Genomic DNA, 121,896 nt, shown 5'->3' on the forward strand with positions numbered 1-121,896 from the left:
GTTTTATTGATAGATATTGTGACACACCCCCTAAACAAAAAAATTGCATAATGCCTGGTTGGAGGGGGATGGGTCAAATAAGGTCATGTAACCAAATATTGCAAGTTCTGATATTGCTAAATCACTAGAAAAATATTAAAATGTTTATAATAAAACAATAAGAGGAATATATTTTTTAAATGCAGTTCAGAATTGAAAGACACCCTGTTTGTTGTTTTGTGATGTATTGTGTCACACCCTGATCTGTTTCACCTGTCTTTGTGCTTGTGTCGACCATCTTCCCCATTATCCCCTGTGTATTTCTCTGTCTGTTGCCAGTTCGTCTTGTCTTACCAGGGTTCTTTCCCGCCTTCCTGTTGCGCTATTTCTGTTTCCTAGTTTTCCCCGGTTCTGACCATTCTGCCTCCCTGCTGTCCTGTACCTGTCTGACTCTGACCTGATCACGAACCTCTACCTGCCCTGTGTTTCTAATAAATCATCTGAGAACTGTACTATCCACCTTCCGTGTTTTCATCTGGCTCATATCCTGAGTCGTGATAGTATTGTTGTATTTCTGTGCATCATCACACCCCCTAAACTCAAAGTGCAGAATAATACCTGGATGGATTGGGAATGGCCCACATAAGCTCATGTAACCAAATATTGCAAGTTCTAATATTGCTAACATTTGGAATACAAGTATTCAGTTGTCTGCCCTACATAATCAAAAATAATTAAGATCTCTTAATATGTGGACACCCCTTCCAATTAGCGGATTCGGCTACTTCAGCATCACCCGTTGCTGACTGGTGTATAAAATCGAGCACACAGCCATGCAATCTCCATCAAACATTGGCAGTAGAATAGCCTTACTGAAGAGCTCAGTGACTTTCAACGTGGCAACGTCATAGGATGCCACCTTTCCAACAAGTCAGTTCGTCAAATTTCTGCCCTGATAGAGCTGCTCCGGTCCACTGTAAGTACTGTTATTGTGAAGTGGAAACATCTAGGAGCAACATCAGCTCAGCCGCGAAGTGGTAGTCCACACAAGCTCACAGAACGGGCGGCCGAATACTGAAGCGCATAGCGTGTAAAAAATTCTGTCCTCGGTTGCAACACTCACTACAGAGTTCCAAACGGCCTCTGGAAGCAACATCAGCACAACAACTGTTCGTTGGGAGCTTCATGAAACCGGTTTACATGGCCGAGTAGCCGCACAAAAGCCTAAGATCACCATGCGTAATGCCAAGGGTCGGCTGGAGTGGTGTAAAGCTCGCCTCCATTTTACTTTGGAGCAGTGGAAACCCGTTCTCTGGCATGATGAATCACGCTTCACCTTTTGGCAGTCCGACAGACAAATCTGGGTTTGGCGGATGCCAAGGCATAGTGCCAACTGTAAAATTTGGTGGAGGATGAATAATGGTCTGGGGCTGTTTTTCATGGTTCGGGCTAGGCCCCTTAGTTCCAGTGAAGGGAAAACGCCACAGCATACAATGACAGTCTAGGCGATTCTGTACTCCCAACTTTTTGGCAACAGTTAGGTATGACCTTTTCCTGTTTCAGCATGACAATGTCCCTCTGCACAAAGCAAGGTCCATAAAGAAATGTTTTGTCAAGATCGGTGTGGAAGAAATTGACTGGACTGCACAGAGCCCTGACCTAAACCACTACGAACACCTTTGGGATGAACTGGAACGCCAACTGTGAGCCAGGCCTAATCGCCCAACATCCGTGCCCGACCTCACTAATTCCCTTGTGGTTGAATGGAAGCAAGTTGCTGCAGCAATGTTCCAACATTTAGTGGAAAGCCTTCCCAGAAGATTGGAGGCTTTTATAGCAGCAAAGGTGGGACCAACTCCATATTAACGCCCATGATTTTGGAATGAGATGTTCAACGAGCAGTTGTCCACATACTTTTGGTCACGTAGTGTATGTTGGGAATCCAATATCCCCACCATAATTACTCAAACACTTTTGCCTGTGTATATAAAAGGCAGCAGACTGCCTGGCATGGCAACACCAAGTATTTAAATTCACAAGCCTCTGAGGATCAATGAGGCAATGATGAGGCTCCAATGAAAGGAAAGAGAATACAACCATGGACTCAGACACCCGCTCCCTCGCTTTACAGCTTGCCCCCCACTGTGGAATATAACTTAAGCCTATAGAATTGGGCTATAATGTCACCTCATCATATAGAAGTGAGTTTGATTCATATAGTCCAATATGGCTGCCTGAATCCAACATTACCTTATGCTGGCTTACTGCATTCGTGATGCACATTTGTAACGATCGTCGTGAGGACAATGAGTGGACCAAGGTGCAGCGGGTGATGAATACATAATGAATTTAATTGGCAAGACGAACACTGACACGAAAACACTTGAATAAACTATAAAACAACAAACGACGTTAAACAGAGCTGAACATGAGAACTACATAAAACGAAGAACGCACAAACAGGAAAAACAAATGAACGACCGAGACAGTACCGTGTGGTGCAACAAAACACAGACACAGGAACAATCACCCACAAACAAACAGTGAGAACAGCCTACCTTAATATGGTTCTCAATCAGAGGAAACGTCAAACACCTGCCTCTAATTGAGAACCATATCAGGCAACACATTTAACCCAACATAGAAACACATAACATAGAATGCCCACCCCAACTCACGCCCTGATCAACTAAACACATACAAAAACAACAGAAAACAGGTCAGGAACGTGACAACATTAACATGTTCCGGTGACACTCTTATGCTGTTCCGGTTGAAGAGTCTGCCCTGGAGTTGCTGTATATGTTGACTTGGTGACATCATGGTATGTCGAGAGGATGAAACCACACACATGACAAGCGCATAAAGGCAGGTGTTCACCACAATGAACCAACACAACCTGACACTCATTGACAAGAAATGCCATCAACTTAGAGGGCCTTCACATGTCATAGGAATTGCACCTCACCAATGTTAATGTCATCCTGAATCTCCCAGAACTTAAATCCGCCATCAGTCCTCCCCTCTGGCAGTTACTACGGACAGAGACACCATGGAACTGAACTGCCACATATCAGGAAGCCACTCAGCAGCTAAAATGCCATCTGGAAAGTGCTGATGTGCATTGACCTTATATGTACCTAATTTGCTAACACCCATTGTTGACCAGCCCATGTGACACCCGAATTGGACTGGCATATGAAGAATGAGCTCTCATGCTGGGGTTATTCATGCATTTGTCTGGGAAACTGTTCCTTAATCCCAACTTCCCTATAAGGACATGCCGTATATTTCAAACAAGGCACCTTAGGATGGTCAAACTTAGACAAAGATAAGTGTGATCGTGAATGGTGGCTGGGACTTGACTGTGAGATAGTGGCCTTTGTGAACCATTCTTGATCAACTCCATTGATCAAATGATTTTGGGTCAGACTCGAATCTTTTGCGCTGGTGCAAAACAAATTGTAGTCAACTGAATGCGCCGCTTAGTTCATAGCCGTGGTTACGTGAAGCTCCCAAAGTAATCCACCACTCTAATAAATGTAAAGCAATCACTGTGTGTGGTCAACTATAATTTTTAGCACCGTTTTGATTGGGACAGCGCCATTGTCCTGCTTTGAGAAAAGCATGGGATCTCGTCTTGACAAAATCAATCAATGTCAGATTATTGTTTTCACTGAATCTCCGTTTGGATATTGGGTTACAATTAGGCTGGGAAGTGTTAGCTAAATTGAGGTGAGTGCTCATGACCATTAGTCTAGCAATTGAAAATGTAAATTGTCCAGTGGCGATTTTTTTATGAATTGTTCAGCAGTCTAATGGCTTGGGGGTAAAAGCTGTTGAGGAGCCTTTTGGTCCAAGACCTGGCGCACCGGTACCGCTTGCCGTGCGGTAGCAGAGAAAACAGTCTATAATCATGAGTGACTGGAGTCTCTGACAATTTTATGGGCTGAAACCGCCTGGATGGCAGGAAGCTTGGTCCCAGTGATGTACTGGGCAGTTTGCACTACCCTTTGTAGCGCCTTACGGTCAGATGCCGAGCAGTTGCCATACCAGGCGGTGATGCAACCGGTCAGGATGCTCTCAATGGTGCAGCTGTATAACCTTTTGAGGATCTGGGGACTCATGCAAAATCTTTTCAGTCTCCTGAGGGGGAAAAGGTTTTATCGTGCCCTCTTCACGACTGTCTTGGTATGTTTGGACCATGATAGTTTGTTGGTTATATGGACACCAAGGAACTTGAAACTCTTGACCCGCTCTCGACCCGCTCTTTGTGTTTGAAGCTGTGTTTAAAATTCACTTCTCGAATGAGGGACCTTACAGATAATTGTATGGGGTACAGAGATGAGGTGGTCATTCAAAAATCATGTTAAATACGATTATTGGTCACAGATTGAGTGCATGAAAAGATGACAAAAATATATATTACACTTTGACATTATGGGGTATTGTGTGTAGGCCAGTGACACAATCTCAATTGAATCCATTTTAAATTCAGGCTGTACAGGTTATGAGCAGAAGGTGGTGGAGTGGTTCAATCGAGACGGGTCCAAGACAGCTGGGGAGGATGTAGCAGAATGGATCTTCCTGGTGTCTGAGGACAGGATCCAAATGACATACCACAGGGAGGATGACCGGGTTATTCCTGCTTGGAGAAACTTCAAGCCCAGAGATTCAGGGGATTCCCAAAACCCACACTCCTTCACCCTTCAGATGGCTCCCACCTATCCACCTGGCATCCACCTTTCAGGTGTAATCTTCAGGGGCAATAAACAGTAGCTAAACAATCTACAGAATTTACACCTGGCTTAGATCATCTATTTGGTGCCACCAGCAATTTGAGATATAATGTTCTTCCGTTATGTGGGTTAAGTAACTGTGGTGTTTGTACAATGGTCTTTATGTATATGCTTTCAGGTAGATCCATTTTAGAAGCCAAGTAAGAATCTCTGTATGAAATGTTAGTCTATATGATGGAGGAGGAGAATGTGGCACAATCAAGGAGTCTGAGAAAGAGTTGTGCATGTGTTGTGTATCTACTTTGGCATGAATAAATAGACCTTTTCTGACATGTCTTCAAATTAGAGAAATAAAAAAGTAATAAACAGTATTTTTGCTCAGGTGAGGGCAATACTGGGTGTAAGAGAACATGAAGAGGGCAGCACTGAGCTTCACGTCTCCATCTACAACACAGTGAGGAATGAGAGAGCATGCTGTCGCTGAGAGGCACTAGTAAGAATCACACTCACCCTCTCATCACAGAAGGCTGGCTGACACTAGGTGCCGCCTTCTTACCCTACAGTATTTCCTCTCTACCTCATGTCATGTCCAGGAGAGCATGGCCAAAGAGGAGCGTCTTTGACAGGAGGTGAAGAAGCTGGACATCTTAGCACCGTTTCAGCTGGGTGACCCAGAGAACCTGACCAGACAGGCTGCTATACAGCTGACCTGAAGAAGTGGCTTGTCGATAAGGCCAACCTCATACATGCTCGTTTTGAGAGGGTACTTCAAAACATATGATAATAGGATAAACATAGGATAAAATCTAAAGAACTAAAGGGTTCTTTACAGACAATAACTGTGTCATAAAAATGTGTGGTTGACAAAAACAAACAAAGATTTAGTATTACTTAGTTCATACATTTGTAAAAGATGGTTTTAATTTTGATAGAGATGTCTGTATTTTTCTAATGTTGGTCTGTATTGCTGTTATACAGTATAATGTAATACATAATATATCTGTAGGGGACCCAGGACCTTCAGCAGAAACAGCAGTGCTGCAGAAAAAACAGCCCACTATGACCAAGGAGGATGAAGATGAATACCTTGCTTACTGCTCTGATGCACGATACATATTCTCAAACTGTGTTTGAGCAGGTAAAGCACTGTAAAGGCTTGATTAATAGTGGAAAATTATTTCACATGAAATCAAATACAGCTGTATTTGTCACATGCTTTGTATACAACAGGTGTAGACTAACAGTGAAATGCTTACTTACAGGTCATTTTCCAACAATGCAGAGTTAAATCATTTAAAAAAAATAGTGACAAGAGGAAAAAAAAAAGAGTGAACGAATAACAATTTAAAAAATAACATGGCTATATACAGGGAGTACCAGTCCCGAGTCAATGTGCAGGGGTAAAGGGTAATTGAGGTAGCTATGTACAGTGCCTTCAGAAGTATTCATAGCCCTTGACTTATTCCATATTTTGTTGTGTTACAGCTTGAATTCAAAATGGATGAAATGTTCTTTCCCATCTACACACAATGCCCCCATAATAACAAGGTGAAAACATGTTTTATAAATGTTTGCTAATTTATTGTAAATTAAATACAGAAATATCTCATTGACATAAGTATTTACACCCCTGAGCCAATACTTTGTAGAAGGATCTTTGGCAGCGGTTACAGCTGTGAGTCTTTCTGGGTAAGTCTCCAAGAACTTTCCATACCTGGATTGTGCCACATTTGCCAATTTTTTTATTTTTTATTCTTCAAGCTCTGTCAAATTGGTTGTTGATCATTGCTAGACAGCCATTTTCAGGTCTTGACATATATTTTCAAGTAGATTTAAGTCCAAACTGTAACTCGGTCACTCAGGAACATTCACTGTCTTCTTGGTCAGCCATCCCACAATCTTAGAAAAAATGGTTCCAATAGGGTTCTTCGGATGTCCCCATAGGATAACCCTTTTTTGTTCCAGGTCGAACCCTCTGTAAAAAGGGTTCTACCTGGAACCAAAATGGTTATACCTGCAACCAAAAAGGGTTCTCCTACGGGGACAGATGAATAACCTTTTAAGGTTCTAGATAGCATATTTTTTTCTAAGAGTATAGTGTAGATTTGGCCTTGTGTTTTAGGTTATTGTCCTGCTGAAAGGTGAATTCATCTCCCAGTGTCTGGTGGAAAGCAGACTGAACCAGATTTTCCTCTAGGATTTTACCTGTGTTTAGCTCGATTTTGTAAATTTTTTACCCTGAAAAACTCCCAGTCCTTAACAATTATAAGCATACACATAACATGATGCAGCCAGCATTATGCTTGAAAATATGTTGTTACTGTCACGTTCCTGACCTGTTTTCTGTTGTTTTTGTATGTGTTTAGTTGGTCAGGGCGTGAGTTGGGGTGGGCATTCTATGTTATGTGTTTCTATGTTGGATTAAATGTGTTGCCTAATATGGTTCTCAATTAGAGGCAGGTGTTTGACGTTTCCTCTGATTGAGAACCATATTAAGGTAGGCTGTTCTCACTGTTTGTTTGTGGGTGATTGTTCCTGTGTCTGTGTCCGTTGCACCACACGGGACTGTTGCGTTTGTTCATTCGTTTGGCTAGTCTTTCCTGTTCGTGCGTTCTTCGTGTCTATGTAAGTTCTCAAGTTCAGGTCTGTCTACGTCGTTTTGTTTCTATTCAAGTGTTCTTCGTGTTTTCGTCTTGTTTAATAAATATTCATTATGTCATCGTACCTCGCTGCGTATTGGTCCTCAGATCCTTCTCGCCTCTCCTCGTCTGAGGAGGAGGACGACTTAGACTGCCGTTACAGTTACTCAGTAATGTGTTGTATTGGATTTGCCCCAAACACAACACACTTTGTATTCAGGACAAAAAGTTAATTGTTTGGCCATTTTTTTTGCAGTTTTACTTTAGTGCCTTCTTGCAAACAGAATGCATGTTTTGGAATATTTTTATTGTGTACAGACTTCCTTCTTTTCACTCTGTCAATTAGGTTAATATTGTGGAGCAACTACAATGTTTTTGATTCATCCTCAGTTCTCTCTTATCAAATCAAGTTTATTTTATATAGCCCTTCGTACATCAGCTAATATCTCGAAGTGCTGTACAGAAACCCAGCCTAAAACCCCAAACATCAAGCAATGCAGGTGTAGAAGCACGGTGGCTAGGAAAAACTCCCTAAAAAGGCCAAAACATAGGAAGAAACCTAGAGAGGAACCAGGCTATGAGGGGTGGCCAGTCTTCTTCTGGCTGTGCCGGGTGGAGATTATAACAGAACATGGCCAAGATGTTCAAATGTTCATAAATGACCAGCATGGTCAAATAATAATTATCACAGTAGTTATCGAGGGTGTAGCAAGTCAGCACCTCAGGAGTAAATGTCAGTTGGCTTTTCATAACCAATCATTAAGAGTATCTCTACCACTCCTGCGGTCTCTAGAGAGTTGAAAACAGCAGGTCTGGGACAGGTAGCACGTCCGGTGGACAGGTCAGGGTTTCATAGCCGCAGGCAGAACAGTTGAAACTGGAACAGCAGCAAGGCCAGGTGGACTGGGGACAGCAAGGAGTCATCATGCCCGGTAGTCCTGACGCATGGTCCTAGGGCTCAGGTCCTCCGAGAGAGAGAAAGAAAGAGAGAAGGAGAGAATTAGAGAGAGCATACTTAAATTCACACAGGACACCGGATAAGACAGGAGAAGTACTCCAGATATAACCAACTGACCCTAGCCCCCCGACACATAAACTACTGCAGCATAAATACTGGAGGCTGAGACAGGAGGGGTCAGGAGACACTGTAGCCCCATCCGATGATACCCCCGGACAGGGCCAAACAGGAAGGATATAACCCCACCCACTTTGCCAAAGCACAGCCCCCGCACCACTAGAGGGATATCTTCAACCACCAACTTACAATCCTGAGACAAGGCCGAGTATAGCCCACAAAGATCTCCACCCCAGCACAAACGAAGGGGGGGGCGCCAACCCAGACAGGAAGATCACGTCAGTAACTCAACCCACTCAAGTGACGCACCCCTCCTAGGGACGGCATGAAAGAGCACCAGTAAGCTAGTGACTCAGCCCCTGTAATAGGGTTAGAGGCAGAGAATCCCAGTGGAGAGAGGGAAACCGGCCAGGCAGAGACAGCAAGGGCGGTTCGTTGCTCCAGAGCCTTTCCGTTCACCTTCACACTCCTGGGCCAGACTACACTCAATCATATGACCTACTGAAGAGATAAGTCTTCAGTAAAGACTTAAAGGTTGAGACCGAGTCTGCGTCTCTCACATGGATTGGCAGACCATTCCATAAAAATGGAGATCTATAGGAGAAAGCCCTGCCTCCAGCTGTTTGCTTAGAAATTCTAGGGACAATTAGGAGGCCTGCGTCTTGTGACCGTAGCGTACGTGTAGGTATGTACGGCAGGACCAACTCAGAAAGATAGGTAGGAGCAAGCCCATGTAACGCTTTATAGGTTAACAGTAAAACCTTGAAATCAGCCCTTGCCTTAACAGGAAGCCAGTGTAGGGAAGCTAGCACTGGAGTAATATGATCAAATATCTTGGTTCTCGTCAGGATTCTAGCAGCCGTATTTAGCACTAACTGAAGTTTATTTAGTGCTTTATCCGGGTAGCCGGAAAGTAAAGCATTGCAGTAGTTTAACCTAGAAATAACAAAAGCATGGATTAATTTTTCTGCATCATTTTTGGACAGAAAATTTCTGATTTTTGCAATGTTACGTAGATGGAAAAAAGCTGTCCTTGAAACAGTCTTGATATGTTCGTCAAAAGAGAGATCAGGGTCCAGAGTAACGCCGAGGTCCTTCACAGTTTTATTTGAGACGAATTTACAACCATCAAGATTAATTGTCAGATTTAACAGAAGATCTCTTTGTTTCTTGGGACCTAGAACAAGCATCTCTGTTTTGTCCGAGTTTAAAAGTAGAACGTTTTCAGCCATCCACTTCCTTATGTCTGAAACACAGTCTTCTAGCGAGGGCAATTTTGGGGCTTCACCATGTTTCATTGAAATGTACAGCTGTGTGTCATCCGCATAGCAGTGAAAGTTAACAATATGTTTTCGAATGACATCCCCAAGAGGTAAAATATATAGTGAAAACAATAGTGGTCCTAAAACGGAACCATGAGGAACACCGAAATGTACAGTTGGTTTGTCAGAGGACAAACCATTCACAGAGACAAACTGATATCTTTCCGACAGATAAGATCTAAACCAGGCCAGAACTTGTCCGTGTAGACCAATTTGGGTTTCCCGTCTCTCCAAAAGAATGTGGTGATTGATGGTATCAAAGGCAGCACTAAGATCTAGTAGCACAAGGACAGATGCAGAGCCTCGGTCTGACACCATTAAAAGGTAATTTACCACCTTCACAAGTGCAGTCTCAGTGCTATGATGGGGTCTAAAACCAGACTGAAGAATTTCATATACATTGTTTGTCTTCAGGAAGGCAGTGGGTTGCTGTGCAACAGCTTATTCTAAACGTTTTGAGAGAAATGGAATATTCGATATAGGCCGATAGTTTTTTATATTTTCTCGGTCAAGGTTTGGCTTTTTCAAGAGAGGCTTTATTACTGCCACTTTTAGTGAGTTTCTTACACATCCGGTGGATAGAGAGACGTTTATTATGTTCAACATAGGAGATCCAAGCACATGAAGCAGCTCTTTCAGTAGTTTAGTTGGAATAGGATCCAGTATGCAGCTTGAAGGTTTAGAGGCCATGATTATTTTCATCATTGTGTCAAGAGATATAGTACTAAAACACTTAAGTGTCTCTCTTGATCCTAGGTCCTGGCAGAGTTGTGCAGACTCAGGACAGCTGAGCTTTGGAGGAATACACAGATTTAAAGAGGAGTCCGTAATTTGCTTTCTAATGATCATGATCTTTTCCTCAAAGAAGTTCATGAATTTATTACTGCTGAAGTGAAAGCCATCCTCTCTTGGGGAATGCTGCTTTTTAGTTAGCTTTGCAACAATATCAAAAATACATTTTGGATTGTTCTTATTTTCCTCAATTAAGTTGGAAAAGTAGGATGATCGAGCAGCAGTGAGAGCTCTTCGATACTGCACGGTACTGTCTTTCCAAGCTAGTCGGAAGACCTCCAGTTTGGTGTGGCGCCATTTCCGTTCCAATTTTCTGGAAGCTTGCTTCAGAGCTCGGGTATTTTCTGTATACCAGGGAGCTAGTTTCTTATGACAAATGTTTTTCGTTTTTAGGGGTGCAACTGCATCTAGGGTATTGCGCAAGGTTAAATTGAGTTCCTCAGTTAGGTGGTTAACTGATTTTTGTCCTCTGACGTCCTTGGGTAGGCAGAAGGAGTCTGGAAGGGCATCAAGGAATCTTTGTGTTGTCTGAGAATTTATAGCATGACTTTTGATGCTCCTTGGTTGGGGTCTGAGCAGATTATTTGTGGCGATTGCAAACGTAATAAAATGGTGGTCCGATAGTCCAGGATTATGAGAAAAAACATTAAAATCTACAACATTTATTCCATGGGACAAAACTAATTCCAGAGTATGACTGTGACAGTGAGTAGGTCCAGAGACATGTTGGACAAAACCCACTGAGTTGATGATGGCTCCAAAAGCCTTTTGGAGTGCGTCTGTGGACTTTTCCACATTTACATTTAAGTCATTTAGCAGACGCTCTTATCCAGAGCGACTTACAAATTGGTGCATTCACCTTATGTTATCCAGTGGAACAACCACTTTACAATAGTGCATCTAAATCTTTTAGGGGCGGGGGTTAGAAGGATTACTTTATCCTATCCTAGGTATTCCTTAAAGAGGTGGGGTTTCAGGTGTCTCCAGAAGGTGGTGATTGACTCCGCTGACCTGACGTCGTGAGGGAGTTTGTTCCACCATTGGGGTGCCAGAGCAGCGAACAGTTTTGACTGGGCTGAGCGGGAACTGTACTTCCTCAGAGGTAGGGAGGCGAGCAGGCCAGAGGTGGATGAACGCAGTGCCCTTGTTTGGGTGTAGGCCCTGATCAGAGCCTGAAGGTACGGAGGTGCCGTTCCCCTCACAGCTCCGTAGGCAAGCACCATGGTCTTGTAGCGGATGCGAGCTTCAACTGGAAGCCAGTGGAGAGAGCGAAGGAGCGGGGTGACGTGAGAGAACTTGGGAGGGTTGAACACCAGACGGACTGCGGCGTTCTGGATGAGTTGTAGGGGTTTAATGGCACAGGCAGAGAGCCCAGCCAACAGCGAGTTGCAGTAATCCAGACGGGAGATGACAAGTGCCTGGATTATGAATATTAAAATCACCTAAAATTAGAATATTATGTGCTATGACTACAAGGTCCGATAGGAATTCAGGGAAGTCAGTGAGGAACGCTGTATATGGCCCAGGAGGCCTGTAAACAGTAGCTATAAAAAGTGGTTGAGTAGGCTGCATAGATTTCATGACTAGAAGCTCAAAAGACAAAAACTTATTTTTTTTGTTGGTAAATTGAAATTTGCTATCGTAAATGTTAGCAACACCTCCGCCTTTGCGTGATGCACGGGGGATATGGTCACTAGTGTAACCAGGAGGTGAGGCCTCATTTAACACAGTAAATTCATCAGGCTTAAGCCATGTTTCAGTCAGGCCAATCACATCAAGATTATGATCAGTGATTAGTTCATTGACTATAACTGCCTTTGAAGTGAGGGATCTAACATTAAGTAGCCCTATTTTGAGATGTGAGGTATCCACGATCTCTTTCAATAATAGCAGGAATGGAGGAGGTCTTTATCCTAGTGAGATTGCTAAGGCGAACACCGCCATGTTTAGTTTTGCCCAACCTAGGTCGAGGCACAGACACAGTCTCAATGGGGATAGCTGAGCTGACTACACTGACTATGCTAGTGGCAGACTCCACTAAGCTGGCAGGCTGGCTAACAGCCTGCTGCCTGGCCTGCACCCTATTTCATTGTGGAGCTAGAGGAGTTAGAGCCCTGTCTATGTTGGTAGATAAGATGAGAGCACCCCTCCAGCTAGGATGGAGTCCGTCACTCCTCAGCAGGTCAGGCTTGGTCCTGTTTGTGGGTGAGTCCCAGAAAGAGGGCCAATTATCTACAAATTCTATCTTTTGGGAGGGGCAGAAAACAGTTTTCAACCAGCGATTAAGTTGTGAGACTGCTGTAGAGCTCATCACTCCCCCTAACTGGGAGGGGGCCAGAGACAATTACTCGATGCCGACACATCTTTCTAGCTGATTTACACGCTGAAGCTATACTACTATCTGTACTTACTGGTGGCACAGACGCTGTTTCATCCTTTCCTACACTGAAATTACCCTTGCCTAACGATTGCGCCTGAAGCTGGGCTTGCAGCACAGCTATCCTCGCCATAAGGCGATCGTTCTCCTGTATATTATGAGTACAGCGACTGCAATTAGAAGGCATCATGTTAATGTTACTACTTAGTTTCGGCTGTTGAAGGTGCTGATGAACCATGTCCAGATAAAGCGTCCGGAGTGAAACAGTTGAATGAGGGAAAAACTAAAAATATAAATGGTAATTAAAAATTAAAAAGTAAAAACCGTAAAGTTGTCAGCTAGCAAAGTAAGGTTGGCAACAAAACGCACAGCAACACGTCTGCAAGTTCAAGAGGAAGATCAGGAGATCACAGCTATTAAACTCTGTAACAGTTTTAAAGTCATCATTGACCTCATGATGAAATCCCTGAGCGGTTTACTTCCTCTCCTTCAACTGAGTTATCTTTGTAGTGACTGGGTGTATTGATACACCATCCAAAGTGTAGTTAATAACTTCACTCTGCTCAAAGGGATGTTCAATGTCTGCTTTTTATTTTTACCCATCTACCAATATGTGCCATTTGTATTTGTATTTGTATTTATTATGGATCCCCATTAGCTGCTGCCAAAGCAGCAGCTACTCTTCCTGAGGTCCAGCAAAATTAAGGCAGTTTATACAATTTTAAAAACATTACAATACATTCACAACACACTGTGTGCCCTCAGGCCCCTACTCCACCACTACCACATATCTACATTACTAAATCCATGTGTATGTATGTATGTATGTTATCGTGTGTGTATGCGTGTGTCTGTGCCAATGTTTGTGTTTCTTCACAGTCCCCGCTGTTCCATAAGGTGTTTATTTAATCTGTTTTTTTTTTAAATATAATTTTACTGCTTGTGTCAGTTACTTGATGTGGAAAATAGTTCAAATCAAATGTATTTATAAAGCCCTTCTTACATCAGCTGATATCTCAAAGTGCTGTACAGAAACCCAGCCTAAAACCCCAAACACCAAGCAATGCAGGTGTAGAAGTACCATGTTGTCATGCCTCTATGTAGTACTGTGTGCTTCCCATAGTCTGTTCTGGACTTGGGGACTGTGAAGAGACCTATTGTGGCATGTCTTGTGGGGTATGCATGGGTGTCCGAGCTATGTGCCAGTAGTTTAGACAGACAGCTCGGTGCATTCAACATGTCAATACCTATCATAAATAAAAGTAGTGATGAAGTCAATCTCTCCTCCACTTTCAGCCAGGAGAGATTGACATGCATATGATTAATATTAGCTCTCTGTGTACATCCAAGGGCCAGCCGTGCTGCCCTGTTCTGAGCCAATTGCAATTTTCCTAAATCCTTTTTTGTGGCACCTGACCACCCAACTGAACAGTAGTCAAGGTGCAACAAAACTAGGGTCTGTAGGACCTGCCTTGTTGATAGTGTTGTTAAGAAGGCAGAGCATTGCTTTATTATAGACAGACTTCTCCTCATCTTAGCTACTACTGCATCAATATGTTTTGACCATGACAGTTTACAATCTAGGGTTACTCCAAGCAGTTTAGTCATCTCAACTTGCTCAATTTCCACATTATTTATTACAAGATTTAGTTGAGGCTTAGGGTTTAGTGAGTGTTTTGTTCCAAATACAATGCTTTTAGTTTTGGAAATATTTAGGGCTAACTTATTCCTTGCCACCCACTCTGAAACTAACTGCAGCTCTTTGTTGAGTGTTGCAGTCATTTCAGTCGCTGTAGTAGCTGACGTGTATAGTGTTGAGTCATCCACATACATAGACACTCTGGCTTTACTCAAAGTCAGTGGCATGTTGTTAGTAAAAATTGAAAAAAGCAAGGGGCCTAAACAGCTACCCTGGCGAATTACTGATTCTAACTGGATTATATTTGAGAGGTTTCCATTAAAGAACGCCCTCTGTGTTCTGTTAGACAAGTAACTCTATCCACATTATAGCAGGGGGTGTAAAGCCATAACACAAGTTTTTCCAGCAGCAGACTATGATCGATAATGTCCAAAGCTGCACTGAAGTCTAACATGACAGCCCCCACAAGCATTTTATCATCAATTTCTCTCAGCCAATCATCAGTCATTTGTGTAAGTGATGTGCTTGTTGAGTGTCCTTCCCTATAAGCATGCTGAAAGTCTGTTGTCAATTTGTTTACTGTGAAATAGCATTGTATCTGGTCAAACATTTTTTTCCCCAGAAGTTTACTAAGGGTTGGTAACAGGCTGATTGGTCGGCTATTTGAGCCAGTAAAGGGGGCTTTACTATTCCTGGTTAGTGGAATGACTTTTGGAATGACTTTCTGGTTAGTGGAATGACTTCCCTCCAGGCGTGAGGGCACATCTTGGTCCAAGATGGCGTAGCAGTGTAGACGTGTTTTGTTTCGTCCTCTCGTGTACGTTTGTATTTTTCGTATTTCTTGTATATATAAAAAAATAAAAAAAAATCTATCTCTTTTCGATTTTTAATTAAATTATACCTTCCAGTAACCTACCTCACCCAATGTGATACGGAATCGCTATTATTTTTTTAACTTTGGAACACATTCAAGAACCCCCAGTAGCTAACCAGCTAATCAGCTACAAGCTATTAAGTCATTTTTAGCCGCTGCTAGCAGCTTTTACCTTCTGAACAGACACCAGCCCTGTTATTAGCCTGGATATTACTCACCAATTTACCAGCATCGGACTGTCTCTCGACAACAACGCCGGATTCCTGCCGTAATCCCTGAGCCACTACTTCTGATCCTCACAGCTAGCTTGCAGCTAGCGCAGCTAGCGCCACTGCCACGAAGCTAGCACCAGTTAGCAAACACAATTCTACAATTACAACCTCTCTTTCGCCATCGCCATCCGGCTTGGATTCTCTGTCGACACGACCACGTCTGGTCTGCAGACAAATACCCCATCCGCTGTGCCCTCAACCGGCCTCCGTCTGAGCAGACCCCCTCCGTCTGAGCAGACCACCCCCCGGGCTACTAACTTTAAACGCCGCGTGCTAGCGTAGTGGCGGCTTCCCTGCTCCACCTACGGCTGCCCCCTGGACACTATGATCACTTGGCTACATAGCTGATGCCTGCCGGATTGTCCATTAATTCACGGTACTCCATTCTATTTATTTGTGTTTTATCTGTCGGCTCTGTGTTTTAACTCAGGCTCTGTGTGTAGTTAATCCGACCTTCTCTGCCTAGTCGTTGCCATTTTTACCTGCTGTTGCTGTGTTAGCTGACTAGCTGCTGTTATCTCACCTGTTGTTTTAGCTAGCTCTCCCAATCAAGACCTGCAATCACTTTAAGCCTTACTGTATGTCTCTCTCAAATATCAATATGCCTTGTATACTGTTGTTCAGGCTAGTTATCATTGTTTTGGTTTGCAATGGACCCCGTAGTTCCACTCTCCGTACCTCTGATACCTCCTTTGTCCCACCTCCCACACATGCGGTGACCTCACCCATTGAGACCAGCATGTCCAGAGATACAACCTCTCTTATCATCACCCAGTGCCTGGGCTTGCCTCCGCTGTACCCGTGCCCCACCATACCCCTGTCTGCACATTATGCCCAGAATCTATTCTACTACGCCCATAAATCTGCTCCTTTTATTCCTTGTCCCCAACGCTCTAGGCGACCAGTTTTGATAGCCTTTAGCCGCACCCTCATCCTACTAGTCCTCTGTTCCTTGGGTGATGTGGAGGTAAATCCAGGCCCTGCATGTCCCCAGGCACCCTCATTTGTTGACTTCTGTGATCGAAAAAGCCTTGGCCTCATGCATGTCAACATCAGAAGCCTCCTCCCTAAGTTTGTCTTACTCACCGCTTTAGCACACTCTGCCAACCCTGATGTCCTTGCCGTGTCTGAATCCTGGCTTAGGAAGGCCACCAAAAATTCTGAGATTTACATACCCAACTATAACACTTTCCATCAAGATAGAACTGCCAAAGGGGGAGGAGTTGCAATCTACTGCAGAGAGAGCCTGCAAAGTTCTGTCATACTTTCCAGGTCTATACCCAAACAGTTCGAACTTCTAATTAAAAAAAATAATCTCTCCAGAAATAAGTCTCTCACTGTTGCCGCCTGCTACCGACCCCCCTCAGCTCCCAGCTGTGCTCTGGACACCATCTGTGAATTGATCGCTCCCCATCTAGCTTCAGAGTTTGTTCTGTTAGGTGACCTAAACTGGGATATGCTTAACACCCAGGCAGTCCTACAATCTAAGCTAGATGCCCTCAATCTCACACAAATCATCAAGGAACCCACCAGTTACAACCCTAAATCCGTAAACACGGGCACCCTAATAGACATTATCCTGACCAACTTGCCCTCCAAATACACCTCTGCTGTCTTCAATCAAGATCTCAGCGATCACTGCCTCATTGCCTGTATCCGCTACGGGTCCGCGGTCAAACGACCACCCCTCATCACTGTCAAACGCTCCCTAAAACACTTCTGCGAGCAGGCCTTTCTAATCGACCCTGGAAGGATATTGACCTCATCCCGTCAGTTGAGGATGCCTGTTCATTCTTTAAAAGTTACTTCCTCACCATATTAGACAAGCATGCTCCGTTCAAAAAATACAGAACTAAGAACAGATATAGCCCCTGGTTCACTCCAGACCTGACTGCCCTCGACCAGCACAAAAACATCCTGTGGCGAACTGCAATAGCATTGAAGAGCCCCCGCGATATGCAACTGTTCAGGGAAGTCAGGAACCAATACACGCAGTCAGTCAGGAAAGCAAAGGCCAGTTTTTTCAAGCAGAAATTTTCACCCTGTAGCTCTAACTCCAAAAAGTTCTGGGATACTGTAAAGTCCATGGAGAACAAGAGCACCTCCTCTCAGCTGCCCACTGCACTGAGGCTAGGTAACACGGTCACCACCGATAAATCCGTGATAATCGAAAACTTCAACAAGCATTTCTCAACGGCTGGCCATGCCTTCCTCCTGGCGACTCCAACCTTGGCAAATACCCCCCCCCCCCCCCCCCCCCACCACTGCTACTCACCCAAGCCTCCCCAGCTTCTCCTTTACCCAAATTCAGATAGCAGATGTTCTGAAAGAGCTGGAAAACCTGGACCCATACAAATCAGCTGGGCTTGACAATCTGGAACCCCTATTTCTGAAACTGTCCGCCGCCATTGTCGCACCCCCGATTACCAGCCTGTTCAACCTCTCCTTCGTATCATCTGAAATCCCCAAGGATTGGAAAGCTGCCGCGGTCATCCCCCTCTTCAAAGGGGGAGACACCCTGGAACCAAACTGTTACAGACCTATATCCATCCTGCCCTGCCTATCTAAGGTCTTTGAAAGCCAAGTCAACAAACAGATCACTGACCATCTCGAATCCCACCGTACCTTCTCCGCTGTGCAATCCGGTTTCCGAGCCGGTCACGGGTGCACCTCAGCCACGCTCAAGGTACTAAACAATATCATAACCGACATCGATAAAAGACAGTACTGTGCAGCCGTCTTCATCGACCTGGCCAAGGCTTTCGACTCTGTCAATCACCAAATTCTTATTGGCAGACTCAGTAGCCTCGGTTTTTCTAATGACTGCCTTGCCTGGTTCACCAACTACTTTGCAGACAGAGTTCAGTGTGTCAAATCGGAGGGCATGTTGTCCGGACCTCTGGCAGTCTCAATGGGGGTACCACAGGGTTCAATTCTCGGGCCGACTCTTTTCTCTGTATATATCAATGATGTTGCTCTTGCTGCGGGCGATTCCCTGATCCACCTCTATGCAGACGACACCATTCTGTATACTTCTGGCCCTTCCTTGGACACTGTGCTATCTAACCTCCAAACGAGCTTCAATGCCATACAACACTCCTTCCGTGGCCTCCAACTGCTCTTAAACGCTAGTAAAACCAAATGCATGCTTTTCAACCGTTTGCTGCCTGCACCCGCACGCCCGACTAGCATCACCACCCTGGACGGTTCCGACCTAGAATATGTGGACATCTATAAGTACCTAGGTGTCTGGCTAGACTGCAAACTCTCCTTCCAGACTCATATCAAACATCTCCAATCCAAAATCAAATCTGGAGTCGGCTTTCTATTTCGCAACAAAGCCTCCTTCACTCACGCCGCCAAACTTACCCTAGTAAAACTGACTATCCTACCGATCCTCGACTTTGGCGATGTCATCTACAAAATAGCTTCCAATACTCTACTCAGCAAACTGGATGCAGTTTATCACAGTGCCATCCGTTTTGTTACTAAAGCACCTTATTCGACCCACCACTGCAACCTGTATGCCCTAGTCGGCTGGCCCTCGCTACATGTTCGTCGTCAGACCCACTGGCTCCAGGTCATCTACAAGGCTATGCTAGGTAAAGTGCCGCCTTATCTCAGTTCACTGGTTACGATGGCTACACCCACCCGTAGCACGCGCTCCAGCAGGTGTATCTCACTGATCATCCCTAAAGCCAAAACCTCATTTGGACGCCTTTCCTTCCAGTTCTCTGCTGCCTGCGACTGGAACGAATTGCAAAAATCTCTGAAGTTGGAGACTTTTATCTCCCTCAACAACTTTAAACATCTGCTATCCGAGCAGCTAACCGATCGCTGCAACTGTACATAGTCCATCGGTATATAGCCCACCCAATTTACCTACCTCACCCCCCATACTGCTTTTATTTATTTACTTTTCTGCTCTTTTGCACACCAGTATCTCTACTTGCACATGATCATCTGATGATTTATCACTCCAGTGTTAATCTGCTAAATTGTAATTATTCGATTTATTGCCTACCTCCTCATGCCTTTTGCACACATTGTATATAGATTCTCTTTTTTCTACCATGTTATTGACTTGTTTATTGTTTACTCCATGTGTAACTCTGTGTTGTTGTCTGTTCACACTGCTATGCTTTATCTTGGCCAGGTCGCAGTTGCAAATGAGAACTTGTTCTCAACTAGCCTACCTGGTTAAATAAAGGTGAAATAAAATACAAAAATAAACACTCTCAAGATGTGGCAAATAGGAGTGGCAATATCGTATGCTATTATCCTCAGTAATTTTCCATACAGATTGTTAGACCCCAGTGGCTTGTCATTGTTGATAGACAACAATACCATTTTCACCTCTTCCACACTGACTTTACGGAATTCAAAAGTACAATTCTTGTCTTTCATAATTTGGTCCGATATACTTGGATGTGTAGTGTCAGCATTTGTTGCTGGCATGTCATCCCTAAGTTTACTTATCTTGCCAATGAAAAAGTAATTAAAGTAGGTTGCAATATCAGTGGGCTTTGTGATGAATGAGCCATCTGATTCAATGAAAGTGACTAGGCAACAGGGTAGATAATAGACAGTAGCAGCAGCATATGTGGTGAGTGTGAATTGTGTGTGTGTGTTGGGGTGTCAGTGTGAGTATGTGGGTAGAGTCTAGTGAGTGTGCATAGAACCCTGGTCCCGTGTGGCTCAGTTGGTAGAGCATGGCGCTTGCAACGCCAGGGTTGTGGGTTCAATTCCCACGGGGGGACCAGGGTTCAATTCCCACGAGGGGACCAGGATGAATGTGTATGAACTTTCCAATTTGTAAGTCGCTCTGGATAAGAGCGTCTGCTAAATGACTTAAATGTAAATGTAAATGCATAGTCAGTGCAAGAGAGTTAGTGCAAAAGTGGACTTCAGTATATATGTTTACCACCACTCAAAGCAATAAACTAGTTTTATGTCAGTGATACTCTGGCTCTCAATAAGTTTCATCATGACTACTTTTTTTTTTAGCTTGACTGGATGTTTTTGTCAATCTGAATGGAATTAATTTGCCACTGCACTATCTTGAACTAGCTATATCATCAAAACTGGTATGCACAATATCTTCCCACCCACATAGTGAGAAAAGCAGCAACAAAGCCTATTTTGGTCATGGTTTTGGTGTGCAGTTCAGCACTGTACTGTCAGAGAAGGAAACTCAACGAACTCAACTCAAAAGCCTAAACCTCGCCTCTCCAGAAGGCGGCACTATAGGCATAGTGTTTGAGCAGTCTTTGTGTGCGTATGTCGAAGGGCCCCCTTATCGGAGTGAGGAGGTGGTGCCTGCTGCTAGCTAGCCACATAGCTAGCTCCTCTCTCTTCTGGTCTACTGCCGTTTCTGTCTTTTTCTGATCAACAATGGTACAACTAGTGGGGTCTCTCCGAAAAGAGCTCGCTGATTCCTTATCCGCTTGCCGGGTGCTGGTGGTCGGAGCTGGAGGAATTGGTTGCGAGCTCTTGAAAAATCTTGTACTCACCGGCTTCAAAAATATAGAAGTGGTAAGTCGTGCAGGGGGCGGACATTTGCTGGGTCTTTGTGCAGCTACAGGCTGATGTGTGAAAGGCCTTAGCATGCTAGCTATTCTGAAATAAGTGTATATATTAGAACATTTTCATATGGACCTGGCTATATGTAAGTGGTGGAGTTAGCAATGTAGTTATATAGCTAGTTAGTTACATGCATGTATATAAAGACAACATTTAGGCCACTTCGTACATAATTTCAATTGCGCGCCATGTTGTCCCGACCTCTTTGTGGTCTGCTAACGTTAGCTAGACAATGCTAAGCTGTCCATACCGGTATGCTTGAAGGCTAATTAGTTAGCTTCTAGCAATGCCGGTGATTTTGTGATAAGCAATGTAAACTACAATGCAGCTAGCTAGATATATAATAACGGTAGGTAGGTAGCTAACGTTATACACGTTGTACACTTACCATCTTTCATACCACGTTCAACTTCTTTGTGAACCTGTCTTGATCTTATTAATTGCATTTTTTGTATCAGTAATTGTGTTTTAACTTCGATTTGCTGTGTCTCTTTTATAGATTGATCTGGACACTATTGATGTGAGCAACCTGAACAGACAGTTCCTGTTCCAGAAAAAACATGTGGGGAAGTCCAAGGCACAGGTAGGGCATAGATGCTTTGTTGTTCTTTCACAAACATGAGATCACTTGGTCGTGCATTCTAAAATACACTGAGTTTACAAAACATTAGGAACACCTTCCTAATATTGAGTTGCACCCCCTTTTGCCCTGAGGCTGTTCAGTCTCAATTCGCCAGGGCATGGACTCTAGAAGGTGTCAAGCGTTCCACAGGGATACAGGACCTTGTTGACTCCAGTGCTTTCCACAGTTGTGTCAAGTTGGCTGGATGTCCTTTGGGTTGTGGACCATTATTGATATACACGGGAAACTGTTGTGTGAAAAACCTGGCAGTGTTGCAGTTCTTGACACACTCAAACAGGTGCGCCTGGCACCTACAACCATACCCAATTCAAAGGCACTTAAATCTTTTTTCTTGCCCATTCACTCTCTGAATGGCACACATGCACAATTCATGTCTCAAGGCTGAAAATTCATGTCTCAAGGCTTAAAGATCTTTCAGTCACCTGTCTCTTCCTCTTCATCTACACTGATTTGAAGTGGATTAAACAAGTCAATCAATCAATCAAGTTTATTTTATATAGCCCTTCGTACATCGGCTAATATCTCGAAGTGCTGTACAGAAACCCAGCCTAAAACCCCAAACATCAAGCAATGCAGGTGTAGAAGCACGGTGGCTAGGAAAAACTCCCTAGAAAGGCCAAAACCTAGGAAGAAACCTAGAGAGGAACCAGGCTATGAGGGGTGGCCAGTCCTCTTCTGGCTGTGCCGGGTGGAGATTATAACAGAACTATGCCAAGATGTTCAAAATGTTCATAAATGACAAGCATGGTCAGATAATAATCAGGAATAAATATCAGTTGGCTTTTCATAGCCAATCATTAAGAGTTGAAAACAGCAGGTCTGGGACAGGTAGGGGTTCCGTAACCGCAGGCAGAACAGTTGAAACTGGAATAGCAGCAAGGCCAGGCGGACTAGGGACAGCAAGGAGTCATCATGCCCGGTAGTCCTGACGTATGGTCCTAGGGCTCAGGTCCTCCGAGAGAAAGAAAGAGAGAAGGAGACAATTAGAGAGAGCCAAGATTTTCAAAATGTTCATAAACGACAAGCATGGTCAAATAATAATCAGGAATAAAAGTCAGTTGGCTTTTCATAGCCGATCATTAAGAGTTGAAAGCAGCAGGTCTGGGACAGGTAGGGGTTCCATAACCGCAGGCAGAGCAGTTGAAATTGGAACAGCAGCAAGGCCAGGTGGACTGGGAACAGCAAGGAGTCATCATGCCCGGTTTGCCGTGATGTATGGTCCTAGGGCTCAGGTTCTCAGAGAGAGAGAAAGAAAGAGAGAATTAGAGAGAACATACTTAAATTCACACAGGACACTGGATAAGACAGGAGAAGTACTCCAGGTATAACCAACTGACCCTAGCCCCCTGACACATAAACTACTGCAGCATAAATACTGGGGGCTGAGACGGGAGCGGTCAGGAGACACTGTGGCCCCATCCGAAGATACCCCCGGACAGGGCCAAACAGGAAGGAAAAACCCCACCCACTTTGCCAAAGCACAGCCCCCGCACCACTAGAGGGATATCTTCAACCACCAACTTACAATCCTGAGACAAGGCCGAGTATAGCCCACAAAGATCTCCACCACAGCACAAACCAGGGGGGGGCGCCAACCCAGACAGGAAGATCACGTCAGTAACTCAACCCACTCAAGTGACGCACCCCTCCCCACTCAAGTGACGCACAAGTGACATCAATAAGGGATCATATCTTTCACCTGGAAAGAGTAGGTGTTCCTAATGTTTTGTACACTCAGTGTATCCTGTACACAATCTAAATACTATTTGTGAACTTACGGCTGCTGTCTGTCTTGCAGGTGGCCAAAGAGAGTGTGCTGCAATTCTGTCCCACTGCCAACATTACAGCCTATCATGACAGCATCATGAAGTAAGTCAACTAGTGTTGTGAGTTACCGGTGTGAGAACTTAATGTCCTTGATCCTGTTTAATGTTTGGTATGTTTGTCTTTCACAGCCCAGAGTACAATTTGGAATTCTTCAGGAACTTCATGCTTGTCATGAATGCTTTGGACAATCGAGGTAGAGTAATATCTACTTCCCCCTAACTACACTCTCTTTCCCTACCCCTAGTCTGTCCGTAGAGTATGTTTGGTATCTTTTCCCTGTTGTGGTCCTGGTCTTACCGCCAGCTGAATCTTTTCTTCCTTGCAGCGGCTCGTAACCATGTGAACAGGATGTGTCTTGCAGCTGACATTCCCCTTATTGAGAGTGGCACAGCTGGCTACCTTGGGCAGGTGACTGTTATTAAGAAGGTAAGGCACGGATGAAAACAACCTGTGGATGTCGATTAGATGCATGGTCATGTTCAGTGCAGTAAAAATTCATTAGATACAGAGTGTAATAATCACCTCCCTCCTTGCTTTCCCACACTATAGGGTCTTACTGAGTGTTATGAGTGCCAGCCCAAACCCACACAGAAAACCTTCCCTGGTTGTACCATTCGCAACACCCCCTCTGAGCCTATACACTGCATTGTGTGGGCCAAGTACCTGTTCAAGTAAGTGTTGTTGATGTGTTTTTTGAATTTATTTTATTTAAATCACCTTTATTTAGCCAGGTAGGCCAGTTGAGAACAAGTTCTCATTTACAACTGCGACCCGGCCAAGATAAAGCAAAGCAGTGCGACAAACAACAGAGTTACACATTGAATAAACAAACGTACAGTCAATAACACAATAGCAAATTCTGCATACAGTATCTGCAAATGAGGTAAGGCAATAAATAGGCAAATAGTGGCGAAGTAATTACAATTTAGCAATTTACACTGGAGTGATATATGTGCAGATTTGCAAGTAGAAATACTGGTGTGCAAAAGAGCAGAAAAACAAATATGGGGATGAGGTAGGTAGGTGGTTGGATGGGCTGTTTACAGATGGGCTGTGTACAGCTGCAGCGATCGGTAAGCTGCTCTGACAGCTGACACTTAAAGTTAGTGAGGAAGATATAAATCTCCAGCTTCAGTGATTTTTGCAATTCGTTCCAGTCATTGGCAGCAGAGAACTGGAAGGAAAGGTGGCCAAAGAGGTGTTGGCTTTGGGGATGATCAGTGAAATATACCTGCTGGAGCGCGTGCTACGGGTGGGTGTTGCTATGGTGACCAGTGAGCTGAGATAAGGCGGGGCTTTACCTAGCAAAGACTTATAGATGACCTGGAGCCAGTGGGTTTGGCATCGAATATGTAGTGACGGCCAGCCAATAAGAGCATACATGTTGCAGTGGTGGGTAGTATATGGGGCTTTGGTGACAAAAAGGATGGCACTGTGATAGACTGCATCCAATTTGCTGAGTAGAGTGTTGGAGGCTATTTTGTAAATGACATTATCGAGGATCGGTAGGATAGTCAGTTTTACGAGGGTATGTTTGGCAGCATCTTTGTTGCGGAATAGGAAGCCGATTCTAGATTTAACTTTGTATTGGAGATGCTTAATATGAGTCTGGAAGGAGAGTTTACAGTCTAGCCAGACACCTAGGTATTTATAGTTGTCCACATATTCTAAGTCAGAACCGTCTAGAGTAGTGATGCTGGGTGAGCGGGTGCGGCCAGCGATCGTTGAAGAGCATGCATTTCATTTTACTAGCATTTAAGAGCAGTTGGAGGCCACGGAAGGAGAGTTGTATGGCATGGAAGCTTGTTTGGAGGTTACTTAACACAGTGTCCAAAGAAGGGCCAGAAGTATACAGAATGGTGTCGTCTGCGTAGAGGTGGATCAGACAATCACCCGCAGCAAGAGCGACATCATTGATCTATACAGAGAAAAGAGTCAGTCTGAGAATTGAACCCTGTGGCACCCCCATAGAGACTGCCAGAGGTCCGGACAACAGGCCCTCCAATTTGACACACTGAACTCTATCTGAGAAGTAGTTGGTGAACCAGGTAAAGCAGTCATTAGAGAAACCAAGGCTGTTGAGTCTGCCGATAAGAATGTGATGATTAACAGAGTCGAAAGCCTTGGCCAGGTTGATGAAGACGGCTGCACAGTACTGTCTTTTATCGATGGCGGTTATGATATCGTTTAGGACCTTCAGCGTGGCTGAGGTGCACCCGTGACCAGCTCGGAAACTAGATTGCATAGCGGAGAAGGTACGGTGGGATTTGAAATGGTCGGTGATCTGTTTGTTCACTTGGCTTTAGAAGTCTTCAGAAAGGCAGGGCAGGATGGATTTAGGTATGTAATAGTTTGGTTCTAGAGTGTCTCCCCCTTTGAAGAGGGGATGACTGCGGCCGCTTTCCAATCTTTAGGAATCTCAGACGATACGAAAGAGTTGTTGGAACAGACTAGTAATAGGGGTTGCAACAATGGCAGCAGAAAATTTTAGGAAGAGAGGGTCCAGACTGTCTAACCTAGCTGATTTGTAGGGATCCAGATTTTGCAGCTCTTTCAGAACATCAGCTGTCTGGATTTGGTTAAAGGAGAAGGGGGGCTTGGGCCAGTTGCTGCGGGGGGTGCAGAGCTGTTGGCCGGGGTTGGGGTAGCCAGGTGGAAAGCATGGCCAGCCGTAGAGAAATGCTTATTGAAATTCTCAATTATCGTGGATTTATCAGTGGTGACCGTGTTTCCTAGTCTCAGTGCATTGGGCAGCTGGGAGGAGGTACTCTTATTCCCCATGGACTTTACAGTGCCCCAAAACTTTTTGGACTTAGTACTGCAGGATGCAAATTTCTGTTTGCTTTCCTAACTGACTGTGTGTATTGGTTCCTGACTTCCCTGAAACGTTACATATCGCTGGGACTATTCGAAGCTACTGCAGTACGCCACAGGGTGTTTTTGTGCTGGTCAAGGGCAGTCAAGCCTGGAGTGAACCAAGGGCTATATCTGTTCTCAGTTTAAAAGAAATTGAAAGGGGCATGCTTATTTAAGATGGTGAGGAAAGCACTTTTAAAGAACAACCAGGCATCTTCTACTGACGGGACAAGGTCAATATCCTTCCAGGATATCTGGGCCAGGTCGATTAGAAAAGCCTGCTCGCAGAAGTGTTTTAGGGAGCGTTTGACAGTAATAAAGGGTGGTCGTTTGACCGCGGACCCATAACAGATGCAGGCAATGAGGCAGTGATTGCTGAGATCCTGGTTGAAGACAGCAGAGGTGTATTTAGAAGGCAAGTTGGTCAGGATGATATCTATAAGGGTGCAAATGTTTACGGATTTGGGGTTGTACCTGGTAGGTTCCTTGATAATTTGTATGAGATTGAGGGCATCTAGCTTAGATTGTAGGACGGTCGGTGTGTTAAGCATATCCCAATTTAGGTCACCTAGCAGAACGAACTCTGACTAGATGGGGTGCAATCGATTCACATATGGTGTCCAGGGCACAGTTGGGAGCTGAGGGCGGTCTATAACAAGCGGCAACAGTGAGGCACTTATTTCTGGAGAGATGGTCTTTAAAAGTAGAAACTCAAACTGTTTGGGCATAGACCTGGATAGTATGACCGAACTATGCAGGCTATCTCTACAGTAGATTGCAATTCCGCCCACTTTAGCAGTTCTGTCTTGAAAATGTTGTAATTGGGGATGGAAATTTCAGATTTTTTGGTGGCCTTCCTAAGCCAAGATTCAGAAACGGCTTGGACATCAGGGTTGGCGGAGTGTGCTAAAGCAGTGAATAAAGCAAACTTAGGGAAGAGGCTTCTGATGTCAACATGCATGAACCCAAGGCTTTACGGTTGCAGAAGTCAGCAAATGAGAGCGCCTGGGGACACACAGGGCCTGGGTTAACCTCTACATCACCAGAGGAGGAGTAGGATGAGGGTATGGCTATAAGAACTGGTCATCTTGTGCTTTGGCAACAGAGAATAAAAGGAGCAGATTTCTGGGCGTGGTAGGATAGATTCAGGGCATAGTGTACAGACGGGTAGGGTGAGAGTACAGTGGGGGTGAACCTAGGCATTGAGTGATGATTAGAGGCGCCAGTTAGGCTAGGTGTGGTCTCTGCATGTGTGGGGGGTGGGTCAAGGGGGCTATCTGAGGGCATGTTGAGCAGGACTAGGGGCTCCGCAGTAAAATAAAACAATGAGAGCTGTCCTAAACAACAGTATGCAAGGCATATTGACATTAGAGAAAGGCATAAAGCAATCACAGGTGTTGATTGGGAGAGCTAAGACAACAAAGGGTGAGACAACAATGAGTAAACAGCTAGGACAACAACAACAGGTAAATGGCGATGAATGGGCAGAGAGGGTCAGTTAGCTACACACAGGGCCTGAGTTCGAGGCTGGGGCCGACAGATAAACAAAATTAAGTACTGTGTTAATGAACAGTCCAGCAGGCATCAGCTGTGTAGCCGAGTGATCATAGGGTCCAATGAGCAGCAATAGATGAAACAGAGCCGTTCGGTAGTCAATTACTATGCTTGGCGAGTGGGAGACACGGCGTTCAGGAAGCTAGCGGGCCGGGGCTAGCAGATGGATCATCACCAACATCCATGACGCAGAGGCCGGGTGAGAGCACATCGGCCGAATTACGTCAGCAGACCAGTCGTGATGGATCGGCGGGGCTCCATGTCGACAAAGGGTCCAGGCCAATTGACAAGAGAGGTATTGTAGTTGGTGTACTTCGTTTGCTAGCCGGGAGATGGGCCTAGCTTGAGGCTAACTGGTGCATGCTTCTGGACAAGGGCGTTAGCCACAATAGCCACTCGGTAGCAACTAGCTAGCTGCGAAGATCCGGTGTAATGGTCCAGAGCTTGCGTCAGGAATCCGGGGATGTAATGGGGGGGAAAGCAGTCCGATATGCTCAGGGCTGATATTGAGCTGTGCAGACTGGCACGTATTATCCGGGCTAAAGCGTCTGGAGTCTGAGCTAAAGGTAAAGACCGCTAGCGGTGGCTAACAATGACTAAATAGCTAGTAGCTAATTAGCTGGCTAGCTGCTGATGGGGGTTCCAGTTATAAGGTCTAAAAAATAGCAGATCCGTACCACCTTGTGTGAGGCGGGTTGCAGGAAGGTATATTTAATTCTAAATTGGAAAAAAGAGATTGAAATGTATTAAAAAAAACAGAAAAAGACTGAATATTTAAATGGGCGAAAACAAACACGTCTTACTGCTGCGCCATCATGGAAGATAACTTATGTATCTCACTAGTTGTAAACCAATGAGGAATAGGTCATGATTGTTATCTTCGTCCTTAGGTGAGTATTGGTATTGCTTGCAGAGATATGTTTTATTGCTGGGAGGTTGAGATTAAGCCCATGATAATGACAATCCAGTTTTATTTTAATCTCCACCTCAGCCAGCTCTTTGGAGAGGAGGATGCAGATCAGGAGGTGTCCCCTGACACAGCTGACCCAGAGCTTTCATGTGAGTAGAGCGCAACACTAGAGAATTCTAATACTACCACCTCCCTGCCCTCCATAGACCAGAGGGGTGAGATGCACTGACACGTATGCAGTAAAAGGCTGCTGTGTACACTGGTTTTCATTGAGGTCTCTTGTCTCCTATTCTCAGGGAACCCTGCAGACACTGAAGCCCGAGCCACAGCATCTGATCAGGATGGAGACATCAAGCGGGTGTCCACCAAGGACTGGGCACGATCCACAGGCTACGACGCAGTCAAACTCTTCAACAAGGTAGGCTTTAGTGTGAACAAGCCATTACTAAAGGACTGCTTAAATGAAAGTGTCCCCTCGTCTTGTTGTCAACAAGCTTATTAGCCCCTCGACTTTGGCTAATAGCCATTTGATTTGTGTGGTCCTCCAGCTTTTCAAAGATGACATACAGTACCTCCTGACCATGGACAAGCTGTGGAAGAAGAGGAAAGCGCCACTCCCTCTGGATTGGCTTGAGATTCAGAAACTTGGTAAGATATTAGCATCCTACACTGAACAAAAAATATAAACGCATTGTGTATTATGTCGGTTTCATGAGCAAAAATAAAAGCTTATTTCTCTCAAATTTTGTGCACAAATTTGTTTAAATCCCTGTTAGTGAGAATTTCTCCTTTGCCAAGATAATCCATTCACCTGACAGGTATGGCATATCAAGAATCTGATTAAACAGCATGATCATTACACAGGTGCACCTTGGGCTAGGAACAATAGAAGGCCTCTCTAAAATTTGCAGTTTTATCACACAATGCCACAGAAGTCTCAAGTTGAGGGATTATGCAATCGGCATACTGACTGAAGGAATGCCCACCAGCTCTGTTGCCAGAGATTTTAATGTTCATTTCTCTACCATAAGCCGCCTCCAACGTTGTTTTAGATAATTTGGCAGTACGTCCAACTGGCCTCACAACTGCAGACCACGTGCATGGCGTCGTGTGGGAGAGCGATTTGTAGATGTTAAGAGTGCCCTACAGTGGGGTTATGGTATGGACAGGCATAAGCTACAGACAACAAACACAATTGCATTTTATCAATGGCAATTTGAATGCATAGAGATACCGTGATGAGGTCCTGAGGCCCATTGTCGTGCCATTCCTCAGCCGCCATCATGTTATGTTTCAGCATATAATGCACTAACCATGTCGCAAATATCTGTACACAATTCCTGGAAGCTGAAAATGTCCCAGTTCTTCCATGGCCTGCATACTCAACAGACAGGTCACTCATTGAGTATGTTTGGTATGCTCTGGATTAGAGGTCGGCCGATTTATGATTTTTCAACGCCGATACCAATTATTGGAGGACCAAAAAAAGCCGATACCGGCCAATAAAAAAATAAATAAAAATAGATTTGTAATAATGACAATTACAACAATTGTGAATGAACAATGAACGCTTTTATTTTAACTTAGATTTTATTTATGTATTATATTATTTCGTCTCAAATAATGAAACATGCTCAATTTGGTTTAAATAATGCAAAAACACAGTGTTGGAGAAGAAAGTAAAAGTGCAATATGTGCCATGTAAAAAAGCTAACGTTTAAGTTCCTTGCTCAGAACATGAACATATGGAAGCTGGTGGTTCAATATTCCCAGTTCTTCAATTTTCCCAGTTAAGAAGTTTTAGGTTGTAGTTATTGTAGGGATTATAGGACTATTTCTCTCTCTACCATTTGTATTTCATATACCTTTGACTATTGGATGTTCTAATAGGCACTTTAGTATTTCCAGCCTAATCTCAGGAGTTGATCGGCTTGAAGTCATAAACAGCGCTGTGATGCAAGCATTGCTAAGAGCTGCTGGCAAATGCATTAAAGTTTCAATGAATGCTTACGAGCCTGCTGCCGCCTACCACCGCTCAGTCAGACTGCTCTATATCAAATCATAGACTTAATTATAATATAATAAACACAGAAATACGAGCCGTTGGTCATTAATGTGGTCAAATCCGGAAACTGTCATTTCGTAAACAAAACGTTTATTCTCTCAGTGAAATACGGAACCGTTCCGTATTTTATCAAACGGGCAGCAACCCTAAGTCTAAATATTGCTGTTACATTGCACAACCTTCAATGTTATATCATAATTATGTAATATTCTGGCAAATTAGTTCAGAGTTCGCAACAAGCCAGGCGGCCCAAACTGTTGCATTTAACCTGACTCTGCGTGCAATGAACGCAAGAGAAGTGACACAATTTCCCTACTTAATATTGCCTGCTAACATTCATTTATTTTAACTAAATATGCAGGTTTAAAAAAATATATACTTGTGTATTGATTTTAAGAAAGGCATTGATGTTTATGGTTAGGTATATTCGTGCAACGATTGTGCTTTTTTCATGAATGCGCTTTTGTTAAATCATCACCCGTTTGGCGAAGTAGGCTGTGATTCAATGATAAATTAACAGGCACCGCATTGATTATATGCAATGCAGGACAAACTAGTTAACCTTGTAATATCATCAACCATGTGTAGTTAACTAGTGATTATGTTAAGATTGATTGTTTTTTATACGATAAGTTTAATGCTAGCTAGCAACTTACCTTGGCTCCTTGCTGCACTCGCGTAACAGTTGGTCAGCCTGCCACGCAGTTTCCTCGGATTGCAATGTAATCGGCCATAATTGGCATCCAAAAATGCAGATTACCGATTGTTATGAAAACTTGAAATCGGCCATGCCGATTAATCGGTCGACTTCTATGCTGGATTGATGTGTACGACAGCGTTTTCCAGTTCCCGCCAATATCCAGCAACTAAGCACAACCATTGAAGAGGAGTGGGACCACATTCCACAGGCCACAGTCAACAGCTTAATCAACTCTATGCGAAGGAGATGTGTCGCACTGTATGAGGCAAATGGTGGTCACCCTAGATACTGACTGGTTTTCTGACCGAAGCCCCTACTTACATTTTATTTTTTTTAACCGGTATCTGTGACCAAAAGATGCATGTCTGTATTCCCAGTCATGTGAAATCCATAGATTAGGGCCTAATTCATTTATTTCAAATTACCGATTTCCTTATATGAACTGTAACTCAGTAAAATCTTAGAAATGGTTGAGTTTATATTTTTGTTCAGTATATATTATATTGCTCCAAGCTGCTGGAGAGTGCAGTGGACCAATTTGATTTAGAAGATTTTTGTTGTGGTGGTTTAGTTTTGTCATTGTCTCTCTCTCTCTCCTCTGGTTGTGTGATAGCGTGTCCCCAGGAGGTGACTGGGACGGGACTGAAGGACCAGCAGGTGTTGGGTGTGGCAGGTTACTCCCAGCTCTTCTCCCGCAGTGTGGAAACTCTGCGCTCCATGCTGGCTGACAAAGGGGATGGAGCAGAACTTGTGTGGGACAAGGTGAGGACCTAATAATGGGACATTGCAGAATCAACACTGCCCCACTGGAACAAAATATTTTGGTGGAGATAGAAAATAGACCTGGGAAGATTATGCTCTTTTGGCATTGCATTTGAGTAACATTTTCCTCCTGTTGCTAGGATGACCCTCCAGCGATGGACTTTGTGACAGCAGCCGCCAACTTGCGCATGCATATCTTTAGCATGAACATGAAGAGCCGTTTTGATATCAAGTGTGGGTATTTTGGGTGAAAGATGTCGAGCTGTTAAGTTCTTATTGTGACAATTTATTATTGATACAGATTCATACAATTGATTTTACTTTCTTGCTTTAAAGTTCCAATGCTGCTGTTTTTCTCAATATCTAATAACTGCTTAACAATTAAGTACCTTACTGTGATTGTTTGTTTTTAATTAAAATGGTAATTTTCTCAAGCAAGAATATGGCTAGGACTGTATGGGAGGGGTCTGAGTGGGCAGGGAGAAACTGAAAACTATATGTTATTGGCTGAGAGGTTTGGAACTCTTTGTTATTGGTCTGTTAACTAATGTACCACTTGATGTCACACAAGGCAGGCCAAAACTCCATCCCACAAACAGGCAGAAATTTTAGGCAGTCTTTTCAAACAACTCTTACACTAAAAAGAGCATGATCATTTTCATAATTTCACAGTATTATTCCACCCTCATATTGTGGAAATGTATATAAATCATGTTTTTGACTGCACTGGGCATTTCTATGTTTCTAAGTATGATACCTATTAAGGTGTTTTGATTTTGTAAATTGTTCCTTGCAGCCATGGCAGGGAACATCATCCCAGCAATCGCCACAACCAATGCAGTCATTGCTGGCCTCATTGTGCTGGAGGCTCTGAAGATCCTGTCTGGAGATGTGGAGCAGTGTCGCACGGTGAGAAATCAGGAGTGATCCCTTCTACTCTTAGAGGGTGGTACTCTACCTTTAATCATGTGCCCCTAGTCTGCACACTCGGGGAAGCTTTGTCAGTATGAATGGGGCACTATTTTCAAAATGCAGCATATCACTTACTTGGCCCAGCATTTCATTCACTAATAGTAGCCATGGTGGTTGTAAATAATTTAATAGCAGATTATGGGTGTTTGGTGTATGCCTACTGTGCTCTGAAACATTTTCTAATTTTCCTTCCTGTATGGCTTAGATCTTCCTGAACAAGCAGCCTAACCCCAGGAAAAAGCTGCTTGTTCCATGTGCTTTGGACCCACCCAGTGCCAACTGTTATGTGTGTGCCAGCAAGCCAGAGGTTACAGTCAAACTGAATGTGCACAAAACTCTTGTGCTGGCCCTTCAAGACAAGGTAATGTATGCCTCTCTGCCTCCTGTATGCGTGTGACCATGCTTGCAATCAGACTGATAAAGACAGACAAACACACAGACTGGTACGGACGTTGTTGGCCAGTGAAGACATTTTTGACCATAGAGGCAGAGATGAAGCCAGATGGATATTGACTGCTTAGAAAGTTGCATGTTGATCTATACAACATCAATCTGGGGCGGCAGGGTAGCCTAGTGGTTAGAGCGTTGGACTAGTAACCGGAAGGTTGCAAGTTCAAATCCCCGAGCTGACAAGGTACAAATCTGTCGTTCTGCCCCTGAACAGGCAGTTAACCCACTAGGCCGTCATTGAAAATAAGAATTTGTTCTTAACTGACTTGCCTAGTTAAATAAAGGTAAACAAAAAAAAAATCTGGTTTGCTTGTTTGTTGCAACCACCACAACACAGTGAAAAGTGATCAGCATATCTATGTGTTCCGCTAAATATTCTTGTTTCTTTGTTAGATATTAAAGGAGAAGTTTGGGATGGTGGCGCCAGATGTGCAGATCGAGGATGGGAAAGGGACAATCCTCATCTCCTCTGAGGAGGGTGAAACTGAAGGTATAAGACAATCACAGAATAATATCAGACTGTTCCCAAGGAGACCAGTAGAGGATGCCAACCTGTTCCCATGGTGACTGCAGGCCTTGAAATTATTTTTTTTAGCCACTTTACAAATAAAATACATTACTATCTTTTTTTACCCTCGAGAATCAGACAAAAAAGGTAGGCTAGCCTATTAGCTTCTTTGCATAGTCAAGCCTACACTTTGCCTCTAAGGCTCTCCTGAAAGATGGTTGGCCACCCTTCGTAGCCTATAAAATAATGCAACATTACAAGTACAATCAAATACATTTTTGGTTTATAAAATAATTCCCTCCAGGGCTTGAAATTAAGGGTGTCCCGTTGTCCCTGGGACGATAAACAATGTCTACGGTTCAAAATACAACCACTGCACATATTATTTTGAAAAAATCAAATCACATTTTATTGGTCACATGGACTTATTTGGCTGATGTTATTGCGGGAGTAGCGAAATCCGAAAAGCAATGAGTTCGATGCAACAGGTCAGACCGTTTAGCTTTAAATGTTGATAAAGTTTTATTTCTTCATATTATAAGCTCAACAATGCGCTCATGGCTGTAGGCTACGTACAAATGTTCCAAAATGCAATTAGCGGGAAAACACTCGCTTTTAAGTTAGTTTTAACAGTGGTCAAGTAGGCTACTGTGGCTATTTGATCATAATGTAGTCCTAACAGAGTAGCCTACCATCAAAAACAATGAAGAAAATGCATCCAATAACATTTTAACATAGAAATAGCTGTTCTATCATTCAGCCTACAGTAGCAGCCAATGTGTTGTGTTCAATGTAGGTCTACATTGAGACTTTTGAAAAAAACATTAACCAGGGCTCCAGAGTGGCGCAGCGGTCTCAGTGCAAAAGTTAAATAAAGGTTAAATTTAAAAAATGGAGATACTGTTTATCCACGTGTCCTTCAGACAAGGTGACTGAACATGTTGTTTGATGCAAGAAACCACTTTACAATATAAAATGCATCATTATTCCCATACCATTATTACAGTGAATCAGACAAATTATTCTACCCTCTGCCTATTGGCCACTTAGCTTATTCAAGCCTGTCTCAAAATACGTTGCCCCTTTAAGACAAAAAAAAGCTCTTTACCTGACTGACGTTTCAAAGGTGTCTTGAAATGCACACATTTGTGCTCTTGTAGGGAATCAGTCACTCCCCCATTGCTGGCTACAAATGATCTATAACTGGGCTAATAACTCACTAACTAGCAATGGATATGAACAAATGTACACACGTCCCTAAATGAAGCTCTTGCTTTGATCTCAAAACAAGTGCATCTTGTGACGGCCCTGAATATTTCTGAACCGTCTCAGTGCTTCTCCTTTATTTCCCCCTTTAATAGCCAGCATCAGCTGCGCAAAGGTGAAGTTGTGATTGAGACATGAATGAGGATGTGTGCAACCCTCAGTTCATGAAGCTTCGCTATTCCGTTTGTTTTGTTGCCTTAGTGTGTTTTGTAGCCTTAAAGCGAGTTTACCTAGGATTGGATCCACTCTGTGCGTCTGTGGACTACACCTCTCCGTTGTTCAAAGTGGCCTTTACTCTGGTGGAGATATTTACATTTACATTTAAGTCATTTAGCAGACGCTCTTATCCAGAGCGACTTACAAATTGGTGCATTCACCTTATGATATCCAGTGGAACAACCACTTTACAATAGTGCATCTAACTCTTTTAAGGGGGGGGGGGGGTTAGAAGGATTACTTTATCCTATCCTAGGTATTCCTTAAAGAGGTGGGGTTTCAGGTGTCTCCGGAAGGTGGTGATTGACTCCGCTGACCTGGCGTCGTAAGGGAGTTTGTTCCACCATTGGGGTGCCAGAGCAGCGAACAGTTTTGACTGGGCTGAGCGGGAACTGTACTTCCTCAGAGGTAGGGAGGCGAGCAGGCCAGAGGTGGATGAACGCAGTGCCCTTGTTTGGGTGTAGGGCCTGATCAGAGCCTGAAGGTACGGAGGTGCCGTTCCCCTCACAGCTCCGTAGGCAAGCACCATGGTCTTGTAGCGGATGCGAGCTTCAACTGGAAGCCAGTGGAGAGAGCGGAGGAGCGGGGTGACGTGAGAGAACTTGGGAAAGTTGAACACCAGACGGGCTGCGGCGTTCTGGATGAGTTGTAAGGGTTTAATGGCACAGGCAGGGAGCCCAGCCAACAGCGAGTTGCAGTAATCCAGACGGGAGATGACAAGTGCCTGGATTAGGACCTGCGCCGCTTCCTGCGTGAGGCAGGGTCGTACTCTGCGAATGTTGTAGAGCATGAACCTACAGGAACGGGTCACCGCCTTGATGTTAGTTGAGAACGACAGGGTGTTGTCCAGGATCACGCCAAGGTTCTTAGCACTCTGGGAGGAGGACACAATGGAGTTGTCAACCGTGATGGCGAGATCATGGAACGGGCAGTCCTTCCCCGGGAGGAAGAGCAGCTCCGTCTTGCCGAGGTTCAGCTTGAGGTGGTGATCCGTCATCCACACTGATATGTCTGCCAGACATGCAGAGATGCGATTCACCACCTGGTTATCAGAGGAGGAGATTAATTGTGTGTCGTCTGCATAGCAATGATAGGAGAGACCATGTGAGGATATGACAGAGCCAAGTGACTTGGTGTATAGCGAGAATAGGAGAGGGCCTAGAACAGAGCCCTGGGGGACACCAGTGGTGAGAGCACGTGGTGCGGAGACAGATTCTCGCCACGCCACCTGGTAGGAGCGACCTGTCAGGTAGGACGCAATCCAAGCGTGGGCCGCGCCGGAGATGCCCAGCTCGGAGAGGGTGGAGAGGAGGATCTGATGGTTCACAGTATCAAAGGCAGCCGATAGGTCTAGAAGGATGAGAGCAGAGGAGAGAGAGTTAGCTTTAGCATTGCGGAGCGCCTCCGTGACACAGAGAAGAGCAGTCTCAGTTGAATGACTAGTCTTGAAACCTGACTGATTTGGATCAAGAAGGTCATTCTGAGAGAGATAGCAGGAGAGCTGGCCAAGGACGGCACGTTCAAGAGTTTTGGAGAGAAAAGAAAGAAGGGATACTGGTCTGTAGTTGTTGACATCACTGGTCTGTAGTTGTTGACATCAACAGAGATATGTTGGCGGATTGGATTGTATGACTGACCGACTGACTACACCTTTTTGTACACGGTATTTCATTTGTTTTGGGGTGATGTATACTGTGATTTATGTAGTTGTGAGGACGTATTAGTCTTTGATTAGTCTTTGATACGCTTTATAGTTCTGTTGCAAAATAAGTGTTATTTTGAGTGTATGAATAATACTGGGTTTACGCTACGGACAAACGTTGCGTGACTAAGGTCACTTGAGTCCCTGAACTTATTTACCGGGCTGGACTCTTTATGCCCGAGGTACAGGACATTTCTAAATGAACAAGAGCGCATTATTTGTTATATTGTTGTGGGTGTGATCATTTATGTTGTTAATACAACCACACAAAAGAATACACTTGTTTGAAGTTCTTTCCAATGTTTTAAGGGTTTATGAAAAGTATATTTCCATCCTGACTTTTACATAAGTCCTTTGTATTGGTGTGACTTGACGGACCAGATGGGACTCATTCCCTCCCAAACCAAAAGTAGAAACGAATGTTTTCTCTGGTAGGCACAACCTACCTGGCACTCCTATAAATAACCAAGTCAAAACCGTTACAATCTACTCTCGACTGCTGATGCTGCAAAAAGTCCAGTTCAAAGTGAATGGCACAGATCTATATATGACAATGGTCTAATCCTGAATGCTGATTGGTTAAAACAGAATTCCCAGCCGGTGTCTATTCCACAAGTTACCACCGTCATACCAATCTATGACGTTAAAATGGCTATTTACTTTGTTCCATCTGACTGCGCAATCCACTGTCTCATCAGCCCAGCCAGGCACTTTATAAACTTGATCTCCACTATAAAAAGCATATAAACATTAACTCACATTTCTTTTAGACTAACATTTTAGTTTTCAACAGAGGAGATTTGTATTAATCTTGCTGTCTGTCTCTCTGACATTTGCAACATTATCTCAATATTGAAATTCTATCTTCAGCATTCCCATAGTAATCAACGTGTCGGGACGAGACAGTCAGGCAGCGTTTCTCAGCCAGTTGAAATCATGAATCAGCTGGCATAATTTGTTTGTATTTATACAAAGAAATGTCACTAGAAAACAGCTTAAACAAATGCAAATGAGGATAAGAACATTGCCAGCCAGTATGGCAATGGAACATTTATAACGAACGACTGAGTCGTGTCCATAGATACAGAACAAAATGACTGAATGACTTGGTCATTAGCAACCGAACCAATAGAACGAACGACCGACCAGCCGGCTTGGGTAGCAACCCTAGATTTGTGTTGGGACTAAATCTTTTGGAAGGATGAAATGGTATGAATAAATAAATCAAAACCTTTTAAATTAAAATATGGCAATCATTATTTGAATATGTTGGTAACCCGTTTGTATAAAAGTGATAATGCCCTCGAAGCCGGTGTTTGAGCTGCAGTAGGCAGCCAGAGAATAGCAGAAGCCGGTGTTTGAGCTGCAGTAGGCAGCCAGAGAATAGCAGAGAAGCCGGTGTTTGAGCTGCAGTAGGCAGCCAGAGAATAGCAGAGAAGCCGGTGTTTGAGCTGCAGTAGGCAGCCAGAGAATAGCAGAGAAGCCGGTGTTTGAGCTGCAGTAGGCAGCCAGAGAATAGCAGAAAAGCCGGTGTTTGAGCTGCAGTAGGCAGCCAGAGAATAGCAGAGAAGCCGGTGTTTGAGCTGCAGTAGGCAGCCAGAGAATAGCAGAGAAGCCGGTGTTTGAGCTGCAGTAGGCAGCCAGAGAATAGCAGAGAAGCCGGTGTTTGAGCTGCAGTAGGCAGCCAGAGAATAGCAGAGAAGCCGGTGTTTGAGCTGCAGTAGGCAGCCAGAGAATAGCAGAGAAGCCGGTGTTTGAGCTGCAGTAGGCAGCCAGAGAATAGCAGAGAAGCCGGTGTTTGAGCTGCAGTAGGCAGCCAGAGAATAGCAGAGAAGCCGGTGTTTGAGCTGCAGTAGGCAGCCAGAGAATAGCAGAGAAGCCGGTGTTTGAAGGATATATTGGCACGGGTGTTAGGCCCGAGACGGCAAACCATGCCAATATATCCTCCAAACACCGGCTTCTCTGCTATTCTCTTGCTGCCTACTGCAGCTCTGATTTGGTTACGATGCACTGGTCTGTGTAGTGCTGCCTGCATCGTGCCTGTCATGCAATAGACTCCTACTCAGATGCATTCTGCCTACAAAAAATGTCTTATAGTTTCTTTTGTTTTGGTATGTTGCATTGAAAGAGGCTAATATTGTGTGGATTCCGTCACAATTCCCACAGTAAAAGGAAACGTTGATAGTGTTAACTAATGAGGAAAACTCTAGAAAGTTGAGTGAAATTCAATCTCGTGCTTCTCTGTGTGCACTGATATTTCGTCTGCTTGACAGTCCCGGGGGGAGCACATGCACAGCTTAGAGGGAAAATTTCTCTCCAATCTTGTGATCATTTGTTCTGAACGAACCGTGCCTCGAGTATTTTGACAGAATCCAGGCTTTTGTACGTTAATGTTAATTATCCTTCATTATATTTGTCAAACATGACTGCCGTTTAGCCTATATGTTATTAAAAGTTTGGCAAAAATTTCTGCCGCCTCATGTCAGCGCAGATTTGGACATAATGAGGCTGTAGCCAATATGCATAGCACCTACACTTTGACATGTAGGCTTTTATTTATGTACATGAAAGATTATAATATTGGCCCCTCTTATCCAATTCCGATCGGAGTAATTGTTTTATATTGTTGTGTGTGCTTTGACAATTGCATTTTTTGGGGACTTAAATCTTACTTTATTTTATTTATTCTTGTCCCGGACAAAAGGACAAGCGTTGTCAAGCTATGGACTGTATATTGTACTAGGGTTGGACAATGTCAACATTTGTCCTATTGCGATTATGTACTCGTAAAACATTGTGATATACGATGGTATTGCCCCCTATTGGCCCTACATTTGGAGAGAGAAAAACAAATCAAATAAACAGTTGGGCTACAACTGGACAATTCAGGATGAGATGTTGTTGAAAGCCTGGGCAGAGGCAAACGTCTTCTTATATTCCTTTCTGGTGGAGCTTCAGCGTGGAACATGAGTGTGTGGATTTCTGAGTGTGTGTGACGCTCACATGACGTAGCAAAGTAACAGTCAACTGATGTGGAACGGTCTGTAGTGAGTTAGGTTATAAATCATGGGCTGGAGAGAATCAAAGTCTACCATCAGAACTTGATAATTGCTTTGTCTTGTCCTCTAATATTGTTTGTTCAATCTCTCAAAGCTGTGGCTGAGAATAGCCTATGTCTAGGTGTATTGACTCCGATTTCATTCTTGTTTTTGAAAGCGGCAACGTTAAGACAACACCAACAGGCTATTATAATATTTGGGGATAAGGCTACTGTTTTTTATAATTTTTACTTTTCTTGTAGCTTCTTTAATGTCTAGTAGGAATATAAACTCAGAAAGAAAAAAAACATCCCTTTTTCAGGACCCTGTCTTTCAAAGATAATTCGTAAAAATCCAAATAAATTCACGGATCTTCATTGTGAAGGGATTAAACAATGTTTCCCATGCTTGTTCAATGAACCATAAACAATGAATGAACATGCACCTCTGGAACGGTCGTTAAGACACTAACAGCTTAGAGATGGTAGGCAATTAAGGCCACAGTTATGAAAACTTAGGACACTAAAGAGGTCTTTCTATTGACTCTGAAAAACACCAAAGGAAAGATGCCCAGTGTCCCTGCTCATCTGTGTGAACGTGCCTTAGGCATGCTGCAAGGAGGCATGAGGACTGCAGATGTGGCCCGGGCAATAAATTGCAATGTCCGTACTGTGAGACGCCTAAGACAGCGCTACAGGGAGACGGAACGGACAGCTGATCGTCCTCGCAGTGGCAGACCACGTAACAACACCTGCACATGATCGGTACATCCGAACATCCTGTACCTGTCCTGCAGGTGTGATGGCAACAACAACTACCTGAGTTACACCAGGAACGCACAATCCCTCCATCAGTGCTCTGACTGTCCACAATAGGCTGAGAGAGGCTGGACTGAGGGCTTGTAGGCCTGTTGTAAGGCAGATCCTCACCAGACATCACCGGCAACAACGTTGCCTATGGGCACAAACCCACCGTCGCTGGACCAGATAAGACTGGCAAAAAGTGCTCTTCACTGACGAGTCGCGGTTTTGTCTCACCGGGGGTGATGGTAGGATTTGTGTTTATTGTCGAAGGAATGAGCGTTACACTGAGGCCTGTACTCTGGAGCGGGATCGATTTGGAGGTGGAGGGTCCGTCATGGTCTGGGGCGGTGTGTCACAGCATCATTGGACTGAGCTTGTTGTCATTGCAGGCAATCTCAACGCTGTGCGTTACAAGGAAGACATCCTCCCCCATGTGGTACCCTTCCTGCAGGCTCATCCTGACATGACCCTCCAGCATGACAATGCCACCAGCCATACTGCTCGTTCTGTGCGTGATTTCCTGCAAGACAGGAATGTCAGTGTTCTGCCGTGGCCAGCAAAGAGCCCGGCTCTCAATCCCATTGAGCACGTCTGGGACCTGTTGGATTGAGTGTGAGGGCTAGTGCCATTCCCCCCAGAAATGTCCGGGAACTTGCAGGTGCCTTGGTGGAAGAGTGGGGTAACATCTCAAAGCAAGAACTGGCAAATCTGGTGCAGTCCATGAGGAGGAGATGCACTGCGGTACTTAATGCAGCTGGTGGCCACACCAGATACTGACTGTTACTTTTGATTTTGACCACCCCTCCCCCCTTTTGTTTAGGGACACATTATAAAATTTATGTTAGTCACATGTCTGTGGAACTTGTTCAGTTTATGTCTCAGTTGTTGAATCTTATGTTCATACAAATATGTACACATGTTAAGTTAGCTGAAAATAAACGCAGTTGACAGTGAGAGGACGTTTCTTTTTTTGCTGAGTTTAGGTTATTGGCCATTTGGTTTTCCAGACTCACATGGAGGGATTTATATCATAATAAGCTTAAACTTGTCATTCAATTTTTCTATAGGCTATTGATGTTTGTTCTCTCATTATTAGTCCCCTGGCTACTTTATGTTTTTAGGCTATTCAAACTACTTTTTGTGATGTAACTTAGCTAGCATTCAGCATTCATTGTTTGATCAGGAGAACGGCATGCATGCATAAAATGATGAAAGCATAGCCTAGCCCAAAGTCATATTCATAGCCTATCGAATGGAGAGAGAAGGGAATATAGCTTACGTTTTTTAAACGCCTAGCCACAAGCTAGTTAAGGACTGTCCGTTATTTACAGTGCCTTCAGAAAGTATTCATACACCTTGACTTATTCTACATTTTGGTGTTACAGCCTAAATACAAAATTGATTAAATGGTTTTTTTTAAATCTCACCCATCTACATACAATACCCCATAGTGACTAAGTGAAAACATTATTTACAATAATGTGAAAACAATGTGAAAACATTATTTACATTGGTATTCACACCCCTTTGCCATGTCACTCCAAATGAGGTCAAGGGCATCCAATTTCTGTTGATCATCCTTGAGATGCCAATACAGCTTAATTGGAGTCCATCAGTGGCCAATTAAATTGCGTGGACATGATTTAGAAAGAAGCACACCTGTCTATATAAGGTCACACAGTTTGACATTCCTGCAGTCAGCATGCCCATTGCACGCTCCCTCAACTTGAGACATCTGTCATTGTGTTGTGACAAAACTGTACATTTTAGAGTTGCCTTTTATTGTCCCCAGCACAAGATGCATCATGCTTGATATTGATCAATCATATTGATCATGCTGTTTAATTGACTTATTGATATGTCAGGTGGATAGATAATCTTGGCAAAGGAGAAATGCTCACTAACAGGGATGTAAACAAATTTATGCACAACATTTTAGAGAAATAAGCTTTTTGTGCGCATGGGATCTTTTTTTTTTTTTTTGCTCATGAAAGATGGGACCAACACTTAATGTTGCGTTTCATATTTTTGTTCAATATATTTGGCCTGAATGCAAAGCGCCGCCTGGGGAGAACTAGGCCACAGCTCATCACCCGTCAAACATAACCCCTACCGTGAAGCATGGTGGTTGCAGCATCATGCTATGGGGATGCTTTTCAGCGGTAAGAACTGTGAGACTGGTAAGGATAGAAGGAACATTAATGGAGCCAAATACAGGCAAATTCTAGATGAGAACCTGCTTCAGAGTGCAAACAACCTTCGGTTGGGGCAAATGAGCCCAAGCATACAGCCAAAGCAACGCTGGAATGGCATCAGAACAAGAATGTGAAAGTCCTTGAGTGGTCCAGCCAAAACCCAGACTTGAGTCCCATTTTGTGGAAAGTTTGTGGAAAGACTTGAAGAATGCTGTTCACCGGAAGAATGGGAGAAAATCCCCTAATTCAGATGTGCATAGCTGATACAGACATACCCAAGACAACTCAAAGCTGTAATCACCGCCCTAGGTGGTCCTGCAAAATATAGACTCAGGGGTGTGACTACTATGTATTAGAGATTTAATTTTCAATAGATTTGCTAACCTTTCTAAAAACATGTTTTCACCTTGTCATTATGGGGTATTATGTATAGATGGGTGAGAGGGAAAAAATCTATTTAATCAATTTTGAATTCGGCCTGTAACACGTACTGCATTGAATAGCCCCCGCGATATGCAACTTTTCAGGTAAGTTAGGAACCAATATACACAGGTAGGAAAGCAAAGGCTAGCTTTTTCAAACAGAAATTTGCATCCTGTAACACTACAGAAAGTTCTGGGACACTGTAAAGTCCATGGAGAATAAGAGCACCTCCTCCCAGCTGCCCACTGCACTGAGGCTAGGAAACACTGTCACCACCGATAAATCCGCGATAATTGAGAATTTCAATAAGTATTTTTCTACGGCTGGCCATGCTTTCCGCCTGGCTACCCCTACTCCGGTCAACAGCCCTGCACCCCTCACTGGAATTTGCCCAAGCCTCCCCCATTTCTCCTTCACCCAAATACAGATAGCTGATGTTCTGAAAGAGCTGCAAAATCTGGACCCCTCCAAATCCGCAGGGCTGGACAATCTGGACCCTCTCTTCCTAAAATGATCTGCTGAAATTGTTGCAACCCCTATTACTAGCTTGTTCAACCTCTCGTATCATCTGAGATCCCCAAAGATTGGAAAGCTGCCGCGGTCATCCCCCTATTCAAAGGGGGAGACACTCTAGACCCAAACTGCTACAGACTTATATCTATCCTCCCCTGTCTTTCTAAGGTCTTCGAAAACCAAGTTAATAAACAGATCACCGACCATTGCGAATCCCACCGTACCTTCTCCGCTATGCAATCTGGTTTCCAAGCTGGTCATGGGTGCACCTCAGCCACGCTCAAGGTCCTAAACGACATCATATCCGCCATCGATTTAAAGACAGTATTGTGCAGCTGTATCCATCGACCTGTCCAAGGCTTTCGACTCTCAATCACCAAATTCTTATCGGCAGACTCAACAGCCTTGGTTTCTCAAATGACTGCCTCGCCTGGTTCACCAACTACTTCTCTGATAGAGTTCAGTGTGTCAAATTGGAGGGCCTGTTGTCCGGACCTCTGGCAGTCTCTATGGGGGTGCCACAGGGTTCAATCCTTGGGCCGACTCTTTTCTCTGTATACATCAATGATGTCGCTCTTGCTGCGGGTGATTGTCTGATCCACCTCTACGCAGACGACACCATTCTGTATACTTCTGGCCCTTCTTTGGACACTGTGTTAAGTAACCTCCAAACAAGCTTCCATGCCATACAACTCTCCTTCTGCGGCTTCCAACTGCTCTTAAATGCAAGCAAAACTAAATGCATGTTCTTCAACTGATCGCTGCCCAAACTTACCCACCCGTCCAGCATCACCACCCTGGACGGTTCTGACTTAGGTATTTGTAGTTGTCCACATATTCTAGGTGTCTGGTTAGACAGTAAACTCTCCTTCCAGACTCACATTAAGCATCTCCAATCCAAAATTAAATCTAGAATCGGCTTCCTATTTCGGAACAAAGCATCCTTCACTCATGCTACTAAACATCACCTCGTAGAACTGACTATCCTACCGATCCTTGACTTTGGCGATGTCATTTACAAAATAACCTCCATCACAGTGCCATCCGTTTTGTCACCAAAGCCCCATGTACTACCCACCATTGCGACCTGTATGCTCTCATTGGCTGGCCCTCGCTTCATATCCGTCGCCAAACCCACTTGCTCCAGGTCATCTGTAAGTCGTTGCTAGGTAAAGCCCCGCCTTATCTCAGCTCACTGGTCACCATAGCAGCACCCACCCGCAGCACACGCTCCAACAGGTATATTTCACTGGTCACCCGCAAAACCAATTCCTCCTTCGGCCGCCTTTCCTTACAGTTCTCTGCTGCCAATGACTGGAACGAACTGCAAAAATCACTGAAGCTGGAGACTCGTATCTCCCTCACTAGCTTTAAGCACCAGCTGTCAGAGCAGCTCACAGATCACTGCACCTGTACATAGCCAATCAGTAAATAGTCCATCCAACTACCTCATCCTCATATTGTTATTTATTTGATTTATTTTGCTCCTTTGCACCCCAGTACCGCTACTTGCACACTGATCTTCTGCACATCTATCACCCCAGTGTTCAATTTGCCATACTGTAATAATTTTGCCACTATGGCCTATTTATTGCCTCACCCCCCTTATCCTACCTCATTTGCACACACTGTATATAGACTTTTGCTATTGTATTATTCACTGTATGTATGTTTATTCCATGTGTAACTCTGTTGTTTGTGTCGTACTGCTTTGCTTTATCTTGGCCAGGTCGCAGTTGCAAATGAGAACTTGTTCTCAACTAGCCTACCTGGTTAATTAAATTAAAACGCAACAAAATGTGGAATAAGTCAAGCGGTATGAATACTTTCTGAAGGCACTGTATAATATAAAAAATTGGTTTAGTCCCTAAGGCCCAAGCATCCGACAGAGGGGGGAGAGACAATATTTTCTGAATGGCCAATTTGCGCTGCTTTGGTGTACTACTCTGCTCTGTCTCGCCTACATTCCTCTTGCGTTCTGTATAACATATTTATTGAAACAGGCCAGCCTTTATTAATATGAAGCCTTTCATAAAACAAGATTATAGCAAATAGGAATAGACAATTACTTGGAATGTCACTGAGCTGCCCTGCCCGACTCTTATTGCGCGGTGCTAGTCAAGTTCAAATAGGCTAAACCAGGGGTCTCCAACCCTGTTCCTGGAGAGCTACTGTCCTTTTCTCTTCAACCCCAGTTGTAACTAACCTGGTTCAGGTTATCAACCAAGTATTACGGTTGCTCTCCAGAAACAGGGTTGGAGACCCCTGGGCAAAAACGTTGTCTGTCACATCACAATGTTGTCACCATTGGCAACGGCTGTCGATCATCGTCGATAGACGATACCATCATAATATCGCTAAACCCTATATTGTACTCAACGGTATACTCTTATCAGGTATACATATTTATTATCATGCACCATTCTCTTCTTATAGCAAACAACAGCAAGTTTCTGTCTGACTTTGGGATACGACATGGTAGCCGTCTGCAAGTGGATGACTTTCTGCAGGATTACACACTCCTGGTTAACGTGATTCACTGGTAAGAGAGGATGTATTTCTCTGTGTGCTGTATATGCCTTTGCATTTGCATGACTAATGCAAATTTGTTTCCCTAATGTAAATGTATTTCTGCTTTTGTCTGGAAAAGTGAGGACTTGGAGAAGGATGTGGAGTTTGAGGTGGTGGGTGACGCCCCTGACAAGGCCCCAACCCCACCCAGCGCACAAGAGGACAAGAATGTTGCCAACGGCAACAAAGACTCTGCCGAACCGTCCACCTCTTCCAAAGGTGAGCAAAACTGACATTGACTACAGAGATAGACTGTTTTAGACGGTCTAATAATCAAAATCCTGGTCATAAGTCACCTGTCCTTTAAACCATTTTGTTTATAGTACTGAGAATCATGTGCAGCTATGTTTATTTTGTAACTGAACGTAAACTCTAAAATGGTATATGTCAATCGTCTCTCGTCTGACTTTCTCTTGCTTTCCTTTCTCCTCTTAGCCCCTGCTGAGCAGGATGATGTTCTGATAGTTGATTCGGACGAGGAGGAGCCGTCCTCCAGCACTATGGATGTCCGCATGGAGTCAGGAGGCCACAAGAGGAAGCTCCATGATGCTGAGACAGGCGAGGCTTCAGCCAAGCGCCAACGCCTGGATCAGCCTTCGGCTGCCGATGAGGACGATGATGACATCATTGCACTAGACTAGTATGTCTCTCCTGGCCCCTCCCCTCTTCAGAAGGATGAAACTCTGTGTTTGTGTTTTCATACGCTGTTCCTCTTACCAAACATGTGTAAATATAAATGTACAAAAACTGTTAAGTGTGCCAGTTTTTATTTTGGTCCATCACAGATTGATAAAATACTTTTAGCTTTTTGTATTTTTTATAATGTATTTGTCATGTCACGGTTTATAGGGAGACTGAAAGAAACATTTAATAGCAAATGTTTTTCAGCGTATTTCATCCAGTAAACTTACACCTCCATTTGAAGGAATGGGGGAAAAAAGTTATCAAACCCAATAATTTCTTTGAGTCAAGCATTGATTGAATTTTCTTTAATTGTTAACCATTGACCACTTGCAGGGTGAGTTGCTTTGTCACAGCTGGTTAAAAAAGAAATTGTACTGGAGTTTGTTACTTTATTTATAAATCTTTCATGTGGTTTATAGTTGGAGCCATCATATCCAGGCCTCAACCTCCTTTTGGACCAAATAGATAACGACACAATAAACACTTACACATCTAATGACCCCAAACTTGTTTTCTTAAGCTTTAGCATACACATTATTACTGGTATACAGTATTTGTTTGGAACAGCAGTACTTTGGCTTGTTTTTACTGGACACACCATCAAATTTTAATTTGCTAACTTATTTGTGATTTTTTTGGGGAGGGGACTATAAAGCCCTTTCATTGCTTGGTTTTGGTTTGACAATAAATTCTGTTTTTGCCACAGTTGTCTTCTAAAGGGTTCAGACTGAGAAAATGTCTCATAGCAATTACAAGTTTGCCGAAAGAGCGAATGAGTTTCATAACGTCCCTTTAACGTTTATCTTCCAACGTTCTGGGACTGAAGGAAAAACATTTTTTAGAGCAAATATTTTGAAATTGAAGGTGTGCGTAGGGATTATAGTCCAAAAGAGTCATCTCAGCCCTGTCAGTAATTTGAGTACACAAGAAAAGCCACAACATAAGCATGTTTACAATAAACATGACATTCCTAAGGAGCTTTAGCTGAACATATTCTCAGTCCCATGTTTGTACAACATTTGCAAGACTTACATGTTATTCAAAATAACCTGATCCAATAATTTACATTAAATCAGAATAGAAAACATGAGCTGTTTGTAAAGATGCATGTGTGTTCATCCACAATTGGAAACGACACAGTCAATGAGTGAGTTTTTGTTATAGAGAAAGCACTGCACATTTGACCATGTATCGTATTGAAGATTATGAGGCTCAGATTAATTGTGCTGTTATGACATATGACAAGAACCACACAGACATGTAAACAAAACTAAGCAAAAAGTACACCAAATATCTATGTCACGGGTCTAGATCTAGCGCATGTTGTTTGAAACGCCTCTCAGAGGATAAAGCCGATTGGTCGAAAGCTTTACACGAGCCCCACTCAACGATCTCTTCCTTTTGGAACCAGCTTCGCAAACAATATTTCACCTTCATTGATTCGGAGCGTGCGATAGCAGTAGGTAGCCAATATAAATAGCCGCGGTGTTAAAGTAAGCACGCATCAATAGGTCAAGTGAAAACGTTTGGAATTTATGTGAATGTTTCAATCGTGTGAAAGCTTGTCTATTTTCCAGACCAATCAAGCGATAGCGTGGAGAGAGCCAGCCGGCAGCCATCCGAAATTGTCACTGTCACAGTGTGGAAGAAGAGGTGCCATAACGCAACTCCCGTTGTTGTTTCTGATTGAAAACATATGAAACTGAACGACTCGGGAAACGGGAGCAGTTTTAATTCATTTGACGTTTTGCCTTACCTGAAAAGATAACACAACAGCTCATTTTGACTCGCAAACTTCGAGTAGCCTATTCGAAGAACCGTGGTCATGGTGGCTCTCTCATCGATCGTAAACCCACTTGCCCGGCATCTGCAAAGACATATCATCAAGCAAACTAAAGGTCAACGGTTGATACCTGTGAGAAGATGCAACCTCACTGCATGTTCAAGCAAATATGTGCTTTCAGCGTGTAAGTGTCGAAACTTTAAAAGTACGGTAGCTTTCATCATATTACAGTTGGAATTATCATTAGTTGCAGTTGAATTCGCTAGCTGCTTGCTCTTCATTTCATAAGACTAGAACAGTGGCATTAATGGTCAGTCCAGCTGGCCGCTGAGATTACACGAGAAATAAGACTGTTTCAATCGCTCAAGCAGCAGTAACATAAATGGCTGCGTTGTAAAGTTTTAATCGACATCCACAATGTCTACATTACTAAAGGGTTAATTAATGGCGTTGTTTTTCATCGCAACGGGTGCACAAAGAATACATGGAAACCAAGGACTGGATTTCTGCATGAGTGAATTGGCGTCACATTTTCAGGGGGAATTCTAAACTTCTGTCCGGGTACTGGTTTTGATTAACTATGGTGTGTACATACACATGTCAATTTGATCGTAACTGTGATCACAATTTATGTTTATCTTTTGTATTTTGTTTTTTAACTTGGCCTATTTTACACTGCATGTTTGTTTATGGTCTGTCTTTATTCAAGACATTCATAAGGCCTGACTTTTCTCTCCAGAACCCAAGGCATTATGCATTATTCCAAGGGTTCTCAGATATAAGTGTAACAGTATAACTTTAAACCGTCCTCTCGCCCCGACACGGGCGCGAACCAGGGACCCTCTGCACACAACAACAGTCACCCACGAAGCGTCTGTAACGGATGTGAAATGGCTAGCTAGTTAGCGGGTACGCGCTAGTAGCGTTTCAATCAGTTACGTCACTTGCTCTGAAACCTAGATGTAGTGTTGCCCCTTGCTCTGCAAGGGCCGCGGCTTTTGTGGAGCGATGGGTAACGATGCTTCGTTGGTGACTGTTGTTGATGTGTGCAGAGGGTCCCTGGTTCGCGCCCGTGTCGGGGCGAGGGGACGGTTTAAAGTTATACTGTTACACGTCGTTACCCATCACTCCACAAAAGCCGCGGCCCTTGCAGAGCAAGGGGCAACACTACTTGTAGGTTTCAGAGCAAGTGACGTAACTGATTGAAACGCTAGTAGTGCGTACCTGCTAACTAGCTAGCCATTTCACATCCGTTACACTCACCCCCCTTTCAACCTCCTCCTTTTCCGCAGCAACCAGTGATCCGGGTCAACAGCATCAATGTAACAGTATAACTTTAGTCCGTCCCCTCGCCCATACCCGGGCTCGAACCAGGGACCTTCTGCACACCTCAACAACAGTCACCCACGAAGCATCGTTACCCATCGCTCCACAAAAGCCGCGGCCCTTGCAGAGCAAGGGGCAACACTACTTGTAGGTTTCAGAGCAAGTGACGTAACTGATTGAAACGCTAGTAGCGCGTACCCGCTAACTAGCTAGCCATTTCACATCCGTTACATAAGCACCGCATACCGGTGGGAACATGTGAACTTAAATCCCAGCGCTCTGTTTTAATGTTTAGAACCATCAATCATCGCTTGCAATACGGTTTTTGAAACATATGGAATTTCTTTCATACTGTATAAGCGAAATGAAGGAAAAGGAAACCGCACACTGCTCTTGATAGTATCACCGATATTTAATAAGCTTACGATAAGCGAGAAATAATATAAAAATATATATATATTCACTTAATGTAGCAGATTTGCACAGATCCATATGGCTGTGTGTGCATCCAGCTGATGAACTACACTTCCGCTACACCTTCCCAGTTACGCTTAGCACAGGTGGTCGCCTCTGTCTTCCGTAAACAAGCATTAACAAAGGTGTTCGCTGGGATTCTTCCACACCGATCTCGACAAACCATTTCTGTATGGACCTCGCTTTGTGCAGTGGGGCATTGTCATGCTGAAACAGGAAAAGGCCTTCCCTAAACTATTGCCACAAAGTTGGAAGCACAGAATCGTCTAGAATGTCATTGTATACTGTAGCGTTAAGATTTCACTTAACTGGAATGAAGGGGCCTAGCCCGAACCATGAAAAACAGCACCAGACCATTATTCCTCCTCCACCAAACTTTACAGTTGGCACTATGCATTGGAGCAAGTAGTGTTCTCTTGGCATTCACCAAACCCAGATTTGTCTGTCGGACTGCCAGATGGTGAAGCATGACTCATTACGCCAGAGAAAGTGTTTCCACTGCTCCAGAATCCAATGGCGGCAAGTTTTACACAATGTTTGTCTATGGCGATTGCATGGCTGTGTGCTCGATTTTTATACACCTGTCAGCAACACACCCGTCCACATACTTACAATCTGCTGGATATTCATGAAGTAACGAGTAATGTGATCTATTAGTCATTGCAGGATAGCTACTGTTTGGCGTAGCACAGAGAATTTTCGATCAACCTTAACTTGGCGACACTATCTTCGTCCTCGATTCGGTCAAACATATCTTCTAATAGGTCTGTGTTCAGTTGTAGGTGGTTCGTTTGAATTTAGAAAAGGCTAGTAAGGATAGGCCTTTTTTTTCAGGTACAGTAGCAAAATGGATAATTAATACATTTTTCCAATAAATACCTTTACCAATTGACCTTTGTACAGATATAGGTTAAGCATTCACAGTCCCATTGGCAGAGCGGTCAGTGACTGATGTAAATTGCATCATAGGCAGTTATTGTTTTGCAGCCCAATGGCAAAACCAGGAAGTCATAGTAGATTTATTTTAACGCCAGAAGATGTATATCTATGAAACATTCCATTCAGAGCTGAACTAGTGTCTCCCTTTCCTGCTGCGGAGTAGACCTGGTGGGCTGCCAATACATTCCGTGAGTCTTTCTGTAGCCTACCCACATTTGACTTATTCTGTCATTTCCTTTCAATAGGAGTTAGTGAAGGAAGTGTCTCTTTTTCCTCCTGCTTTTCTAATTTCTTAAACGGAATCAACGGAGGAGGCTTAGACTACTGGTCTCACTAAGTTTTCACAATTGCTTGTCTACTTTGAGACATTTGATCTTATGTTATTTGGGAATTGGACTATTATTGCCAATTTAAGAATGCAGGAAGCTGGAGAGTACACTATGAAAAGTAAGTGTCAGCATTTGTTATAGTAGGCTAAGCAATAGGACTTAATGTGATATACTAAAGACAAGCTGTCGTTTTACATTTAATATCAGACTAGATTTAAATCCCCTCTCTCATGCTTTGACTCCAGTGCATCCGATGTGGCAGGGACCACTTGTTGCTCCTGGGGGCAACAGACAATCTCCTATCGATATTCGGGTGCGCAAGAGTGTCTTTGATCCGCATCTCAAGCCGCTGACCCCGGATTACGACCCCAGGACATGTTCACAGATATGGAACAACGGGTACTCATTCCTGGTTGAGTACGATGACACCACCAACAAATCCAGTAAGCAGTTTCTGTTCTGCCGCGTGACCTCCTGATTTAAAACTGCAATGCCTGCCACGTGGAACTTGACTTTGATTTACATTTAGGTATCCCTGCCCTTGGCTTATTTCTCAACATCATGGTCTTAACTTATTGTTTAGACAGTCTAATTTTCAATCCAATATTATTTCAGAAATGTATATTTTATTAACCGCTAGACTTAACAAATTTATGCCAAGAATACAGTAGGCTAATTATTCTATAATTTAATTCTTAGTTCTGCTTTTAATGTGTGTTTGTGTGAGAAGAGGATACATTTGTTTTAACAAGTATGTTTATATAATCATGTTTATAATTCGCCACAGCTGTTGTGTGTATTAGTTACGGTTTCTTCTCATTATTGTATGTGTCTCTAACACAACATTGATGAGTGGTCGATTTCTTCTCGTCGATGTCTCGCTCTCTCTCTCTTAGCACTTAAAGGGGGTCCTCTGGAGGATAACTTCCGGCTGTGTCAGTTCCACTTCCATTGGGGGGAGAGCAACGCATGGGGCTCTGAGCACACAGTGGACCGCCGCCTCTTCCCTGCTGAAGTAGCTACTCCACATCCTCTTACTTAACATTTAAATACGGACACTCTCTGTTAACTTTGTTGAATGACTCTAGCTATGCTGTAGTAAGAACCTCCTAACATGTCAAGTCTAAGAGTCATAGTCTTCAGGACACTGTGGCATGGAACAGTAGATAATAGGGACTGCTTAGTCATCAAGTCAATGCTGATGCCCTAGCCAATCCATGATGACATTGGCATGCATTTTCTGTGACAGGGGGATTGTGCTGTTGGAGACCTCTACGTATAGAAGCAGAATGCATTCTGTTCTATCCTTAAGGCCCACCTTTTAATGTGTGATCTATTTTCATATTGTTCCACCCACCTAAAGAATACTTATGCAATAGAGTACTACTGTATGTCTGGGGGAGGGTGCCATGCCAAGGGTGCCGTGCCATGTGGCTGTGAGAATCTGACCATGTCAGGGTTCTCAACACTCCCCAGGTGCAGTATGTGTACAGAGGCTCAAGTTACGATTACAGCACACAACTCACTCTCTGTGCCTAATAGGAGCACACCAGTGGGTAACAGAGATAATGGATCCTTCTCAGTTTACATATTGGGTTGTACTGTTCTTTATAGAAATCTCCCCAGATCCCAGGGTGAATAGGGATCTGTGTTGTGCGTATGGGTAGAGTTGGACACTCAGATGGAGTAAAACAAAGAGCAGCTGCATGTCACCCGTCTGTTCAGGATGGAGGATTTTCATTCAGAATCTGATAATTTGTTGTTAGTTTTGATAATTGATTGTTCTACCACAAAGGTGACCGTTTATCTTGAATGATATTAAAGATTCATAATTATCCAGCAGCAAATATAATCTGTGACACATTGCATTTGAATTCTCTTGGTGTGTGGATAAATACGTTCTAAATAATGTATGCGTCGCCTTTTCTGTTAATAGCTCCACATGGTCCACTGGAACTCTGATAAGTACAGCCGGTTTGAGGAGGCGGTGATGGAGGAGAATGGACTGGCTGTTATCGGGGTTTTCCTCAAGGTAACTTATTGCTTATTGTTAACATAGCGATGCATCCCTACCATATGCAACCCACCACCACTGTCATACATACTTGACCATATACAGTTGAAGTCAGAAGTTTACATACACTTAGGTTGGAGTCATTAAAACTCATTTTCCAACCACTCCACAAATTTCTTGTTAACAAACTATAGTTTTGACAAGTCGGTTAGGATATCTACTTTGTGCATGACACAAGTAATTTTTCCAACAATTGTTTACAGACAGATTATTTCACTGTATCACAATTCCAGTGGGTCATAAGTTTACATACACTAAGTTGACTATGCCTTTAAACAGCTTGGAAAATTCCAGAAAATTATGTCATGGCTTTAGAAGCTTCTGATAGGCTAATTGGCATCATGTGAATCAATTGGAGGTGTACCTGTGGATGTATTTCAAGGCCTACCTTCAAACTCAGTGCCTCTTTGCTTGACATCATGGAAAATCAAAAGAAATCAGCCAAGACTTCAGGAAAAAAAAAAATTGACCTCCACAAGTCTGGTTCATCCTTGGGAGCAATTTCCAAACGGCTGAAGGTACCATGTTCATCTGTACAAACAATAGTACGCAAGTATAAACAGCATGGGACCACGCAGCCGTCATACCGCTCAGGAAGGAGATGTGTTCTGTCTCCTAGAGATGAACGTACTTTGGTGCGAAAAGTGCAAATCAATCCCAGAACCGCAGCAAAGGACCTTGTTAAGATGCTGGAGGAAACCGGTACAAAAGTATCTATATCCACAGTAAAACAAGTCCTATATCGACATAACCTGAAAGGCCGCTCAGCAAGGAAGAAGCCACTGCTCCAAAACCGCCATTAAAAAAGCCAGACTACGGTTTGCAACTTCACATGGGGACAAAGATCGTACTTTTTGGAGAAATGTCCTCTGGTCTGATGAAACAAAAATAGAACTGTTTGGCCAGAATGACCATTGTTATGTTTGGAGGAAAAAGGGGGATGCTTGCAAGCCGAAGAACACCATCCCAACCGTGAAACACGGGGTTGGTAGCATCATGTTGTGGGGGTGCTTTGCTGCAGAAGGGACTGGTGCACTTCACAAAGTAGATGGCATCATGAGGGAGGAAAATTATGTGGATATATTGAAGCAACGTTTCAAGACAGTCAGGAAGTTAAAGCTTGGTCGCAAATGGGTCTTCCAAATGGACAATGACCAAAAGCATACTTCCAAAGTTGTGGCAAAATGGCTTAAGGACAACAAAGTCAAGGTATTGGAGTGGCTATCACAAAGCCCTGACCTCAATCCTAATGAAAATGTGTGGGCAGAACTGAAGCGTGTGCGAGCAAGGAGGCCTACAAACCTGACTCAGTTACACCAGCTCTGTTAGGAGGAATGGGCCAAAATTCAACCTAGTTATTGTGGGAAGCTTGTGGAAGGCTACCCAAAACGTTTGACCCAAGTTAAACAATTTAAAGGCAATGCTACTAAACACTAACTGAGTGTATGTAAACTTCTGACCCACTGGGAATGTGATGAAAAATAAAAGCTGAAATAAATCACTTTTGACATTTCACATTCTTAAAATAAAGTGGTGATCCTAACTGACCTAAGACAGGGAATTTTTACTAGGATTAAATGTCATGAATTGTGAAACTGAGTTTAAATGTATTTGGCTATGGTTTATGTAAACTTACGACTTAATTGTACACATCATATACAAACCATTTCAATATTTACTGACATTGAAATGTAAACACCCCATGCAGTGAATGTAAACACACAGCACATGCCTGACAAAGGACTCAGTGCTCAGACACCGATTATTTTCCTCCTCAGATAGGGAAGAGACACGAGGGACTGCAGAAACTAGTAGATGTCCTACCTGCTGTCAGACACAAGGTGAGTTCAATGATTGACCACTTAAACCATGCAGGTGATTTTGTTACCAAGGTTTCAGAGAGAACGTTTCAAGCAGGTGTTATGTCGCTGAGTTTCTGAGAAGGTCGCCCAAAGCTTAAGAACATAAGTAGTCAGTGCTGTCAGACTCAGGTTGGTGTTCTAGATAAGCCTCTCTCCGGTGGGGCACACATGACATTTGTGTGGCTATTGGAGTGTGAATTACACCGGGCTATTCGGGGGATTCTCTATCAAATCTATCGGCCTGATAATAGACGTAATTTTAAATTGTAAAACAAATGACCTTTTAATGTGGCATGAACACAACCAGTCATATTTATCTGATTGTCAAACAAATTACTTCAGAAAGTAGGCATGTTGGTCCACTCCAATAATTCCAGCATCCAAACTGAATGTATACTTGCGCTGTTTGACTTAATAGATGTGTTACAAAGCACCAAAATTGTTCCTAATGTCATTCAGCGATTGCCATTGATTATTCTTACATTAATTGATGCGTCTTGCTGACAAATTTATATTTTTTGTAGCCTGAAAAGTTGGGACACTTGAAATGGGGCTGAAACTGTCCTGGGGAAAACGGGATGGTCACCCTAACACACATGGTGAACTTACTAGACTAGCCTACAATGTGTATTAGCATGAATTTCAAATAGGCCTACCAGTAGTCAGTGATGTAGTGTTCAAAATGAAAAAAGTAACGCTTTCAATGCATTAAAAAAAAAAGGAAAAAAAAGTGGGTAAACAAGATTTACTTACGTTTATCCTTCACTAGGGCTACACCACTGCCGGTAGCCTACCCCCTCATCCAAGGCAATTTCAAACACATGAACACCCACAGAATAGGTAGCTTACACTCAATATAATACAGTTGATTCCAAACATGTTTTACACCCTAGTTCATGAATTGTCCATAAGTCATGAGTTAATGTTTGGAGTCTTCACAGATAATGGGACATAAAACAGTACCTTTCTTTCCTTATGTTAATGACATTTGACAGTTGTCATTTATTAAGTATTTAACAATTTAATTAGAATATTGAACTTACAAATAATGGATCTTGGGGATTGTGAAAGTCCACTAAGTGTAACATTTCATTATGTTGTTTCGCAATGAAAACAGTTCTCATGGGCACACATCCAAAGTAATGTAGGCCTATGCCATTGCAAAACCGAATGCTTCTAACCGAAAGAGTCAACTACTGTCATTAAGGTAAACTTGTTGGATGGATTGGATGCGCATTGGTGTCTAGCTGTAGGCTAGTTGTCTAGTGATATTGTCGACCATCAGGTGATCAAGTAAAGAAAACCAATATTGATAGGGGGAAAAAATGGTCTGCTACTTCTGGCCTCGGTTGGCAGGGTGAACACTGGTACCTGCGCACACCTAAAAAACAGCAATGAGTGCTTTAAAACAGCTGACTGACAAAAGCAAACAATGATAAATCAATGGCTAAATCTAATGCATTGGAATAAAGACACAGGCTATTTTTGGGAAACAAATGAAAAGGTATTTATGCTGAAAGGAGCTCAGCTGAAGCTGAAATTCAGCACCAGCCTACTGGATGGACAACACTGCCACAGAAATAAATGGTTTAAACCATGACCGAGTTGGGGGGTGTACGTTTCATATTTACCACTGCATTTTAAACAAATAGGAGAATGGGTAAATTAGCATTATTTAGAGCCCCCCCTTTGTTACCTTCCAGAAGTATTACTGCAAAGGAACTTACTGTATGATCTGAGATGGGGAGACTCAACTTTATCTGCCGTCTAGTGGCCATGAGTCAAATTACATTTTTTTCCCCCTCAACCTTTTTAACTAGGCAAGTCAGTTAAGAACAAATTCTTAATTACAATGACGGCCTACCAAAAGGCCTCCTGCAGGGACGGGGGCCTGAGATTTAAAATAAATATAGGACAAAACATACATCACAAGAGACACTACATAAAGAGAGACCTAAGACGACAACATAGCAAGGCAGCAACACATGACAACACAGCATGGTAGCAGCACAAAACATGGTACAAACATTGGGCACAGTCAACAGCACAAAGGTCAAGAAGGTAGAGACAACAATACATCACACATTAAGGTTGTGGTTGGGAAATGGCAATAATAATTGTTATTATAACTTATGACACGGTTTGCAGCACCATGTAACCCTTTCCTCTTCCCCTTTTTGCTCCTTAGGACAGTGTTGTTGAGTTCACTAGGTTTGACCCAGCCTGCCTACTGCCCACTAACATTGATGATTACTGGACGTATGCAGGGTCACTGACCACGCCTCCTCTGACCGAAGCAGTGACCTGGATTATCATGAAGCAGCACATCGAAGTCAGCCATGACCAGGTTAGTGTGTAAGTGAGAGCGTGTGCGGTGAAAGGGAAGGAATGTTAGAACTACTGGTGGACTACACTTTAGTGACTTCACTCGGCTGTTCCATGTCTGCATAACACATTCTCTCCCTGTCCTGTCTCTTCCTCAGCTGGCTGTGTTTCGGAGCCTTCTCTTCACCTCAGCAGAGGAGGAGGTGCAGAAGAGCATGGTCAACAACTTCCGTGTGCAGCAGTCGCTGCAGGGCCGCACTGTGCGTTCCTCGTTTACCCCCTTCCTGAAGGAGGAGCAACCTGCAAAGGGTCCACACACAGGCCACTGACCTTTCGACAGAGACTCACTCGGACCCTTCAAACCAAAATAATGCAATACCCTGGGAAGCACATTTTTGGGCTAACAAAGTCTTACGTTTGACTCTACAGAAGTCATACTGCTGGCATCTTTCCAAACGCTTATGCATTCAGAAAGCACTCTGATTTCACTTAAGTGCCAGGGATTTTATAATTCCAATGTCACCATCTAAAAGCTGTTTTGTTGACCATCCTTGGCACTAGACAGCTGTCTCACTGCCTGCTGTCCTGTCAATAAGTGAAAGGCATCATCAACACATGGCAGGTGTATTGCTGTAGTCTATGCTAACAGATTTTTTAAACCCCTGTCTCTTAGGTGAATCAGGTTGTTTTTTTATAGATGCTTTGAATGTTTAAGTTGTAAACCTTTTTTATTCAGTCGTTAACAGTCCCACTTGAAATGCTTCCAGAAACCAATGAGGGATTCTGCTGAAATACAGGTAACTGTCAAAATAAAGGAAAACACCAACACATATTGTCTTAAGAGGGTGTTGGTCCACCACAGCTTTAATGTACAAGTGTCTGGAAGTCTTGGAGGGCTGCGACACCATTCTTCCATGAGAAATTCCATAATTGTGTGTTTTTCTCCAGGATTTCCCATAAGTGTTGAATTGAGATCTGGTTACTGAGATGGCATATAGCTTACATCGTTTTTGTGCTCAAAACATTCAGTGACCACTCGTGCCCTGTGGATAGGGGCATTGTCATCCTATGGGGGCGTAGCCAAAATAATGATCTGCCCAGCGTTTTAATACATCACCCTAAGAAAGCATGATGGGCTGTTACCTGCTTAATTAACTCAGGAAGTGCACCTGTGGAAGCATCTGCATTCAGTATACTTTGTTTCCCTCATTTACTCAAGTGTTTCCATTATTTTGGCAGTTACCTGCACTTTTAAACTATCACGATTTAATAATCTAAAGCATAAGAATATCACCCTCATATGAGCAGTACTCTTGCAGTAATTGTTCTCCTTCCTTGACAAAGTATTTGAGGTGAAGGGGCTCCAAATTTGGATGTGTGATTTAGGTTGAAGGTTTAAGCTCTGAACTTGTTTACTGCACACAGCCGAAGAGATTTGGTTCATTGTATTTGGGCCTAGCTAAGGCTCCAAACTGCACAAATGAGTGTTGCTCATTGCTTTGAAAGATGTTTTAGATGCATTTGTGATTGATTTTATTACATAGTCTATTGAGTGGACTAGAATGTACATCTCACTATCTGTAACTTAGAGGTAAAAATCATATGTGTAGGATCGACATCTTTAAGGCCTTATAAGCACAGGGACACAAAGGCATTTGTTACAACTAATATGCAGAACTATTTTGTTGAATTCTATAGCAAACATCTGTATTTTAGCATGGGTTTCTAAGCATATTTCCTCTTGTAATCAAATTGTTCTGTTCTACTAAACAGGAATCTACCATAGTGCCTTCTATTTTATGCATCATACTGACACGTGGCGGTCACCTCTGTTCTCATAGATCAATAGCTCACAGCAGTGTGTCTATTCTGTTGGGGCCTGCTGGTCTAACGCATATCGATAATATTCTGCCCCTACCAAGCTTAAGTCGGTCAATTTGTATGTTTGCCAGTTTCTGGTTTAGGCGCTGGGAGAGTATCACATCATGCATCATTAACCTGTTATCTTGTTGGTTCTGTATTTATTTATTGGTGGAGGTCGATAGGTTTTTACTTGCCTTTTTAGAAGCACACGGACAGGAATCATTCTCCTCCTGATATTTGTATGTCATTTCTTGAGACTTAAGCTTTTTCTGTACTTAAATATGTGTATATCAAATTTGAGATTTTAAAGTTTCCATCAGAACTGGACAGGGATTACAGTGGAACCAACTACATGCATGAACTTTAAAACATAACTACACTTAAGGTTATGCTTTAATAGCGTTCCAAAAGGTTAACTGTAATATAAGCACTGCTATTCCCCATGTTGACACAAAACCATGAAACATGATATAGCAGTTGTAATACCTTGCTGCCTATTTTCCATTAGCCTACTTCTAGTTGCAGTTTTCTGGGTGTGCCTTCCAGTGCTTCACTATTTTCATCAAAGAAAGGGGGTGATTGGATAAAGAGGGGGGTCTTATGTTTGCAGTGTTCAGAGAAAGTGAAGTAGGTGCTAAAAAGGAGGAGAAAGGGATTGATTGGTTCTATAAACAGGGAATGAAAAGGGAGAGCAGACTGAGGCAACATTGGTATTGTTTGTTCTATAAAGCATTAAGTGAGTGAATGGTTGTCTTTGTGATCATTCAATAACAATGTTCCTGTATAAACTGTCCCTTGTGGGGCCTCTCCCTTGAAAGAGCCACCTGGCCTTCTCCCCACTAGGTCAATTGCAGAGAAGTAGCTTGACACTAACCTGTTTTGAAAACTGTAAAGCACTGTCCAAACACTGAGGAACTGTAAGACTCTTGCCCTCTATACCCAACTGACACTTGCCTGTTTCACTGTGTTCCCTATTAAATTAAAGGTGGCATTTTGTTACACCAGAGTTTAGGGGAACAATGTTGGGGTACAGGGAGGATTTGAACACAGTTATGATTGGTTACACATTTCATGTGGGCATTTTTATGGGTGCTGATAGGTTTGATGGTAGAGAGATTTTATTTACTGTTGTAACTGGTACGTGGCCTATTTTCAGCTTCCATTTGTCTTGGTCTGTTTAGTTATGATCTGCCTTTTTTAATATTTGAAATGATACTCTCAAGTGGGAGGTTTCCATTCATTTAACTGTTTTTATAGTTTTCAAATGATAAATACTAAACTGACACAAATGTTGTTGTACTATAATGACTATGTACTTTAAAAATGGATCATTAGTCTTGGTTAATATGTCCTCTGGTGAACTGCTGTATTTTAATGTCTGTCATCAATGCCCATTTTAAATGTGTAAAAGTTAGTATGCACAATGATCTCGATCGATATACAATGTGTACAAAACATTAACACCTTCCTAACATTGCTGGCCGATGTTGACGCCAATGCTTCCCACAGTTGTGTCAAGTTGGCTGGATGTCCTTTGGGTAGTGGACCAATCTTGATACAAGGGAAACTGAAAAACCCAGCAACGTTGCAGTTATTGACGCAAACCGGTGCGCCTGGCACATACTACCATACCCTGTTCAAAGATACTTCAATCTTTTGTCTAGCCCATTCACCCTCTGGCACACACACAATCCATGTCTCAAGGCTTAAAAATATTTTTTTTTACCTGTCTCCTCCCCTTCATCTACACTGATTTGAAGTGGATTTGTCAAGTGACATCAATAAGAGATCCTATCATTCACCTGGTCAGTCTGTCATGGAAAGAGCATGCGTTCTTAATGTTTTGTACACAGTGTACATGTTTTACATAAATACGACTTGCAGTACTTCCCCTTTCTTTGTTTGCTACTTGGCAGGTGTTTTCCTGAGGCTAGATGAGTGTTCTGTGTGTTGTGCTGTACTACATGTTGTATTTGTTTGATTGTCGGGCGGCCACATTCCTGCCCCATGGGCCTTGAGGAGCTGTGGTTCAAGGGATAAGTTGGGGCCCCTCTTCCAACAGCCCTGTTATTGCACCAGGTGCTGGATTGGCCCAGTCCAGCTGTGCAACCAAGAAGTGGTGCTACTATCATGTCCCACAGGCCTAAAACACCACAGGGATGGACCTTACATCCACTGCTGACAGAAAATTTGTATATATAAGATTCTAAAGCCTATATTAAAGATTAATATAATAAAGAAATGCCTATTTTATTTTAATGTGCAGGTGGTATTAAAACTATGGAATGGGGTGCTCATCTGGGCCAAGTCATGTAGTTAAAGTAAGGGTGATTGCATCTCCCATATAATACCACAAGTCATTTATGGGACATGCCATCACCTTTTACTTTTTTGGACTTTGCCTTTGATTTCATTTTGTGAGCCCATGTGGTTATGTTATAGGATGGTCATATTGGGACGTGTTGAATGTGTCTCTTATGATATCCTCAATAGGGTGGGAAAAGGAGGGAGGGTACAATAGTCAATATTGTGGAAAGATGGGATGCCTGTGGAACAAGGTACTTGTTGTCTTTAGTTGTTACTCAGCATTGGCCTTGTCATGCTATGAGGCATGTGGGGCAGTAGTAGGCACTGAAGTAGCAGAATATGCTGAAGTTACAGGGCTTGTACCTATGAAGCACTTCCATACACTTTTTCAATACACCAAACACTGAATTACATGAAGGTTCCTCTTCACTGTTATGCACGTATGTAATGCTTCGCTGCAATTTCAAGCCAGAACGCACTACACATGAACTAAGATGAGGGTCTGCAACAGAAACAATGTCACAGAGCTCTGGATTATTGCTGCACTCCATTGTTCCCTATCAGACAAGAGCCTAGGCCCAGACATTCAATAAGGACCTGGACCGCCACAGAAGGGCTAGACGGCACCTTTGAAGACAACAGAGAATGGGGTGTGGGTGTTTATAAATGTTAGGAAACATGGTTTGAGTTTTGTCTCAACTTGATTCAAACAGACCCCTATTCGTGTTTATTATGGTTCACCACGGGGGATATAAAAGTGGGATGAGATCTCCCAAAAGGCTGCATGGTTTCCCACTATTGTGTGGGAGAGTTTGAGAAGCTGTTCTTTGAACTGTGTAAAAACAAATGGCAAAGTTAAACGAACAGGCGATCAGAGTGAATATTTATGTGACTACATGGCTATCATTCAGAGTATGGGAATAAGCGTCATGTCCGTCTGTGGTCCTCATGCTTGAGCTGACCTCTTTCCACTGACCTTAAGTTACAAGATGAATGGCAGTTAGAAGATGAAAGAAAATGTCTAATTAAAGAATTTCTTCTTCTCTTGGTTTTGTTCTTTGTTTTAAGAGGATATTTTTAGAACAAAAGATGGGCCACCAGTCTCCCAAAGCCCACATACTAGGACTGTAAACAGGAACTTGCAGCTTCAGGACATTCTCAGAACTCCCATCCAGCTGCTCTTTCTCCCCCTCAACTCAAAAGTTTGTTTGGTTTATCAGATATTTCAATCTGTTTCTCATAAATAGGGTTTGAGAACTAGAAGTCCTCTCTGATGTGAATGGAAGACCCCAGCTTCAACTGAAATTGGCTCCTTGAAACATGAAAGGAGGATAGTCCAGGCTCTTTGGTTATGAGAATGGTTGGCAGTAGATTGGGCACTCCTTATGCCAGTATGTTTTGTTCACAGGATCTTCAGATGTTGTTTTGAACTGAAGAAAATAACCTGTGTTCATTGTTTTGTCAATCAGAAAATGCAATGTCAAATGTCTTTATTGATCTCAGTCCAAATCACATCACACAGAGACCCTGGGGACTTCTGTTGATTTTTCAATGGACTTGCTGAATTTTTAAAGATGCAGTGAATGTTAGGCTACTTCTGAGTAAGTTTCTCACCTCAGACAATGTGAGCCTACATCACAGAGCTTGTATAACATTCATTTAGTTGTGTCACTGTATTTACTTATCCTCATTGTTTTAAGGATTGCTGTTCATGGGACTCCTTATCCTAATAGCCACACTATGTACCAACATATGTTCCATGCAATCTCAGCAACAGCCTCAGATCCTCCCTGCACCCCCGCTGGCAGGCCCTCTGTGGGCTCCATTCAGAGGATGGTTGATTGTTTTCGCTTCCTTATGTTGACCAGCCCTGTATTAGAGGTCAGTCCCACCCTTAGATCACCTGCCGGGAAAGAAAGCAGAACCTCCACATCTGGAGGCAGCAGTACCTTCATCACTGTCAGTGATGATCACCACTTCACCTTGCCATGATGCACACAAACTGCCCAACCACCATCGTGCTTAGTCCTCTGATACCTGGGTTAACGAATGATGAGTTCCACAAACCAGTGATTCAGTTGAGTATATCAGTAGGTATTAAAACGTCTGGACATCATGAGAGGGAAGAAGACAAAAAGAGAACTGGGAAATAAATAAGGGAAATAAGTCTTCCAATGTGCGTTAACATTTGTGTTCTTGTGACTGACTAAACTAAAAGAAGGGTGTGGAATGTCATATTGTGCAATATGAGATTGTAGCAGTGGAGGCTCCTCAGAGGAGGATGGGGAGGATCATCCTCAATAAATTTCATAAAAAGTGAAGAATTGTAAAAGTTATCCTTTTTAGATAAAACTATACTAAATATATTCACATCACCAATAATTGCTGTAATCTGTTGAAAAACATTTCTTAAAACGGAAGATTTTTTTATTTTTATTAACATATCTAAATTTGTCCAATAGAAACTCTTGTTTGCAACCGATGGGCTAATGATTACACCCTAGATCAGCTAGATGCAGACAAAAGTGTGTAAGGCGGTATTGAATGTGTCAATTTCTCTCGAACTGTGCACATACTTTGTAAACTTTCTAGGCTAGGTTGTGGCAACCGCATGATGGGTATAGGGAAAATGTGAGAATCATGTAGTAGCCTAAACTTATCAACGTTATATTGAGTTGAGTGAATGGAATATGAATGACAGTCATCCAATATGCTGTAATTGAAATTAAAAAAGTATCCTCATCTTAAACGGCACCGACCGCCACTGAATCGTAGGGCCAGGGAGAAATGCAAATAGGTCTACTGTATGTGAACGTGTTGATTTTATTTACACAGCGCTGGTGAGTTTCCAAGAATGTGGATATATTTACATTGACATACAAACTTCCGTTCAATATTTCAGTCTTCAAAAGAAAAAGCCTATAACAGGCAAACCCTGTTCTTAACCATACAAGACACAGGTGGGGTGTAGCAGGGTCAAATGCACCCTCCCTTTACTAAAACAGAACTGATGAGAACATACCCAAATGAGCATTTAGGCAACACATGTGGTGCGCAGACCAGAGGGGTATACTGCAAAGCAAGATAGAAAACCCTGAGTAGAGCTAAAACTAGAGAACTTCAGTTAGCTTCACATTCCAGCTCAGGCTTCATCCGTATTACAACAGTGGATATTGGTCATCCACCTGCAGGCTTAACTACATGTGCATGTCACACATGGCTAGTCTAACACCAAACTCTTAATTGAAACAATGCTGAAACATCAACCCATGGGCAAGTCAGTGCCACATTTTCATTTGTACCAAAAATGAAAGAAAAGTTCTTGAAAATTCAACCTGGTTATCGTGTGAAATAGACTTTTACAGTAGCCAAGGCCACAGAGAGAGTAGCCTAGTCAACACTTCCACACTCCCTCTCATTCCATGGCAGTGATTTCAGCAGGTAGGGTTCTATTCTCTTACCCTCATTGTGCTGTGACTGCCCTGAAACATTATGGCAACATGCCAGAGTAGTCAATACCTTTCCAATCCCTCTCAAGGTCACAGACAGACCATTACTTTATTACTTTGGCATGGTTATCAATGCAATCATCACAAAAGTTTTACTGTGCATGAACTTTCAAATTCATCCTGCCATTACTAAATGTGGAATGTGAGTTAGCCTGCCCTGGAGCAGGTTAGTTCAGAAGGATTTGATGCCATAGAAACTTGTATGACCAGTTACTCCGAGTTGGACTCAGTTAACCAAAGTTCCCTCACTGCAATAGTGTGCTCTGTAATAGGCTATATGCCAGCGGTTCCCAAAATAGGGGGATCGTGACCCCATGTGGGGTCGCCTGATTTGAAAATGGGGTCGAGGGAGATTTGACAAAATCCTGAATATATATACACACAAAAAAGGGTCATAATATCATATTTGTATCTCAAAATCATTGTAATGTGGTTAACATTAAATCTAAATTACAATTATTAAAATCTTAAAGATAAAATTCAACCAGTGTGCCCTTAGATCATGGGAAAAGGCCGAACTTGACCATTACACTTGAATCATTCGCACGGTGAATGACTAGGTCCGCTACGCTTTGAAACCACACACTATTGCAGACTTTGATATTACCAGCTACAATTGATATGATGAAAACAATGTGTGGGGGGGGCATAGGCACAGAAACTCACATCAATACCTTTGTCAGATAACACTGTTAAAAAAATATTCATGTTATTGCTAGCAATCAGGTAACTGACATAAATGACTCAAATATTATCCAGCTTATGCTCTCCAAATGGATGTTAGCTGTGAGGGCCAAGACGCCTATGCATTGGCTGTTGTTTGCTGTACATGACGTGGGGTGCTATTCACGAGGACATATTGTTCCGTCTCATTATTCCCGAGCATGAAACGGCACAGGGGATGTTCAGTGAGCTGCATGGCTATTTTGACGAAAAAACGATTCCATGGGATCGAATGGTGGGCTTTTGCACAGATTGGGCTCCATCCATGGCGGGACGACATGAAGGCGTTTGCACTCTAGTTATGAATGTGTCTCCCTCTGCCATATGGACGCGTTGTATGATACGCCGAGAGCAACAGTCGGCAAAAGAACTGAGCACATAACTCGGCGATACACGGGAGCAGGTACATTTGATTGTAAACTACATTAATCCACATCCACTGCGTACACGACTGTTCACACATCTATGTGGAGATATGACCGATTCAGCGGAAATAATTCTTATTGGATAGTTTTTTTCAAAAGCCAACCATGCCCCCTTCCTCCTGCAGTACATGTTTCGAAAAGAAAACAGCATCAGTAAATGTCCCACACGAGTGATGACTGCTTACCTCCAAAGCTTGGAAGAGCACTTTGGGACCTACTTCCCAGTGATCCTGGCTCAGTTAACATGCCGGTAAGGGAAATCGAACAGCTGATCGAGCTGTCATGTGACCAAATGCTGCAAACAACGCATTCACGGGTCACTACGGATGAGTGTTGCGGTCCAAACACTTAAAAGACACACCCTCCCCTCAGCCCTCAAATTAAGTGGAAACTTCTGATGACGTTGCATGACGCCTGACGAGAATACACCTGCAGGGCGAGGGAGGAAGGAATGATTTTTAAATGGACCACCCCGAAAATCTCCCCCCTGCCAGAATTCCCCCTTTTAATTTCCTTCATTTTGTGGCTAGTCAAATACTTTCTGTGACACACATCAGTCAAATACTTTCTATAGAACAAACTTCACGTCAGGATAGACAACCGAAATTAATAATTAATGTATGTGTGTCATATTAAACATAGAGGGAATAAAATGATGGCAAGCAATAAACATTTCAGAACAACTATGGCTGAATTATTATCCTTACACTTTCAAAAACACTAGTCGAATAAGACATGGCAAAGAGATGTATTTATAGACTAATACAAAATCAGTAGCGGATTTAGGTACGGCGGCATCTTGCCGGGTGCGGGCGCTGAAGGGGGGGTTCGCCCAGGGCGCCATACAAGCTAGAACCGCCACATACACTTGAAACAAATAGGCAAACCAAAAACTGCAGACAGAAATGCTTTCTGTAACTAAGATCGGTGACATGTAGGCTAAACTAACAACGGAGTGAAGAGCAGAAATCTCAACGAGCAAGCAAGTCGCAGCAATGAAGAACGTAAAGGAAGGGGGGGTGATTCTGGCAGGGGGGAGATTTTCGGCACGACACCGGAAATTCGTCACTAGTTCATCCAGCAAAGATTGTGTTTTCAGCCACCGGTAGCTTGTGAGTGCTTTATATAGGCTACAGTCAATTACGAGCGCATATCTACTTATATTAAATATATAATTATTAATATACATCTACTATGATATCTAGCACATTTATTAGCTAACTAAGGTTAGCCTGCCTAGCTGGAACTTCTGAATATTTGTTTTTATTTCTACAATTTCCAAAAAATAACCAAACATAACCAAACTGAAATCTCCGACTTCAGTGCGTTCAAGACAACTGGGATTTCGGAAAAATCTATTTGAACGGTCATCCAACTCGGAATTCCAACTCGGAAACTCGGGCCTCTTTCTAGAGCTTTTTTAAAATTGTATTTATTTTTATTGAATCAAATATAACAGATAATCTGACATCATTGAGTCAATAATTAACAAGAACCTAAAGGACAAACAAAAACAGAAAAATGTGTTATGACAGCATAAGAGAATGAGACAATATGACTTATTCAGAAAATAATTAATTATAGAATACAACCGTAGACAAGCTTTTCTTATTATATAGTAATTTCAGAGACTCAATTAGAAACAAACTCTCAAAAACACTTTAAAGCATTTTTTTTTGGGGGGGGGGGGGGGGGGGGGGATATAAAAATGTACCAACCAAAATCATGACATTAGTTATACAGTTCAAAGAGTTCAGAGTACAGTAAAAAAAATAAGTTAATAACGTCATTGCATTTAATATCAATAGTGTGACCAGTTTTACTCAATATGTACTCTTCCATTTCTCTCCAAAATCTAATAGTGTACAAACAACTGTATAACAAATGTATCAGCGTTTCAGGTCCATCACTGTAGAAAGTACATGTCATGTCTGTAAACCGTAACACCATTGTGTTGGAGGGGTATATATTGTGCAAAATCTTTAGGTGCACATTTCTTAATAGAAATAAAAAATAAATTAAGATACAAAGCCTTTTGCCATGAAATGTCTGATAGTTGTAAATTCCAAAAGGGTTTCCCTCTTATGTGTGATCTTTCTTTTGCTAGAAAAAATATTATCTTATGTGTTTATTTGTACACTTGGGACTTTTGAGTTCAATACCATTAATAAATAGACTAGGTTCTATTCAATGTGTATCTTGAAAACACATATGACTTTTCATTATCTGGGAAATACCTGAGGACATAGCATTAACCACAGAGCGATATTCTTTGTATGTAACAGGAAAGGCTTTGACTCTTAAAAAGACCTTGTAACTTAACATTTGGCCACCACTATCAAACATGTCACCTACAGAGATGATATTTAAAAAATAAATATGAAAAAGTAATTGAAAAATAATTTCCATGCCATAAAGGCTTGCTGATTACATTTTGATAACATTAGTGGCAGTTTAGTTATGTTGTAATTACAAGACAACCAAATTGTGAACCAACAATTTTCTTACAAATATAATGAGGAATAATGAACCTGTCACGTTCCTGACCTTATTTCCCTTGTTTAGTCTTTATTTAGTATGGTCAGGGCGTGAGTTGGGGTGGGCAGTCTATGTTATTTGTTTCTATGTTTAGGTTTGTTCGTTTGGCCTAATATGGTTCTCAATCAGAGGCAGGTGTTTGTCATTGTCTCTGATTGGGAACCATATTAAGGTAGGCTGTTTTCAATGTTTGTTTGTGGGTGATTGTTGCCGTGTTTCTTCGCCACACGGTACTGTTTTCGTTTGTTGTTTTGTATTTTGTCAAGTGTTTTTCGTCTTCGTTGCTATAATTAAAATATGTATTCAAACCACGCTGCGCTTTGGTCCGATCCTTGCTCCTCAGACGAGGAGGAAGACGAGCGTTACAGAACCATAAAGATTCTGGAGATTCTATGCATTTTTCAAACACTTAATCTTAAAGATATTATTCATATCGACAAAATCACATAACTCCAAACCTTTTTTTTCCCCTAGTTGCCCTAATAATTCCCCTAATAAAATAATATCTGCATTGCTACGTCTACTGTAAATTAAAATTGCTTTCCTTTTTATGCTGACACGTATTCCTCTAACATTGAGTGAAGTTACTTTCAAAGAACTGAATTTGGAAGTCTGTCATAGATTAACAAAATATTAAGGAACAAATTAAGGATTGTAACTCTGAGATAATCTGAGAGTAAAGGCATTTGCGAGAATAGAAAAAACCTCTGAAAAAAACGAGGTACCACATATAGACCAAAAATTAACCATGTAACAAAATGGTCATTATCAATGTGAATCTTGCCTGTCTGCGCCTGCTAGGTCATCCTGGGTTGGTTAGATCTATTGCTGAGGTCGTCAAATTATCACGTTCTTCCCAACGATTATAGGCGTATCCAGCCCTTTTCCCTCCCTTACGTGCCTTATCGACCAGTGGCCATAGTTTGTACCTTAGCTGCCTCAAGATGGAAGATCCTTTCACACAAAGCTTTCTCTTTCAGGATTTCTGCGTCACGGAATGCTCTCCACATCTTGTTTCTTAATGTGCGCATGGTGTATTGCATGATAACTGGCAGGGTTGTCTTGTCGTTTCGGGGGTATCCGACTCTGTGCACAGTGTCCACCAGGAATCCAAGTTTTCCCCTGTCTTTGGAGCGATCTTGGCCAAAACATTGAAAACCTCTTTCCTTACATCTTCATTGCGGGTCTCAGGAAGGCTGTATAGAGCCGTAAATTCCACCTCCTACTGTACCTTTCAGCCTCCTCACTTCTTTCTTGCAACTCTGTAACACGGCCTGTAATTTACTTCACATTATCCTAATTTATGTTAACTTTAATTTCCACCCCTTTCAGCTCATCACATATGTTGGTAATAGCCTCTGTTCTTTGATATCTTTTGTTTGAGGGCTGTAAAATGGGTCAACGGCGCCGTGACCGCTTTCAGGATGTCAGCATTTGAAACGGTATCCTTCATAATCTCGCCCTTCTCACTAGTGCAGCGCACTTTCTTTGGGTTAGGACTCTTGTTAGGTGTGTCAGTTAAAGGAGTACAAAGTCCTTCAAAAGCAGCTTTTCTGACCTTACTAGAATCCCTCTTTGGCATCATCACTCGCAAAGCTAACGTTAACTAAACAAATAGCTAGCTAAAAAAATAGTTTGTTTTTTATAGTACAGACAGTAATTTAGATATCTAGCTACTTGGCTAACCAGACTGGCTAGCCAACAGATGCACAGAGAACGTTTGCTTTTGGTCTCAACCAGCACTTAAATCTTATTGATTTTGGTTCAAAAGTCACATTGTTAAATTCCTTTCATAATGTAAATATGCTTGTGGTTCAATAAATCAATGAAACATGTGGTACTCCATAACTGTCTCAGAGTTCACAGGGATGCTGCTGCTCTCGTCGCCATCTTGTGCGACCTCCTCCTTCTAGAGCTTCAACTTTCCGACCTGTAGATCACTAAAATCATGATTTGACTTCGTATTTTTCTGAGTTCCCATTTGTCTTGAAAGCACCCTCAAAACGCATGGTACCCTTCACCAGCTCATATCTGTGTGAAGCTGGATTCAGTGCTCTCAGCTGCATTAACACCAGATATCAATCCAGGTTGGATGTGACAGCAGAGATGAGATGAACACTGTTGACCACGCCCCTTGACTTTGAGAATCTCCGAGGCGACATACATCAATCACACCCACCTCATTAGTGGTGGTGAGAAAAGATACATTAATTCAGACTAATTTGCAATTGACTGTTAGAGCCCTACATTAACATTATGTTTGAATACTGTTTCAATGTGTTTCAATTGACTGTCATAGCCCAAATAAAAAAGTTCACATTGGCTGTTAATTATCTTTTTAAATTCCACATGGTTGGGGTTGAGAACATTTTCAGATATAAAAATAGGGTCTTGTGACAAAAAAGTTTGCGAACCCCTGCTATAAGCTTAGCAGGTACTTCTATGCACACAACGCGCGAGTTCACACAACATTAGGCCTACCTGACTGAGAGCCAGAAAAATAAAAACATGGACAGATGTTATCGCAGGTACAGCGAAATGCTTGTGTTTCTGGCTCCAACAGTGCAGTAATAATAGCCTACCGAGCAATACAAAAAAATATATAATCCCAAAAGTTAAAATAAATAAATAAATAGGCTATCATGCACACATGAAGCACTCCAAACCAAAGACAATTAAGAAATGGACAGAAAACTGGTAAATATAATTAAATAAACCTTATCTCCTTTCCCACAAGTGTAGCACAGTTTGTGAGCTATCCAAATAACGTGTCCACTTAAATAAATAAAGCCGTAGGCTAAATGAATGTAATAATATGAACTATGAGAAATGACTGGAAATGGCAAAGATTAACGGGATATTGGTTAAACATTAATAAACAAAGGACAAACAATTCACACCATGGAACAATTAATTCGCACGGATTGGCGGGAGATAGTGAGCGCATTTGTGGAGAAAGAGGCACGTACTGTTTCTTCGCCACAATGCCCTTTCTAGTATTACAATTCACTAATGCCTTGAGGGTACCAATAAAACCAGTTCAGCTAGTCTGGCAGTTTGGCCCTGTCTGAGACATCCTTCGAGGCCAAAGCATCACTAGAGGGCGCAAAAACTTTGGTCTCGCATTGAGCAGTATGTGGGGTGGATTTGTGACGCTGTCATGAAAGGAGAAAAGGAAGAGGCTGTCCTAGACAGACCATGAAGCTTTATACTAAAATCCTTTATACACAGAGTTCCGTTGACACAGCACAGAGCACGTGTTTCTGTGTCAGCATCGTGTCTTTGCGCTTCAGGAGCCACAGACAGGATCATAAACATTACATCGGAGAAGAAAAAAAAAAACAAGGAGAAACACAGACACAGACACCAAGCAGTAAGCCGTGTCCCCACAGGAGTGAGCAATGTCAAGTTTAAAGAAAAGATATTCGAATTCGTCAGCCGAACGGGATGTGGAAGACAAGGAGGTTACGGAGAAGATGCTCTCTCCAGTCGGAGGAGAGAATGGAAACTCAAGCCGGATGGGAAGCCCGGATAAGGTACCCGGGGAAGAGAAGGTTGTCCTAGAAAGAACCATTACCCTGGTGAATGGCGTAGCTATCATAGTGGGTACCATCATCGGCTCGGGTATCTTTGTGACCCCGACTGGAGTGGTGAAGGAAGCCGGGTCCGTCGGACTGTCCCTTGTCGTTTGGGCAGTGTGTGGCGTGTTTTCAACCATAGGTGCACTGTGTTATGCTGAGCTGGGCACCACTATTTCCAAATCAGGTGGAGACTATGCTTACATCCTTGAAGTGTATGGTTCCCTGCCGGCTTTCCTGAAACTGTGGATCGAGTTGCTCATCATCCGCCCGTCATCGCAGTACATTGTCGCGTACGTCTTCGCTACCTACCTTCTCAAGCCAATCTTCCCTGACTGCCCTGTACCCGAGAATGGAGCGAAGCTGATCGCCTGTCTTTGCATCTGTAAGTTACTATTCGCAAACTCAGTGCTACTATATCAGGTTGATACACACGTTGCATCTTCCTTTACGCATGGCGCCACGTCAGGATTTCGTAGTATGCAAATGTATCTTCCAACAGACACTGTTTTATAAAAGTATTTTTAATGAAACTTAATTTTGTAATTTCCTGAACTATGTTGATATATGGTGCCAAAATCTTGAAAACAGGTAGCCTAGGCCTACTCACTGCGACACTGTTCTATTGGCAGTGCGCACGCCACTCACCCAAACGGAAACTCTGTAGGCTAGGTCTACTGTAGTTGAATGGAACTGTTGAAAAAATAGCGCGTTATTTCATCATCTTTGGTTGGTAGAGGTCGGCGTTTTGGCAGCTTTACCCAGGCGCCATATGGTCTGATCACAATCACATGGACATTTTATTTCTCTCCAGATAATTAATAATTAAAAATAAAATAAGGAAAATAATGTAAATACAATACAATACAAATATAAAACATCATCTACAATAAATGATTGTTTCCCCATAATATGCAAATAACATTAATTCAGTTACACATCTTGCGCACATTATTCTCATGGACCCTTATTGCGCGGGGTATAAACGACAGTAATTATAAAATAAAAGAAAGGCGTGTGATGTGACTCACTATGTTCAATATCAGTATGATGAAGGGATGTATTAAGTTTTGACACTATACGTTTATCACTTTGTTGATATCATATGCTCTGGTATACAAATAAACAATCTTGTATTCTCCAACGAACCAATTTGGACAGCTTATAGGCCTACACATTCAGTAAGAGTTGTTCTATAAATGTTTTTGTGAGTCAGGTGGCACTGTGAAGTTCAACACGTAGATGATCCAGCCTGAACTGTATGATGTTGTAGTTTCCAACAGGCCAATATTCTACATAGTTTAGCGCATAAAACGCATTTGTAGTCTGTGTTTATTTTATGCCTGCTACGGAAGAGGCAGAATAATGCACGATCGTGAGGGGATATAGAGAGCAGCTGTTGCTTCGCGAGGTACAGTATCTCTACCTGAAAATACATTATCTAAGTGATTAATAGTTGGCATTCAGCAGTCATAAAAGCATGCCTTATTTACTTTGGAGTACTACAAAATAGTGATTTCTGTCAAACTGCATATGCAGCAGCTCTATAGGGATGAGATGACTTGGAATTAAATAAGAAAGTCATCAAATAAAACAAATGTAATACACACAACAACTGAAATATTTGATTAAAGTAAAGTAATGTGAATAATGATGGTTAATAAGTGATAAGCAGCGGTGTGCAGTCACTGCCATCATGGGACTTTGTTTTATTGTTGCATTCTGTGTTACAGCATTCAACCCATATAATAGAAACCGAAATGGATAACCTTTTTTTTTATAATCGAACCAAAACCGAACAGACCTTAAAAAGCACTTATCGCTCAGCACTACTGTTGTGCAGTGTTGGATAGTAGTTAGCCAGTTGGGATTATGGGTGGATTAGTTTGAGCTCTGCATTAATTAGCCAACAAATCAAAAACATTCTCACATTGTGGAGATTGCTAGTTATCTCAAGCAGACTTTTCTTTCTGTGCTCCAATTCCATCTCTCTGTTACAGACTTTTGCCCCTTTTGTACCCATCTCTCTTGTAGCATACATTTCTCTGTTGGGGGTATGAATCAGTGGAGGCTGCTGAGGGGAGGACCGCTCATAATGAAGGCTGGAATGGAGTAGAATGGATGGAATGGAGTGAATAGTATCGAACACATGAAAACCATGTGGTTGATACCATTCCATTGACTCCATTCCAGCCATTATTATGAGCCGTTCTCCCCTCAGTAGCCTCCACTGGTATGAATGCCTGATTAAGGTGCAGGAATGTGTGTGTGAACGTCATATGGTATAGTGCCTGCTCTAGTCTCTAATCCCTTTTCTGAGCGTGTAATCCCCAACAGTGACCACATGATACAGACTGAGATAGAGTGGCAGCCAAGCCAGGGCACATATATAGATTAGAGATAGGGTTGAAGCCAAGATGTTGTTGGTCTAGACTCTAGAGTTGACATGGTCAGTCAGGATAGCTAAGCTTCTATTATCCACAATACTGTTCCATGCAGTTTTGCTAATCCATTGAGTTGTGCTAGGCTAGGATGTTTGTCTGACCGTCTGTGTTATTGTTCCAGTGATTGATTTGGTGTTTAGTAGTTATTAGGTCGCCGTGCTTTAGTTTAATGTAAAGTTCCACAGTAGTGAGGTTTAACACAGTGGCCCCCTGGCTGGCTCTGTCTGGCTTCTTTAGCGGGTTGTGGGTTGAAACCTCAGGTTCAGTCCATGTCATTTGTTTGGGAGGCTGAGACTGAAGCCTTTTTGCCTTGGTAGTCCCTTTACTCTGATCCCAGTGTCAGAAGGTCTGCTCTCTCATTCTCACTCTGTGTGAGTGTGTGTTTTCATGTCTGTGTGTGTGCCATTCCTCCCAATCTATACTGTACTCCCACACAGGCCCTCTTTGTTCTGTTTGGTTCCCCATTGTTGCCCAGGCTGATTTTATTTATGGTTTTTTGAAGTGTTCGTTAGTTAATCTTTTTTAATGGGGAGTCAGAGGGACAGGGGGAGGGCCTTGATTTTATTTCAACAAGAATCTGTTTACTGGGTCTCTGAACTATTCCACCCTCTGTGCCACATGACACACCTCACAGCGGTCCAGCGCACTGATCATTTATATTTTAGTTATTTAGCAGACGCTCTTGTACAGAGTGACTTACAGGAGCAATTAGAGTGAAGTGCCTTGCTCAAGGGCACCTCAACATATTTTTCATCTAGTCGGCTCTGGGGGTTCGAACCAGCGACCTTTCGGTTTACTGGCCCAACACTCTTAAACGCTAGGCTACCTGCCGCCCGATCACATATATAATGTGGGCTGGGTGCTGGGGTTTCCCAACCCGAGCCTCAGGGTCCCGCTGTGCGTGCTTAGGGGATGCTACGCGAACATTTAGTACCTTCAGCAGGATTTATTGGGCTTACTGAGCTTAGAAAAGGTCGGAGAATTTGTAAAGATTTTTTTTAGCTCATTCATGTAGACAGTAATAAAAAGGCATAACTCTCACACACTGTCTCTTTCTCTGTCTTTCCCCAGTGCTTTTGACTGCTATAAACTGCTACAGTGTGAAGGCAGCCACGCGGGTCCAGGATGCCTTTGCAGCTGCCAAGCTCTTTGCTTTGGGCCTCATCATCATTATTGGTTTTGTGAAGATTGGCAAAGGTAAGATACAGCCACACAAAATCACTAACACACTCATCATAATGCACTTTACAGGAGGAGGTACACAGTGAAAACTAAACAGACAAGCCATAAAGTGCCATGCGACGGGAAAGGAAGTGGTCATTTGTAGCTCAGTTGGTAGAGCATGGCGCTTGTAACGCAAGGGTAGTCCGATTCCTGCTTCGGATAAAAGTGTCTGCGAAATGGCATATATTGTTATATAGTATACGTCAGGCCCAATAACAATGTGTCAGGTGATCCAGTGCAGGAAGTTGGCGTGGCCTTCATTGCCAATAAGGTGTTTCCCCATAGATGGAGGGTATCCCCAAGAGAGTGAAGCAACTGGCTTAGCCCAGGGCCCAGTTTTTCTAAAGTTATCTATCCGGAATTCGGCTATCGGATAGGATTAAATGTATAGAAATAGAATGTAAAGAATATGAGTCCCCGTTCAAGTCAATGATTCATCCGTTCTATTCATTCTATTGTTATGCATTTAATCCTATCTGATAGGTAACTTTTAAAAAAACGGGGAGCTGGCAAATAGAAGTCTTCTTCCTGTTGACTAGCAGGATCAAGCATTATCATGATTGATTTTATTTCAGTTTCATATGAGCTTATAAAACACTATATCTTGAAGAATCATGTGCACAAAAAAACAAAACAAAATTAAATACAATTGACATGCATGCAAAATAATCATAGCAAGTACAGCTACCATTTTGTAACATTATACAAAATGGTAGCTGTAACATTTTTTTATGAGCAGTATCAAATACGCCCTATAATTTCTAGACGCACAAAGGCAGCTTCATATCTCAGCAGCTTAAACATGAGTCAGTCTTTGAGAGCAAAGGAAGCTGCTGCTATCACAGAACCAGGAAAAACACCTCATGTTGCACCAAGTAAGAACAGAATGGATAAAAGAAATGGCAAACAAATAATCAATATTATACCCATCCTGTTCCCAACTCAAGGGTCCCAACTGGGGTCCTAAGGAAAGTTATTTTCATAAGATTATGATCATTAACTTTTAGCGATATAAGTCAAACAGACATCACCATTCAATCCACTAGTGTTTTGGTTCAATTAAGATGTTCAGCCCAAATGAGAGGCATAAAAAACAACGTTATCATGTTCCAACAGTAAAACACTACTCCATTGTCCTGCGGGAGGAAGGAGAGCTGAGGGCCAGTCAGTACTGATTGAGAGATCAGTGTGGACTGATTCAGTGCCCAGACTGGGCTTATGGGCCACCTTGAAGGAAAACAAACAAGTCTTCCAGTCAGACTGATTTAATGTTATGTAAAAGTAATTATGTTAGAATAATAGGTACTGTTGAAGTGCAAGGAATTGCACTTTTTAAAACCTTTGTCCTGGAGATGCCTGAGATTTTGTAACCTGATGTTTTACTGTAGCAAGTTAGCAAATGAGAATTCCTTTACAGAGTGTGTTGTTAGTGCATGGGAGCAAATGAGTGATTCAAGCTTAACTAAACAGCTTCCAGAGAGGTGCCACCCTACTTACCAGAGGCATGCCCCCCCCCCCCCCCCCTTCATTGTACCAAGACTGCAATGTTTAAGATGCATACATTTGCAATGCTGCTCAGGGAACCGTTTCTGAGGCTGCTAACCTTTCCCAGGTAACCCTGTGGCCTTAGAGGCCAGATCCCCTCTGTTGGGTGAATATGTGTAGTCATGGCCTGCTGTGTAACCATGGCTGGTCCTGTTCTTTCCTGTTGGCCTCCTTGTTATCACATCTCTTTCCCTTCTCCTGGTTGTATGTTTGGATGCATTTGAAGTTGAGCTGGCACATGAAGTTAAGGGTGAAGTGTATGAGAGAGAATTTCTTTGCAGGCCAGAGCACTGGGAAAAAACTGGTTTAAACAACGTTGTTTTCATGTCATTTCAACCCAAGAAATCAATGTGATGACGTTAAATCAACGATGAAAACTCATTGGATTTGTAAAAAGTCAATGTAAGGGCATTTTGTGTTCTTTTTCACACAACTTTGAACCTAAATCCAATGGCATGGTGAAATGTTTTGTTGATTTCGCATTGAATTCACATTAGTTGAATGTAAATCAAAACTAGATGTTGAACTGACATCCTTGTCCAGTGGGGGAGCTCTTGCTTAAAGCACCAGACTAGATTGAATCAACCGTAACATTGGTGGTGGACTTTTAGCTATTTTTGTCAGACACTATAATACGGCTAGGTAGATTTAATACTATCAATCATTCAGAGTTAAATATGGTTCCCCGGATCTCTATCTTCTGTCTTCAACAGCAGCCCCACTCTCCTCCATCTGCATGGTCCTGTCTGACTCTGCCAGTGGTCACAGACAGATGAATGGCAGGCTCTAAGGGGGAAAAATATATTTAAATAAAGAAGAGCTATGGGTGTCTGTGTCTGCAGGGTCAATATGTTAGTGCTGGGTGGGAGTGGAAGTTGGTGAGGGGCTTATGTCAGATGGGCGTTTTCTCACAATGCATTTGTAAATTAATCTCTTGTAGGCACCAATGATCATTGGTTACTGTCTGCTTTTCACAAAAAGTTTCACTAAAAACAGCAACTTTAAACACTTAATTGTTTCTTGTTCATTCTTACACGGACTGATCTTTCTAAGAGAGGACATTTTTGATGAAGGTTTTACTTGCAATGATCATGGTAGTGGTTGTCTTTACTTGAATGAACTTGTTGTAAGTCCCTATGTGTCAGAGCATCTGCTAAATTACTTAAGTGTGTCTATATCTGTATTTCTTTGTCTGTCAGGATGTGTGCGTGTGATAGTTTTATTGCTCTGTGACAAACTCAGTGTTGTGAAATAGCATATCGAATTATCACCGTCCTCCTGCTGCCAGCTCATGGCTGTGGTATGGAGGAGGCTCTTCCAGAGCTGGACTGCTCTGGTCTGGTCTTGTCTTATCTGGGTGGGACGCCACTGGGTTGGAGAGATACATCTAACGACAGAGGTCAAATGAACGCTCCTCTTGTCCTTTTTCTCTTTTCCTGACAGAGACATGCTCACTTCAGTGCATTTTAAACCACCTGTTGTCTATACTGGGCAGTCACCTAGGGTAAACGGATTAAGTATAAGATTCTGGGTCATTCCTTCATTTGGTAATAGGCTCAAGCAGGTTAATGACAACAGGATTGTTACAAACTAATCTGATTAAGCTACTGCAATAGTCCAGTTCCTTTTCAATCAAAAGTGTTTTTGTTTTATCTTTTTGAGGCTCTGTAGGGACATTCCTTGTCTGCGTGTCTTTAATGTGTGTTTTTCATGTGTACATCTGTCTCAGTGCATCTCCCATTGGCTGCTTATGAAATAGGCAGCACTGCAATAGTTTTGCCATCACATTTCTTTCTGCTGGCTCAGTTGAAGGAACGGTAGTTAGTATTGTAACGGGATCTCTTAATGGTTTATTTACAACCTGACCCAGCTGCTCATTGTGCTGCTGTGACCAACTTTAACCCCTCCCCAAATACAACACACATACGCCCACTTCCTGGCGGGTAGGAGCGATGGGCCAGTAACTAAAAGATTGCTGAATCGAATCCCCGAGTTGACAAGGTAAAAATCTGTTGTTCTGCCCCTGAGCAAGGCAGTTAACCCACTGTTCACCAGGTGCCAATGACGTGGATGTTGATTAAGGCAGCCCCCCGCACCTCTGATTCAGAGCGGTTGGGTTAAATGCAGAAGACACATTTCAGTTGAATGCATTCAGTTGTAAAACTGACTAGGTATCAAATCAAAATCCCACAGTCTCCCTGTAGCTAATCACGTAACTGCCAATCATATCTACCTGTCAAGCCACTCCGACATTGCTCGTCCTAATATTTATATATTTCTTAATTCCATTATTTTACTTTTAGATTTGTGTGTACTGTTGTGAATTGTTGGATACTACTGCACTTTTGCACTTGCTGGTGTGACCTCCCGGGTGGCGCAGTGGTCTAGGGCACTAGCTGCTAGGGTGCTAGCTGCGCCACCAGAGTCTCTGGGTTCGCGCCCAGGCCGGGCTGGGTTCGCGCCCAGGCTCTGTCGCAGCCGGCCGCAACCGGGAGGTCCGTGGGGCGACGCACAATTGGCATAGCGTCGTGCGGGTTAAGGAGGGTTTGGCCGGTAGGGATATCCTTGTCTCAGTATGTAAAATGTAATAAAAATGTATGCGCTCTACTGTAAGTCGCTCTGGATAAGAGCGTCTGCTAAATGACTAAAATGTAAATGTAATGTAGTTAGGAACACAAGCATTTCGCTACACCCGCAATAACATCTGCTAAATAAACTCAGTAAAAAAAAGAAACTTCCCTTTTTCAGGACCCTGTCTTTCAAAGATAATTTGTAAAAATCCAAATAACTTCACAGATCTTCATTGTAAAGGGTTTAAACAATGTTTCCCATTGAACCATAAACAGTTAATGAACATGCACCTGTGGAACGGTCGTTAAGACACTAACAGCTTACAGACGGTAGGCAATTAAGGTCAGTTATGAAAACGAAAGAGGCCTTCCTTCTGACTCTGAAAAACACTAAAAGAAAGATGCCCAGGGTCCCTGCTCATCTGCGTGAACGTGCCTTAGGTATGCTGCAAGGAGGCATGAGGACTGCAGATGTGGCAAGGGCAATAAATTGCAACATCCGTACTGTGAGACGCCTAAGACAGCGCTACAGGGAGACAGGATGGACAGCTGATCGTTCTCGCAGTGGCAGACCACGTGTAGCAACACCTGCACATGATTGGTACATCCGAACATCACACCTGCGGGACAGGTACAGGATGGCAACAACAACCGCCCGAGTTACACCAGGAATGCACAATCCCTCCATCAGTGCTCAGACTGTCCGCAATAGGCTGAGAGAGGCTGGACTGCGGGCTTGTAGGCCTGTTGTAAGGCAGGTCCTCACCAGACATCACTGGCAACAACGTCGCCTATGGGTACAAATCCACTGTCGCTGGACCAGACAGGACTGGCAAAAAGTGCACTTCACTGACGAGTCGCGGTTTTGTCTCACCAGGGGTGATTGTCGGATTCGCGTTTATCGTCGAAGGAATGAGCGTTACACCGAGGCGGTGTGTCACAGCATCATCGGACTAAGCTTGTTGTCATTGCAGGCAATCTCAATGCTGTGCGTTATAGGGAAGACATCCTCCTCCCTCACGTGGTACCCTTCCTGCAGGCTCATTCTGACATGACCCTCCAGCATGACAATGCCACCAGCCATACTGTTTGTTCTGTGCATAATTTCCTGCAAGACAGGAATGTCAGTGTTCTGCCATGGCCAGCGAAGAGCCCAGACCTCAATCCCATTGAGCACATCTGGGACCTATTGAATCAGAGTGTGAGGGCTAGGGCCATTCCCCCCAGAAATGTCTGAGAACTTGTGACCAATAAAAAAAACAATAAAAAGTTGCTGTTAACTATCCACTGATATTGTATTAAGAAGTTTTAAACTATTAGGCCACTGTTTTATCTTGACCAAATAATACAGCTGGCTCCAAAGTAGGAGAACCTAGTGCTGTGGGCCAAGCCAGTATCTCTCTTGACAAAGAAAAGGATTCCAATGTTAGCCTTATCTGCGTGGGGTTTGTAGATGTACCTTTTCTAGTGATAAAGATGGGGGCAAATAGTGAAAAACCATTTGGCAGTATGTCCAACCGGATTCACAACCGCAGACCATGCGTAACCACACCAGCCCAGGACCACATCCAGCTTCTTCACCTTTGGGATCGTCCGAGACTGTGGGTTTGCACAACCAAAGAATTTCTTCACAAACTGTCAGAAACCAGGGACCTGACCTGACTGCAGTTCTGCATCATAAACGACTTCAGTGGGAAAATGCTCATCTTCGATGGCCGCTGGCACCCTGGAGAAACGTGCTTTTCACGTATGAATCCCAGTTTCAACTGTACCAGGCAGACGGCGTGTATAGCATCGTGTGGCAAGCGGTTTGCTGATGTCAACGATGTGAACAGAGTGCCCCATGGTGGGGGTATGGTATGGGCAGGCAGGCAGGCAGGCATAAGCTACAGACAACGAACTCAATTGTGAATTTTGGTGCCATCCTTGACGATGCTTACTTCCTGCCATGGAGAGAGGAACGCCATGGGCATAAGGATTGTACCAAACCTTCTAACCTGCAACTCGGGACACCTGCATTTCACTATGGAACATGACGAGGGAGGTCTGAACTTCCTGGATGTACACGTCCACAAAACAGGTGTAGACATTGACCACAGTACCCCTCACCCTGAGGACCAACCTGTATAGTCTACCACACACTTTCATTTGCACCACCAGCTGAATAGCGTTTTCTTCCTAATTGTCTTCCCCACGCCCTTTATGAACTTGTCCATTCCCTTGTTCTGATTATTCTGCTGAAGGCCATTGAAGGCCGAAAAGTTTATTTTAACCTTGCTTAAATAAAACAATGAATTCTTAATGGTGAGCGAACGTTGAGCATTTTCCTTTTCAATTATGATTACATTCTTTGCACCTTGACTCACACTGGTAAGAAGTGGAGGGCGCGCAACCAATATATTTGTGTCAGAGTTTCAGTGGACTAGCTGACGTTGCAGAACTTTGGGAAGACCCTTACCATGTTGGGACGTCATGCAGGCTTTAGGCTTAGAGTTGGGGGACAATAAATGTGGTAGGTCATGGTCCTACACGAAGAGGGACATGGGAGTTCTCACGGCCCAGTGTTTGTCCTGGTTAAGCATGGGCCCCTGTCTGAAACAACACTCTGGGAATTGTTTGTTCACAGAATGTCTGGCTCTTTGGGCCAGCTGGTACTGTTGGAATGTCCATCCCTGGTGTGTTCCCTCAGGCATACGCTTCACGTTTCCTTTTTTTAACAGGTAGCCCCCTGAGTTGTGGAATCAGTGAAATCCCCATTACTGTTGATGGTAGGGGATTAAAGTACAGGTCGACAGATACCGATTATTGGAGGACAAAAAAAAAGCAGATACCGATTAATCAGACGATTTTCTATATATATATATATATATATGTATTAATGAGAATTACAACAATACTGAATGAACACTTTTATTTTAACTTAATATAATATGTAAAATCAATTTAGTCTCAAATAATGAAACATGTTCAATTTGGTTTAAATAATGCAAAAACAGTGTTGGAGAAGTAAAAGTGCAATATGTGCCATGTAAAAAAGCCAACGTTTAAGTTCCTTGCTCAGAACATGAGAACATATGAAAGCTGGTGGTTCCTTTTAACATGAGTCTTCAATATTCCCAGTTAAGAAGTTGTAGTTATTATAGGACTATTTCTCTCTATACCATTTGTATTTCATACACCTTTGACTATTGGATGTTCCTATAGGCACTATAGTATTGCCAGCCTAATCTCGGGAGTTGATAGGCTTGAAGTCATGTGCTTCAAGCATTGCGAAGAGCTGCTGGCAAACGCAGGAAAGTGCTGTTTGAATGAAAGCTTACGAGCCTGCTGCTGCCTACCACCGCTCAGTCAGACTGCTCTATCAAATCATAGACTTAATAATAATAACACAGAAATACGAGCCTTTGGTCTTTAATATGGTCAAATCCAGAAACGATCATTTTGAAAACAAAACGTTTATTCTTTCAGTGAAATACAGAAAAGTTCCGTATTTTATTGAACGGGTGGCAACCCTAAGTCTAAAGGACTATTTATGACAAAACCTTCTATTATGACACAACCTTCAATGTTATGTCATAATTATTTAAAATTCTGGCAAATGAATAACGGTCTTTTTTAGGAAGAAATGGTCTTCACACAGTTCGCAATGAGCCAGGCGGCCCAAACTGCTGCATATACCCTGACTCTGCTTGCACTGAACGCAATTTCCCTAGTTAATATTGCCTGCTAACATTAATTTATTTTAACTAAATATGCAAGTTTAAAAAAAAAATATTTGTGTATTGATTTTAAGAAAGGCATTGATGTTTATGGTTAGGTACATTGGTGCAATGATTGTTCTTCTTTCACGTATGGGCATTTGTTAAATCACCCGTTTGGCGAAGTAGGTTGTGATTCGATGATAAATTAACAGGCACCGCATTGATTAAATGCAACGCCGGACAAGCTAGTTAAACTAGTAATATCATCAACCATGTGTAGTTTAACTAGTGATTATGTTAAGATTGATTGTTTTTTTATAAGATAAGTTTAATGCTAGCTAGCAACTTACACGAGTGCAGCAAGGAGCCAAGGTAACAGGTGGTCAGCCTGCCACGCAGTCTCCTCGTGGAATGCAATCTGCCATAATCAGCATCCAAAAATGCAGATTACGATTGTTATGAAAACTTGAAATCTGACCCCCCAAAAATTAAAAATAAATAAGCCAACCTCTAGATTAAATTTTAAACCACGCATGCTCACAGCCTTTTGAACAAGCTGTAAATTATATTAGTGATATTTTGTCTGCGTACATATATCTAGCCCTGTCACGATCGTGTGGCGGATTGACGGACCAAAATGCAGCAGTTGGAAAATAAGCCATCCTTTTTTATTTTAAAAGATGACAAACAATAAACACGAAACACTTTAACAAAATAACAAAACGACCGTGAAGCTACAAACGTTGTGCACATACATACAGGCTACAAACGTTCTACATAGACAATTACTCACAACCAATGAGAGCCTATGGCTACCCTAAATAAGGCTCCCAATCAGAGACAACCGAAATCAGCTGTCTCTAATTGGGAACTCATTCAGGTAACCATAGACTCTCCTAGACAACTAAACATACATAGACAACGCTAGACATCTACACTCAACACAAACCCATTTACTACACCCCATAACCCCTTTACCATATAAACACCCAAAACTAACAAAACATAAACATTCCCCATGTCACACCCTGACCTAACTAAAATAATAAAGAAAACAAAGAATACTAAGGCCAGGGCGTGACATAACCCCCCCCTTGAGGCGCGAACTCCGGGCGCACCATACACAGTCTAGGGGAGGGTCTGGGTGGGCTTCCCTCCACGGTGGCGGCTCCGGCTCTGGTCGTGGTCCCCACTTCACCACAGTCCCTAACCACCTCCTTAGCCTCTTCAAAATGACCCCTCTCCACATTAATCCCATTGCATTAAGGGACAGCTCCGGACTAAGGGCCAGTACCAGGGTAAGGGGCAGTACCAGGGTCAGGGGCAGTACCAGGGTAAGGGGCAGTACCAGGGTAAGGGGCAGTACCAGGGTAAGGGGCAGCACCAGGGTAAGGGGCAGCACCAGGGTAAGGGGCAGCACCAGGGTAAGGGGCAGCTCCGGACTGAGGAATGGCAGCTCCGGACTGAGGAATGGCAGCTCCGGACTGAGGAATGGCAGCTCCGGACTGAGGAATGGCAGCTCCGGACTGAGGAATGGCAGCTCCGGACTGAGGAATGGCAGCTCCGGACTGAGGGACTGCAGCTCCGGACTGAGGGACTGCAGCTCCGGACTGAGGGACGGCCCATGGCTGGCTGACAGATCTGGCTGCTCATGGCTGGCTAACGGATCTGGCTGCTCATGGCTGGCTGACTGATCTGGCTGCTCATGGCTGGCTGACTGATCTGGCTGCTCATGGCTGGCTGACTGATCTGGCTGCTCATGGCTGGCTGACGGATCTGGCTGCTCATGGCTGGCTGACGGATCTGGCTGCTCATGGCTAGCTGACGGATCTGGCTGCTCATGGCTAGCTGACGGATCTGGCTGCTCATGGCTAGCTGACGGATCTGGCTGCTCATGGCTAGTTGACGGATCTGGCTGCTCATGGCTAGCTGACGGATCTGGCTGCTCATGGCTAGCTTACGGATCTGGCTGCTCATGGCTAGCTGACGGATCTGGCTGCTCATGGCTAGCTGACGGATCTGGCTGCTCATGGCTAGCTGACGGATCTGGCTGCTCATGGCTAGCTGACGGATCTGGCTGCTCATGGCTGGCTGACGGATCTGGCTGCTCATGGCTGGCTGACTGATCTGGCTGCTCCTGTCTGGTTGGCGGCTCTGGCAGATCCTGTCTGGTTGGCGGCTCTGGCAGATCCTGTCTGGTTGACGGCTCTGGCAGATCCTGTCTGACGGACGGCTCTAGCGGCTCCTGTCTGGCTGGCGGCTCTAGCGGCTCCTGTCTGGCGGACGGCTCAGTGGGCTCATGGCAGACGGGCGGCTTTGCAGGCTCATGGCAGACGGGCGGCTTTGCAGGCTCATTGCAGACGGATGGCTCAGATGGCGCTGGGGAGACGGATGGCTCAGATGGCGCTGGGGAGACGGATGGCTCAGATGGCGCTGGGGAGACGAGCAGTTCAGTCATCGCTGTGCAGACGGCAGACTCCTGCCGGCTGAGGCGCACTGTAGGCCTGGTGCGTGGTGCCGGGACTGGTGGCACCGGGCTGGGGACACGCATCTCAGGGCTAGTGCGGGGAGCAGCAACAGGACGCACAGGACTCTGGGGACACACAGGAGGCTTGGTGCGTGGTTTAGACACTGGTGGTAAAGGGCTGGAGACACGCACCATATAGCTAGTGCGTGGAGGAGGCACTGGTGGTACTGGATTGGGGCGGGGAGGTGGCGCCGGAAATACCGGACCGTGCAGGCGTACTGGCTCCCTTGAACGCCGAGCCTGCCCAACCTTACCTGGTTGTATGCTCCCCGTCGCCTGACCAGTGCGGGGAGGTGGAATAACCCGCACCGGCCTATGTAGGCGAACCGGGGACACCATGCGTAAGGCTGGTGCCATGTACACCGGCCCGAGGAGACGCACTGGTGACCAGATGCGTTGGGCCGGCTTCATGACATACGGCTCAACGCTCAGTCTAGCCCGGCCGATACGTGGAGCTGAAATGTACCGAACCGGGCTATGCACGCGTACAGGAGACACCGTGCGCTCTACTGCGTAACACGGTGTCTGCCCGTACTCCCGCTCTCCACGGTAAGTACAGGGAGTAGGCGCAGGTTTCCTACCTGACTTCGCCACACTCCCTTTAAGGCCCCCCCCAAGAAATTTTTGGGTTGTACTCACGGGTCTCCAGCCTTGTCTCCGTGCTGCCTCCTCATATCGCCTCCTCTCGGCTTTCGCTGCCTCCAGCTCTTCACGAGGGAGGCGATATTCTCCAGGTTGATCCCAAGGTCCATCTCCTTCCAATTCGTCCTCCCAACTCCAGAAATCCTGTGTAGGTAGGTCCTGTTGCCGCCTTCCATGCCGCTTGGTCCTATGGTGAGTAATTCTGTCACGATCGTGTGGCGGATTGACGGACCAAAATGCAGCAGTTGGAAAATAAGCCATCCTTTTTTATTTTAAAAGATGACAAACAATAAACACAAAACACTTTAACAAAATAACAAAACGACCGTGAAGCTACAAACGTTGTGCACATACATACAGGCTACAAACGTTCTACATAGACAATTACTCACAACCAATGAGAGCCTATGGCTACCCTAAATAAGGCTCCCAATCAGAGACAACCGAAATCAGCTGTCTCTAATTGGGAACTCATTCAGGTAACCATAGACTCTCCTAGACAACTAAACATACATAGACAACGCTAGACATCTACACTCAACACAAACCCATTTACTACACCCCATAACCCCTTTACCATATAAACACCCAAAACTAACAAAACATAAACATTCCCCATGTCACACCCTGACCTAACTAAAATAATAAAGAAAACAAAGAATACTAAGGCCAGGGCGTGACAAGCCCTGCACTATTTGAACAGTTCAAGTTGATCATGGTGCATTTGTTATCTAGTGTTTTATCATTCCAGGACCCTGCTCTGACAATTTATAGGGATACTGATTCTGTCCACTGTGTTCAATGATTCAGTCAACTTTGGTCTTAACTTTCCAACTCCCTTTCTCTCCTTCCAGGTGACACAGTGAACCTCCTACCAGAAAATTCTTTCAAGAATTCAAATTATGACTTTGGGAACATTGGTCTGGCCCTGTACAGTGGTCTGTTTGCGTATGGGGGCTGGTAAGTACAGAGAACTAGAACTTGACTGACATCCAGGACTATTGAACACTAGGCCAGCATTGTCCATTCTAATCCCATTGTAAACACCCTCTTAGAGTTCTTAAGTCAGTCCTCCTAAGTGAATTGAAAAGTCTGTTCAGACTAATCCCCATGCCTGGTGTTCACTCCCTCTTTCCCCATCCCGCTTTCTCCTCACTAGCTCAGCTTCCATCCAATTGGCAACATTTGCATGCAAATATTCTAAAATCTGCATAAATGAAATATGCAAATGTTTCCACAAGTGGTGTGTTTCCACCGAACTTGAATCTAATGTTCAATGTGTTTCCATTTGTATTTTCAACTCTACCGATAGTTTTAAATAGCAAATGCGCCTTGGTACACAGCTCCAGTCTACATGAACTTTTTTAATTTAACTAGGCAAGTAAGTTAACCTCTAACGCCTACCAAACCCGGATCCGGGAGCCCCCCCATCACAAAAGCGGACTAGCCTAGCCTAAAGCCACAGGGATATCATATAATAAAATGTTCATGAAATCACAAGTCCAAGACACCAAATGAAAGATACATATCTTGTGAATAAAGCCATAATTTCTGATTTTTAAAATGTTTTACAGGGAAGACAAAATATGTAAATCTATTAGCTAACCACGTTAGCAAAAGACACCACTTCCATACTCCACCATTTTCTTACTGCATCAGTAGCTATCACAAATTCGACCAAATAAAGATATAAATAGCCACTAACCAAGAAACAACCTCATCAGATGACAGTCTGATAACATATGTATTGTATAGCATAGGTTTTGTTAGAAAAATGTGCATATTTCAGGTATAAATCATAGTTTACCATTGCAGCCCCCATCACAACTCTCACTAAAATGACTAGAATAACTACAGAGACCATTGTTTATTAGCTAATTACTCATCATAAAACATTTCTTAAAAATACACAGCGTGCAGCAGATGAAAGACAGATCTTGTGAATCAAGACAATATTTCAGATTTTCTATGTGTTTTACAGCGAAAACACAATATAGCGTTATATTAGCTTAGCACAATAGCGAACATTACAACAGCATTGATTCAAGGCAAAAATAGCTATAACGTATAAACCACCAAAATATATAAATTTTTTCACTAACCTTCTCAGAATTCTTCAGATGACAGTCCTGTAACATCATATTACACAATGCATATAGAGTTTGTTCGAAAATGTGCATATTTAGCGGCACAATTCGTGGTTATACAACGTGATTAGTGACCAAAACTTCAAGCAATCTGTTGGACGCCATCTTGGAGAGGAACCTAATCTAATCCATAACTAATAATAAACTTGACTAAAACAATACAGGTTGGACAGCAATTGAAAGACAAATTAGTTCTTAATGCAATCGCTGGGTTACAATTTTAAAATTAACGTTACTTCAAGCATACAGCGTGCGCTAAAGCGAGATGCACCGAAAAACATGGCGGAATAATTATTTGCCATTTGTCAACATAAATACGAATTAATACATTAAAAATTGCTTACTATTTGCCGAGCTTCCATCAGAATCTTGGGAAAGGCGTCCTTTGTCCAAAAGAATCGTTGCTAGGTTGTATTATGTCGTCTTCCACTTTGCAATTAGCCGTAAACATTAGCTTGAGAGAGAGCTACCCAACTTTCTACAGCGCCAAGAAAATAAATACCCGAAAATCGCAATATACTGACATAAACTGATATAATTTGGTTCAAAATAACAAGATTATGATGTCGTTAAAGCCTATATCGAATTAAAACACAGCCGGAAATGTCTGAGATCTATAACCGATGTTTCCAAAACAACGTTCCAATGTCCTGAGTGCGCCAGAGCGAAGGAGAAAAGAAAGATCCACCTCGTTCCCAATCAATTTATAGACTTCCTGAACTGCCTAGAGCAGGGGTGTCAAACTCATTTCGCATCGTGGGCCACATACGGCCTAGGGAGATGTCAAGTGGGCCGGACCATTAAAATTATACCATACTCTGCTATAAATAACCAAAATATCATGTCTTTCCTTTGTTTTGGTGTAAAGAAGCACAAGAACATTAGGAAAATATTGAAATTTAATGAACTATCCTTTTACAAAACATTTCATGAAACACCTCATATTTCCTTAGACAAATGTGCAATTTACTTTTATCATTCACAAATATGCATTGCAACTGATCCCACTGATTGTACAAAGGCACAAAACTTTAATTGGTACTAAAAAATATAGTAATGCACTTTAAGATTAAATGAGACTTTTAAAGAAAGGAATTTTTAAACCACTTACACATACGCATATAAAATCTAAATGTAATCCCTGCGTACACCTTACAAACTAAGGAGAGTGATTTTAAATGTGTAATGAAGAAAGTGTTCGCCTGTCCTGTAAATCTGTAAACTTCATACATGAAACATACATACACATACAATACATACTGAAAATTTATGGAGTTGTATGAACAGTAGAATTCCATCACACAACTTTTGTTTTGAAGCTGCTGACTAACATTAAAGTGCACATTTTTTAAATCACCACAGTAAGGATTCATCTTCACAGAGCTGTATTCTTTCAATGCAAACAGTATCTAAGGCAGCATTTTAAAGGTGTTAGTCTAGTCTGGACTTGTATTTGTTCCTGAAACTTGGCATCTTTTGGCCTGTACAAGTGCATCAACACCAGGTGTCATGTCCTGACTAGCTGTCACTTTCAGAATGTCATTTAAGTGCATTTAAGTGCTTGTTTGTGAGCCTTGAACGCATTTTTGTTTTATTGATATTCATCACTGAGAAAATTTGTTCACAAAGGTAGGTTGTCCCAAACATGCACAAAATTTTAGCAGCCAGGGCTGTTAATTTGGGGTACCCTGGTAGTAGATACTGATAAAATCTGTCCAGACCTCACAGGGCCACGTCTGTGATGTCAGTGCTCTCGTCAATTGCCACGGAAAATGCAATAAATGACTTGACTCTCTGTTTCAATTGACTGTCTAAATCTGCCGATAGTTCCGAAATCCTCTCTGCTATAGTATTCCTCGTCAGGCTAATATTGGCAAAAGCTTGTCGCTTCTCGGGACATACAAGTTCAGCCGCCTTCATCATGCATCGTTTAACAAAGTCACCGTCGGAATACGGCTTCGATGCTAATGCTATTTCGCTAGCAATTAGGTAGCTGGCTTTTACCGCTGCTTCACTGACTTCTCGGCTCTGGATGAAAGTTGACTGCTGTTTCCTCAGACCCGCCAGCAATTCGTTAATCTTATCTCTTCTCAGTTGTCCTTGCAAGCCGTCATATTTTTCGCTGTGATGAGTCTCGTAGTGGCGTCGAATATTATATTCCTTCAATACCGAAACTTGTTGCAAACACACCAAGCACGAAGGTTTTCCGTGCATCTCTGTAAATAAATAGGACGTGGTCCATTTTTCTTTGAAAATTATACACTCCTTATCTACTTTTCTCCGTTTGGATAACGACATTTTGGCTAATGAGGGTGTAGCGGAGAGGTAGAGACCAAGGTATTAACAACGTCGTAACAAGCAGCAGATGGCGCATTGATACCGTCTGCTGTTTTCAGTCTGTCTCAGTGATGCGGCTTGTCTTCTACTCTGATGGAAAGAGTGCGCCCCTTAGCGGATAATCCATGAATTGCAGCGAATTAAAAATATTAATTCCATGTCTTTTATGCATTTTTTCCACTTTCAAATTATCCTGCGGGCCTGATCGAACCTCCTTGGAGGCCGGTTCCGGCCCGCGGGCCGTATGTTTGACACCCCTGGCCTAGAGACTCCATTTTAAGGCCCTCTATTCGCTGACACCCAGGGGAAGGCGTATGCAGTGCATCTCAACCAATAGAAGACAGGCAGGGTTAAACACAGGTCTCAGAGCAGATTGGCAAATTTGCCATTCTCACACAGACATAGGAAAAGTGCTCTAAGTCCAGTTCTGTTTCACCCACAGACATAATTCAAACGGTTTTAGAAACTAGAGAGTGTTTTCTATCCAATAGTAATAATAATATGCATATTGTATGAGCAAGAATTGAGTACGAGGCAGTTTAATTTGGATACGAATTTGTGCTATGTCGAAATGGCACCCCCCTAGTGGCAAGAACAAATTATTATTTACAATGACGGCATAGGAGCAGCAGGTTAACTGCCTTGTTCAGGTGCAGAACGACAGATTTTTACTTCGTCAGCTCGGGGATTCGATATAGCAACCTTTCGGGTACTGGCCCAATGATCTAACCACTAGGCTACCTGCCGCCCCTGTAGCCTGATGGATAAGAGCGAGAATATTTTTATTTAGCAAAATGGCAGTCAAGCATTGATCATCATGTCATCAGAATAAGACCCTTGATATGTTATTGGAAAGGAGTATCAAGCTCATATCTTGCACTTTCACCACCCTGTAAAGGTCATTACTTGTATGGTGAATGCACCAATTTGTAAGTCGCTCTGGATAAGAGCGTCTGCTAAATGACTTAAATGTAAATGTAAATGTTGTATAATCTGCATCCTACTTTAAACTGCATGGTTTCCCAAGTCGTAGTGGGAGGAACACACACCATGTCATCGTGTGGTTTCAAGTTGACTTCGATATGGTAGCGTTTACATCAATATTTGCGCATAAAGGCATTTCCACCGCCATTTCTCGCATAATTCATTTTACAGACAAAGATACCACTACGTCAAATTATCTGCTGACATTTACCAAATTGTACCAAAACTTCCTGTTTCCATCACAGCTTTACTTGCATAAAAACTGTGGATGGAAACTTGGTTACAGTCTCACTTTTTACTCCCGCCTGGTCTTTTTACCACTGTTATGTTTTGTTCATCTATGGTATATGAAAGCAATGATTTAATATCCTCTCACCCTCAATGAAATCACAGCGTGTCTACGTTACAATAGATTTACAGTGTTCTGATTGTGTATCTAAACCATGTCTTCTTTATCTTGCAGGAATTACTTGAACTTTGTTACAGAAGAAATGATTGAACCTTACAAGTGAGTGTCCAAACTGTTCCATGGCTGCGGTCCAAACAATTAAGATAAACCCTCATCCACTTACCCTCGCCTTATGCCCTTGGGGGAATCCCCGTCGCCATTTTGGAGGGTGGTCCAAATGATTAGCCAAGCAAGGGAAGTTTAACGTAAGACCCTCAGCCCTCGTTTTTAGTCGGCTTTGCGAGTGTACAATTATGTTCACGCCGGGCCTGAAACTCCCCATTACTCAAACCACGGCAATTGTACATACGCTAAGAAAAGTCAACAAAAAACAAATGCAAATAAGTTAGACATTTAGCTACTACGTAAAAAGTCAATGTGTTGGAAATTGTAGAAATATTTTTTTTTCCTTTCAGAAGTTCCAGCTAGGCAGGCTAATGTTAGTTAGCTAATTCATTTGCTAGCTATCATACAGTAGGCGTATATTAATAATTATACACTGCTCAAAAAAATAAAAGGGAACACTTAAACAACACAATGTAACTCCAAGTCAATCACACTTCTGTGAAATCAAACTGTCCACTTAGGAAGCAACACTGATTGACAATAAATTTCACATGCTGTTGTGCAAATGGAATAGACAAAAGGACGTGGAGGAGGTCGTAGGAGGGCAACAACCCAGCAGCAGGACCGCTACCTCCGCCTTTGTGCAAGGAGGTGCACTGCCAGCGCCCTGCAAAATGACCTCCAGCAGGCCACAAATGTGCATGTGTCTGCTCAAATGGTCAGAAACAGACTCCCCGAGGGTGGTATGAGGGCCCGACGTCCACAGGTGGGGGGTTCTGCTTACAGCCCAACACCGTGCAGGACGTTTGGCATTTGCCAGAGAACACCAAGATTGGCAAATTCGCCACTGGCGCCCTGTGCTCTTCACAGATGAAAGCAGGTTCACACTGAGCACATGAGCACATGTGACAGACGTGACAGAGTCTGGAGACGCCGTGGAGAACGTTCTGCTGCCTGCAACATCCTCCAGCATGACCGGTTTGGCGGTGGGTCAGTCATGGTGTGGGGTGGCATTTCTTTGTGGGGCCGCACAGCCCTCCATGTGCTCGCCAGAGGTAGCCTGACTGCCAATAGGTACCGAGATGAGATCCTCAGACCCCTTGTGAGACCATATGCTGACACATGCACATTTGTGGCCTCATTTTGCAGGGCTCTGGCAGTGCACCTCCTTGCACAAAGGCGGAGGTAGCGGTCCTGCTGCTGGGTTGTTGCCCTCCTACGGCCTCCTCCACGTCTCCTGATGTACTGGCCTGTCTCCTGGTAGCGCCTCCATGCTCTGGACACTACGCTGACAGACACAGCAAACCTTTTTGCCACAGCTCGCATTGATGTGCCATCCTGGATGAACTGCACTACCTGAGCCACTTGTGGGTTGTAGACTCCGTCTCATGCTACCACTAGAGTGAGAGCACCGCCAGCATTCAAAAGTGACCAAAATATCAGCCAGGAAGCATAGGAACTGAGAAGTGGTCTGTGGTCACCACCTGCAGAATCACTCCTTTTTTGGGGGTGTCTTGCTAATTGCCTATAATTTCCACCTTCTGTCTATTCCATTTGCACAACAGCATGTGAAATTTATTGTCAATCAGTGTTGCTTCCTAAGTGGACAGTTTGATTTCACAGAAGTGTGATTGACTTGGAGTTACATTGTGTTGTTTAAGTGTTCCCTTTATTTTTTTGAGCAGTGTATATTTAATATAAGTAGACATTGTCACAGGCCGGCTCATAGCCTGTGGCAAAAAATGAGGGGACACGAACAGGTATAGACCAATCAAAAATGTTCTTTATTATAAACCAAAAACCTTTAATTAACTTCTTATGGCTGCAATCCCATTACCGGGATGATATGACAACAGCCAGTGACAGTGCAGGGCGCCAAATTCAAACACTCATAATTAAAATTCCTCAGACATTCATGTGTTTAATATCATTTTAAAGGTAATCTTGTTAATCCCACCAACATGTCCAATTTCAAATATGCTTTTCAGCGAAAGCACTATAAAACGATTATGTTAGGTCACCACAACCACAATAAGCACAGCCATTTTTCCAGCGAAAGATAGCATTCACAAAACCCAGAAATAGAGAAAATGAATCAAACCTTTTGATTATCTTCATCAGATGACTCATAGGACTTCATGTTACACAATACATGCATGTTTTGTTTGATAAATTTCATAATTATAACAAAATCGAAGTTTAAATTGGCGCGTTACTGTCACGTAGAGTAGGCCAGAAGGCTAAACTGGATAACCTAACCTCTATCAAAATAAAAAGATGGCGGAGCCGCAAAAGTTCTTCTGTGCAAAGGTGTTTATTTACAAGTGATTCCGGAACAAAAAACAGTACTGCCATCAACGTCTACCTTATGGGACAGCTTAAAAACAATGCTGCCCCATCCACAGCTCGCTCCATAATGCCTCTCCATGAACTGAAAGAGAGGCTCCTTTTGTAGGGCTAGCCCCTCCCCTCAGAACAATTAACCCTAATTAATTAAGCAATTAACAATACAAACCTACATTTTCCATTAACTAAACAAACATACTAAAGGATATACATTGCAACACGGTTTTAAACAATATCATTTACAACATTACATCACTACTGACAATATCTTTCAATATGACCATATGCATTAATGCCATTTGGGACAGGCACTATAAAGCCAGCCCAATTCCCTTAGCTCGGGTCCTTTTCCAGCATACCCAGAAGCTACAGAGATGGAGAGAGGAACAGACCAAACAAACAATGCGCTCATCCACAACATTGATAAGTATAATTTATATTGTATATCTCAAATATGAACATTGACATAAGTGTGAAATGTATGCACTAAGACAGAAGTTAATTTGTGTGTCGATCAACATTGTTAACTTATCTTATAATGGCGCAGGGAGGAGTGATGAATGTGTGTGTGTGATAAAGAACCAAATGCTGCCCGCGGCCAGTGACGGACTTCTACGTCACAGTTACATTCACTCGTTCCAAAAACATCAAGTGATTTTGCATAGCCACATCATTTCAACAGAAATACTCATCATAAATGTAGATGATAATACAAGTTATACACATGGAATTATAGATATACCTCTCCTTAATGCAACCGCTGTGTCAGATTTCAAAAAACCTTCAGAAAAATAAACCATGCAATAATCTGAGACAGCTCAGAACAATAGCCAAATTAGCCGCCATGTTGGACTCAACAGAAACCAGAAAATACATGATAAATGTTTCCTTACCTTTGATGAACTTCGTCAGAATGCAGTCCTAGGAATCCCAGGTCCACAATAAATGCTTAATTTGTTCGATAAAGTCCATTATGTATGGCCAATTAGCTACTTTGGAATTGTTTACCAAACGCTCTAACCAAAGTAACAAAGCGCGTCCACTATAACTTGAAGAAATGTCCAAAAGTTCCGTAACAGTCAGTAGAAACATGTCAAACAATGTACTGAATCAATCTTTAGAATGTTGTTAACATACATCTTGAATAACGTTCCAACCGGAGAATTACATTGACTTCAGTTGACCGATGGAACGGAGCTCCCTCTCACGTGAACGTGCCAGTTCAATGCGTGGTCACCTTATGGCAGTGATTACTCATTCCTGTCTCTTCGGCCACCCCCCCCCCTTCACATTAGAGTCAGACAAAGTTCTATTGACATCTAGTGGAAGCCGTAGGAAGTGAAAACTCATTCATATCTCGCTGTAATTTCAATGAGAGCTTGGTTGAAAATCTGCCATCCCCAGAAAATCCAAACAGAAAGTGGAACTTCTCAGGTTTTTGCCTGCCGTATGAGATCTGTTATACACAGACAATTCAAACAGTTTTAGAAACTTCAGAGTGTCTTCTATCCAATACTAATAATATGCATATATTAGCAACTATGACATAGGAGCAGGCCGTTTACTCTGGGCACCTTTCATCCAAGCTACTCAATACTGCCCCTTCAGCCATAAGAAGTTAACTTTAAACAAAGAAAAAGGAATGAGGTGTGAAAGTATCATGATGTAGGGTGTATGTTAAGTGCAGGGATGCGTGAATCTCGGTGAATATGACTGAGTGAAAACTACGTAAAACTACAAAGAAACAAACAGGATCATACCTGGAGGAGCAGAGAGACAAAAGTGGTTAGTGAAGCAGCTTAAATACCCTGAGCCCAGGTGGCTCCAATCACTAACGACCCTCCTCTGCCTGCAGGAGGAACCGCCCCTGCAATGCAGAGGGGCTGTGACACCCCCCTTGTCACGCCCTGGCCTTAGTATTATTTGTTTTATTTATTATTTTAGTTAGGTCAGGGTGTGACATGGGGTATGTGGGTATTTTGGGGTATTATATGGTAGAGGGGGTGTTGGTTGTAGTTTATGGTTTTGTGTTGAGTGTATGTGTCTAGCTGTGTCTATGTTGGGTGTAGTTTTCTAGGAAAGTCTATGGTGGCCGGAATGGGTTCTCAATTAGAGACAGCTGATTTCGGTTGTCTCTAATTGGGAGCCATATTTAAGGCTGCCATAGGCTTTAGCTGTTTGTGGGTCATTGTTTATGTATATGTATATGTCGACGTAAGTAGTTTGGGTGTGCACTTACGTTTGAAGTTTCACGATCGTTTGTTGTTTTGTTAGTGTTGTATAAGTGTTTCGTGTTCATCTTCGTCGTGGTAAATAAAGAAGATGTATTCAAATCATGTTGCGCCTTGGTCCTCTCGTTCATGTCAACGCGATCGTGACACCCCTCCTTAAAATGAGGGTCCCACCCTCAACCCAAATTTCAGCCCAACATATTCAAAACAATCCAAAGTTCACCAAAAAGATAAAAGAAAAAAAGGATACAGTCCCTGCTCCTAGCAGTAGTCCCGTGTCCCCCAGCTGACTGTCCGCCCCTCAAACTCGGCAGCCCTGGTACCTGGGGAGCAATTTAAGAGGAAAGAGGCGCAGACAGCCCATAGGGGTTAGCAGAGAAGATACAAACTAGGTTAAAGGAGCACGGGACAGAGAATCAGCAATGATATTATCCTTACCACTAATGTGTCTAATATCAAGGATGAATGGTTGCAAGAACAAAGCCCAACGCATCAGGCGCTGGTTGGGATTTTGCAGGGACCTCAGAAAAAGTGGGTTGTGGTCAGTGAACACAGTTAAGGGTCGAACCAACAGACTTCGAAGTGCTGTAAAGACCAAATGAGACCTAAAGCCTCCTTTTCAATTACAGAAAAGTTTTGCTGATTCTCATTACATTTCCGGGAGAACAAACTGACTGGACACTAAACATTGTCATCATTCTCCTGGAGAAGCACAGCCCCAGCACCGATTTGACTGGCGTCTACCTGCAATTTGAAATGTTTCCCAAAATGTGGTGCTACCAACACAGGTGCCAAACAAAAGAGCCAGTGGTCTAGGGCACTGCATCGCAGTGCTAACTCCGCCACCAGAGTCTCTGGGTTCGCCCCCAGGCTCTGTTGCAGCCGGCCGCGACCGGGAGGTCCGTGGGGCGACGCACAATTGGGCTAGCGTCGTCCAGGTTAGGGAGGGTTTGGCCGGTAGGGATTTCCTTGTCTCATCGCGCTCCAGCGACTCCTGTGGCGGGCTGGGCGCAGTGCGCGCTAACCAAGGGGGCCAGGTGCACGGTGTTTCCTCCGACACATTGGTGCGGCTGGCTTCCGGGTTGGAGGCGCGCTGTGTTAAAGAAGCAGTGCGGCTTGGTTGGGTTGTGCCTCGGAGGACGCATGGCTTTCGACCTTCGTCTCTCCCGAGCCCGTACGGGAGTTGTAGCGATGAGACAAGATAGTAATTACTAGCGATTGGATACCACGAAAATTGGGGAGAAAAGGGGATAAAAAAAAATAAAAAAAGAGCCTTAACTGCATCAAATGCCTCTTGACACTGGGGGGACCAGAATTTCTGCCTTGGCCTTCAGACTGGTCAGTGGGGATACTACTATCAAAAAGTTTACAGAAATTACGGTAGTACCCCGCCATTCCCAGGAAGCGCATCAGTTCTTTCTTTGTGGAGGGCTGTGGGAACTGCTTCACAGCCTGGACCTTGGCTTCCACGGGACAGACAAAACCCTGACAGACAACCTTGCCTAGGTATGTGACTAGCTTTGGCAAACTCACATTTAGCCAAATTGATAGTCAACCTGGCCCACACCAGTCTTTCGAACAGGGCTTGCACTCTCCAAACATGCTCCTCCCAGGAGTCTGCGTAGACGACCACGTCGTCCAAATACACAGCACATCCTTCCAGACCTAAGACAACCCGATTCATCAGCCTCTGGAAGGTGGCTGGAGCATTCCGCAAGCCGAAAGGCATCACTGTATAAGAGAACAAATCAGATGGAGTTATAAAGGCAGCAATCTCACAAGCTCTTTTGGTAAGGGGTACTTGCCAATATCCCTTTAAAAGATCAAATTTGCTAACATACTTTGCTGACCCAACTTGATCAATACAGTCCTCCATCCTAGGAAGAGGGTAAAGGTCTGCTTTAGTAACATTGTTAACTTTTCTATAATCAGTGGAAGGTCTGAAAGTGTAATCAGACTTTGACCGAAAGACAGGGTGAAGCCCAATTTGAACATGGCTCCGCAATACCATTGTCCAACATATACTGCACCTCTGTTTCCAATTGCAGTCTCTTCTCAGATACACAATAAAATCTCTGTTTGATAGGCTTAGCATCTCTGATGTCTATATCATGCTTAATTAAGTGGGTTTGCGATAGTGTCAGAAAACAAAACAGGGTAGTTTCTAAGAGTTACCAATTCATCACGTTTCTCAGAGTCTAAATTATCTACCAAAACCAAAGTTTTGTAAAGTCTGGGAGTTTTTCATCCGAAACCCTAACTACCTCCTCTTCTCCCCCCTCCACCAAATGAAAGCCACAAGATGCAGTGACTGTAGCAGCAGTCAACGCTGACCTCACCGCTGGAGTGCCTTCAACTTTGCTTTTGCAACTTTGCTAACATTGTAACAGGTTCACATGGCATAATTTCGAGGACTTCCTATGACTTGGGGTTTCAATAAGATAGTTCAAATCTGACACTGTACGCAACAGTGAAGGACCACAGTATTTTGCCTGAAAAGGTGATCTTACAAGAGGCAGAAGAGCAAGTACACGATCACCGGGACTAAACTCGCGCAGCTCAGCCTGTCCGTCATATTTCAATTTAATTTTCTGTTGAGAACATTTGTTTCTTACGCCAGTTCACCAGCCCTATACAACTTCAACCTAAAACCATTTACATAGTCAATAAGGTTCCGCGATGGTTCCTCAGGCAAACAACCATCCTGCAACACTGCTAAAGGCCCACGCACCTTATGACCAAACACCAAGTCATTTGGGTTAAACCCTGCTTTCCTGCACTACTTCACGAGCAGCTAGTAACAGCCAAGGTAACCCCTCCACCCAATCTGCAGACAGTTCTGTACAGTATGCACGAAGCAAGGATTTTAAAGTTTGATGAAAACGTTCCAAAGCTCCCTGGCTCTGGGCACGGAACGCAGTAGACTTGTTGTGTTTAACTTTAAGCTGTTTGAGAACCTGAGCAAATAAATGGGAGGTAAAGTTAGACCCCTGATCTGACAAGATTATTTTTGGAATCCCAAATGTTGAAATCATTTGAGTTAACGCTTTAACTACTGATTTTGAAGTTATGGTACGCAAGGAAAACCTGCCTGATATCTAGTTGCTTGACACAACCATTAAGTAGCTATGACCTGACTTGGACCTTGGTAAAGGCCCAACACAATCGATAATAAGATGCTCAAAAGGTTGCCCTACGGCTGGTATTGATACCAAGGTGCTGGCTTTACAACCTGGTTTGGCTTACTTGTGCGCTGACATGTATGACAAGTTTTATTAAACTGAGCTACATCCCGCTTCAAACGTGGCCAGAAAATTACGGAGTATGCAATCATAAGTTTTACGAACACCCATATGACCTGCCACATCACCATGTGAAGTTTGCAACACTACTTCGCAAAGTAGTAGGTACAACTATTTGAAAGACTGGTTCTCCTAGACCCTGATCATAGTGTGGAACCCATTTCCTGACCAACAGCCCATCAAGAAGAAAATAACACTGAGCACTATTCCTCACCACTGGATCAGGAACCACTTTATCAAACAGATCAGCCAAGGTAGTATCGGCCTTTTGCTCAGCCATCAATTAATCTCTAGAACTAATCAACTGTTCTGTCTGGAGTTTGACTGGCAACTCAAGACTTTCTGGCTTACGCTCAATCTCCTTACGAGAGGCCGCGCGGGTAACCGCACAAACTGGAAATACCTCAGGAGACAGTTTTGATCCGGAGATTCCCTTACAGGGGACACTGAAGGTTGCTTCTTATAGATGTTTAGTTTGCCATCTGCCCACGCCTTACTACCTGCCAAGTCAATCCCCAAAATCATGTGGACTCCCTCTACTGGCAACTGGGGTCTAACTCCAACATCTACATCACCCTCTACCAGACCACATTTTAGGGTAACTTCATGTAAAGGACAAGAGAATGGAACTAAACCCATACCACGTACCATTACACAACTGCCAGTATCAGACGCTTTAGAGAACGGCAAAACAGATTCCAGAATAAAATAATCTAAAGCTCCAGTGTCTCTTAAGATCTTGATTTTAACATTCTGGTTGCCATCTACCAGGGACACTACACCATCTGAAATAAAGGCTGAAAAATCACAGTGGGAAGACTGAGAATCAAACTCAACTAGTGGCTGAAAAAGCTCACCCTGGTGGTCAGAGGCTGTAACAGGAGCTACCATCACAGCAGGTTTAACTTGACCTGACTTGATTTAAGCAGAGGACAATCTTTCTTCCAATGTCCTTCAACTAAACAGTAGCGACAGGTATTAGCATTAACCGGTGCTTTAAGTCCTCCAGACCCAAACCTCTGTTGAGGCCTTTGGAAAGAATCTCCAAAAAAGGTGACCTACTATTCCTAGGAGTAAAGTTATTTTTAATTTTTTTACATTTTACCTCCTTTTTCTCCCCAATTTCATGGTATTAAATTGTTAGCAATTACTATCTTGTCTCATCGCTACAACTTCCGTACGGGCTCGGGAGAGACGAAGGTCGAAAGCAATGCGTCTTCCGAAACACAACCCAACTGCTTCTTAACACAGCGCGCATCCAACCCGGAAGCCAGCCGCACCAATGTGTCGGAGGAAACACCGTGCACCTGGCAACCTTGGTTAGCGCGCACTGCGCCCAGCCCGCCACAGGAGTCGCTGGTGCGCGATGGGACAAGGATATCCCTACCGGCCAAACCCTCCCTAACCCGGACGACACTAGGCCAATTGTGCGTCGCCCCACGGACCTCCCGGTCGCGGCCGGCTGCGACAGAGCCTGGGCGCGAACCCAGAATCTCTGGTAGCACAGCTAGCGCTGCGATGCAGTGCCCTAGACCACTGCGCCACCGTAAAGTTATTTTTATGGTACATGTCACCGTTTGACTCAAAATGGCTTTTATGTGTTAGCCTGTACTCATCTGAAAGGATTGCTGCATCACTTGGAGACTTAACTTTACATTCATTCATGTATGTAGCAACCTGGTCAGACAAATAATTTTTTAGCTGTTCTAACAATCAAATTAGACAGAACCTCAAAAGTACTAACTTCAGAAGTTGTACACCAACGATTAAATGCAGAAGTCAAATCACGAACAAACTCAGAATAGATTTGTGAATCTAACTTTATTCTGTAACGAAAACGTTGACGATATGCCTCTGGCACAAGCTCGTAGACCTTCAGAACTGCTGATTTAACTTTAGCAAAAACTTTACTGTCAGCTACACTCCATGCTGCAAAAGCCTCACGTGCTTTACCTGTAAGTACACATTGCAACAACATAGTCATGTCCAAATCTGACCAAGCTCTAGCTTCCGCAATACGCTCAAAGTATGTGTCTGGATCTGATTATCAAATTTAGGCAACAAACAAAGATTCTGTGAAACATCAAACTGGTAGACCTTCTGGTCTATTAGCATTTCTCAATCGAATTCTCTAACTGCAATTGCAACAGCTTCCTTTGCTGCTCAAAAGTTGAAGGGCTAGACTGAAAACTTCCACCCTCACTACTAGCAGACTGACCCCCAAAAACACCCAGCTTTAATCTAGTTTTAACAGTCTCTTTAATTTTCTTTTCAACAGTCTCAATCTGATAATGTTCAGCAAATTCAATTAACTGCTCCTTAATACACAACTCTAAGGCTGCCTCTGGAGCTTGAACAAAACTACTCAGAATGGAAGACATTTTCCTCAACCAATACAACTATTACAAATGTTTAAAAAAAACACACAACTCACCTGCTGTCAGTCTGGGTTCAAGGACAGGAGCCACACCCCACTATCCTCCAAAAACAACTAACTGGTCCTGGTCTTCATGCAGTCACATGTGGTGGGGTTTTATGCACACAATACCAGTGGAGTGGAAAAGATCACCTGAAACTGGCACCCCCCCCCCTCCCCCCATAACCACAGAGGTGCTCCCAAGCCAATGTAGGGGAAAAGGGGTGCTCTACCCACATTCACCTAAAACAAAATACCACGAGCCTCCTATTGACACTTGCTGAGAAAACTGAACAGGAGAGGACTCCCACCTGAACAAAACCCAGAAAAACCAAGAGTGAATTGCTAACCAAATTTAGCTACCAAGCTAACTGAACCAAAAGAACACATGGCTCTCAACGCTCTTCAACAATATTGGCCCAACCAAAACATCCCCTCAAACAATTTTATTTTTGGCAATCTGAACTAAACTAACCCAAGTTAACTACAAAACAATAATCAAATAAGCCAAATTACAAATAAACAAACATAATAATAAGACAACTAGACAAAACCTTAACCAACTATGACAAAATGTTAAAGTAAACTAAAATACTAAAGACTAAAGTACAATTAACTTTAACTTACGGATGAGCCCCCACTTGTCGGCTCATAGCCTGTGGCAAAAATGAGGGGACACGAACAGGTATAGGCCAATTAAAAAGGTTATTTATTATAAACCAAAAACGATTAACTTTAAACAAAGAAAAAGGAATGAGGTGTGAAAGTATCGTAATGTAGGGTGTATGTAAAGTGCAGGGATGCGTGAATCTGTGTGAATATGACTGAGTGAAAACTACGTAAAACTACAAAGGAACAAACAAAACAGGATCATACCTGGAGGAGCAGAGAGAGAGACAAAAGTGGTTAGTGAAGCAGCTTAAATACCCTGAGCCCAGGTGGCTCCAATCACTAACGACCCTCCTCTGCCTGCAGGAGGAACCGCCCCTGCAATGCAGAGGAGGGGCTGTGACAACATGCACTCATAATTGACTGTAGCGCATATAAAGCACCCACAAGCTACCAGTGGCTGAAAACACAATCATTGCAGGATGATTGTGTGGTCCACTTAAAAATAATTCCTTCCTCCCTTGCCCTGCAAGTGTATACTCGTCAGACGTCATGATACATCATCAGACAGACAGTGACAACTTAATTTGAGGGCTGAGGGGATAGGGTGTGTCTTTTAAGTGTTTGGACCGCAGCCCATGTTCCTTGTAACATACTATAGGTCAAGAATGACTACCTATTCATTTTGAAAAGAATTACTGGTACATGCATGTTTTATGTTAACACGATTCCTGTGTCAGCCCGTTTCAAAGTTAGAATTACTTCAGATTTTCTTCCGACGTCGGTAAACAAAGGAAGTATTGTCAGAGGTGGCGTGTTAAACTCTATAACCCACTGCACCCCCCCACACCCACAGGAACCTGCCTCGTGCTATCATCATCTCCCTGCCCATCGTCACTGTGGTGTACGTACTGACTAACCTGGCCTACTTCACCACTCTGAGTCCAGAAGAGATGCTCAGCTCTGAGGCTGTGGCTGTGGTGAGTTCTCCCCCATACTGAACCGGCCTGTATTAGTCTCTCGTGACGGATTTATGGTGTCGAGATTAGCCTGTACATACAGTACAGAACCGTCTGTCTCCACTGGTACACACTCAATATCAGGTTACGTACATCACTGTATGTCTCAGTACACACAGCCCAGTGACTGGTAGACAGACTTTGTTTGCTGATATTGTTTGTGTTTCTGTCCTTCAGGACTTTGGAAACTACCACCTGGGCCCCATGGCTTGGATCATCCCTGTGTTTGTGGGACTGTCCTGTTTCGGCTCTGTTAATGGCTCTCTCTTTACATCATCCAGGTAACTCACAAACACACACACACTTACACCAGTGGAGGCTGGTGGGAGGAGCTATAGGAGGATGGGCTCAGTGTAATGTCTGGAATGGAATTAATGGAACGGTATAAAAAGTATAAAGCCATGTTTGACTCCATTTCAGACATTACGATGAGCCAGTCCTCCTATAGCTCCTCCCACCAAACTCCTCTGACTTACACTAATTAATTCACACACAAACTCCAATGCTATATACAAGTATGCTCTTTTGGTTTGTGTGTATGTATAAATACTTTAACTTCTGTTCTCTTTGTCAGGTTGTTCTTTGTGGGCTCAAGAGAAGGCCACCTCCCCAGTCTGCTGTCCATGATCCACCCCGACCTGCTGACCCCTCTGCCGTCACTCATCTTCACAGTACGTAACCTCTCTCTGACCAGGTGCTTCTCAAAACTGCACCACCATCGAGGGCTCTCATCATTCAATATGCTAAGTAAAACATAATATTGGAACTTGTAGTCAAACATTGAGCCTGAGGATTGAAGCTCAGTATTATGGTCATTATTAGCAATTTTTCATGCCTGTCGACAATAGTCACTGCTGTGTGCTACGTTCACAAATCTCTCTCTCATACTTCCCTCACAGTGCCTCATGACGCTGCTGTACGCCTTCTCCAACGACATCTTCTCTGTCATCAACTTCTTCAGTTTCTTCAACTGGCTCTGTATTGCCATGGCGATAATCGGCATGATGTGGCTGCGCTACAAGAAACCTGAGCTGGAACGACCAATTAAGGTGAGAATATGTGTAATGTCTCTAACCTGTTTTCAACTGACCAGGCACCAAAGAGAGAGAGCTCTTTGTTTGCGGCTGATGCACGTTCATTTTCAATTTAGTCATGTAAAAACTGTCCCACTGGCGTTTTCCAGTCCTAATGCCAGGTTCAGCAGTTTACTTGTCTAACATCGGCTCACTTGCGCTGATGTGGGAGGGGTGGCAATATTTGAAGTATGTCCTTAAAAACACGTGCAAAAGTGAGAATTTCATGCAGCGATAATGGGAAGTTAAGACCCACAAAATGCAGGTCTTAACGGTAACTCAGTTGATAATGACATGGATGGTGAGAGCGGAACAGAGGCCTATCCAGACATGACACACAGTGCCCATGGAAGAGAGGAAACTGTTGGTTTCCTCATTTTGTTTAATATTATTAAAAAAACAAGAATGTCTACCCTCCCCTTAATCAAGGCTGGTTTAGCAGCATCGCATAGGTGTGTCTTTTAATGCTGGCCATTAACCAGGTAGCCTATGAATAAAGGGCTTTTAAATGGTCTACTGAGAGTCCTTTGAAATATATATATATTTTTTCCCTCGTGTTTTCATTATTCACATACAGTGGGGAGAACAAGTATTTGATACACTGCCAATTTTGCAGGTTTTCCTACTTACAAAGCATGTAGAGGTCTGTAATGTTTTATCATAGGTACACTTCAACTGTGAGAGACGGAATCTAAAACAAAAATCCAGAAAATCACATTGTATGATTTTTAAGTAATTAATTTGCATTTTATTGCATGACATAAGTATTTGATCACCTACCAACCAGTAAGAATTCCGACTCTCACAGACCTGTTAGATTTTCTTTAAGAAGCCCTCCTGTTCTCCACTCATTACCTGTATTAACTGCACCTGTTTGAACTCGTTACCTGTATAAAAGGCACCTGTCCACACACTCAAACAGACTCCAACCTCTCCACAATGGCCAAGACCAGAGAGCTGTGTAAGGACATCAGGGATAAAATTGTAGACATGCACAAGGCTGGGATGGGCTACAGGACAATAGGCAAGCAGCTTGGTGAGAAGGCAACAACTGTTGGCACAATTATTAGAAAATGGAAGAAGTTCAAGATGACGGTCAATCACCCTTGGTCTGGGGCTCCATGCAAGATCTCACCTCGTGGGGCATCAATGATCATGAGGAAGGTGAGGGATCAGCCCAGAACTACACGGCAGGACCTGATCAATGACCTGAAGAGAGCTGGGACCACAGTCTCAAAGAAAACCATTAGTAACACACTACGCCGTCATGGATTAAAATCCTGCAGCGCACGCAAGGTCCCCCTGCTCAAGCCAGCGCATGTCCAGGCCCGTCTGAAGTTTGCCAATGACCATCTGGATGATCCAGAGGAGGAATGGGAGAAGGTCATGTGGTCTGATGAGACAAAAATAGAGCTTTTTGGTCTAAACTCCACTCGCCATGTTTGGAGGAAGAAGAAGGATGAGTACAACCAAGAACACCATCCCAACCGTGAAGCATGGAGGTGTAACGAACGTCGTCGGGAGAAGAAGAGGACCAAGGTGCAGCGTGGTAAGTGTCCATATTACTTTTAATAAATACGAAACACTTGAACAAAACGACAAACAAACAGTTCTGCAAGGTGCCAACACACAAAACTGAAAACAACTACCCACCAAGCACAGGTGGGAATGAGGCTACCTAAGTATGTTTCTCAATCAGAGACAATGATTGACAGCTGCCTCTGATTGGGAACCATACCAGGCCAAACACATAGAAATACAACACACAGAACAAAACATAGAATGCCCACCCCAACTCACACCCGACCAACCAAAATAGAGACATAAAAAGGAACTCTAAGGTCAGGGCGTGACAGGAGGTGGAAACATAATTTTTTTGGGATGCTTTTCTGCAAAGGGGACAGGACGACTGCACCGTATTGAGGGGAGGATGGATCGGGCCATGTATCGCGAGATCTTGGCTAACAACCTCCTTCCCTCAGTAAGAGCATTGAAGATGGGTCGTGGCTGGGTCTTCCAGCATGACAACGACCCGAAACACACAGCCAGGGCAACTAAGGAGTGGCTCCGTAAGAAGCATCTCAAGGTCCTGGAGTGGCCTAGCCAGTCTCCAGACCTGAACATAATAGAATATCTTTGGAGGGAGCTGAAAGTCCGTATTGCCCAGCGACAGCCCCGAAACCTGAAGGATCTGGAGAAGGTCTGTATGGAGGAGTGGGCCAAAATCCCTGCTGCAGTGTGTGCAAACCTGGTCAAGAACTACAGGAAACGTATGATCTCTGTAATTGCAAACAAATGTTTCTGTACCAAATATTAAGTTCTGCTTTTCTGATGTATCAAATACTTATGTCATGCAGTAAAATGCAAATTAATTACTTAAATCATACAATGTGATTTTCGTTTTAGATTCCGTCTCTCACAGTTGAAGTGTACCTATGATAAAAATGACAGACCTCTACATGCTTTGTAAGTAGGAAAACCTGCAAAATCGGCAGTGTATCAAATACTTGTTCTCCCCACTGTACCTGCGTACTTCATTGGCTATCCAACCTCATTTTCAAAGCGCGCCACTCGTCCGATTACCAAAAACACGTCCTTCAAACTATTCAATCTTCCTATAATGCCATATCAATTGCAATTCTTTTTTTTTTTTTATCTGCCTTGAACATAGGCAACGATACAATTGACAGGGGCCTAGTATTTTGTATAGATGTGCGAATGTTATGCGCAAAGACATTTACGCCTTTTTGTGCACAGTGCCATGGAATGAGATAAGCGATTTGTGATATCATGCATCTGACCCGATCCTATTTCAAAATATTGTTGTTGGTTTACATTTTTTTTGTTGTTTAATTTTATTTAAACTAACTTATTAGAAATATTCACCGTCCATGGGTTTTTGGTGAGTATGTACATGGCTCGAATGCAATGCAATTTTGTCTGCTATTTCTGGAGAAGTGCAAATATGGTAACTTCGTACTGAATTTTTATCCAGCTTCTTTGAAAAGTTTGGATCTGGGCAAAATCCTCTAAATTGCCTTATCTTATTTCTAAGTTGCCCCTGTATCTCACGGGGAGCAATTATGGTGCCTGTAACTGTATGTAGACATAGCTTATTTAAAACCGTTTTTTAATTTTTAGAATATAGAATTATTCATACCTTATCAATAGCCAAGTGAATTTAATCTGATTATTGACTACGTTTTGCATGTCCATGTCTGCAATTTACAGTAGGTCTAGTCCCTATATACACACAATGCCGTCGGGGGTACGCCAAATAAAAATTCTTTACATTTTCAAACAGTCCATTTATATTTTCCAACGGGGCTATACATTTGGGTGAGTTTTTTTCTCGCCTTAATAGCCTCATTTCACTGCCAAGAATAAAATGAAACCATCTCGTTTTCAGCGAAATAACAACCCAATGTCAAATACAGGTAGCCTAGTCAAATAATTAACATCCAGGGGCCTCCCGGGTGGCGCAGTGGTCTAGGGCACTGCATCGCAGTGCTAACTGCGCCACCAGAGTCTCTGGGTTCGCGCCCAGGCTCTGTCGCAGCCGGCTGCGACCGGGAGGTCCGTGGGGCGACGCACAATTGGCATAGCGTCGTCCGGGGTAGGGAGGGTTTGGCCGGTAGGGATATCCTTGTCTCATCGCGCTCCAGCGACTCCTGTGGCGGGCCGGGCGCAGTGCGCACCACCCAAGGGGGCCAGGTACACCGTGTTTCCTCCGACACATTGGTGCGGCTGGCTTCCGGGTTGGAGGCGCGCTGTGTTAAAGAAGCAGTACGGCTGGTTGGGTTGTGCTTCGGAGGACGCATGGCTTTCGACCTTCGTCTCTCCCGAGCCCGTACGGGAGTTGTAGCGATGAGACAAGGTAGTAATTACTAGCGATTGGATACCACGAAAATTGGGGAGAAAATGGGATAAAAAAAATAAAATAAAAAAAATAAAAAATAATAATAATTAACATCCAATCACATTAACCGTTACACTCTCGTGGGAATTCCAGTAACTGCTGCTCATTCCGTTTGCTCGAAAATGGATTAATGGTTAAAAAAAATTAAGGCCCGCATCCATAGAGACACATACCAGCTCTACTGGTAGTACTGCTACTACCAGCAGTACTACACCTGCACCTGTCGACGACACAAGTTGTTCTGCTTCCACAAGCACATCCAATGCTAGCATCAGTAATTCTACATTTGTTGTTAACCCAGCTACCATGGACACTGATAGTTGTGAATCTGATGCAGCTGAAGAGCTATTGCCCCCTTACCCGGGAAAGCACCGAACGACAGACAGGGACGTTGGACCATCGAAGAGGCGCAAATATGATGAGAACTACATTGATTTGGGGTTCACTTATATTGGGAGTAGTGCCTTTCCTCAGCCACAGTGTATTATATGTGCAAAAATACGATCTCACAACTCGATGGAACCTTCATTCATGTGCAGACATTTTGAAACAAAACATGCCAATTTGAAAAATAAGAATTAAGATGATTTTCGCGTAGTAAGATGTATAAAAGCAACAGATACTATTAATAAAAGTGGTCTAGAAGTGTCTTATATGGTGAGCTACCGAGTGGCTAGGACAGGCAAGCCCCATGCTATTGTGGAGGACTTAATGCTTCCTGCTGTCGCGGATATGGCTGGGACAATGCTGGGGGGGAAAGGCACAAAAAACTGTACAGACAATGCCTTCATCAAACAACACTGTTTCACAATGCATCAGTGACATGGCAGGAGATGTTTTGAAACAATTACTGCTTCGCATACAAGCCAGTGAGTTCTATGCATTACAGCTGGATGAGTCAACAGACATGGCGGGCCTGGCTCAGCTCCTGGTATATGTCCATTACGTTTATGGGGGGTCAATTAAGGAAGACATCCTCTTCTGCAAACCACTGGAAATCAGGACAACAGGAGAATATATATTTAAAGTACTGGACAGCTTTGTGACATCAAATGGACTTTGAGATGTGTTGGCTTTTGCGCCATCAGTACAGATACCATGACAGGGAGACATAGTGGAGTGGTAATGTGTGTGCAAGCAGTTGCTCCCGACGCCACTTGGGTACACTGCAGCATCCACCGAGAGGCTCTTGCTGCCAAGGGAATGCCTGACAGCTTGAAAGACGTTTTGGACACTACAGTGAAAATGGCAAAATTTGTTAAAGCATGCAATGATATAGGCAGCGACCATGTAACACTTTTACAACATACCGAAGTGCGGTGGTTATCAAGGGGCAAAGTATTGACACGTTTTTTTGAATTGAGAGACGAGCTTAAAGTTTTATTTACTGACCATCATTTTCACTTGTCTGACCACTTGCATGATGACAGGTTTCTCACACGACTGACCTGTCTGGGTGATGTTTTTTCTCGCCTGAATGATCTGAGTCTAGGATGACAGGGACTCTACGCAACTATATTCAATGTGCGGGACAAAATTGAGGCTGTGATTAAGAAGTCTGCATTAACAAGGACAACACACAGGTCTTTCCATCATTGTATGTTTTTTTTTGTGTGTAAATGAACTCAAGCTTATGGACAATGTCAAATGTGATATAGCGAAGCACCTGTGTGAGTTGAGTGCCCAATTACACAGGTACTTCCCGAAACGGATGACACAAACAACTGGATTCGTTATCCCTTTCATGCCCTGCCTCCAGTCCACTTACCGATATCTGAACAAGAGAGCCTCATCAAACTTGCAACAGGCGGTTCTGTGAAAATGGAATTTAATCAGAAGCCACTGCCAGATTTCTGGATTGGGCTGCGCTCCGAGTATCCTGCCTTGGCAAATCGTGCTATTAAGACACTGATGCCCTTTGCAACCACGTAGCTATGTGAGAGTAGATTATCGGCCCTCAATAGCATGAAAACTGAATACAGGCACAGACTGTGCGTGGAAAAAGACAGACTCTCACCAATACAACCCAACATTGCAGAGTTATGTGCATCCTTTCAAGCACACCCTTCTCGTTAACTTATGGTGAGTTATTCACAATGTTTGATGAACAAATAAGGTTTTCTATGTAAGATGGTTAAATAAAGAGCAAAACTATTGATTATTCTTATATTATTTGTTCCCTAGTCCTATAAGAGCTCTTTGTCACTTCCCACTAGCTGGGTTGTGACACAAACTCACACTCATTGTTATGTTTAATAAATGTATCGTATGACCCTGGTGCGAGAGGGGGTACGCAGCTGGAGGTTGAATGTTTGTAGGGGTACAGGACTATAAAAAGTTTGGGAACCAATGCTCTAGCCTATGTTTAACAATGTATTTCCAAATGGAAGCAATTCAATTAGAAAAATGTAGACTGCAAAAATGTTCAACATATTTAGCAAATATGGGGCAGGCTATTTAACGGACTAAGCTATAGCAGAATAATATTCGTAAATACATTACTTCAAGCAACCACATATTTAGCCATGGAGCACGCTCCGATTGGCCAGTGAGGGGCCATGCGTCGACACACCCACAACTTGTTTATTCATCAAAATCTACAGCGCGACTGCCAACAGTAAGATTTACCATTGCAAGAGAAGGGGGATGCCTAGTCAGTTGCACATCTGAATTCATTCAACCAAAATGTGTCTTCCGCATTTAACCCAACCCCTCCGAATCAGAGCAGTGCGGGGGGCTGCCTTAATTGATGTCCATGTCATCGTCACCCAATAGAGCCCAGAGAGACAGAGGGAGGACGATAGAAGAAAGAAAAGAAGGAGCTTGAACTGGTTACTTGGCGGCGTAGATCGCAATGGGACCTGCCATTGGCATGAGCTGCTGGCTAGAGAAGGTAGAGCAGCATGTGCACTGACAGTCACCCTAGGACTGTTGGACACACAGAGACCCTTTGTGTGACTGTGGGTCCTCTGCCTGCCCCCAAAATGGACCTATAATGGCCTGAACCTATCTGTCTGGTTGACATGGCGATGTGTTAATGAGAGGAGTGGCCGAGAGAGGCAGTGAAGTGAAAGAGGCCAGCGCTGCACAGTTCAGATCTCTCTCAATCTCTATCTATCACAGATAAATCTGTCCTGTGTGTTTGTGTTGGGACTGGGTTTGGGACAGATGACCCTACAGTGGCTCTGTGCCACAATAAAGGAGGGGCTGGAGGGGTTCTTCAACATTGACCATTCAACTCTCTGCCTTTGAATATCTCGCTCTCATATACCCGCTTGCTGGTACTCATTTAGTTAGTTAGTGTGGATCAACATCAGACTGCATTTGGCAGCCTCTGAAAATGTCAGTTATTGGTCCAATGCTCCACATTCAGCTGGATGTGAGTCAGTGTTCTGATCGGAGTTTGACTATAGTGCACAAATACTCCCCTTCCCTCTCTACTCAGCATTTCACATCTAACCCTCCTCAGAGTTTTAACCTTTAGCATTTACCTCAGTAAGACTGATGAGAGAAGCCCATTTGCTATATATTATCTTCTACTTTTAAAATATTGTATTTTAAATATTCTATTTAGTAGATGAAGATGCTTTGCGAATTACTGTCATACAATTTCACAATATTTTCCTATTTGAATTCCCTCAAGATGGGGTTAGTTTGAATCCAGTCATTCTCTGTGTGTTTTGTTAACGGTAGTGTCAGTGTGTCTGTCTGTCCTGGTTTATTTATTCAGTGTCACATTTAAATGTTTCCCCCAGGTGAATATCCTGCTGCCTATCAGCTTTGTCCTGGCTTGTATGTTCCTTATCGTGGTGTCCATCTGGAAAACACCTGTGGAGTGTGCCATTGGCTTTGGCATCATTGCCACTGGAGTGCCAGTCTACTACATTGGTGTTTGGTGGCAAAACAAGCCCAAATGGCTCCTTCAGTTTATCTGTAAGTTTCCGTTATGAATTGCGTCAATGCACTCTCTGGACCTATCTGCATGATTGTAGTCTGTTTCTGATTATACAGTGATTGTGACTTACGGTGTGTTTCTCTCTCCAGTCTCTTCCACGGCGCTTTGCCAGAAGCTGATTGGGGTGGTACCACAGGAATCCTGAAGAGGAGCTAAAGCGACGAAGCCCCTCGACATACAACCCCAGTGACCACTTTTCTACCCCTCACCCCTGGAGGCACCTGCTCCCAGTCTACACCCTCACTCAGCCCCCATCAATGTTTTTAGGTCTAATCATTCCTTCTGATCTCCTAGTGTTCTAGTGCAGGAGAGCCATGCTGCTAGACTGCTGTGCCCAGCACGGTCCCCCTCCACTCTGCTCATACTGTAGCTGTTGGGATACCTTCAGACAGGTTTTCACTGCAAACGTTGTTTCATTCTTCTTGATTTAGTTGATTTTGTATTTTTGAATGTCTTTCTACCGAACCACGGCTCACAAGTGTTGTATTTATGAGGATTATGTTACTTCTGTTTGCAGAGAAATGTCCTCTCGTTCAAACTATTCTTTTACTGAAGGTTTGGCATCCCTGTGTTCATGTAGTTGCAATCTGTGCTTTCAGTCAATTGTGATAGACATGTGTGGCCTGGCTTGGTGCTACTTCCTGGTAGGCCAAAGCTAGAATTGTTGTTCAGATTTCCAAGGTAGACTCACTGTTTCACAGTAGTTCTGCCATTTACCCAGTTAGTGAGTCAACTGCTTCCCAGAAGGGCGTCATGTCTGTTTGTTGCCATGGCTTCTATTTCAGCAGCTTACAGGCTGTTGAACGCAGACATTATGTGTTGTAGTCTGGGTGTTTGTTTTTTTGTATGATTTTGTTATCAGCTTTTTTGGGGAAAGGTTTAATGTATCTTGAAAGGATAGTGAAATATACATTTGATTATACTAGTGCCTCTGATAAAGCCAAGGCTATTCAGTTCCCTGACTACAGACACACTTAAACTCATCTGACCCCATAGAAGCTGACGACTGAGGGTAGACAGGGAAATGGACGTGTAACAGTGACTGGAGCGTCAGTGTTATAATTCTTATATGATAGCACCCCTCCCCATCTACGGCAGAATAGACCAGCTCACTGCACCTTGTGCACCATCTTGTAAATCCCTGCTTTGGCCGTTATTTTTTAAATCTTTGTAGATATGAATTTCTACTTTCATGAGGTAGATGCAGTGGAGCTTTTTTTTAATGCTGTCAATTAACTTTTTTGTATATCCAAGGACGTCTTAGTTTCCCGTGAGATTTCTGGTTCACAAATAGACCATGCGTGGGACATAATTATTATAATTATAGTTATTTTTACAACTATTCCGAGTATACAAATTACAGAGATCCTTTTGCTTGTGTGTAGATTTGTCATTAAATCACCAGTAGCCTTCCGACTGTACCATGTCTTACCTCAGTGGACCTATACTATCACAGGAATATAATATAGCTGGTTGTAAATCTTACAAATATAACATCATGTTTTTTTTAATGCTGATGTAATGCAAACTTGTGAACATAATAGTTGCCTGCTTGAGCTCAATCCAGACTACATACATTACGAGCAAGGATTTAATTTGTTCTTAGATCACAATGATCTTGTGGGTATCATCAGATGCACATGGGTATTGTTGCTATTAACTACTGTTATGTCGAAGAGTTTTAAAACAGGACAGGTTGTAACAAAGGCCCCCAATAGAAGCACTGATGTCACAGTGACTACTTTTTACCTGTGACAAGTCTGGCTAATAACCTCAGAATTTGGGGTTAGAATGGGCTATTGTGGGTGTGTATATGTCTTAGAATAGGGTCACAGCTGTAAAGATGATTTCATTGTTTTAGGGTGTCTGTTTCTGTGCTTGTGTGTGTCTACTGTACGTTGTCACTACTGTCAGCAACTATCAACTTCATAAAATGATTTCCACATTTTAAGTGTGATGATGAGATTTGTGCGGTAAAGGTTTAATGAGGTATGGACCATGGTGTGGTTTCCCCGTCAAAAAGTGGGTAGGCCGGCAGGGCATAGCAGAGCAAAGGTTAAAAACACAGTCTTTGGATACAGATGCCTCAGAGGGTGGGACAGGGGAGACGTAGGACTGGAGGTGGATGGTTGACGAGATTATTAATTCATTGTTATTCTTATTTTTTTGCTGAAAAAAACTGTTCAGCGTACTGTATTAACAAAAATCATCCTGCAGAAGCTTGTCCAGACCTGTTTATTTGAATGTGTTCCTCCACATTGTAGCACAGTAAAGCTTGGTAAAGCCAATGACATGTGTTGTGCTATAGACCACGTGGTCACTGTGGTAACCATACAGCTCATGAGTCTGACCTCCCATTGGTTTCCTGGAGGATGTGTCATTGTATGTAGAACAGCAGAATAGCTTGCTAACACTCCAGCCATCAGAAGATGTTAACTAATTTAAATAATACTGTAGAAGGTCTTATTTATTTATTGTAGGAACTGTTAGTCCCCACATTTTTTACAGGGCATTTGTGAAAGTGCTTTATGAATAAATCCAGTTTTTTTTCCAAACATGTATGTATTCTCAATTTTTTTTGGTCTCCTTTATTCTGTGTTCTTATCATGTTAATAAAATATGTTTCAATGCGATCCTCTTTGTAACTAATTTTTTTAATGCATTTGTCCAGACTACTTGTCTGGACAAACCCACTGGGCACAAACATCCGTTCAACATCTAGTTTTGTAGAGTTGTCAACTAACGTGACTTCAACTTCAAATCAACAAACATATAAACCATGTCATTGGATTTAAGTTTAAAGTTGGGTAAAAAACTTTGAATCAATGTCGTCACATTGCATTTTTTTGTTAAAGTGACATGGAAACAGCATTGATTAAAATCTAATTTAAAATTGTATTTCTCACATGCGCCAAATACAACAGGTGAAACACTTACAAGCCCTTAACCAACAATGCAGTTTTAAGAAAATAGAGTTAAGAAAATATTTACTAAACAAACTAAATAAAAAATAAAATAAAAAGTAACACAATAAAATAACAAGAGGCTATATACAGGGGGTATAGTCTGTGTGGGGGTACAGGTTATTCGAAGTAATTTATACATGTAGGTAGGGGTTAAGTGACTATGCATAGATAATAAACAGCGAGTAGCAGCAGTGTAAAAACAAGAGGGGGGGTCGGTCAATGCAAATAGTCTGGGTGGCCGTGTGATTAATTGTTCAGCAGTCTTATGGCTTGGGGGTCGAAGCTTTAAGGAGCTTTTGGACCTAGACTTGGTGCTCCAGTACCACTTACCGTGCAATAGCAGAGAGAACAGTCTATGACTTGGGTGACTGGAGTCGTTTACATTTTTTTGGGCCTTCCTCTGACACCATCTAGTATATAGGTCCTTGATGGCAGGAAGCTTGGCCCCTTGATGTACTACCCTGTGTAGCGCCTTACGGATCGGATGCCGAGCAGTTGCCATACCAGGCGGTGATGCAACTGTTCTGGATGCTCTCGATGGTGCAGCTGTAGAACCTTTTGAGGATCTGGGAACCCATGCCAAATCTTTTCAGTCTCTCTTCACAACTTTCTTGATATTTTTAGACCATGATAGTTTGTTGGTGATGTGGACACCGAGGAACTTGAAACTCTCAACCCGCTCCACTACAGCCCCGTTGATGTGAATCTGGGCGTGTTCGTCCCTCGTTTTCATCCCTCGCACCACACGTGTCCCTCGCACCACGCGTGTTCGTCCCTCGCACCACACGGCGAGGTCGCTGACCTCCTCCCTATAAGCTGTCTCATCATCGTCGGTGATCAGGCCTACCACCGTTGTGTCGTCAGCAAACTAAATGATGTTGCTGGAGTCGTGCTTTGCCACGCAGTCGTGGGTGAACAGGGAGTACAGGAGGGGACTAAGCACGTGCCCCTGAGGATCCCCCGTCTTAAGGATCAGCGTGGCAGATGTGTTGTTGCCTACCCTTACCACCTGGGGGGCGGCCCGTCAAGAAGACCAGGATCCAGTTGCAGAGGGAGGTGTTTAGTCCCAGGGTCCTTAGCTTAGTGATGAGCTTTGTGGGCACTATGGTGTTGAACACTGAGCTGTAGTCAATGAATAGCATTCTCACGTAGGTGTACCTTTTGTTCAGGTGGGAAAGGGAAGTGTTGAACGCAATAGAGATTGCGTCATCTGTTGGGGCGGCATGCAAATTGGAGTGGTTCTAGCGTTTCTGGGATGATGGTATTGATGTGAGCCATGACCAGACTTTCAAAGCAGTTCATGGCTACAGACCTGAGTGCTACGGGTAGGTAGTCATTTAGGCAGGGTACCTTGGTGTTCCTGGGCACAGGGACTATGGTGGTCTATTTGAAACATTTAGGTATTACAGACTCGGCCAGGGACAGGTTGAAAAGGTCAGTGAAATCTCTTGCCAGTTGGTCAGCGCTTGCTCAGAGTACACGTCCTGGTAATCCATCTGGCCCTGTGGCCTATGTTGACCTGTTTAAAGGTCTGGCTCACATCAGCTACGGCGAGTGGGATCACACAGTCGTCAGGAACAGCTGGTGCTCTTATGCATGCTTCAGTGTTGCTTGCCTCTATGTGTGCATAGAAGTAATTGAGCTCGTCTGGTAGGCTTATGTCACTGGGCAGCTCGCGGCTGGGCTTCCCTTTGTAGTCTGTAATAGTTTGCAAGTCCTGCCACATCCGACGAGTGTCGTAGCCTCTGTAGTAGGATTCAGTCTTAGTCCTGTATTTATGCTTTGCCTGTTTGATGGTTCGTCTGAAGGCATAGCGGGATTTCCTATAAGCGTTTGGGTTAGAGTCCCGCTCCTTGAAATCGGCAGGTCTACCATTTAGCTCAGTGCGGATGTTGCCTGTAATCCATGGATAGACTAAGAGTTGGTAACAACAATTGTAAGAAGGCACACCTGGCCTTGCCACCTTGTTCAACGACTTAAGATATTGGCTGGAATCTAGGTTATGCCTTTAGAAATCGAAAGAATGAACAACTAAGGAAGATTCTTTTCACCTCTCTCATTGACTACCCAAACCCTGGCCTGGTCTGTCGAGTCTGCTTCGCGAACCGTTCCCAGGAATATCGCAATGTTGGGGCTCTAGGTTTAGAAACTGTGTGACCCAGCGTTCTTTTGCCTTATTATTCTTTTGATTTGAATGTGAAAACATAGAATGTCAGTAGTGAACAAAAAGGTTAATTAAAATGTTTCATTTTTTTGGACAATATTTTAGAAGGTTGAGGTCATCAGGTGACATCACACAGACCTCTCACCTCTCACACTCTCCTCTGCAGCCAAATTACAATAACTACAGTAATTGCACAATCCTTGTTCCAATTGTGCAATAACTGATACAGCTAAAACCCTATCAGCATGTAATTCCATAGTAACAACTATGCAACTACTATGTTATTACTGTGATACATAGTAATAGAGGCAACTTTCCATATACAAAAAAAAAATAGGGTTTAGATCAGCTTTAATATTGCAGTTGATGTCGGAAGTATACATACACCTTAGCCAAATACATTTAAACTCAGTTTTTCACAATTACTGACATTTGATCATAGTTAAAATGTCCTGTCTTCAGTCAGTTATGATCACCACTTTATGTTAAGAATGTGAAATGACAGAATAATAGTAAAGTGATTTATTTCAGCTTTTATTTCTTTCATCACATTCCCAGTGGGTCAGAAGTTCACAAACACTCAATTAGTATTTGGTAGCATTGCCTTTAAATTGTTTAACTTGTGTCAAACATTTTGAGTAGCCTTCCACAAGCTTCCCACAATACGTTGGGTGAATTTTGGCCCATTCCTCCTGACAGAGCTGGTGTAACTGAGTCAGGTTTGTAGGCCTCCTTGCTCGCACACACTTTTTCAGTTCTGCCCACAAATTTTCGATAGGATTGAGGTCAGGGCTTTGTGATGGCAAATCCAATACCTCGACTTTGTTGTCCTTAAGCCATTTTGCCACAACTTTGGAATTTTGCTTGGGGTCCTTGTCCGTTTGGAAGACCAATTTGCGACCCAAGCTTTAACTTCCTGACTGATGTCTTGATGTTTCTTCAATATATCCACATCATTTTTCTCCCTCATGATGCCATGTATTTTGTGAAGTGCACCAGTCCCTCCTGCAGCAAAGCACCCCCACAATATGATGCTGCCACCCCCGTGCTTCACGGTTGGGATGGTGTTCTTCGGCTTGCAAGGCTCCCCCTTTTTCCTCCAAACATAACGATGGTCATTATGGCCAAACAGTTCTATTTTTGTTTCACCAGACCAGAGGACATTTCTCCAAAAAGTACAATCTTTGTCCCCATGTGCAGTTGCAAACCGTAGTCTGGCTTTTTTATGGCGGTTTTGGAGCAGTGGCTTCTTCCTTC

At 43.2% G+C, this 121,896-nt stretch overlaps 3 protein-coding genes across 7 annotated transcripts; all 3 read left to right on the forward strand.

Annotated features, from left to right (window-relative positions):
- Window positions 1-20,996: 20,996 nt before the first annotated feature.
- LOC129867192 (SUMO-activating enzyme subunit 2) lies at window positions 20,997-48,654 on the forward strand. 2 transcript variants are annotated; one of them, XM_055940421.1, is made up of 17 exons: window positions 20,997-21,243; window positions 21,791-21,874; window positions 23,733-23,803; window positions 23,890-23,954; window positions 24,087-24,187; window positions 24,311-24,432; window positions 29,163-29,230; window positions 29,378-29,499; window positions 29,630-29,729; window positions 32,460-32,608; window positions 32,749-32,842; window positions 33,405-33,517; window positions 33,786-33,941; window positions 34,424-34,520; window positions 47,131-47,236; window positions 47,345-47,484; window positions 47,701-48,654. In XM_055940421.1, the coding sequence occupies exons 1-17, from the start codon at window positions 21,103-21,105 to the stop codon at window positions 47,904-47,906; spliced, it is 1,935 nt and encodes a 644-aa protein (XP_055796396.1). In that variant the 5' UTR covers window positions 20,997-21,102; the 3' UTR covers window positions 47,907-48,654. The 2 variants fall into 2 exon arrangements, with proteins under 2 accessions (XP_055796396.1, XP_055796397.1); XM_055940422.1 differs by lacking the exon at window positions 20,997-21,243 and adding an exon at window positions 21,371-21,376.
- Window positions 48,655-49,319: 665 nt separating this feature from the next.
- On the forward strand, window positions 49,320-63,177 carry LOC129867194 (carbonic anhydrase 5B, mitochondrial-like). Of its 4 annotated transcripts, none has more exons than XM_055940424.1 (7): window positions 49,320-49,916; window positions 53,046-53,243; window positions 53,697-53,815; window positions 54,737-54,832; window positions 56,653-56,715; window positions 58,925-59,083; window positions 59,220-63,177. In XM_055940424.1, exons 1-7 carry the CDS (start codon window positions 49,775-49,777, stop codon window positions 59,388-59,390), a joined length of 948 nt encoding a protein of 315 aa, XP_055796399.1. In that variant the 5' UTR covers window positions 49,320-49,774; the 3' UTR covers window positions 59,391-63,177. The 4 variants fall into 4 exon arrangements, with proteins under 4 accessions (XP_055796399.1, XP_055796402.1, XP_055796400.1 ...); XM_055940427.1 differs by having other exon boundaries at window positions 49,823-50,315; XM_055940425.1 differs by lacking the exon at window positions 49,320-49,916 and adding an exon at window positions 50,789-52,918.
- Window positions 63,178-73,566: 10,389 nt separating this feature from the next.
- On the forward strand, window positions 73,567-118,142 carry LOC129867193 (large neutral amino acids transporter small subunit 1-like). The gene is made up of 10 exons (XM_055940423.1): window positions 73,567-74,389; window positions 77,520-77,645; window positions 89,512-89,617; window positions 94,589-94,633; window positions 106,400-106,523; window positions 106,740-106,843; window positions 107,137-107,233; window positions 107,462-107,611; window positions 115,310-115,487; window positions 115,599-118,142. Exons 1-10 carry the CDS (start codon window positions 73,828-73,830, stop codon window positions 115,652-115,654), a joined length of 1,548 nt encoding a protein of 515 aa, XP_055796398.1. The 5' UTR covers window positions 73,567-73,827; the 3' UTR covers window positions 115,655-118,142.
- The last annotated feature ends 3,754 nt before the right edge of the window (window positions 118,143-121,896 follow it).

This window comes from Salvelinus fontinalis, chromosome 12, assembly GCF_029448725.1.
Source record: "Salvelinus fontinalis isolate EN_2023a chromosome 12, ASM2944872v1, whole genome shotgun sequence".
Taxonomy (NCBI): Eukaryota; Metazoa; Chordata; class Actinopteri; order Salmoniformes; family Salmonidae; genus Salvelinus; species Salvelinus fontinalis.

Bases quoted from the DNA above. Each gene is read 5' to 3' on its own strand.
- LOC129867194 (XM_055940424.1), top strand. From the start codon at position 49,775: ATGGTGGCTCTCTCATCGATCGTAAACCCACTTGCCCGGCATCTGCAA. The intron at 53,816-54,736 runs GTAGCTACTCCA...TTCTGTTAATAG, and splicing joins GCCGCCTCTTCCCTGCTGAA to CTCCACATGGTCCACTGGAA. The intron at 56,716-58,924 runs GTGAGTTCAATG...TTTGCTCCTTAG, and splicing joins TACCTGCTGTCAGACACAAG to GACAGTGTTGTTGAGTTCAC.
- LOC129867192 (XM_055940421.1), top strand. From the start codon at position 21,103: ATGGTACAACTAGTGGGGTCTCTCCGAAAAGAGCTCGCTGATTCCTTA. The intron at 21,875-23,732 runs GTAGGGCATAGA...TCTGTCTTGCAG, and splicing joins TGGGGAAGTCCAAGGCACAG to GTGGCCAAAGAGAGTGTGCT. The intron at 32,609-32,748 runs GTGAGGACCTAA...TCCTGTTGCTAG, and splicing joins CAGAACTTGTGTGGGACAAG to GATGACCCTCCAGCGATGGA.
- LOC129867193 (XM_055940423.1), top strand. From the start codon at position 73,828: ATGTCAAGTTTAAAGAAAAGATATTCGAATTCGTCAGCCGAACGGGAT. The intron at 77,646-89,511 runs GTAAGATACAGC...CTCTCCTTCCAG, and splicing joins TTTTGTGAAGATTGGCAAAG to GTGACACAGTGAACCTCCTA. The intron at 107,612-115,309 runs GTGAGAATATGT...TGTTTCCCCCAG, and splicing joins AGCTGGAACGACCAATTAAG to GTGAATATCCTGCTGCCTAT.